Genomic DNA, 121,896 nt, shown 5'->3' on the forward strand with positions numbered 1-121,896 from the left:
CTTGTTATTCTCATTAGGAATCTATTCTAATGAAATGCTCACTATGTTCATGCTATTTTCCGCTACACACAAGTTACTAGGCCATTAAATGTTACATTGGTATTAGAGCACAAGGTTTCTCTTTTCTTGCTCAAGAAGGGAGGTCCTCAAGCTAGCTATAAATGGTTGGTATTATTAATTGCATTTGAGTAAGTAGAATAGGGATTTTTCAGCCTTGCAATGCGCCTACCTTCGTGCACATAACGGGGCATCACTGTGGAGAGCTATGGTCTTAATAGTGGATTCCTACGGGGCACTATTGAGCTATTAGAAGCTTGACAGGAGCCGGTGTTGTTTTGGTGTTGAACGACCCTCTCGTCTATTCCTTGCAATTAATGGTATTCGAGCCACGGGTACAGTAGCTTGAGTGATTTTTCTAAAGGGGTAAAGAGGAGTAGCAACTAGGGCTTGAAGTGCCAAAGTACACCTAAAAGTTGTTAGAATGGATGACAATAGTAAAGAGAGTGAATTTAGTGTTGATAACTTTGATTTTGCTAATGAGCAGGCTACTAATGATGCCCCTATGCTTGTTAACTACCTTGTTTCTAGGCTTCAACAAGCCATGGGCAATCCATCCCTCCAAAGTGAAGTGCAACGGAAGCTTCGTGCTCATGGGATTCTCCAAACTCTCCACCATGACGAGAGAGTACCTAGGAAGCCTCCTTGTGAGACTTCCAAAAGAGGCCTCTCTCCGATCCGGGAAGAAGAAGAGAATCCATATGAAGGGATCATAAATTTGCTTCTCGGTAACACATTTCCTTCTCAAAGGAGAACTCAAGAGTCCCCCACCGAAGGAACGAGAAAGAAGCTAGTCTCCTACCACATCCGTGGAGATGGCTCCACGAAGACGGTGGGCTAAATGCTCTCCATCACCTCCAAAACAGAGAAGACCATCGCACACTTCTCCACACCATACTTCAAAGAGGGATGACAAAAAGCAAGAGTAGAAAACGGCGAGAAAGAGCACACCCTCTTCTCCATCTTCTTCATCCTCTTTCTCTTATGAAAGTGATGGTGCAGACAAAGAAGATCAAGGTAAGAAAAAGGCGAGAAAGAGGTCACCCTCTTCTCCATCTTCCTCAAATTCTTCATCTTCTGAAGAAAGCGATGGTGCAACTTTTGAACCATCAAAAAGAAGAGGCCATAGGAAATCCTATGCCGCGTGGAAGAGGTCATTCAAGCTCAAGAAGGTTAAAGAGGAAGGGAAGAGCATCTCTTTCCTTACCTACGATGGCACCTTTGGTACTACGGACAAAGTCTTGGCCTTTATCCAATGATTCAATGTGGCGTTTGGAGATGAGGGCTTCACGGAGTCCTCTAAGCTACGCCATGTAGCTATGCACTTTCAAAAGTCCGCCAGGCAATGGTGGTCTAGCCTACAGGCCAACGGTGAAGCTCCACAAACATGGAAAGCTTTAAGAGCTTCCATTATGAAGCAGTTTTTGGCCACCGATGCCAAAGACAAAGTACTTGTTACCATATACATGTGGTAGTGAGATGTGTGAACACACTAGGACCTTTGGGGGATTTTTTCCCTCTTTAGGAGTTTTTTTTCCCCGAGCATTGTATATGCGTCCATCACTCTAGGGCTCTCTATCTTTCCATTGCACACTAAGTAACACATTCTCTATTGTGTGCCTTGAGCTTCCTTCGTCTTCTCCAAGCTGTGTGTGTCTCTCTGCAACCCAAATTCCAACAATTGGTATCAGAGCAGGTTGCGTCCTCCCGGGCTTAGTCGCTAGCTGCTCCAGTACACGCCTGCTCACTTTCTTTGATTTCAGTGAGCTTTGGCGAGCATTCGCAGGTCGACAAATACTTCGGGCAAGCTTGTAGAGCTTGGTCTGCTCAGATTTTTTATTTGGGCTCATTTCGGCCTCCATTTCCACTACGGGGAGTGCTGCACAGGCTATTTTGTCATTTTGTGCAGAATTTCTACCAGTGTCGTTTTCTGCATAATAGGTGCCTTATAGTCTTCTACAGTTTGTGCTATATAGCACATGTTGTTCCCGCTCCGTTTCTCCTATTTTCCGACAGTTTTCACATCAGGTGCAACATTTACCATGGCTGATAACAACAACACAAATGTGTTCAAGATATTTGCTGCTGAGGACAGGTTGGATGGGGACAACTACCCTATGTGGGCTTATATGATGCAACATGTTCTTGCGTCAAAGGGCGTCTGGAACATTGTGCATGGCATTGATGTACATCCTGTTTCTGAGGATGTAGGCAATGTTGAGGATGTTGCAGGTCTTGCTGCAAGGATTGCTGCTGTTAGAGTTGTTTTGCCTACGACAGAACAAGCTCATTGGGATGTAAAGGATGCGCAGGCTCATGCATTTATTGCATTGTCTGTGAAGTGCACCATTGTTCCTCACATCCGTTCAGCAGAATCTGCAAAACAAGCTTGGGATATTTTGGATGGTCTTTATGCAAGTCGCAATGAGGCTAAAATTGATTTGTTGCGTAAAGAGCTGGAGTCGAAGATTATGCATGAGGAAGATGATATGGACACTTTCCTTGCTAGTGTCAATGATATCAATAAGCAGCTTATTTCTGCAGGTGAAGTCATTTCAGACAGTTCCCTTGTGCAGACTGTTCTTCATGCCTTACCAGATTCTTACCAGACTTTTTCTAGTACTTGGAGACTTATGACCCAAGGAAATCCAGAAGTTGTCAAGTTTGATGCATTATGCACATTGCTGTTGCAAGAGTCACGTTCCAGAAAAAACAGGACTAGGCAGCGTGCAATTGAAAAGGCTTTTATTGCTTCTCAAAGAAAGGGTGGTAACAGTAATGAAGCCACTTCTTATGGTTCTACTGCGAGTGGCAAAACTTCTGTTCCTAATGCTTCTGCTGGCAGCACTTCGTGTGGCAATTCTGGTGGTAAGGGCAAAAAGAAGATGCGTTACCATTATTGTAAAGCTAATGATCACTTGATCAAGTCGTGTCCTAAGTTGAAGGACAAAGAGGCTAAGAAGAAAGAGGGTGGTTCCACTGCAAATGCTGGTTCCACTACAAATGCAGCCATTGTTGAGTCTTCTATGAAAGGAGACCGTGATGCTGATGTTGCTGTAGAATGGGCTTTTAGCGCAGAGTGCACTTACAATCCTGCTGTCCATGATGCATGCTTGTCATTTGCTGCAGATTCACATGTGTGGTATTTTGACAGTGGTCCTACAAAGCACATTACCTCACATCGTGAATTGTTTACCTCTCTCAAGTCTGTCTCTCATGGGAATTCTGTCACTTGTGCCAACAATGCCTCTTATCCGATTCAGGGAGTTGGAAAGATTGTGCTCACTGCTGCTAATGGCAGTTCATTCACACTTGTTGATGCACTTTATGTACCTGGGATCAAGAAGAATCTCTTATATGTATCCGCACTTGCTAGACTTCGACTTGTAGTCAAATTTGTGGATGACAGATGTACAGTTCATGATCTCAGTTTTGGTGATGAAATTGTTGCATCTGGCCTTTTGTGCCGTGGGCTCTATAAGCTCACTTTGTATGACAAGTGTGGACAAAATTTTGCAAATGTTGTTGCAGATTCAAGGGCTATTTCAGATGCAAAACTTTGGCATGCACGATTCGGTCATCTGAATTTTGCCAGTTTGCTGCGTTTGCAGAAATCTGATATGGTTGCTTTTTTGTCGCCTCTTGAAGCACCTGCCAAACATGTTTGTGAAGGCTGTATTTTGGGTAAGATGCAATGTTCTAAGTTTCCAAGGATGGTTCAGTTCGGGCCACATGCAGGTTGCAGCTTGTGCATAGTGATGTTTGTGGGCCCATGCAAACTCCGTCCTTGGGAAATTACCTTTACTTCGTGACTTTCATTGATGATTACTCGAGGCATGCATGGGTATTTCCACTTAAAGCAAAGTCCGAAGCTTTTACGTGCTTCAAACAATTTCTGGCTATGGCTGAAAATGTCTCGAAATGTACTATGGGCACCCTCTGTTCTGTTCGAGGGGGGGAGTATATGTCTCATGAATTTAATGCATTTCTGGCTAGTTGTGGGATAAAACACCAATGTACAGTGCCTTATACACCTCATCAAAATGGTGTTGCTGAGAGGAAAAACAGGTCACTGACGGAAATGGCACGATGTATGGTCAAAAGTCAAGCTTTGCCGAATTCTTTTTGGCTTGAGGCCATCATGTGTGCCACTTATGTGCTTAACAAGTGTCCTACGAAAGCTTTGCAGTCTATTACTCCATATGAAGCATGGCATGATAGAAAGCCTCCTATTGAGCGCATACGTGTTTTTGGTTGTTTGGCATATGCTTTGGTGCCACAAACACAACGCAGAAAATTGGATGATAAGGCTGTCAAATGTCTTTTTGTTGGTTATAGTGCTGAAAGAAAAGGTTATAGGTTGTATCATCCGCAAACAAAACGTATTTTGGTTTCTTAGGATATAGTGTGTGTGGAAGATTCTGTTCAGCCCTTGCTGTCATGTACTAGAGACAGTAATGTAAGCTCACATGACATTTATGAAACCTTGTTGCCTCTTTTCAGTGGTGGAAATACGAATGTAAGTTCCAATGAGGCAAATGTACAGCCTATGGGGGTTTCTAAAATGTTTTAGATCAGCCTATTACTGATGCAGATATACATGATGTACTTGATGAGGAAAGGGCTGAAAATGAGCAGGCTAGAGGTATGCCAAAATGACTAGTGCACACTTTGCGTGAGAGTAAATTGGATGCACCTTTGTCTAGTCATACTCGTTCAGGCTCTCGCCATGCATCTTATGCATCAGATTGTTATGCTTTGGCTGTGTCTAGCTTACATGATGTTGAGGAGCCTCTGTCTTTTGATGAAGCATAGAACTCAAAAAATTGGATGGCTGCCATGCAATCAGAGTATGATGCACTTATAGAAAATGATGGATGCCATGCAATCAGAGTATCATGCACTTATAGAAAATAACACATGGACTTTATTTGATTTGCCTCCTGGCAAAAAGGCCATTGGTACGAAGTGGGTTTACAAGTTAAAACACAAGCCGGATGGTGAGATCGATCGCCATAAGGCTCGACTTGTTGCAAAGGGTTATGCACAGCAAAAAGGCATTGATTATGAAGAGACTTTTTCTCCCACTTGTTGTATGACTACTGTGTGTTTTCTATGTGCATTGGCAGCTCATTTTGGTTGGGATGTACATCAATCAGACATTGTTACTGCTTTCTTGAATGGTGACATATTTGAGGAAGTTTATGTAACGCAGCCTCATGGTTTTGTCATAAAAGGACAAGAGGACAAAGTGTGCAGATGTAAGAAGGCTTTGTATGGGTTGAAGCAATCTCCTCGTGCTTGGTATGAGAAAGCTGACACTCATTTGGTTAAATGAGGCTTTCGTAACAGTCCAACAGAAAGCACATTGTATGTAAAGCGTGAGGATGATGTGCTTCTCATTGTGATTCTTTATGTCGATGATTTGCTGATCACTGGACCAAATGAGAGACATATTGCTGAATTTAAGGCTGATTTGAGGGCTACTTACAAGATGAAAGATTTGGGGTTGTTACATCATTACTTGGGTATACAGTTTAAGCAGTGTGATGGTGGTATTCCCTTGTGTTAGAAAAGTTACATAGAGACATTGGTATGTAAATTTGGACTTGAGGATTGCAAACCTATTGCCACTCCCATGGAAACAAGTTTGAAGTTGAGTCTACATGATGCTGGAAATCCTGCTGATGTTACTCTTTATCAAACTGCTATTGGCTGCCTCATTTATGTATGCAACACGAGGCCGGATATTCAGTTTGCAGTCTCACAGGTTAGCAGATTTATGCATAGCACAGGGTCTAAGCATTGGCAGGCTGTCAAGAGTATTTTTCGCTACCTTAGTGGCACTTTACATCTTGGCTTGTTTTATCCCAAGGGGGGATGATTGCCACTAGATTTACATGCTTTTTCGACTCAGATTGGACTGGTTGTTTTGACACGCGAGTCTCCACAAGTGGTTTTTGTTTCATGCTTGGTAGTTCATGTATATCATGGTTGAGCAAGAAGCAACCTACTATGGCCACTTCGAGTTGTGAGGCTGAGTATAGGGCAGTCTTCACAGCTACGGTTAAGTGTGTATGGCTCAGACGCCTTATGGCTGATTTGGGTGTTGGACAGGAAATTGCCAACACTATCTACACTGACAGTCAGAGTGCATTGGCAATTGCGAGGAACCCAATTTTTCATGCTCGCACAAAGCACATTGAGGTGCATGACCACTATGTCAGGGAGAGTCTCTCAGTAGGAGAGATCAGCTTGGCTTATGTGCCAACACAGGACAACCTTGCAGATCTTTTCACAAAGGCATTGTCTCGTGAGAAGCTTGAAGCTTTCTGCAAAGCTTTGGTCTTACTCCCCTTTGTGGACTGATCATGTCCTCAAGGCATGGCACTTCCCTTTACTCATGTGCCAGCTCTCGTTTACCGCATCACTCCAGGGGGGATTTGTTACCATATACATGTGGTAGTGACGTGTGTGAACACACTAGGACCGCTGGGGCATTTTTTCCCTCTTTAGGAGGTTTTTTCCCCCGAGCATTGTATATATGTCCATCACTCTAGGGCTATCTATCTTTCCATTGCACACTAAGTAAAACACTCTCTATTGTGTGCCTTGAGCTTCCTTCATCTTCTCCAAGATGTGTGTGTCTCTCTGCAACCCTAATTCCAACAGTACTCACCCAATGGCGAAGCTTGAAGCTCTCTCCCTACGAATCCATTCACAAATATGTAGACAAGTTTTGGGACCTACATCTCAAAGCCACTATCTTCAATAGGATGGATTTTGGAGAGCAAAAGCAGCAATTTTGTGCAGGCTTAACTAAAGAAATGGTGGAGTATCTCAACTCCCAAAGGCCATGCACCATATTTGTGGTTATACACCATACTATGGTGGCTTCTCGAATCAATTTCCAAAGAGGGGCTAAGACAAATTCTAAGCCCACAGAAAACAAGCTTCCAATAAGCCTAAGGGGAAGGACAATGTCCAGAAGTTTCATAAGAGCAATTCCAACAAAGCGAAGGAGAAGGGAGTTTACAAAGGCAAAAACAAACTCTCTCCTGAAGAGCTTGAGCATTATTTCTAGGATAACCATTGTTTCAAGTGCGGCAAGCAAAGGCATGTGTACCACGCTTGTCCCCAAAAGAACACCCGCAATGAATCTCCTAGAGCTACCTTGGTCAAAATCCAAGAGGAGGAAACTCACCACAAAGGATCTCCTCTATGCCATGCTTGGGGAAAGGTAAGAGAACATGATGCTTTTATTCTCTTTGACCCTGGTTCTACTCACAATTTCATATCTACAGAGTTGGCCACCAAGCTAGGCATACAGGCTTACGAGATGGGAGATGTCCTACCCGCAGACGGTGCTTTCAAGGGGCAAGAAGCTTCAGACACCCCCTTAATCGGGAAATTGAGGCTCCATGTCCAAAGCTACGTGGACAAAGAGGACTTCTTTATCTCTCCTCTCAAGCATGAGGATGTAATCCTAGGGGCACCATGGTTTGATTGCATGGCTGCCAATGTTAAATTCCCTAAAAGGAAAATCTACTTTAGGTTCAGGGAAAAAGATATGTACATAGATGCTAAAGAAATGGGTAACACCATACCCATTGTACATACGCAAGCTTTCAATAAGTCAATAAATAGCTCTATTTCTGTGTACATGATTTTTGTTAAAGATTCTCAAAATGAACCTAATGTTTTAGCAAAAGAAAATATACACACTCACAAGGAATTAGAGTTACCCATTTTTCTCAAGGGGTTTCAAGATGTCTTTATTGACAACATCCCTTGTGAACTACCTCCTAAACAAGGCAATTATGACCATGCAATTGAACTTCTTCCAGGAAGTTCACCGCCTAATAAACTCCTTATGGAGTTTCTCAAGCTCAACAAGAGGAGATTATGCGGCAAGTGCATGAGTTAGTTGAGAAGGGCATGGTTAGGCCTAGCTCATCTCCATACCTGTGCTATTAGTGCAAAAGAAAAACGGCACATATTGTATGTGTGCCGACTATAGAGCACTAAATAGGATCAGTAGCAAGAATAGGTTTCCCGTTCCACAGGTAGAAGACCTATTTGATACGCTATAAGGATCCACCTACTTCAAAAGGATTGACCTAAAAAGTGGCTATCATCAAATAAGGATAGTTGATCAAGACATTGTAAAGATCGCATTTTGCACTATGTTTAGTCTTTACGAATATATTGTCATGCCTTTTGGTTTGACCAATGCACCAGCCACATTCAACCGCTTGAATGGAGAAGCTATTCGGGCCTCACCGAACCTTTACTGGAGTTTTCTTTGATGATATTATCATCTACTCTAATTCACTAGATGATATTATCATCTACTCTAATTCACTAGATGAACACAAGCAACACCTCCGGGTAATATTTCAAGTTCTAAGAGAGAATAAGCTTTATGTTAATTGAAAGAAAAGTGAATTTTTCTTGCAAGAGATTCGCAATTTCATTTTCATATTGCTCACATTGCTGGCAAGCATAATCAGGTAGCCGATGGACTCTCAAGACGCTCGAGGGTGAATGCGGTTTCCATAGCAACTCACAATGATCATCTTCTATGATAGATGAGTATGCTATTGATCCCGATTTTAGAGATGTGATTTCAGCCCTTGCACTAGGGATAAAATAGGAACCATTTAATTTACAAGATGGTTATCTTCTCTATGGAAATCGACTATGCATTACTAACTCAATCCGTGAGAAAGTAATGTATAAATTGCATGCTCCTCCTTATGAAGGGCATAGAGGGATTCAGTCTACCCTAAAAGGGATTGAAACATATTTCTATTGGCCTACATGAAAGCAAACATACAAGAATATGTTTCTGAATGTGTGGTATGCCAAAAGACGAAGTTTGATAGAGGGAAGCAATCAGGATCGCTTCAACCTTTTCCAATCCCTAATTCACCATGGGAGAGAATATCCATGGATTTCATCTTTTCATTGCCTAAGTCTATCCATGGGAATACAGGAATATGGACGATAGTAGACATGTTCAGTAAACAAGCTCATTTTATACCTGTCAAAAAGATTATCAAAGCCCATCAAATGGCAACCCTCTTCATTTTACAAATCTTCAAGTACCATGGCTTGCCAATGTCCATAATGTCGGATAGAGATCCTAGAATGACTAGTAATTTTTGGAAGGGTCTCTTTGAGAATTTAGGAACAAGGCTACATTTCTCTTTGGCCTATCACCCGCAAACAGATAGACAAAGTGAAATAGCTAACCTAACAATTCTCGATCTACTAAAAGCCTATTTAATGGAAGTAGATCAAAGATCCTAATGGGAGAAGTACTTACCCTTAGTGGAGTATGCCTACAATAACATTGTACATACTTCCACGAGAAAAGCACCTTTTGAGGTAATTTAGGGAAGATAAAAAAGTCCCCTGATACTTAAGGTACACATGAAGATCTTCGCTGCAGATGAGTATAGCCGAGACCTACAAGAATCTTTCCAAAAGATTAAGGATGCTATCTCTATCTCACAGCAAAGGCAAAAGGCTGCTGCTGCTAACAAGCACAAAAGAGCCCAAGCCTTTGAAGAAAATGATTGGGTCTTACTCAAATTTCCCAAGGTTTGATTAAGGCACACGACGGGCAAGAATCCTACGGGAAATCAAAAGTACTATGCCAAAAGGTATTAAGAGGCAGTAAGACTATCCGAAGATATCTTATTAAGTTTAAGAATTATCCTTCTGAAGATGCTAGATGGATGCAAGGCATACAATTAAAGGATAACCTAAACCTTGTCAATGCTTACAATGCTTCCCTAGAGTAAGCAAATGTATGAATGTTTAAAATGAACAAAGTTTTTGTCTTATAAGACTCTCTTTTTCTTTATTATGCACAAGAATGAAGTAGTATGCATATGCTTAGATCAGTTTGCGGAGACGACGTCTCCCAAACACCAATTAGAGCTAGTCACTCTACTATGGAAGATTGATAGGACTAATATGCAGACATGCTTGCGGTAGCTTAGGCTCTCAAGTGCCAAATGGACTAGTCATCCATTGTAGAACGATGTCGTAGGGTAACATAGGGATCCTCTACCCGCTAGGAAAAGGACTAATGAATATGCTTTATATTCTCTACCCCATAGTCAAGGAAGACTATGATTTCAAGAGAGAGGTAATGTCATTATAACTAATATCTAATTGTCTAAAATGATTTTATCATGTTAAACTGATCATATTAATATGGGGATGTGCCAGGGGAGAAAAAGCTAGAATATTGGTTAAGCTGGCAGACCGGCCACAGTAGGGATCCAAAGGGGGGGCCATCTACCAAAGAGCAATGTGCAACAATGGGCTTAAAATACACTAAGGTTCAACCCATTAAGACTTCCAAAATGCTAAGGTTCCAAAATTCAAAGGTTGTGTCCAAAGGTCAAACACTAGGAAAATTGGATGCTTAGTGTGTGTTAAAAAAAGTCTTCATAATCCCTACATAGGAGGGGGCGAGCCTTGCAAGTAGGGGATGAGAGAAACACACACACACACAAGCTCCCTTTACACAAAGGGAATGAGGATCACATGTCAGCTCCCTAGCCCAGATGCCCACAAGGTGTACTCAAATCCTATTGGATGGCCATGGACGTGGACCAATGAGAATTAGACCAGAGTAAATCTAGTTTAATTAATTTAAAAACACTTAAATAAAAGAACCAAAAAGAATTAAGCTCTCTAGAAGACTATTGGACAGTCTCCCAAGGGGTCCAATGAGCATTCAGCAGCCCAACGGCTTGCCTGATTCCTATTGGCCAGGAGACAAAGGGGTCCAATGAGAGTTTAGTTGCATTAATTAATTACCTAAAGCTCTCATAAAAGGGGAAAGGGGGACACATGTTAGAAGGCTATCACTTATGCTCTTGAAATTCCATTGGCTAAGCCTGGAGAGGTCCAATAGGGTGTGAGCATGAGCAAATAGCAAGAGGGATCAACCAAGAGAGAGGGGGGGACTGATTTTCTCAAGGCATTATTGCACACACACCACACTAACCATGTGTGAAGCAAGAAGACTCTCTCTCTCCTTCTCAAGCTTTAATGGAAAGCTTATCACTTACTCCAAGCTTGTGAGCAGAGAAGCCTAGACCAACAACTCTTGGCTTTGTGATGCAAATCCAACCAAGAGCCAAGCTTCAATGCATGCTCATCTCCTCTACCATGCTAATTACTAAGCTAAGCTATACTAATATGAGTGATTATGTGAGGAGATGTACATCTTTCTCGTAAGACTACTCCTTCTTCCTCTCAATCTACTCTCATACCCCGCTAGCTCTCACCATCTTCGAAGGTGTGTGAGGTCTTGGGTCTCATACCGTGAGGGAATTGATGTTGTGTTTTGCCTAGTGCTTGAAGCTTCCATCTTCATTCCACTAGCTAGTATTGAAGGAACACAAAGAATTGTATTGTAAAATGTCTCTCTTGATGGGAGAAACCATAATACAAAGCCTTTTGGAGGGGGGACCGGCTCCATGTAAATCTGGTCCTCAACTGTTGTCAATAGCTTGATTTTCTCTCTTTTGAAGTATTTTTCATGCTATCTAACTAGGTGTTATACTTTTTGTTGCTCTCTCCACCCAAGCACTCTTGTTATTCTCATTAGGAATCTATTCTAATGAAATGCTCACTATGTTCATGCTATTTTCCGCTACACACAAGTTACCAGGCCATTAAATGTTACATTGGCATTGCCCAAAAAATAAAAAACTTGGCTTCTTCTTGCTTGTGCACTCCTTTTTAGTCCCTTTTTAGCATTTTCTATGCATTGCTAGCACTTGACATACTTTTCTTTTGGAAACAATTGCATGGTGCACACATCGCCATGTCCTTTGTCCGCCAAGCTCAGCCTGTCATTGTCCGGCCTCTTTCTCTCTTTCACTACCTCTTTCCAATGTGGGATTGCTCCTTAGGCTTTGTTCGGCCCGGCTCGACTCTCCTCTGTCCGACCACTATCTCTACCTCCTTTGCATGTGACGCACCCCCTACCCCTAGCACTAGCGACCACGCTAGTTGGGGCGAGGTGGGGGGGGGGGGGGGGGGGGGGGGGGCGCTCTTTGACCTTGTATTCAAAAGGCGCCCGACACGGGTGCGGGATAGAGCCCTATGAACTGCCACATCATTTGTCAACTTGAGCCACCAAGTCCGCCCACTGGTGCGCAACAACGCCCTCAACAAGTGGTGCCACTCAACTCATGCCAATAGTGGCACCGGTTTTGGTTTTATCTCCTACGATGCTTGTCCCATGCTCCCTATGTGGGATATTTTGAAGCCACGTGGCAGTGCTCTATAGTTTGCCCTCAAAACCCCCATCAATTCCATCCAAGTCACCCTTAAGGCATTGAAAAAATCATCACTCCTTCACAGTCCTGCAACTTCTTGCCTACGAGTCCGATGGCCAAGCTGTCAAGCCCGGCAAAAATACCTTTATTCAATCTCCTATTCTTCAAAGCCTAGCTGCATTTCAACTCCATCGTGCTCGCTAATCGTGGCCGCCAAAATACAAGAAAACCATCTACAATCATCCCTTGAACAACTGTAGCAAACTTTGACTGTCCATATCTTGCTCACCAGAGATCCGATGACTTAGCCGTCTGTTTGTGATGACTCCTTACATCTCTTTCTACCTTCTTGACTCGGGCAAGACAAAAAAAAAAACACCAAATGACACAATTTCCAAAGTGGTCAAATCGGCTCAAAACCAGCCCATGTCAAAACGTCTTTCTACCTTCTTGACTCGGGCAAGACAAAAAAAAAACACCAAATGACACAATTTCCAAAGTGGTCAAATCGGCTCAAAACCAGCCCATGTCAAAACGTCATCCTGCTATATCATGGCAATCATAAGTCCGATGGACGAGCCATCAGTTCTTGATGACTTCACATGGTTTTCTCTATCTGCTTGAACCCTATTGAGGTCCAGAAGATGCAAAATGGAACGTCCTCCAATGCAATCAGGTGGGCACAAACCCGACCCTCGGCAAAACTTTAACTGCTAATAACTTGATATCTGGGACTCAGATTGCAGATCTGAAAAGACCAACAGGCTCCACAAATCAAGCACTATGCATCTATCACTTCAAATTGGCTTTGACCATATGTCCCTATTCACCCTATCCGTCTCAGATCTGCAACCACTTCCAGCTTTAAACTGCAATAACTTTCTCACTAGGGCTCCGTTTGCTGCGCCATCTGGACCAGTTTACTCAGCACTTCAAGCTCTACCTTTTTAAGCAGAATATCAGTCTTCCATATAATCTTCACTTGATATCACAATTGGTTTAGTTTAGTCTACAAAAAACTACATAATGCATACATTCCTATCAACTCCTGATATCATGGCATAATCTGACCCAAATCACCAGTCTGGCAAAACCTTGAAAATGCAGGTAGATCCTCATCTTTCACCCCATGCCCGCAAAGTGGCATGACATCCACCCCCTCTAAACCTGCACATCCTCCAGTATGTGCCAATTTTTATTTAACTTGGAAGCAGAAACCTGTAAACACATAACTATTACCCCATTGCGTGCATGCTTTGAAAACAAATTCAACATGTGGCTTCATTAGGATATGCCCACCTCCAGGATCATAGGGAAAACATAAGAATATCCCAATAGTAGAACATAAGTATAAATTGGCCCATAAACCATAATGAACACCACCTCGGTCATATGGCATAAGTCAACCGCTCCAGGTCACGAACATCTCCAGCTCCACCCTGATCAAATGGCATATCCATGAATTGGCTTGGACCATATATATAAACCTCTCCGCCTAGATCAAAATCTAGCTGAAATTCCCATGTATCATAGGGTACCACCAAATCCCATAAATCATTAGGCATCATTAGATACTACCATATCCCTTGTGCAACCTGCTCTGCCAATTGTTGATCATCAATCACAGGTAGGAGCATTGGTAATGAAGCTTCATCCCCTTGAGAAGTAAAATTTTGGTCCTGATCATCCGAGTCCGTGAGTGCCCTGGAAAAACTCTCTTCATGTGGTTCTCGAGAATCATCACAAAAAGATTCCCTTTTTGGTACATACCCAAAATCTAGTAGAACCTCATCCAGCAATTGCATAAGGTCCTCATCAGCTACATCTGGATAGACTTGATTATGCACAAAATTAGGTTGCTTAGTACCCTTAGCATCCATAATGAGAATCCTTCCAAAGATTCATTCAATAAACACATAAGTTCTGGGTCCACCGCTTCAGAAGAATTCTCTACCTTGCACATCTCACGTAGCAAACTAGGCTTTTCACATATGGCATGCACAACACTAGCCATACCTGCTATAGAATGATCTTGAATCCTCTCTTCCTCATCGAAATATGTTTGAACTTCTGTAGCACAAATCTCAGCATGCTCATGGAAAATAGCATCCACCACCCGATCCATATGATCAGCACAATGATCCCAATCATAGGCAACACCAAGAGATTGCACTTGATCATGCACCCCCTCTGAATAAGCACCATCAAATTGGGGATCAATTTGCCACATCGTGTTTCGTGCAAGGTGTATGCACCCCCTCTAAGTCATCACCTTGTGGAGCTTCAAACACATTTTCTTGAACATTCAGGCCCTCGAAATCTAGTGTATCCAAACCCTGTAGATGCTCATGCACAACTACACCATGTGATTCCTACTGTGTAGACAAACCCTGTGATTTATCATGCCTTTTTCGACCCTGTGCGTCTTCAACTTCAACTTTCATCATGAAATCTGCAATCCCTAGCTTTGCATAGACTGCCCGAACAACTTCTTCATCATCTTTAACTTGTAATAATCTTCCATCCTCAAGCAAACACTCATCAATAGCAGTGTCAAGCTTAGCCTAAATCTGATTGCAAACCTCCGCATAAATAGGCACATTAACACAATTCTCATCATCTTCATACATGCTTGGATCCCATCGTTCACGGATAATAGCAACTTTAAACTTGCTCCAACTATGCAGATGTTCTTGTTGAAGCTCTTGGACGTGCTCAATAAATTTGGAATCACAAACCTGTCAAATTTTAGAATCCGATTCTCTTTTGGCACCCCATGCAGCTCTAGTTCCTCTTCATAGCACTGCAAATAACCAGCAGGATCATAGCCATCAAAAATCCCTTACTGATAAAAAACCGAGCATTTGGCATTTTCAAGTGCCAATTGCTCCACCATCTCCCGCTTCCATATTTTTGCCTCTTTAAATTCCCTTTTTGCTATTACCGACTTTGATACTTGATTTTTTTTGGGTTGCTCTGCTCTTGAAATCCACCTAGTTCACCTTATGCAGACTGCTGCAATTCCCAGTTCTCAACTTTCAAACCGGTACCAAAATTTTGGTGCATAAACTGCACTTGATTTGTATATTGTTGTTGCAAAAGAGCCCTATAATTTGCTGCATCTCTTTCACTTAGCTTGTCACCATGTTTGGCTCCGTCTACCCCGGTCAATTTTGCATCAGGTTCACCAAATTGTCGGAGTGCGCAGTTCTCCAAGGTCGACCAGGAAAGCACCGGGCCTCTAGTTGTAGACAGGAGCTTAGCAAACGCTCAAGCTAGGATCACAGAGTGCATAGAGACTTAGTTAATAGTTCAATACACGTAATATTGATGATTCAAGAGAGTTTGAGAGAGAAGATAGCAAATAAGAAAAATATTGATTGATACGAGAAGAAAAAGAGCTTCAAGACTCAAGAGATGCTGACAACTGATAGCATATACATCGTAAGATTTTTGAATGCTCTTCTACAATCCTGTTGCATACGCCCGCTTTGGTATGCCTTTTGAATTGCAACCCTCGCCTCATAATTCTTCCCCAAGTTGTCCCACCATCCAGTTTCCTTATGCTCTGGACGCTCCTCCCACCTTTCCCTTCTCTTCTCCAATTGCTCTCCAGCAGAAGAACTCCCCACCACTCCAGTTGGTTCCCCAAAAAGTCCCCATGAGAATTGACCCTCCCGAAAAGAAAGGAAACCAAAAAGAACCAACCCCTTCAATTTCATAAAGAACTCCTCTTATAGGAGGTGAGCATTGCCCAAAAAATAAAAAAACTTGGCTTGTTCTTGCTTGTGCATCTCCTTTTTAGTCCCTTTTTAGCATTTTCTATGCATTGCTAGCACTTGACATACTTTGCTTTTGGAAACAATTGCATGGTGCACACATCGCCATGTCCTTTGTCCGCCTGGCTCTCTCTCTCTCTCTCTCTCTCTCTCTCTCTCTCTCTCTCTCTCTCTCTCTCTCTCTCTCTCTCTCTCTCTCTCTCTCTCTCTCTCTCTCTCTCTCTCTCTCTCTCTCTCTCTCTCTCTCTCTCTCTCTCTCTCTCTCTCTCTCTGCTCTCTGCCTCTTTCAACTGTGTGACTGCCCCTTAGGCTTTGTCCAGTCCGGCCACTGTCTCTACCTCCTCTGCATGTGACTCACCCCCTACCCCTAGCACTAGCGACCTCTCTAGTGGTGGTGGTAGTTTGGGGGGGGGGGGGGGGGGGGGGGGGGGGGGGGCTCTTTGTCCTTGTATTCAAAAGGGGCCCGACACGGGTGCGAGATAGAGCCCTACAGACTGTCACATCATCTATCAATCTGAGCCACCAAGTTCGGCCACGGGTGTGCAACAACGCCCTCAACAAGTGGAGCCACCACCTGAGAGGCCAAAAGCACCCAGGTCGCACCCGACAGGCCATAACCTCCGCCTGTGCAGCATCAACTGGCTCACACCATGGATGGGAGCTCCAAGCTCTCACTCCCACTCACCTCATGCCAATAGTGGTGCCGATTTTGGCTTCATCTCCTATGATGCCTGTTCCATGCTCCCTATGAGAGATATTTTGAAGCCACATGGCACTAACCTATAGTTTGCCCTCAAAACCCCCATCAATTCCATACAACTCACCCTTAAGGCATTAAAAAAATCATCACAGTCCTGCAACTTCTTTCCTACGAGTCCGATGGCCAAGCCGTCAAGCCTAGCTAAAATACCTTTATTCAATCTCCTATCCTTCAAAGCCTAGCCGCATTTTGACTCCATCGTGCTCGCTAATTGTGGCCGCCAAAATACGAGAAAACCATTTGCAATCATCCCTTGAACAACTGTACCAAACTTTAACCGTCCATATCTTGCTCACCAAAGATCCAATGACTAAGCCATCTATTTGTGACGACTCCATACATCACTTTCTACCTTCTTGAGCTCAGGCAAGCCAAAAAAACACAAGATGACACAATTTCCATAGTGGTCAAATCAGCTCAAAACCAGCCCATGTCAAAACTTCATCCTGCTATATCGTGGAAATCATAAGTCCGATGGATGAGCCGTCAGTTCTTGATGGCTTAACATGGTTTTCTCTATGTGCTTGAACCGTGTTGAGGTCTAGAAGATGCCAAATGGAACGTCCTCCAATGTAGTCATGTGGGCACAAACACGACCCCGACAAAACTTTAACTGCTAATAACTTGACATACGGGACCTAGATTACCAATCTGAAAAAGCAGGCTCCACAAATCAAGCACTATGCATCTATCACTTCAAATTACCTTTGACCATCTGTCCCTATTTGCCCTATCCGTCTCAAATCTGCAACCACTTACAGCTTTAAATTGCAATAACTTTCTCACTAGGGCTCTGTTTGCTGAGCCATCTGGACCAGTTTACTCAGGACTTCAACCTCTACCATTTTAAGTAGAATATCAATCTTCAATAGAATCTTCACTTGCTAGCCCAATTGGTTCAGTTTGGTCTACAAAAAACCATATAATGCATACATTCCTATCAACTCCTGATATCATGGCAGAATCTGGCCCAAATCTCCAGTTTGGGAAAACCTTGAAAATGCAGGCAGACCCTTGTCTTTCACTCCGTGCCTGCAAAGCGGCACAACAATGCGAGTGTCCACAAGTGGTTTTTGTTTCATGCTTGGCAATTCATGTATATCATGGTTGAGCAAGAAACAATCTACTCTGGCCACTTCTAGGACACTCCCAACACTATCTACATTGACAACCAGAGTGCATTGGCAATTGCGAGGAACCCAGTTTTTCATGCTCGCAAAAAGCACATTGAGGTGCATTACCACTATGTTAGGGAGAGTCTCTCAGTAAGAGAGATCACCTTGGCTTATGTGCTAACAGAGGACAACCTTGCAGATCTTTTCACAAAGGCATTGTCTCGTGAGAAGTTCGAAGCTTTTTGCAAAGGTTTGGGCTTACTCCCCTTTGTGGATTGATCATGTCCTCAAGGCATGGCACTTCTCTTTACTCATGTGCCAGCTCTTGTTCACCGCATCACTCCAAGGGGGATTTGTTACCATATACATGTGGTAGTGATGTGTGTGAACACACTAGGACCGCCGTGGCATTTTTTCCCTCTTTAGGAGGTTTTTCCCCCCGAGCATTGTATATACGCCCATCACTCTAGGGCTATATATCTTTCCATTGCACACTAAGTAAAACACTCTCTGTTGTGTGCTTGCTTTGTCTTTCCCTTGCTTTGTCTCTCCCTCCTAATCTCTTCACCCCTCCTCTCTCTCTCTCTCTCTCTCTCTCTCTCTCTCTCTCTCTCTCTCTCACACACACACACACACACACACACACACACACACACTTTCTCTCTTTTTTATACACTCTCTCTACTACTCATCATGCTCTATCTCATACACTCTCTCTACCACTCATCGTGCCCACTCATGTGGTGCTATGAATGGTAGAGAGAGGCCTGAGAGAGAAAAATGTGTGTGTGTGTGTGTGTGTGTGTGAGAGAGAGAGAGAGAGAGAGGTGGATACAAAGAGAGAAATAAGAGAGAAGAGAAAAACATAGCTTAACAAATTCTCCTCTTGCCTATCTCCCTCTCTCTTGTTACCATATACATCTGGTGGTGATGTGTGTGAACACACTAGGACTGCCACGGCATTTCTTCCCTCTTTCGGAGGTTTTTCCCCCGAGCATTGTATATACACCCATCACTCTAGGGCTGTCTATCTTTCCATTGCACACTAAGTAACACACTCTCTATTGTGTGCCTTGAGCTTCCTTCATCTTCTCCAAGCTGTGTGTGTTTCTCTGCAACCCTAATTCCAACAATTGGTATTAGAGCAGGTTACGTCCTCCCAGGCTTAGTCGCCAGCTGCTCCAGCACATGCCTGCTCACTTTCTCCGATTATAGTGAGGTTTGGCGAGCGTTCGCAGGTCAAAAAATATTTTGGGAAAGCTCATAGAGCTTAGTCTGCTCAAATTTTTGATTCAGGCTCATTTCGGCCTCCGTTTCCACTACAGGCAGTATTGCACAGGCTCTTTTGTTATTTTGTGCAAAATTTCTATCACTGTCATTCTCCGCATAACAGGTGCCTTACAGTCTTCTACAATTTGTGCTATATAGCACGTGTTGTTCCTGCTCCGTTTCTTCTATTTTCGGGTAGTTTTCACATCAGGTGCAGCATTTACCATGGCTGACAACAACACAGATGTGTTCAAGATGTTTGCTACTGAGGACAAGTTGGATGGGGACAATTATCCTATGTGGGCTTACATGATGCAACATGTTGTTGTGTCAAAGGGCGTTTAGAATATTGTGCAGGGCATTCATGTACGTCCTGGTCCTGAGGATGCAGGCGATGTTGAGGATGTTGCAGGTGTTGTTGCAAGGATTGCTGCTATTAGAGTTGTTTTGCCTACGACAGAACAAGATCGTTGGGATGTAAGGGATGAGCAGGCTCATGCATTGATTGCGTTGTCTATGAAGCGCACTATTGTTCCTCACATCCGTTCAACAAAATCTGCTAAATAGGCTTAAGATATTTTGGCTAGTCTTTATGCAAGTCGCAATGAGGCTAAAATTGCTTTGCTGCGTAAAGAGCTGGAGTCAAAGATTATGCATGAGGAAGATGATATGGACACTTTCCTTGCTAGTGTCAAGGATATCAATAAGCAAATTATTTCTACAGGTGAAGTCATTTCAGACAGTTCCCTTGTGCAGACTGTTCTTGATGCCTTACCGCATGCTTACGAGACTTTTGCTAGTACTTGGAGACTATGACCCAAGGAAATCCAGAAGTAGTCAAGTTTGATGCATTATGCACATTGCTGTTGCAAGAGTCACTTTCCAAAAAAAAAAAGGACTAGACAGCGAGCAGTTGAACAGGCTTTTATTGCTTCTCAAAGAAGCATTGCTTCCCAATGCTTCTGCTGGCAGCACTTTGTCTAGAAATTTTGGTGATAAGGGCAAAAAGAAGATGCGTTGCCATTATTGTAAAGCTAATGATCACTTGATCAAGCAACGTCCTAAGTTGAAGGCAAAAGAGGCTAAGAAGAAAGAGGGTGGTTCCACTACAAATGTAGCCATTGTTGAGTCTTCTGTAAAAGGAGACTGTAATGCTGATGTTGATGCAGAATGGGCTTTTAGTGCAGAATGCACTTACAATCCTGCTGTCCATGATGCATGCTTGTCAGTTGCTGCAGATTCACATGTGTGGTATTTCGACAGTGGTGCTACAAATCACATTACCTCACATCGTGAATTGTTCACCTCTCTTGAGTCTGTCCCTCATGGAAATTTAGTCACTTGTGCCAACAATGCCTATTATCCGGTTCAGGGAGTTGGAAAGATTGTGCTTACTGTTGCAAATGGCAGTTCCTTCACACTTTTTGATGCACTTTATGTACCTGGATCAAGAAGAATCTCTTATTTGTATCCGCACTTGCTAGACTTGGACTTGTAGTCAAATTTGTGGATGACAGATGTACAGTTCATGATTGATTTTGGTGATGAAATTGTTGCATCTGGTCTTTTGTGTCGTGGGTTGTATAAGGTCACTTTATATGACAAGTGTGGACAAAAAATTTCAAATGTAGTTGCGGATTCAAGGGCTATTTCAGATGCAAAACTTTGGAATGCACGTTTTGGTCATCTTAACTTTGCCAATTTGCTGCGTTTGTAGAAATCTGATATGGTTGCTTCTTTGCCACCTCTTGAAGCATCCGTCAAACATGTTTATGAAGTCTGTATTTTGGGTAAGATGCAGGGTTCGAAGTTTCCAAAGGATGGTTCAATTAGGGCCACATGCAGGTTGCAACTTGTGCATAGTGATGTTTGTGGGCCCATGCAAACTCCGTTCTTGGGCATTACCTGTACTTTGTGACTTTCATTGATGATTACTCCAGGCATGCATGGGTATTTCCGCTTAAAGCAAAGTCCAAAGTTTTTATGTGCTTCAAACAATTTCTGGCTATGGTGGCTGAAAATGTATCAAAATGTACTATGGGCACCCTCAGTTCTGTTCAAGGGGGGGAGTATATGTCTCATGAATTTAATGCATTTCTGGCTAGTCGTGGGATAAAACACCAATGTACAGTGCCTTATACACCTCAGCAAAATGGTGTTGCTGAGAGGAAAAACAGGTAACTGACGAAAATGGCACGATGTATGGTCAAAAGTCAAGCTTTGCCGCATTCTTTTTGGCTTGAGGCCATCATGTGTGCCACTTATGTACTTAACAGGTGTCCTACGAAAGCTTTGCAGTCTATTACTCCATATGAAGCATGGCATGATAGAAAGCCTTCTATTGAGCACATGCATGTTTTTGGTTGTTTGGCATATGCTTTAGTGCCACAAACACAGTGCAAAAAAATGGATGATAAGGCTGTCAAATGTATTTTTGTTGGTTATAGTGTTGAAAGCAAAGGTTACAGGTTGTATCATCTGTAAACAAAGCATATTTTGGTTTCATGGGATGTAGTGTTTGTGGAAGATTCTGTTCAGCCCTTGCTATCATGGACTAGAGACACTAATGTAAGCTCACAAGACATTTATGACACTTTGTTGCCTCTTTTCAGTGGTGGAAATACGAATGTAAGTTCCAATGAGGCAAATGTACAGCCTATGGGGGTTTCTGAAAATGTTACAGATGAGCCTATTACTGATGCAGATGTACATGATGTACTTGATGAGGAAAGGGCTGAAAATGAGCAGGCTAGAGGTATGCCAAAATGGCTGGTGCACACTTTGCGTGATAGTAAATTGGATGCACCTTTGTCTAGTCGTACTCGTTCAGGCTCTCGCCATGCACCTTTCTCTAGTCGTACTCGTTCAGACTTTTGCTCCCACTTGTCGTATGACTACTGTGCGTTTTCTATCTGCATTGGCAGCTCATTTTGGTTAGGATGTACATCAATCAGACATTGTTACTGCTTTCTTGAATGGTGACATATTTGAGGAAGTTTATGTAACGCAGCCTCTCGGTTTTGTCAAGAAAGGACAAGAGGACAAAGTGTGCAAATGTAACAAGGCTTTGTATGGGTTGAAGCAATCTTCTCGTGCTTGTTATGAGAAAGTGGACACTCATTTGGTCAAGCAAGGCTTTTGTAACAGTCCAATAGAAAGCACATTGTATGTAAGCGTGAGGGTGATGTACTTCTCATTGTGGTTCTTTATGTAGATGATTTTCTTATCACTGGACCAAATGAGAGACATATTGCTGAATTTAAGGCTGATTTGAATGCTACTTTCAAGATGAAAGATTTGGGGCTGTTGCATCATTACTTGGGTATACACTTTAATCAGTGTGATGGTGGTATTGCCTTGTGTGAGAAAAGTTACATAGAGACATTGCAGCTCTTGCTTCTTTATCTTGAGTTGGGCAGGGGTTAGAGCCTCGCTAATCCATATGGTTGTGCCCTTGAGAAGATGTGTTTGCTTCAAGAGTTCCATGCGGTCCTCTTTGGTCTTGAAAACAAGGCTCCCTTGGTTGGTGTGGGGATCCCGATCGATGAAATCGATGGTGGGAAGGTCAAACTTGACTGGTTGGATAGCATTGTTGAGCTTGGTTAAGGTAGTAGGAAAATCGTCAGTCTCCTCCCACCAAGAGGAGGGTAAGCCACCGATGCGTAGAGTCAAAGCAAGGCCTTCCCTACGACGACGTTCTTGTAGGCACTCCTCCACTTTGAAGGGGATGGTAGCAGCATTTGCTTGAATTTGGGTGGCTAATGAAGCCACATTCTGAGTGAATGTGTGCTCTGCTTCTTTGGCCTTTGCTAGGATGAGATCAGTGTCCGCTACTTTCTGAGAATTGAGCAATTGGAGGTGCACTTCGAGGGCAGCCAGACGTGTTTTGAGTTCATCATTCTCGTTCTTCAGCTCCTTGACTTGGGCTTGTTGGAGGCGGTCGAGCGGGTCTATCTTGGGGGTTGCCACGAACAACCTAGTCTTGCTTGGTGTTGAGGGTGCACCACCAATGTTCTTGACATTGTTGGTTTTGGCCATCGTTCGGGCTCGGGAGTCGATTGGCTTGTTGCTGTCGAGTAAGACTTGCAGGTGGTTAAGTCGATAGAGATGGGCTCAGGAGTGGGAATTGCTGTCAAGCAATGCACTGTCCGAAGCCTAAGAGCTAGGTAGTGAAGATTTGCAGCCAGGGATAGAGATGGGATCAAGAGTGAGTGGGAACTGCTGTCAAGCAGGGCACTGCCCGAGGCCTAAAACTTGCTACAAACCACAGAGACGGGCTCAAGATTTGCATCCGACAAAGACGGGCTTGGGCTTGGGTATGAGCTGCTTGGTCGTGAGCAGGTCAACAAGGTGCGCGAGAGAGACGGGCATGCCTGTGTCATGCATTTGCTACAGACGGGGGGGGTTTCCTCAGAGGGGAGGGCAGGGCTTGTGAGGCAGCCATGAAGGGCTAGGTGCCGCCCTCGCACCCAGTGGCTGCAGGTCTGTTTAAGATTCGCCGAGCATAAAGTTACCACTACCGAGCAGAGAGAGATTTAGAGAGAGAGAGAGGGCTGAGAGAGAGAGAGAGAGAGAGAGTATATTTTTTTATACTCTCTCTCTCTCTCTCAGCCCTCTCTCTCTCTAGCTTCTCTGTGGCTGAGAAGCCGAAGAGAGAGAGAGAGAGAGAGAGAAATAAAAAATGTTTTTCTAATTGCCTTTCACTTTCTTGCCTCTCTTTCCATTTTGCTCCTCTCTATCACCTTACATCTTTCCCTATCAATATCCCTACGTTCTCTTTCTCGCTCTCATCCTCCTTTCTTTGCTTTTCCACATTTCTCTCACCTAATTCTGCAAATCCCCTTTCTCTTATCTTCTCTCTCACCCCACTTGAGTAGATTAAGGTGACAAAAAGGGAGGGTTGAGAGATAGAGAGCAACTGAACAATACTACCAACTTGTCATTTGCAGGGACGAAGGTACTTATAGGGGGTGTTAAGGAGAGAAGCATGCAAACAATTTGCCTTTTTAATTGATAACAAAAAATGACCTCCCTTTCTATGGGATCTATCACTTTCCCTCCCTAATCCTCCCTCTCTTTCTGTTCCTAACTCTATTAATCTTTTAATTTAGCTAGCTTTCACTCACTTTGTTTCTTTTTATGACTCCCTATATTTCCCTCCCATAAGGTCAAGGGATGGAGAAAGAGAGAATGAGGTGGAAGGTTAGAGAGAGAGAGAGTTAGAAAGGTAGAGAGAGCAATGGTGTTAGGAAAGATAAGGAAAGGGAGATTGTGTTACAGAAATATAGAGAGGGATAGAATGAAGGAGAGAGGATTGGTAGGGACAGACAGAAAGATGGGGAGAGATTTTAATGTAGGAATGTGGGAGGGGTAGAAGATAGTGGTTTTATTACTCAGAGGAATTCCGCTTAAAAAAATATATGGGAAGGCTATAGAGATATATAATAGAGGGAGAGGGACACGAATATAAAGAGATAATATGATGAAATAGAGGGAGGATGGGAGTAGGTTTGAAGAGAGAGATGGGGAGAATTGTGCAAATATTTGTGACTATAGATTGTCTATAAATACACCTTTAGACTTAACAATTTTCAATTGACCAACATATCTCAAGCCATGGCTTCTTCATCATCTTGCAAGGTTAGTTTTTGTGTGGATAGTCTTTGTAATGAGCCAATACTCCTGCACTATTTGGCACAATATGCAATGGTTAACCCTACAATTTTTGGAGGAAGTAGTAATAGTGAAATGTTTAATATCTTGTCTATGCCGGATGGAGACATACATACACATCTGAAAGATGGTGTTTCTCTTGGGAATCATATGTAGTTCATATTGGACTTGACCCTATCAACTAGATTCCTCATGGTCTTGGACAAGAGCTCAACCTATAGTATAGGAAATTCAGTTTCCACCCCCCAAATATCGATTTGGTCGAGCTATCTCACAATATGTCTGATGGCAAACCTCCATCTGATAGCGAGCCTTCTGTAGAAGAGCTGGTTGAAACAGACCCTATCAACTAGATTCCTCATGGTCTTGGACAAGAGCTCAACCTATAGTATAGGAAATTCAGTTTCCACCCCCCAAATATCGATTTGGTCGAGCTATCTCACAATATGTCTGATGGCAAACCTCCATCTGATAGCGAGCCTTCTGTAGAAGAGCCGGTTGACACAGAGCACACCTGATCACATAGTGCTCAATGGCCACCAATACCCCAAGTTGAACAAAATGTTTTTAAGGTGCTCCATTAGGAAAAGGGTGGATGAAGTAACACAAGAATACAACGGAAATTGTGTATATGAGCTAGAGCTTGTTCCAAATGGTGTCTCCAAAATGGTTGGGATGGAGCAAAGAATGATGGTCATTGATGGGTGAAACTAGTGCATACAAGAATAAAGTATCCAACTATCATCAGGTGTAGTAAACGCATTGGACACTTCATCTTCTCTAATGCTACATGTCCAATTAGAGCAATAAACGAAAGTCCAAACGAAACTTCTTGGAGATTAAAAAATGATGACATCAATTGCTACAATGGGTATGTTGAGATCGATAAATAGAACCTTGAAGTGCTTCCATTGTAAAACAAGTCCAGTTCTAGTCTAGGAATGTCCTTGCATTGTTTATTATTTGCTCACGGTTAGACACATTTGTTCATCCACATGGAAACTCACAGCCACGTGGTAGCTAGGGGTGTATTAAGATCTTTGATCCAGTGTACAAGAGAGCTTGTTTCCTATGTGGTCATTGAAGTTTCTACTAGTGGTGTGAGACATTTGCAGTTGAATATTGCTAACAAATGGTTATGGGAGCAGTTGTTCGTGAAAATGGGGAACAACTAAACAACAAAACTTATTTCTATCTTGAAGGAGGTGAGACCATTGGTCCATACGCAAAGGTAACTTTAAGTTCAATGTGCATAAAGTATTGTGTTGAGATCATAACTACTCGATTCAGATTTAAGCACATGACGTAAGTAGCCAATGCTGTGAAAATAGCAGTGGGGACAAAGTCCCAACTTCTTAGCTAGAGAACACATGCGGGTATAGGTATTTCCATGACATGTTGTTTCCTGGGCAGTGCAACAATCCAAACAAAAGATGCCATATGTTCAGGATGTCTACCACAGGTAGGTGTCGAGCTTGTTAATAGAATGTGACAAGATGGGAGTGGAGGCTTGTGATGAAGCTGGGGTTTCTTTTACCATGTTTGCAGGGTTGTGGAGTGCGCAACAATGGTTGTACATGTACACGATCCTGTGTAAGTAGTCAGTATGCAAGTTCCACTTTTTTACACTTCTATAACGTTTATGGAATGTACAACTCAATTATCCATGATTTAAGAACAAGGATAGAAAAACATAGGTGTATGTGTAATGGAATTGGCCTATTAACTTGAGAGTAGTAGAAAGTAGAGAGAGTACTTTTGTGAAATTACTTTGTGAGCATAGCGGGTGAACATAATTGATGGTAGCAACATAAACATAGCATTTAGTTAACTTGGCATGAACAATACTTTTGCAAGAGAGAGAATTTAAAGAACATGACAACAGTTGAGGACCGGATTTATGTGGGGCTGGTCCCCCCTCCAATAGGCATTTGTATTATGATTTCTCCGATCAAGAGAGACTTGTTACGATACAATCTTTGTTTTCCTTGTGACGTAGGTGATGCAATGAAAATGGAAAGCTACATGCATCACGAGCATTGAAGTGAGCAAGCGAGAGCGTGTGTGCAACGATGGAGAAGAGAGGGGAAGAGGAGACCCTGTGTTTTTAGGGGCTAAAACTCACTCACTACATGTGAGCCCCCTTATTCTATTATGTGTATAATGAATAAGTATAGTGGGCGGGCACCTAGCCTAACCGGCCACATGGGGCTTTACCCCAACAACCTCCCACGTAAAGGCCAATGTGGTCGTAAGAGAGAAAAGAAAACCGTACAAAACCTGTACAAGCCCATCACAAGTATGCCCTCAGCCAACACCCACTAGCTCACTAAATTTGTGTGCATCTAGCTCTAATTGTAGAAAAATTATAGAGGGATCGACCACATACTCCTCACCAAAGCCGCACACATCTTGCAGGTATCTCACCATACACTGCAAAGTGCCCCTATGCTCAAGGCCAACATCAATCACTACACGACTAACTGCTCCCACTGCAAATGCACCTACCGCAAATGCAATCTCAGGTCTCGAGATGAGTATCTTGTACATGAGACTCCCGAATGCTGATGCAATCCTAGCACTATTTGCCAATCTGACCATCTCAGTCAAATCTGGCTCAGAATTCCACTCATGGAAATCACCCTGACACCCGAACTTCGATCCCGAGAATCCATCCTCGTGTCCATCGTATGTCACATGTGCACCAAGAGCATCTGTCTGTCCTGGACCCTGTGTGGTAAGAGCAATGCCTAGCTCTAACTCACACACATCAGCCTCTGGCCTAAGCATATCCATGAATGACTGAATCACGACTGAATCCTCAGCACTCAAGCCATCCATATACGTCATCATATTCATGAATGACATGCCCTGCTACACAGCTATCTGCACAACTGGCTCAACATGCTCACAAACTGGAGCATCATGCAACCTATTCTCCGCAAAGGAGACATGCCTCATCTCTCTGCATGGCTGCGTACTCACGAAGACCGTGCCAACTCGTACGTGATATACTCGCATCACATGAATCATGCCAACACTAGCACCTCTCACTATGACAAGCTGTCCACGATGCAAACTAAAATTGTGCTCATCTAGCACAACATGGCACCCACTGTCTCTCAACTGACTCAAGGAGACCAAACTCCAAGTCAAACTTGGCACATGGCGAACATGCCTAAGCACTAGCATTGCTCCACTGGGCAATGACATCTGAACATCTTTGGCACCAACAATGTCATGGACTAAACCATCAGTCAAGCGCACATGTCCAAGCAAACCGCTAGCATACGAGCAGAAGTACTCGCGTCTCGGTGAGACGTGAATTGAAGCATCAATATCTAGCATCACTACAAAGGTAATGTGCCATCACATGACATGAAAACCTCAGGAGTAAACATGGAAGCAAGAACGACCTCATCGTCGTGTGTAGCCACATACGCTACATCTACTCCCACATCATCCAAAGTGATAGCATCCCTCTTGTGTTGTCTCCTGTGATGTCTCATCTGCCGAAAACAACACCTACGTACATGCCCTGTATGACCACAATGCCAACACACAACATCTCTATGTCTGCGAGATCGTCCTTTGACTGTAGGCATCTCTCTAGACTCATTTGTGCCAAAAGCATTGCACAATCTTTGCCATAACTCTCTAGATGTACATGCATCTAAACCAATGCGATAGACAGACTCACCAAGGTGTAACATGATCATCGAAAGTGCAAGCTCATCAAGTCCTCCCACTCATCGTCAGTCATAAACTCTAGCCTAGCATCCATGCCCTGTAGTGGCAACACTTGGCCCAACTGAGTCAATGCCTCATGCATACCTGCTTTCCAATGCTCAAAATTTGAACCATCAAACTTTGTATGAAAAAGCACAAACCCTGACAATGACGTACATGCCAAATCCATGGCGATAACCTGTGACAAGACCGAGCACAAATCGATCAACTAACAATAGCCAAACCCTGGATAACTCATACACCAAATACTATCAAAACACAACATAAGCTGGCATAAGTTGTCTAAGAGAAGTATCAACACTATGACGATCAATGTAACAAAACAAAATGAGCAAAACCTCTCAAATGATGCCAAAAACCCCGCTCTAATCCAAGAGCACTATGTGGTGATCGATGAAACTATCATCAACAATCTCCCTCTTGAAGAGATTACCACATGTATGTCAAATGACATAATCCGGTGAGCAAACACTCTTACAATGCAATGCCAAAACACTATGGCAAAGCAACCACTGAGTGCCAAATGCAATCAAAACACAATTGCAAACCAAGCACATAAACAAATAAACTCGCAAGAAAAATCCGGCAGAGTTTCGACAGTATTTGGCTATCTAACCATAATAACCATACATGCCATAAACATGCTCAAAAACATGAGCAAATCATGCTTAAAATCTGCACTTAAGCATACATGAGCTACCCCAAAGTCTCAACTCCTTAAACTTGGAAAACAATCCTGTAATCCAAAACACAAAGTGCATCAACCGCACTCTACAAGCAAGGCATATACTAGCATAAACTTGGAAACAAACCAACCAAAATGTGGCATAAATTGATGCTCAAATAACTAAAAATCAGCCCACAGATGCCATTGCAAGGTGAAGAATATCATCTACCAAAAAGCGCACATCATGTGCATCCACATGGCAATGTAAACGAGCATCAAGCATGTACCAAATGTGTAGCAAATGAGAATCCAAATCAGCTGAAAATTCAGCTCACAATTATGCCAGAAATGCTTGCAAAACTCTCTGCAAATCTATGAACCATTTCAAAATCTGCTCAATTGCAAAAGTCAATGCACATAACCTGTGATGAATCCACTCTCTAACCTGAGAGTCCACAAGAATGCATACATCCACAAAAGTGTTCTCAACGTATGCGTATAAATTTGTTGAAAATCTTAACCCAGACTCTCTTCATTGAGAGCAAAACATCAATGCGCAAAACAAGAGAATGACAAAGCTCAATCCGAGCTCTCCGAATGTAGCAAATCATCACAATAGGCATACATCATCTTCAACTTTTCGAATACCTTGCAGCCGGTCAACCCATATCTCCCAAACCGTTCAGAATTTGCAGAAACTTCCTTCTGCAAAGTTGTAGACCATGTGACAACGGTTGAGATTCAACGAGACTAGACCTGAAATGTGTTGCTTTTACAAGTCAAAACAGATCTGTAAAAGTCTGCAGCTGTGTACCCTAGACGTGCAGGCAGTTTGAGTGATTTATCTCAAAATTGGTAAATATTTTGAGAAAACTTTCTACTGCAAAATTGAAGAGGAAAAAAAACCGGTCAGGAGTCACGAGAATAGACTTGAATGAAGACGTTTTGATAGGCCAAAACAGATCTGCAAAAACATGGTGCAGTTTTTGCTACTTCTCTGCCTGCTTCCCCGCTAGCTTTAATGGTGCTCCCAATCCCTGAGCTCCGATACCAGTTGAAGTGCACAAGCGAGAGAGAGTGTGAGTGTGTGCAACAATGAAGAAGAGAGGAGAAGAGGAGACCTTGTGTTTGTAGGGGCTAAACCTCACTCACTACATGGGAGCCCCCTTATTCTATTATGTACATAATGAATAAGTATAGTGGGCAGGCACTTGGCCTAACCGGCCACATGGGCTTTACCCCAACAAGCATAACATAAACTTTGAAGAAAGCATTAACTATCCCAAGCCTAAGTCTCAAGACCTCAAACACCTTCGAAGGTGGAGAGAGCTAGCAAGGAATGAGGGTAGGGAAGAGGAAAACTAGTTCCTCACTTAAAAACACTCTTCTTGCTAGCATATTAATGAAGATGGAGAAAATGGCAAGCTTAAGAATTCAAGCATGGCTTTTGTTTGGATTTGCATTCTATAGCCAACCTCTCTAGTTACTTGGAGAAGGAGAGGGAGCTCTTGCACTTTGCACTTCACACAATGAGAGTGTGTGTGGGTGTGTGTGGGAGAGTATACCCCCTAAGGAAGCCCCTAGCTTCCTTGGTCGACCCCCCCTTGTAGCTCATGCTTTAAGCTCATTGGACCCCTCCAGGCCTAGCCAATCACAAGCAGGAGGTAAATCAAGTAACAAAGGTAGCCTTGGGACAAGTGTCCCCCTTTCCCCTTTGAAAGACAGGACTTGATAAATGCTAAAATAATTAATTAAATCTTCTAAATTACTATTGGACCCCTTGGGTGGCCAACCAATAGGCTTCAATCACACCATGAGGGCAACATAGGAGGAACTTGACAAGTGTCCCTTTTTCTTTCTTTGTACCAAGCTTGCCTTGAGTGAGTGTGTGGGTGTTCTCTCTCTTCCCCCCTCTTATAGGGCTAGCCCCCTCCTTGTAGGGAATCGTGTTGACTTTTGTACACCTCAAGCCACTCAACCTTGGGTCTTGTTCCCACCACAGGCCCTTAAGCCCCTCAAGCTTGGGTCGGGTTCCCTCCTCAAGTACAACCCTAGCATCTCAAGCATGACAAGCACCTCAAGCATCCCAGTCATCAAGCATCTCAATCATCAAGCACCTCAAGCACCTTAGTCATCAAGCACGACAAGCACCTCAAGCACCTTAAGCTTGGGCCAGGTTCCCATTTCAAGCTCAAGCCTAGCTTACCTAAGGTCAAAGGACTTTCACACTAACTATTGGAGGTCTTCAATGAAGCTAACCCTAAGGTCTTATGCTCCATTGGTTAGCTTTGATCTTTGATAGACCATCTCTCATTTGGGCCCCTTTACCATTGGCCCCGTGTTGAGATAGATAGATCTATAAGCACATGTCTATATCTTAACCCTTGTTCCCGTTTATTCTCCCACATTAAATGATCAGTTTAATATGAGAAAATCATTTGTGTTGGTTCGAAATTAGATTTTATGACATCACACCTCTCTTGGAATCATAGTCGTCCTCGACTATGAGGTAGAAGGGATAAAACCATAGTCATTAGTCAATCTTACTTAGTGGGTAGAGGATCCCTTTTTACCCTATGACATCTATCTAAGATGAATGACCAATCCATTTGGTGCTTCGGAGACATAGCTGCTGCAAGCATGTCTGCTCTTTAGTTCATTTCATTCTCCCAAAGTAGAGTGACAAATTCTATTTGGTGTTCAAGAGACATCGTCATCACAAACATGATTCTAAGCATGCATACTGTTTAAATTTGTGCACAATTAAAAAGAGAACTAGTCTTATGAGACAAAAACATGGGTCATTTAAAAGAAATTTGTGCATTTGCTTACTCTGATGTAGCATTGACAAGGTTCATACTATTCTTAAGCTGTATTCCTTGCATCCATCTAGCATCTTCAAAAGGATAATTTTTGAACTTAATAAGATACCGTCGGATAATCTTACCATGTCGTAGTACCTTGTCTTCACATGAGGATAGCTTCGGGTTGTAGCACCTCTTCTTGGTCTTCAACTTTGGGAGGGTCTTCAATAATTGGTTCACTTGGTGATTCTCCTTTGTAGGGCTTGAGTAGGATCACATGCAAAGCATTATGTATGAGCCAATGGTTGGGCAGCTTGAGTCGGTAAGCCGTCTCATTGATAGGCTTCAATATCTAGAAAGGACATGGTATCTTTTTGCTAGCTTAGCATAATACTTTTGATGGCCCGTAGGATTTTTACCCGTCGGTTGCCTTAATCGAGCCTTAGGCAACTTAAGTAAGACCCAATCATTTTCTTTGAACGTTAAGGCCCTTCTGTGCTTGTCATCAGCAACAACTTTTTGCCTTTGTTGAGAGATGGATATAGCCTCCTTAATCTTTTGAAACGATTCTTGTAGGTCACAGCTATACTGATCGGCACAACAAAGATCTTCCCATGTACTTTAAGTAGAAAGGGACTTTTAGGTCTTTCCTCAATGATCTCAAAAGGTGCTTTTTCCATAGAAGTATGTACAATATTATTGTAGGCATACTCTACAAGAGGTAAGTACTTTTCCCATTGTGAGCATTGATCTACTTTGGTAACATAAGTCTTGAGTAGATTAAGTATCATAAGATTGGCTATCTCACTTTGGGCATCCGTTTGTGGGTGAAAGATTGGCTATCTCACTTTGGGCATCTGTTTGTGGGTGAAAGGCCGAAGAGAAATTCAATCTTGTCCTAGATTTTCAAAGAGACCTTTCCAAAATTACTGGTCATTCTAGGATCTCTATCTTACACGATGGATGTTGGTAATCCATGGTTTTTGAAAATCTGAGATATGAAGAGATTTGCCATTTGGTGTGCCTTAATAATCTTTTTGACAGGAATAAAGTGTGCTTGCTTGCTAAACTTGTCGACTATTGTCCATATTCCTGTATTCCCATCGATAGACTTGGGTAATCCAAAGATGAAATCCGTGGATATACTCTCCCATGGTGAATTTGGGATAGGCAATGGTTGGAGTAATCCAAGTTTGCTTCCCTCTATCATACTTGGTGTTTTGGCATACTACACATTTTGAAATATACTCTTCTATGTCCAATTTCATGGTAGGCCAATAGCAATACTTCTCTACTCCTCAAAGAGTAGGTTGAATACCTCTATGCCCCGCATAGGGAGGAGCATGGGATTCATACATAACTTTCTCCACGAAGGGAATGTATAACACATAGCTTATTGCCATGGAGAAGATAACCATCCTGCAAGGTGAATGGTTCCTCTTTCTTCCCCAAAGTAAGGGCTGACATTATGTCTCTAAAGTCAGGGTCAGTAGCATACTCATCTATCATAGAGGATAGATCATTGTAGTAGTTATAGACACCGCATTAACTTTTGGTCGTCGTGAAAGTGCATTAGCCACTTGATTGTACTTACCAGCAATGTGAGCAATATGGAAATTAAATTGCAAAAGAAAATTTGCCCACCTCATTTGTTTGTCAGAAAGCTTGGTTTGCGTAATGAAATACTTGAGACTTTGGTGGTTGGTTCGTAGAATAAATGGAGTCCCCAATAAATAGTGCTTCCATGTGTCTAGGGCATGTAGAACAACTAAAAGCTCTTTCTCATAAATGCCCAAGACTCATTCATCGATATTGAGCCTTCGCCTCTCATACGATATGGCATGCCCTTCTTGAAGCAAAACTGCTCCAAGGAAATCACCACAAGCATCACATTGGACCTCAAATGGCTTTGAGAGATCCAAAAGCATGAGTATTGGTTGGGAGGTAAGCTTCTCCTTGAGCTTGTCAAAAGCATTTTTCTCCTTAGCAGTCCATACATACTTAACGTTCTTCTTAGTTAAGTCATGTAGTGGTCTTGCTATTTGAGAGAATTTTGTTATGAAGTGTCTATAGTATGCGCACATACCAATAAAGCTTCTTAGCTCATGTAGATTCCTTGGATTAGGCCATGCTTTTGTTATCTAATACTTCAATGGATCCATACAGATACCATCTTGAGAGATAATATGACCTAGGTATTGAATCTCTTGGAGGAAAATTTCCCTTTCCTTTGGTCGAGAAAAAACTTTTTCTCCCTCAATGCTTGAAAAAACACTTGGAGATGTTGCTTATGTTCCTCCAAAGACTTGGAGTAGATGATGATATCATCAAAGAACACTCCAGTGAATTTGCGGTAAGGTCTAAAATTTTTCTCCATTAGATGATTGAACGTAGCTGGTGCATTAGTCAAGCCAAAAGGCATGGCTAGATATTCATAAAGACCAAACGTTGTGTGAAACTCGGTCTTTAGGATATCTACATCCACTATCCTTATTTGATGATAGCCACTTTTAAGGTCAATCCTACTGAAGTAGGTAAAGCCTTGTAGCTTATCAAACAGACCTTCTACCCAAGCCACAGAAAATCTGTTTTTGATAGTGATATGGTTTAGTGCTCGATAGTGATATGGTTTAGTGCTCAATAAGGAGGCTTGTTAGGCGGTGAGCTTTTTGGAAGGAGCTCAATGCGATGGTCATCATCCCCTCGTATTGGACGTAGGGATATCATCGATGAACACATCTTGGAATCCTTTTAGAAAATTAGACAAGTTTAACTCTTCTTGATTCCTACCATTTACATTGGATGAAACATTAGGATCTTTCGAAGACTCTTTGACAAAAATCATATACGCAGAAACTGAGCTCTTCATTGATTTATCAAGATCAGGAGAATTTACAAGTGGAATAGTGCGACCACGCTCACTAGCATCTATACATGTTCTTTCCCTTGCAGGTGAAGTAGATTCTCCTTTCAAGGAACTTCATATTGGCAACCATGCGATCAAACCATGGCGCCCCTAGGATAGCATCCTCATGTTGGAGAGGAAAGATGAAAAGGTCTTCTTTGTCGACATAGCTTTAAACAGAAGCCTCAACATCCCAATCAAGGGAGTAATGGAGGCTTGCTGTCCTTGAAAGTTGTGTCATACATTACAATATTTCCCATCTCAAAATCTTGAATGCCCAGCTTGGTGGCCAACTTCATGATATGAAGTCGTGAGTAGAGCCAAGGTCAAACAAGATGAAGGCATCATGCTCTCTTACCTTTCCCCAAGCATAGGAAAGTGATGATCCTTTGCAATGAACATCCTCTTTTGGAGATTCGATGGTGGAAGACCTAGGATTCTCATTGCATTCTTCTTGGGACAAGAACAAAAGCCATGTCCTTGCTCCCCACACTTGAAACACTTATGGTCCTTGCAAAAAACTTCAAGCTCTTCAGAAGAGAGTTTGTTTTTGCCTTTGTAAACTCCCTTCTCCTTGGACCAATTGTTGTTGTTGTTGTTGGAAGTGCCTTGGGAAGAATTTTGAGCATTAGTTTTCCCCTTTGCATCACTTTTGTCTTTGTTTTCCATGGTCTTGACATTCCGTCTAGCCCCTTGATGGAAATTGATGCATGAAGCAACCATGGTGCGATGGATTACTTCGGTGATAGAACCAGGCCGTTGAGAGTTGATGTATTCAGCCATCTCTTCGGGTAATCCGGCACATAATTGTTGCTTTTGCTCGGCAAAGTCTATATTTTGAAAGACAATAGCCTTGAGATATAAATCCCAAAATTTTTCTACATACTTGTGGATAGACTCATGAGAGAGAAGCTTCAAGCTACGCCATTCGATAAGCACTTTGTCCTTTGCATCGCTTGCAAGGAATTGCTTCATGATGGAAGCTCGTAGAGTTTTCCATGTCTTTGGGGCTTTGTTGTTGCCATGAAGGCTAGACCACCATTGACGAGCTGATTTTTGGAAGTGCATAGTTACATGGTGTAGCTTGGAGGACTCTATGAAGCCCTCGTCTCCAAAGGCTGCATCAAATTGCTAGATGAAGGACAACACTTTGTTGGTAGCACCAAAGGTGACATCATAGGTGAGAAAAGAGATACTTTTTGTTCCCTCCTTAAACTTCTTTAGCTTTTGTGACCTTCCCCATGCAGGGTATGATTTGTGATGTCCTCCCCCCTCCTGTATTCTCTAGGAGAATAGCCATAGCTTTCATCGGAAGAGGAGAAAGGTGAAGAAGAAGGAGAAGAGGGTGACCTCTTTCTAGCCCTTTTCTTCCTTTGTTTCCTCTCTTCCCTTTTGGAATGACGAGGAGAAGGACTTTGTATTGAACTTTTCCTCTTGAAAGGAGTGGGCGATCGTCTAGACCGCCGTCTCCATGTTGCCACATCTTCAGAGGAACTTATAGCTTCATTGCTTTCTTGCTCTTTGGATTCCTCCTCTTGTATGGGAGAGAGTCTTCTTTTGGGGGTCTCTTCAAGAGGCCTCCTAAGCTCTCTCTCCTCTTGGAGAGGAAGGGAGATCCATAAGCGCGAAGTTGTTGAGTAACTTCAGCTTGCAAAGCAGGTTTGCCCATAGCTTGCTGCAACCTAGTTACGAGATAATTCACAAACATGGGGGCATCATCATTAGCACCTTCATGTGCAAAATCAAGGCTATCAATGTTAATTCTACTCTCTTGTTTATTGTCAGCCATATTAACAAAAGTTGTGTACGTACTTAGTGTATGCTTTGGAAATTCAAAACCTTAGTTGCCACTCCTCTTAGCCTTTGAAAATTGGCTCTTATGTATCTACACCCACGTCTCGAAGTGGTTAATTATAGACAGTACTGGAGTAGGTCTAACATAGCAGAGTTGCCAAGGGCTAGCTTCTTCTGGACTTCTTATGGCTCAATAATGGTAAAGCCGTACACAAGTCTAAAAAGACTCCATTATTAAGTCCAAAGCTCCCGAGGTGTGCACCATATCCCACATATAGTGGGCTCAACAAAACCAATAATAGATCCTAGTTTCACTTACCTTAATATAATTAACAAAATCAACCATTTATAGGCTACTTGGGACCTCTCTTCTTAAGCAAGAAAAAAGAAACCAAATGGTCTGATACCAATGTAATGGAATTGGCCTATTGACTTGAGAGTAGCGAAAATTAGAGAGAGTACTTTTGTGAAATTACTTTGTGAGCATAGCAGGTGAACATAATTGATAGTAGCAAAATAAACATAGCATTTAGTTAACTTGGCATGAACAATACTTTTGCAAGAGAGAGAATTTAAAGAACATGACAACGGTTGAGGACCGGATTTATGTTGGAGCCGGTCCCCCCTCCAATAGCTTTCTTTGTACCAAGCTTTCCTTGAGTGAGTGTGTGGGTGTTCTCTCTCATCCCCCTCTTGTAGGGCTCGCCCCTTCCTTGTAGGGAATAGTGTTGACTTTTGTACACCTTAAACCACTCAACCTTGGACCCGGTTCCCACCACAAGCTTGGCCCTTAAGCCCCTCAAGCTTGGGCCGGTTCCTCCTCAAGTACAACCCTAGCATCTCAAGCATGAAAAGCACCTCAAGCATCCCAATCATCAAGCACCTCAATCATCTCAATCATCAAGCACCTCAATCATCCCAATCATCAAGCACCTTAGTCATCAAGCACGACAAGCACCTCAAGCACCTTAAGCTTGGACCGGGTTCCCACCTCAAGCTCAACCCTAGCTTACCTAAGGTCAAAGGACTTTTACACTAACTATTGGAGGTCTTCAATGAAGCTAACCTAAGGTCTTATGCTCCATTGATTAGCCTTGCTCTTTGATAGACCATCTCTCATTTGGGCCCCTTTACCATTGGCCCCCTGTTGAGATAGACCTATAAGCACATGTCTATATCTTAACCCTTGTTCCCATTTATTCTCCCACATTAAATGATCAGTTTAATATGAGAAAATCATTTGTGTTGGTTAGATATTAAATTTTATGACAGTATGTACAAGAGATCCCTCCTTTTTGGGGATTAGAACTTGGGATAACAGAGCAGATAGTGTCTATGGAAGAGGCTCAAAGGCTCAATTTATGTGGTTTTGTAATGATAGTGTGGATCACACTTGGAGTATTTGCAACACAATCACACAATGTCCTACTAGAGTGCCTACCATATGGCTTATTGAGAAAAGAAAGAAATTGACCACTAGTGAATTGATGAATTTGGAGGTTGTAGGATACACAACCAAGAGGTGTGCAAATACAGATTCAATATAGGTGCATTATTGACCAAGAGTGTCAGCATCGAAGCAAATCGATTTGATAGTTGCAATGGAGGCTTAACATGTCACACTATTGTAAAGTTGAACTTGCATGAAAAAATTATGGTGGAAACATCTACCTCGCAGGTAGGAGGCGAGTCTTATGAAGTTCACATCACAAATAGTCCAATTTGTACATGTGGAGACTGTACAAATTGCATAGCATAGAGCAAAACATACATGGCTTGCAAGCACATTTATTTTATTTTCCTATGCTGCTTTGGATTGGATGTGAATCATAACATTCTTTGCATCCTAGATCTCATCATCATCCACGACATGTGTTGTGAATGTACCTTGTAATGCTGCATCGATACTTAAAACATTTTTCTTTGGTTCATTGTTTTGATGTGTCAATGTTCAATTGATGCTTGCATTCATGTAAAGTCATTGGTGGCGTCTTCCTTAGACAATGTGACTTTCAGTAAAATTGTGAAGAGTGAATTAGATTGAGAGAAAGGTTGAAACGGCAAGAAAGATAGAGAGATAAGGGTTTGCATAGACATAGAGAGAAATAGTGATAGCCGTGTGAGCTATAGAGATGGAGATAGATAGAAAGAGAGATTTCAAGGGAGAGGAAGAAAAAAAGAGAGGGAGGAAGACATGAGGGAGGGGGATGGAGAGCCAATCTTAAGTGACAGAGGTTGAGATGGAGAGATAGTGCGGTTGAGAGATAAATGTATGGCGTCTTCCATAGTAAATGTAATTTCTATTCAAAGAGAGGGTTGAGAGACACAAAACAAGAGAGAACAAAGATAGAGGAAGAGAGGGAGGTAGGCGTGAGTTAAGAGAGATGGAGAGCTAAACTTGAGAGAAATGGATAACAAAGCTCTCTTTTGAAAGCTCGCTCCAATTGCCGCTTGAGCGAGTATTTTTAGAAAATTTTAGCGTGCAAGCAAAAAGGATAGAAAAGCTTGCTTAGTGACTCACTCTAAAAGCTTGGTTGATATCAATCCTTGGTTCTAATGTCATCCCAAGTGCTATGGTTGACATAAAATCTTTCAAATTTGAATTGGTAGCATAATTATCTATCATAGATGTGAGATCATCGTGATAAGCTAAGCACATGATCTTTGTGATAGTGCATCGGCTCACCTAATTGTGCTTGCCTAGTATGTGAGCTACATGAAAATTACAATGCAAAAAACAAAATTTCCAATCTCATTTGTTCTCCATTAGGCTTGGTTTGCATCATAAAATACTTGAGATTGAGGACATTCATGTGATGAAGGGCATCCCAAGAAGATAGTATCCATTGTATGTAAGATATCTAAAGGTATAGTATACCAATACAAGCTGATGTCCCTTACCTTGCTAGCTCACTAGCGTTTTTGACCATTTCTGTAGTTATCTAATTATATTGTATTTCCCTTCTTATGTTTTGTAGGCCATCTTATCATTGTGTATAGTGAAGAAGAAGAAGCATATTTCTATTGGTCTTGGGAGTCCAACATGTGAATTTGTGCAATGCCGAACTACTGTGTGTAAGTGATCTATGGTGGATCTCTCTCAATTGAATGGAAAGACACTCTACAAGATGCAGAGGACATTGTTATGTATTTGCAAGCAAATCATACATCTAATTCACGGTGTATCTATCACAATGTCTGTCTGGTGGCTTGCCTTTGTAACTGCCAAAGGCATTTGACAAGCTCGGTTGATCCAAACTGACACAACACCTGGTGACCTCCTTTTGCTAGTTAAAGGGTTTACCTAGTAACACTTGGCACACCCAATGGATTCAAAAGGTGTTTTGAAGATTGGAACCACAAATCATTTAATAAACGGGCACAAAAATTTAGCACGATAGTTAAAACTTTAAATATGCTACTCTTGACAATTAGAGGAATAATTGAATTATGCAACAACTTTTGTTTTTGTTAAAATCTTTTTTGGTACAGTGGGTTTGCACCATACCTTTTACAAATCTTCATTGAGATCGTCTTTCATTTTATTTTTGGGAAAATAAAATGTCCTACAACATTATTTAAACAAATGTGGAGATTGATTTTGCTGCTACACATGTTACATGAATCATTCTAGTGGGTCATCAACCTCTTCTCCTAGGTTGGAACTTGGTGTTGCTGGTGATAATGGAGAAGGTGGAGGTGGTTGTACTGGTGTTGTTGGTGGTTGAACTGGTGTTGTTGGTGGTTGTACTGGTGTTCTTGGTGGTTGTACTGGTGTTGTTGGTGGTTGAAAAATTACTTGGGTTGGTCGAGGTTCAGGTTGTTAGAACTGGAGATGCAATGAACTCATATTGTTCTCCAAGAACAATTGAATCCGATACTAGTGTCTTGACTCCAACATCGATACATTATAGACAAGGATGTCTTGGCAAATCTCTTTGAGGTATTGAACTCCTGATGTAAAAGCCTGCCAATACCACTGCACATCCAAACTCAGTGAATTGTTATCAATCGTGTAAGCTTCGATGGTAGTAAGCATACGAGCTTTAATTTCTTCTTTTGCTTTCTTTGCAATTCATAGTGACGTTTCAAGAGCTTGGGCTCTTGCTCGGTTAGCGTCCTTCATCCCCATCTTCATCTTATGGTCTGTTTTGTTGCATGCTTATGTAGTTTTGTAGCATTCTATCTATCTCTCCAATTCTACTCGTTGATGCCAAAAACTTCATAGTTCTTGTCTCTTTTTCTCCCTCTGTTCATTTTGTTTGATTATCATTTTTGCCTATTCACTAGCTTCCATTATTTCTCTGCATAAGAACTGTTTGTATTGCTACTTTATTGTTGAATGCACCTCAATTGTGTTCTCTACTAGTGCCAACATTTTTTACATTTGATCAAGTAGCTCTTGAAGCAACCTGCAAGGCACGCACTTAGTGTTGTGACAATAGATTGACATTAGGCCTCAGGGTCATTGTCTGCATAATTTATCGTACGCCGTCTACTATCTCATCAATCGTCCTTGTTTTTCAACCTTGCATTTTTGAGTCGTTCTTTTGCAGCTTCAATGTCTCCAGGTCTTCTCTCTAGTTGCCTTATACGCAGTGCAAGGAGATCTTCCCTACTAAGCCCCTCTTGCCAAGGTAGTACATTCCATGTGGGAATTGTATCCTCAATCGGCATCACTGGCTTTTGACCATGCATTAGCTCCGCAGGCATGTAGCCAGTTACTGAGCTATGTGTTGTACGATCAGCCCATAAAGCATATGGTAACAATTTTGGCCACTCACCAACTCTTCCTTCGCAAGCCTTGGCCAAAGCTTTGATGATAGGAGGATGCCCTCTTTCACTCTTTCCATTGCCTTCAGGGTTGTAAGCTGTAGTAAGAGAAAGCTTGATCCCTAATCTAGAAAAGAACTCCCTTGCTTCTTCGGCATCCAGTTCACCTCGATCTGCAGTGATTTTTCCCACACAACCATAACGGCAAATCACCTCATCAAGAAGGAATTTGCACACAACTTCTGTGGTCTTAGCTCTTAATGCTCTTCCTTCAACCTGGTTAGTTAGGTCCTCTCGTGCAAGAACCAAGTATCTCATCTGCCAGAGTCCTAAAGGCATCGTGACTAGATCCACAACCCATTTATAGTGCATGGCTAGTGGATATGTAGGGTGCAATCCATCACGATGTCGAACATTTGAATACATTTGACAAGTTACACATGACTCTACAAACTGAGATACATCTTTATACATACCCTTCCACCAGTATTTTTCTTTCAACTTGGAGAAGGTTGCCCACACACCCCTGTGTCCAGCCCATAGACTCTCATGAAACTCTTGCATGAGCTTTACTTGAGTCTCTTTTTTACATATAACCCGTTGTGGTGTAGCACCCTTTTGTTTAGGATGCTTCCACAAGTAACCATCCCTTAAAAAGTACCCATATGCTTTCCTACGTATCCTCTTGAATTCTTGTTCAGACCAATCATCCTGTTTTGTTAGAGTACTCAAGTACCTTCCAATAGAAATCCAATCACCTTCATAAAGATCTTTCAAGAACAATTCAAGTGAATTAGTCATGCAGACATTGTTACCTTTGACATGAGAGATAGAATAGAATTTTGTGCCTACATCATCTCCCTCATCAATCATTTGTGACTCATCTTCATACCTTGCCCTTGATAGCATATCTGCCACTGTATTGTCTTTACCTGCAATGTGCTTAAACTCGGGATTTAAGGACTTAATGTAGGCAATCCACCGCAACATAGCAATGTCTGGTGTTGAACAGCTTGTAATCATCCCAAGAAGTGGTAGACAATCTATTTCTACAACCACACATGCACCAATTAGGTACTCTTTCCCACTTTTCAAGGTTGTAACCATACCCCATAACTCTCTCTTTATCTGTGGGTAGTTTCTTGGCGAGCACTTAGTACCTTTGCTCCAAATCTTACCACATACCTGTGTCCTTCTTTGTCATCTTGCCCTATTGCCCATCCAATCCCTGTAGGACTGGTATCTACTGTCACAATCACTGGCCTTTGACACTCATAGCCTACCTTTCTCAAAGTTGTTGCTGACTGGAGTAACTCCTTTAGCTTTTTCATGGATTTTACATGTGCTTCTGTCCATTTAAACTTTTGATTCTTTCTAAGCAGCTGATAAAGAGGATCAACTACATGTGCATAATGTGGAATCCAAATAACATAGAAGACACATGCTCCCAGAAACCTTTTAATCTCAGTGATGCTAGTGCATGTTTCTTTCATTCTTTGGATGGCATCTACCTTTGATGGACAAGGTTTCCTACCATATGGCCCGCACATGTGCCCCACAATGAGCACTTCTTTGACACCAAACATAGACTTTTTCCCTGACAATGTAAGATTCACTTCTTCCAACCTAGACAAAATTTTATCACAATCATTTATGTGATTTACCACAAACCTACGACATCCCTTGAGATCCAAAGCTTCATCTTTGTCACTTTCTTCACATCCTTTGATAGGCAAATCATCAATGAAAGGCATTGTGATTTGAGGAATAAAGTCACGTAAGACCTTATTCATCCCATTCATCATATGTGCAACCGAGTTGGTTGCTCCCTGTGGCAAGGTACACATCCTTACCAAACCCAAAGGTGTTCTCATGGTTTTCAAGTCTCTGCTTTCGATTGCAAGCTGAAATTGATCATACCCTGAGTAGAGATCCCCCATTGAGTAGATTGCCCTCCCTGCAAACGCCTCTGCAAATTCATCCACAATTGGACCTGTTCCTACATTTCTAATTGTCACCTTGTTCACTGGTTGCATATCTTGGATGAAGCGTAGAGAACCATTCTTCTTTGGAACTGTGAACCACCTGTTTGAGTATGGAGCACAAGAAGGCTCCAAGATTCCCATTTTGATTTTCTCATTCAGTAGCTCTACTAACTTTGGCAAATGAGCCTTTGGAACCGGAATAGGCCGCAGATTCCAAGGCACATGAGGTATTGTGAAAATCACCATAGGAGCTACAATATAAGGATCAACACATCCTATCTCATGTGGCTCAAATGCAAAAGCCTTACCATGCTTTGAAAGCATTTCTTTGAAGCACTTTGTCTCCTCCTGTGTTAGAAACTCCTCGCAACCAATCTGCAACTCTTGAAAAGACTCCTTTGTGAAGGTATGCCCGATCTTTTTAGGATTCCGCAAACTTGGTTGTAAAGAAGCCTGTTCAATCTTTTCCCTGTTGTTGGGTGGTAAGGGTGAAGCTACTGGTTTCACCTTCTTTGCTACACTCTTGTATTTAGTTTCAACATGGACTCTTGGGCCAACTGTTTGGCTTTCTTTAAAGGCTTCTATTACTTGATACATTTCCATAGAGCAAACTTACACAACTTCATTTTCAAGATGCAAACTAGACCTCATTATAGCATCAAGCTCACCCATAGTATCTACAAAAGAAACTTGTTCACACAAACCCAAAACATTTTCAGTAGGCTTTAGCAACCCACTCTTTTTCATGCCTATTTGTACATTATGCACATATTGCCTCTCATATCTCTTCAAATCTTCAAGTTTTGTAAAACATACTGATCCATTCCTTGTTACCAAGGAGCTCATCGAGAAAGTTTCACCTATTTTTGGATTAGGCGAGACCCTTTTTCTTTCTGTACCACTGCAATCCCGCTTTACAATGGTACTTGGCCAAAACCCATCATTTCTCTATGATCATGAAACTCTTTGTTTACCTTTGGTAGAGGATGTTCTCTGAGGTTGTCACGATTTCTTTCATGGTTTACACAGACTGTAAGAAATTGGACAGCTCGTTTACCATCTTTGCTACATATTCTAGCATATACTGAACCATCGTCCATTACCTTTGTTTCCATTCGAACTCCCACAATGCAGGGTTGTCCAAGGATGAGATGATATGAAGATGTATCCTGTACAAAGAAGTTTTGGTCAATCTTTACATCACCTATTGTTACCTTCACACCTGGACATGCTGCATACAATTCACCAGATGAATTGTTTGCCACTTTTACCATCCAGCCATGATCTGTGTCCATCGGCCATTTGCACTTGTTGTAGAGACTCTTTGACATTATGTTTATTTCTGAACCATGGTCAATTAAGGCAACAAATGGCTCTTCAAGATCACCTACCTTGACCAAAGTTTCTGTAGTAGCCCTTGCCCAATGACTTCGTGAATAGTAACTCCTAGGAATATCTTCAACTTCTTCATCATCATTTGAGAAATACACTTGCTTCACTCTCCCACTAGATTGGTAGCATCCTACCACAGCTCCATCATTCTCCTTATTTTGCAGTTGCATCCCTTGTGTCTTTGAGGTTTCCCCTTCAACCTGTGGACGAGAAACTTCAGCAAGGGTTTGCCTCTTTCTCTTGATGATTTCAATGATCTCCTCATGGAATTCACGCTTTGCAATGCCAAGAACTTCTCCCAGAGTAAACTCAATCTTGCTATTCAAGATCCTTTCCTCCAAGACTTTCTTTAAATCTGTAGCAACCTCAATATCAGATTGTAGTTTATAAGTTGGGCCTTTTTTCTTACCTTTCGTTGGCTCTTTCTTCTTTCCTGTTGTAGACTCCTCCATGAGTACTTCAGGTGGAGATGCTCCTTGTGTTGAGGGTGTTTGAGAAGGCATTGAGTCGCTTCTTCCCCCACTTCTAGAAGCTCTTTTTGATGGTCCTTCATCAGCATTCTTATGTCTGCGCTTCTCTTCTACAATTGCCTCATTTTGTTGGCATTTTGTAATGTAGGCAAGCACTGACAATGAGTCCACTGGATCATTCCATCCTGTTTCTAGACGTATGCAATCACCTGCTTCATGTAGAATCTCTTTTGTAAGCTTTTCCTTTTTAGCTAATTGCATGACATTTGGCCAAATTTGACCATGATGGTCACTCACCTCTTCATCACAAAAATGTTCAATTTTTACTCCATAAGTAGTTGCCTCAACTAAAGAGGTGGCATGCTTGGTTGCCATATCTTCAACTAAGGTTTGCATTCCCCCCTTCCCAAAGTTAGTTCTCAAGGGTAGACCTGTCTCTCTTAAGTGGATTTTACCATCCTTAAAAAAGACAACATCTTTTGACAAAGCATCACTAAAATCATCACAATCCCTTCTTACATGGTCTGTACTATCACACCAAATACATCTATTAACAAACCCTTCTTTGGGCTGTTGTCTTTGCCTAGGAAGTGGCCCTGATGGTTGGCCTTTTCTTCAAGCTTTGCAAACTTCACCTTCAAGTCACGCATTCCCTTCACAAGCTCATCTAGCATGGACTCATCAAACTTAGGAGCGATAAAAGTAGGCTTTACCATTTTGTCAGAAGTTGAGGTGGAAGGACTTGTAGTGTTTACTACCATCTTGTCCCTTCTTCTTTGTGGTTTGGCAAGCAGTGAGACAGCACCTTCAACCTCATTCCAGTCGGTCTTTAGTCCTTGCTCAGCATCTTTATCTTCAAGAAGAAGCTCCAAATTTTCTTGAAACTCTTTACCTGCAGCTTGTAAGAAAAGATCTGTCTTCTCTGCATCTAGTGTGGCCCTTTCTGTCCTAGTGAGTTGTGCATAGCGCCGCTCAAATTCCCTAAGTAGCTCTGTTATTGATAGTCCTTGCTTTGGCTTGACTACCCATTCTAAGAATGTCCTTTTGGTCACTCTCTCCGAGTCCTCCATGAAATATTCCTCCTTTAAAGCTACTTTGAGTTCTTCCCAATTTCTCCCATGCCCATCTTTAATTGCCCTAACATGCTCCCTAATTTCTGGAGCAACAACTAGCTCAAAGCTTTGAATCATCTCACCTTCTGACACGCGATGCAACTCCATCTCCTTCACATACTCGCGTAAGTACTTGGTTACATCTTTGCCATTGAACTGATCCATTCTGTTGAAGACCGCTTGTATGGCCTTCGTTGTTGAAATCTCCCTTCTTTCAGTAGCATGTTGTTGTTGCATGAACATTGCAAATGCTTGAAACATTTGCATTGTTGCTGGGTCAAAATGCATACCCTGTTTCTCAACATGATCACCCATGGTTACCCACAAACTCTCACCCTAGCAGATTCGCGTCGGGTTCACCAAAAATATGTCGAGAAATTTGCGGTCTTGCCAGGAAAGCACCGGGCTTATGGCTGTGAGAGTTTGTGAGAGAACTCAACAAAAACTATATGAAGGAGTTAAACCATAGATGCCATGAAGAATAGGGTTTGGAAAGAAGTGCAATCAAAGAAGACTCACTCTTTCTCTCTTGCACTCACACACACAAAGAAAGAATGCAAAAGAGAATGTCAAAACAATACGAAGATGAAAACATCATGGCTATGTTCATATCGTATCATGGGTAATATGAAAGGGTTAATGGATAAGTTAATGGCATTCAATCTTGGCTGACCAAATAGGCTACGAATTGTTCTTTGGAATTGTAGTTTTGTGCTTACCATAATATATATATTTTGTCTAGTGATTGGGATTAATTGTGTGTACAAATCCTCTTGGTTCATAGCAAGATAACTACGCTTACATCAAAAGAAAAATTATAGTCTATGAGAGGTAGTATGATGGGATCCGGTGATAGAAGTATTTCATTAAGCCTTTCTGGGCCAAAGAGAAACACTATACGTTGTTGGAAGTGTATTTTACGGCTAATCCATACGTTAATTCTAATAGATCGTACAGAGTGAAAGCGATATAAATGATCATCATGTGGGTTATTCATCTAGGATAGTATGTGAGAAATGTAGATATGAGAGAAGAGAAGGGAAGAGAAGAGAAGAGAGTTTCCCTCCCAAGCCCTATTCTTGCCCGTAGGCAATAAGGATACTGCGGGGAGAGATGTACCTGTAGCAAGGAGAACCTAAAATTTGTAGAGAGGATGAATTACTAAGAGTGAGAGATAGATTTGGTTAAGGAGATGATATTAGATATATATATATATATATATATATATATATGTTGGATTAGAGATAAAAATGAAAACAACAAGAAATCAAGAAAACATCAATGTAGAACACATCTTACTTGAAACCCTTCGGCACCATTATTGATGGGAGAGAGAAGAAGAGTGGATAATTCCACTTTGATTGATACACCAAGTGCAAGACCTTCTTTGATTAAAGTTGATCTTTCAAGGTTAGCTTGTTGCAAGAATGGCTAGTCTCCCTCTAGGAGAAAGTGTAGGCTTGGGCTTATGTTAATGGCTAAGTACAATTAGGCATTACTACTCACTCCCTCAAGAATTCCTCTCATCAATGGCTTGAATGCTTGAGTTCTTTCCAAGGAAGAAGAGGTCCCCTTTTATAGGTGAAGGGAACCCACAAGGGTTTACACAAGAAGAGAGGAGCCAGTGTGAACAGGAATTGAAAAAGTTGGAAATGAGTTGTCCCTGCATGATGTGGGCAGACTGGGGTCCAGTATTTTGATCATATCTCCTCAACCGTGGCTCCAAATAAAAAATAAAAAATATGGGCAAAAACTTCAGCTCATTAGCTACGATTTTCATTTTAAATCGTTTTCCAATTCAGATTGGAACCTTGTGTAAAAAATTCATCAAAATAGGGTCCATTTATGGCAGCAAAAGTCTTCATGTGGTCTCCTTAGCTTAAACTTTCATTTAATTCCAAAGGACACCTCATGCCATATGAAAGCATGACATTGCTCCTTGACAAAGTTTTGTAATCATGCTTGCAATAATGCATTAAAATAAGTGTATCTTTGAAATCATGCCACATAGTGTCCCACTAGGATTTGATTCTCTCCTAGTAGCTATTTAAAAAGAAATATAAGAAAAGTATAAAAAATACATAGAATATATATATATATTGGATTTTACCCTAGATATAGGATCTAGCTAGGGTGTGAGATGATAATGAAATAGTAGAAATAAAGAATCAATGCTTTTTGCCCCAAGTTAAAGAGACGGAGCTATTGATGCTTTTTCCATAGTATTTTCTGATGGTAAAGTAAGGATATGTTACCCTTGAGAAAAACAATAGGATGAGATAGAAGGCTTATTATTATACTTAAATATGTATATGTACACTATAGGAAATATAATTATGTATCTAAAAAAATACAAGATAGATCTTGTAGCATGCGTTCCCACTATGTACGTGTCACAGCACGACACCGTAGCTCCAAAACAAATTAACGATCGTGGAAAGAAAAACATAACAGAACGTTACACACCCACTCCAGAGCTAGTTTGGGTACAGAAGAAGAACGATTTGTTCCACCTAGCTCAGGAAGGGGAGAGTCCCATGAAGCTTCTAGCTCCTCATATAATGCATCCATAGAGGTAAAAGCTTCTCCACAGCCTCCACCTACAATAGTGGACCTCCATGAAGCTACAAAGGAATCCACACCTCGCAGTGTTCAAGAATCACGTGATGAACCACTTCAAGTTCGATCCTGGGAGAGTACCTTACCACCCTTGCAACTTGATGAGGCACCTAAGGTAATAGAAAACTACTGGCAAAAATCCCCACCTATTACCAACTGGAACAATTGGTTTCAAAGGGTGACAAGCACATTTCAAACGGTATGATCTACCCAAGGAAGGGGGGAGTGTTTGCTGACAGTCATCATTCACTTGCTTCCCTCTCAACCTTCCTCCCTGACCTCTTAATCTCCAATCTTAGGGAATGTATATATAAAGCCTTATACTCACAAAAAACCGAAAAAAAGTAAAGAGCAAGAGCAATTAGCAAATGAGTATGCACAATAAAAGTCAAAACATTGACTCAGACCTACACATTCGCATTTGGTACACTGAAACAGAAACCTATGCCATAAAACACCTTTGATCCTCATCACTCGAATGATGGAGGGTACGTAGGATTGGTACGATAGGAGTGTTTTTGTTTTAGAGTTGAGTGATTAGCAAAGTTCTTTTTCCCACTGATGTGCCTCCTAGAGGTATTCTTTGTGTTTCCTCGTGTGTACAGGAACGTGTTGCTGTGATTTGGATTTGGACCTTCATAGAATCTTTCTCTCGTTCACACTTCAAATCAAGTGCAATTATCAACGCAAACAGGTGTTTCTTGTCCATTACCATTGCCCCTTATCTTTTTGCATCCATGTTTGTCTGCTTTAATTTTGATTGGTAGCATAATTTCAATCCATTTGCTTAGTATCAAACATTAAATTCAATGTAATTTTTTGTCATAATCACTTGTCTAGATTTAAACATCAAGCAAGTCCGACTAAGCTAGTTTGACCAAGTTAGGTGTTAGGGATCTTCTCTTAATACCATGGGGAATGCCTTCCTAATAATTAATGGTTACTTAGGTTCTTAATCCGATTTAGGCTTGTGTGAAATGTACTAGGGGTTTCTAGTGGGCTTGACCCTATTGACCTTTAGCTTAAGTATTATAAAGGGAGTTTACTTGTGTGATGAGCCTGGGGAGGTGTATCAATGTTATATGACCCCCCAAAGTTACAAAATTAAAATGTTGAAAACGAACAAACAAAAAATCAAAGTGCCACAATGTAAAATCTTAAGCTGAAAGAGAAACCTCAACTTGATTTGGTACTCCACTCACATGTATCACCTATGGTACTAGAGCCCTAGAGGTTCCCAGTGTGGGCGCCTTTCCTTGAAAAGCAAAAAACCCAAGGCATACAAAATAAGTACACACATTAAAATTGAATCACTGTGAAAAGACTTTGGGGGGTCAAAAAAAAGAAAATAAATCAGGCGATGATTTCATGAGCAATTCCTTTTATCGTAGCTTAACTACAAGGTCTTCTAGGTATAGCCTCTAGTCAGCCCTCGAACATGAAATACTTGGCTCTCGCGATTAAACAACTTATTTGACCAGAGAAAATTCAGAAGCTTACCCATGGAATTAATAGTCGATCTTTAGTACCTTTCGACCGTTAAATAAGCGACCCCATACTTGTTTAATTTTTTACCTTTACAATTGTTTATGTGTTTGATTATATTGCAACTTAATGTTTATGGCTAACAAATGGTTTAAAATTTTTGTTACCAATCAAATTGTCTGTCTAAAACTGCATATGCTTTTTAATCGCTTATGAGAATGCAATTACTGTGCCAATGTTGTTTGATTTTGCAGTGAACTGAAGAAGGCTAAGGACATGCATCTCAAATGCTCTTCCACCTTGACGAACGAGCTTCAACTCAATAGCTTCCGAGGACGGAATCTACATCAGGAAGGGGGGCATGTTAACCCTCACGACTCACGGACACCCTATCACCTACGACGGACGTTGTATTATTTACTTGGTAGAGTCAGGTACCGGGCTTGTCGGTCCAATAGAAAAAGGGTAAGAGTGATCGCCCGATGAGAGGCGCACTCTAACTGGAACATTCAAGGGATTAGTTGGCTAAGCATGGGCGCCCAAGTGTGAATGGGGTGAGCTCATATAAAAGTCAACTAAACCTAAAATTCACTCATTCTCTCATTTGTGCAATTGAAGAGTGCTCTTGCTCCATCTCCATCTTCTTCTTCTTCATCTCCTTGTGTGTGTGTGTGTATACGTGAGAGAGAGAGAGAGAGAGAGAGAGAGAGTGTTTGCGATCGAGCATTGCGACGACGGCACGGCGGCGGCGAAGCGGTTGAGCGCGGCGAAGCAGCGGCTCCTTCTTCTTCGCGGTGAGGAATCCTCCATGAAGCAAGCGTAGAGCGGTGAGTGACACACCATAGCCTTCTTTGAGCTTACTAGTTTAGGCTTGTTGTGTGCTTGGAGCCATTTGTGGCTCGCACATGGTGTATCGGCAAGTTCCTTGCATTGACACGTGCGACATACGCGCACATTTTTGGCGCCGTTGCCGGGGAGGGCTTGATTTACCTTATTCCCAAGGAGGGTGGCTCCTTGGATGAGATTTGGCAATGGTGACCCATCACCATCCTTAACTCAGCCTACAAAATTCTAGCAAAGGCTCCGAGTTTGAGGATTCATTCACTACTAGAGAGCATTATCCATGGGACCCATACAGGTTTTGTCTTGTCAAGGAGCGTAGCATCCTTGACAACATCTTCACTTTTTGGGAGGTGTCTGTTGTCACGCATCTAGTGATTCTCCTTCTTGATGAAGGCTTACAACAGAGTTGACTGGGACTTCTTGGAGGGCACCTTATGCATGATGGGTTTCTCAGATGTTTGGATCAGAGGTAAGTCAGCTCTCAATAGGCGTGCACACAGTCAAGTGATTTTGGTAGGAGAACGAGGGGAGTGCTTGATGCTCGCATGTTTGGTTAGACAGGGTTGCCCTCTAGTCCCCCTTCCTCTTTCTGTTCTATGCTCAAGCGATGAGAAGATTTTTGGCTTCACAATAGGTTGGCTTGTGAGGTTTAGAGCTCCCGATTAGGGGAGACAAGATTTTGGACGCTGAGTTTGCCAACAACTCAGCCTTGTACGTGGAGGGCCAGGAGCTCAATTTACATAGGTATGAGAAGTCTTTAGAGGTGTTTTGTTCTGCATCGGGTGCACTAGTCAACTGGAGGAAGACAGAGGCTATCTCGGTTGGTAGTGCTCCTACGCTTGATTGGTCGCCAGGTGAGGACTTTGGGTGGATCCCCCCACAAACTCCACTATGATAATTGGGTTGTTAGGTTGGATAAGACTTGTCCCTTGAGTAGTAGACTTCTCCCCTCCTCCTATTCGTTAGGAGGAGGAGGGCTTTGGGTGGATCCCCCCACAAATTCCACTATGATAATTGGGTTGTTAGGTTGGATAAGACTTGTCCCTTGAGTAGTAGACTTCTCCCCTCCTCCTATCCGTTAGGAGGAAGTTGTTGCATCGGAGTTCAACACGGATCTCTTTGGCAGGCAGAGTTGTAGTGGCCAACTAGATGTTGTTGGCTACTATGTGGTACATCACGTCATGCTGGATCTTCTCAATCTCCTGTATCATCCAGTTAGAGAGTTTGATTAGGAACTTTCTTTGGTCAAGGTGCGATACCCAGCTCGCCTAGGCCAAGGTAGCCTAGCAGGTCATCACCTTACAATGTTCTCAGGGGGGCTAGGAATCATCAACCCAACACAACATAGTAGAGCCCTTCTTCGGAAGTTTGTGGTTAGAGGAGTGCTTCAAGGTGAGGATCCCTTGAAGGAGTTGTTTCCTCACCAACTTTGAGCTTGAGTGCTATGCAAGATTCCCTTAGAGCCCTTCCATCAAGTGGATTTTTATAAAGATGCATAGATTTGGTTTGAGCAGAAGGATGGAGGATAGTTTTGCTGCAAGCTTGCTTAGATCCTAGGAGCTATTGAGGAGTGTCCTAGATTAGTATCAACCCACCTGCATAGAGAGGCCACCTCGTTGGTAGTAGGCCTCATGTTTCTTGGGGTCCCACGGTAGAGGTTCGAGCCCGCACTGTTAGTGATTGGCTTCAGTTTTCAGGTTTTTCCGAGGAGGCTCAAAGCATCTGGCTACGAGGCATGAGAGGTGTGTAGAGCATGTGCCAGGACATTACAGAGGATTAACCAGCTGAGTGGTCATCCCTCTAGAGACAATAGCTCCCAGATGGATGGGGGCCTTCATGCGACTTGAGGTCCTCATCACAGTTTTGGGCTTGCTCCGAGTTTGTACCCTAGGAGAGGGTTGCCTTTACAAAGTCTTAGTAGAAGATCCAAAGGCTGCCGATTTTCTTTCAAAGGATAGGAGTCTTCGGCATGAGTGGGAGGACTTGTGTCATAGATTGAGACCCTGTAGATCTTGAGACACGCCACTAGAAACTTTGGGCTTGGGAGAGTTGCCCTATCGCTCAAGTGCAGTGGGACCCTAGAGAGTGGTTCTAGAGAGACCCATTCTCTGCGGATGATCACCCTGGGATCCCATTCTTTCAATACACAATGCGACTAGGGTGCCACAGATTCATAAGCTCTATCCTTGTATCAATATCTCTCTAGTCATGTCAAGATACAATGATATTACCTTCCGGTGAAATTTTCTTAGCCTCCTGTGATAATCCAACCCCCCAAAGATTTTGATACTCCAATGAGAGTCATAAATGAGCAAGTTTGGTAGCTTTTTCCTCCACAAACACATACACAGTTAATGATGGCCGAAGTGTAAATCTATCTTGGAGAAATAATGAGGTCTCTTTATCTTATTGCAAACTCGTTCACACTTGGGGTAGGTTACTTGTCCTTAACAACAAACACTTCATTGAAAGCACGATAATCTACACACATGCATATAGATCCGTAATTTTTCTAGAGCAATAAAATTGGTGCCTCAAAAACTTGATTGTTGCAATAAAATTGATTGTCGCAATGCAAGTCTCAAAATTATGACAACACTTTGTATGAGGGAGAAACAAGCATCAAAAGCAAGAGGATTGACAATGTACTTGAAATAATAGAGCGTTTTCTTTCATTTTCCAAAAACTTGACAATAACATACAAAATTTGGCTTTTATGCCTTAGCCAAAGGTCAAAAATGAGTTTTAAGTCAAAATGGCTATTTTATCTAGTAATCAATGTACCTTGAGTGAATCACTTATAAGCTAAAAGCCTATGGCCCCCATTCTACTCACTGAATTCCTACATACATCTACAAAATCAACAAATTACATAAGTTGTCACATCAAAATTGTGGTATATGCTATTACATGTAAAATGAAAACATATCTCTAGCTACTATGGATTTAAATTTTAGTGGCTCCCGTTAAGTCCAATTACAAAGATTTCAACCTCTTCTTGAATTCTATATCTAATTTAGTACATATATTACCAAGAAACATTAGTATCCAAATTTAATTGTTCTTACTCATCTTCCTTGATTGTGGCACCTTTTTCCACATATTCCTCAAAATCTTTCTCTGCTTTGATAGTTGCTTCGTCTGCTAGCGTCAATTCATGTCTTGATGTCATTATTTTTTCTTTGTGCTTAATTTTTGTATGTCTATAGGTTTTAGGTCTTCAATACCTATTTTTTTCTATTTTTTGCTCCTAAAGTTCTGCATGTCTACAGTTCTTTGAACATAGGCACCACTTTGCTGTTTTGCTTCAAAACTTGTGCTCTTTTTCTTTTAATTTAGCTAAATATCAATTCCCTCATCCAGTATTGTATCACAATATGGAAGTGGAAATGGATCCGTCACTATTGCAACATTCATTTTTTTTTGTAAAGAACACATACATCAATTTTACCATTCTTCTTGGGTATCACCACAATAGGTGATAACCATGTGAATTTATCCATAGGGTAAATGCAACCTACTACTAGTAACTTCTTCAATTTGTCCTTTACTCGCTTTGCTAATTTGGGTTCATCTTCCAGCTCTATTGACCACTATTATTGCATCCTTCGTTAACTTTATTTTGTGATGGAAAAATGTCTTTGAATTCTAGTAAGAGAGCTTTCAACTCCTTGAATTCTACCTCCAATTTAGTAGATATTTTCTTTTTTTCATGGTTGCCATCAGTCCTCAAATTCAATTGTTCTAACCATTTATGCTGACTTTAGAATCTTTTCCCATATATTCCTCAAAAAATTTCTCTGACTTGTTATTGCTTCCTTAGGTAGATTTAATTCATCTCTTGATATCATTGGTGTTTCCTTGTGCTTAATTGTTGAAAATCTATAGTTTCCTTTTTTTTTGTGGTTTTTTGTTCCTATGTCTTACATAATTGTCAGCAATTCTTTCACATCAATTTCAAAAATAGGCATCACATTGCTATTTGGCTTCATGAATTGTTCTTCTTCATCTTATTTTAGTTCAAATACTATATCAATTCCTTCTGTATGTAAAGCTCTATAGCCTCAATATATTGTCTTCCTATGAATCATTTCTATCCTTAGCTTCTTCTTACTTTGGTTTACCACAATGATATCGATTCTCTACAATTGCTTTCGTTGCTCTAAGCCATGGCCTTCTGTGAAAACCTTCTGGTATGGCTTATGGGTCACCACACGTCTTATCTTTTTTTAGCCTTGCTTGTCGATATGCCATGCGGGTCTACTCTCCCCTTGGAGAAGAGTTTCATGTTCAAAAACAAAAAGTGGAAAAAAGTTTCTTAATCATACTAATGTTCTCCAAATTGAATCACTCCTTACATTTGCCTTTCCACTTGACCAAATCTTGATGGTGTTCATGATGCCTTGTACATAATACATGATGTCTTGTACATAATACATGCGAATTGAAAATATGTTTTGATTCACAAGGTAAACTTGATGTCTCTGTAAAATCAATCAAATAGCTAGGTCCACAACATTATCATTAATGCGTAGCTATTTCTTAAAACGACTAACATGAAACACTTAATCCACAGTTGAAGAGGATGTTAGGAAATATGACGTAGCTAAGTAGATAATTGAGTAGATTACTTAATGGAGAGAGATAATTTTACACACAAGAGACTAGAGAGAGAGAGAGAGAGAGAGAGAGAGAGAGAGAGAGAGAGCACGATATACGTGGTTCACCCAATGTGGGCTACATCCACGGGAAAGCAACCACTCAGTGGCTTTAGTACTTCAAACAAGAAGTAAGTTACAAAGGGATTATACCCTTTTGGAGCTCCCGCCTTGCATCAGTCTCACCACCTCACATCAACTTCACAATGCACCACACTACTTCACACTCTGTTTTTGTGTGTAGAAGAGGCCTCCTTTTATAGGCCAAAAGGGCTGCCCTCTCTTATGAGAGACAGTCGTGTGTAGCCGCCCTTGTGTTGACAAGTCCAAATTGGACCCTCAATCCGCCCATGTGTGGTCGCCCTTGAAAAGACAAGTTCGCTTTTGAAATCGGCCACTGGCCATTGAATTCAACCGTCGGCCACCGGCCATTGACTTTCAACCACCAGCCATTGACTATCGGCCAACCGGCCAAGACTGACTGTTTTTCGACCACTTTTCGACCGCCGTCCGGCCATAATATCCCGGCAAAGCCAGTCTCAAGCTTTGCTCGAAACTAGCTGTGAAAATTTTGGTTTCCGGCGAGTGATTTTTCCTCACGCACGATGACTTCTCCTCATAATGGGGGACTTACAAATGTGCGTTTTTAATACAAAAAATTACAAGGGGTAAATCTGGCTCCATACTTAACAGAGGATGGCGATTTCAACTTATAGACAACACCACCAAAGCACTTTACATACTTGAACGAAGCACAATAATGAGGAGACAACTTCAAAATTGGACTAGCCTTAAGAGTTTTGGAATGTTTTGGTGCGTGTAGCAAAACTTGGTCACCTACTTCAAAAGTAAACAATCGTTGTTTTTCATTACCGTATTCTTGATATCTATTTTGTGCTTGTTTAACATTTGAATGAGTAGCATGTAACATGCAATTATGCATTTTATGATCTTGAATGAACCACAATAATGAGGAGAGACCTTTAAAACTAGACTAGTTTTGACAATTTTGGTATGGTCTAGTACACCTAGAAGAACTCGATCACCTTCTTCAAAAGTAAGCATGCGTACTTTTGATAGATATCTTGCATTTGTTTAACATTAAAACGAGCAACATGTAACATGGATATGTGTTCTTGTAAAAAGTCCCTATCTAGTTGGATCTTATCATTGGCTAAGCCCATTGAAATTGGTGAATGGGGTTGAAAACCATATATTAACATAGAGGGAATGAACCTTGTAGACACAAGCTGGGCACTATTGTAAGAAAACTCTAAGATTGGTAGATAATCTTTCCAATATAAATATTGGGATGTGGCCCTTGTTGCACCTTATATCTATGTGAAACCCCCTCTACATGTGCCTATGTGCAAACCCATGTGATTGTGATGTGGAATCTTAATCAACCATCCTATGTGGAAAGTGAATGATGCATAAGGGCTTATATTATGCCACCTATTGTGTTTGTGCATGTGTGCCACCTTTTGTGCTTTCTTTTAGCTCTACAAAAGAGCACCCAATGTACAAATAATGTAGCACATTAACTTAAGTCTTATTTCTGCATTGACACTCTCTCTTTCTTAATTAAGCTCTATAATCACATTTATAATCTCTATCAATTAGAGCACCCAATGTACAAACAATATACTATATGAAATTTAAGTTTAATTTGTGCATCAACCCTCTCTCTTTCTTGATTAAGCTTCTTTCTACTTTTAATCACAATGTATTAAGCCAAGAAGGCTTCATTGGCATATTCAACTTAATCTTTTTCAAGTTTAAGTTTGTGAATGGCTCTTCATTTAAGGACTCAAGTAACCTCCTTCCATTTTCTTTGTTTTAGAATGCCAACTTTTTTGTATGCCTTTTTTGAAGTTTGTAAATGGTTTCTTTCTTTGTTTTAGAATGCCAACTTTTTTGTATGCCTTTTCTGAAGTTTGTAACGTGCCCCTTTATTCAAGGCCTCAGGTTCCTTCCTTTTCTCTGGGCTTTCTTTGTTTTAGAATGCCATGTGAGCCTTCACCTTGTTTTGTCTTAATTGTTATAGTTTCTTTTCTGTGCCGAATATAGTCATTTACCATATGATCAACTTTATTAATTTTTTTGAAATAAATATAAGAAAGCCAAGAAATGGCTCGATGATATTCTTTCAATTGGGTTAGTGTTTGATCGAACATTACGCTTCATAACTTTCATGTAACTTTAATATATTGTATGGAATTACTTTCAAGACAACTCAAAGCGAAGCAACCATACTAGTTTGCAGAGAAACACAAGCGCCTTGAGAAGTATGAGAAAAAAACAATCAATGACTTGGCAATCAACTACTTTACTTTTGGAGCCCTTTAAATCCTTGCCTCCAAATGTGGAAGCCCGAACCCGACATCTAACACCCTCTACTTTAAGCGAAAGGAGGTAACATCTTTGCCTCACTATGTCAAAGAGGAGCGAATAACACAATCTCCCCACACATACAATCTTGTATGGATCATATGTGTGATATGGCTACTGACTTGTAGTGTTAAGCATGCAAAAATGTGACTGGTATTCAATGCATGCAAACAAACGGGTATTAAAAATTAATCGTTAAATTGTCGTTTTTTTCGAGAGGAGAGTAAATTTGTAGAGAAGGAACAACTTTTGGTGGGCGACAATTTTTTGTGAGTTCCTCACACACTCGCTTTAGTCAAAAGCTAATTTTTGAAGGCTTCGACGCCCTTTGGAGGCACTAGGGTAAAACTATTGAAAAATCTTTAAGTAATCCTTTTAATTTTTACCTAAATATAGCTTAATAAAGGACAAGTAAAAATTTACCCTTCAAATGGATGACAAGAGTCACCCTTAAAAAAAAAAAGGTGAAGAATCACGGTCGCTTGCTAAGGAAATGTAATGCACAAAAGTAGATGAGAGTTGTATTTGTAGGATTTATTTTTTCATAAACAAATATTTTTAAAGGTTGTAGAGAGAGTATATTACGAAGGGAGTAATAGATATATGGCAAAAGGTGACTAGTAGGTGTAGGTCAAGTTGTTTCAGTGGTAAACATGAGAAGTTACTTGTTGACCAAATTTGATCGAACTTAGAAGTTTAGTTTGTTGTTTTTTGAGAGAAACGTTTCAGTTAACTACGTAAAAAAACCAATGTGATTATTTCAATATAGATGGGGATTTTAGGCTTAATATTGACATTCAGATGACATCAAACAAATGACATTGATCATTACATTATAGAAACATTTCCAAAGGAATGACGGACCTAAGTAATTTTGCGTGAAAATCTAAGTTAACAGTAATAAATTTTCATGAAGATGGCATTAATTAATGACATTTTTTTTCTTGCAAAATTCTCTTAATCAAGTGTTACATGTGACATGTATATCTGAGTTTCTCATTTGAAATTTATTTTATCAACATTGAAAATGTTTAAATGATACATATTACATTAAAGTAACAAAGTGACATTTGCCTATTTTTTAAAAAAATCTCAATCGTAAAGAAATTCCTTCATTTAAGGACAATTTATAATTTTTTTATAGTTTACAATTGTTTCACTCTTAGTTGTGAATAATTTTTTTCATTTAAAGACAATTTATAAATTTTTAGTTGTAAATTGTCTTCAAACGAAGTGTTTTTTATAAAAAAGTTGCAAAGAAAGTCATTTTTAGGTTCTTAAATGAAGGGATCCAATGAAACTAACAAGGCGAAGGGTCACATTGGTATACTAAAACAATTTAATGAAATGGACACTTGTGAGGCTCTTAAATTACAGGGTTTTTATCAAATAAAAATGTAAAAAATAATTCAATAGATTGGCATATTAATTTTTTTAAAAATAGTTCAATAGATTGACATAGTAATTTTTTTTTTGAAATGGAGGCCATACTCTTAAATGAAAGGATTTTTTTACAAACTAAAATAACAACAAGTGAAAGGATCACGACGTCTTTCAAAAACAATAAGAAAGTGATAAAATTGTTTAAACTGGCATTAGTGTTTGGGAAACGATTGCATCAGCTTAGTCTTGAGCCGATTGAAAATCGAGACTCGCTAGCTGCAAACCATGGTAAATGAAAGAAAAACGGATGAAATATGTGAGAAAGTCGTCCAAACATTTTGCAAATCTCAAAATTTTTGCTAGTATCTTCGGTTTTTTTCTTTGTAAGGAGAAAACTTGACCAACAACCGCTTAATAAAGGAGACTTTTTTGAATGTTAACACTAATTGGAATCAAGCTATAAAACGCAAGAAATGTAAAGCCATGTGAAGTTGTGAAATGAAAGGTGAAATAAAAAGAACTAATTAATATATGTGTGTGTGTAGAATTTATTAGAATTATACAAGTGAAGCTTCACTTTAGCATTCTAAAACAATAGAATGAAAAAAAAACATGTGTGTGTGTAAAATTTACTAAAATCATGTAAGGTGAAACTTCACTTTAGCATTCTAAAACAATAGAATGCAAGAAAAGTAAAGACTGGATGTGAAATGAAAGGTAAGTCTCCATCATGCACTGAAAACTATGAAAGTCCCCCTAACCCAACCCAACACTAAGGGTTTCTTTTAGAAAGCCAAAAAAGAGGTGGAAGAAGTCGAAAAAGATTGTGTGTGACCCAATTCTCAATGGTACTCTTTAAAAAAAAAGTTACACAAATGTCGACACCTTTTACAAAAACCTAAAAAAATATTAAAAAACAAACAAATTGTACAAGTGTTGTCCATCAGATCGACTTGCATTGATGATCCACAATTTGCACCAAAAATCCACCTTCCCCACTATGACCTTTTGCAGACCAAAAAATGAAAACAGCTTTGGAAAATAGCATTTGAAAAAAAATGCTTTCTTTCTCTTTAATTCTTAACGGAACACATGTCAAACAAACAAATTTGAACGACCTTCACCCATATGGATACTAAAGCCTTTAGTAGGCCAAAAGACGATCCATAACTCCAATAGGTTCCTCCTAACTTCATAAGGAAGACCGTTCTCACAGAATCACTCACCCACTTACTTTTTTACCTATTGGGCTTTTCTATATCCAGTTATTGGTGCACCACCTCACAAGAAGGACGTATTAAATGTGACGTGAAACTTCTGAGCATCACGGCTTGTAAAGACAGCTTTATTATTACGAGCGAGACCAGCTCTGCCGTCTGCCAGTGAGAGAGAGACAGAGAGAAACACCATCCCTCTGCATGCTTGAGAGAGGATGAAGAGGAGAGAATTTTAACGTCGTTGTAACGATTCCACAACAGACTTCAAGGATCTATTGAGAGAGAGAGAGAGAGAGAGAGAGAATGTGGACCTTGAAGATAGCAGATGGTGACTCGGGATCAACATGGCTGCATACTCTGAATGAACATACGGGACGACAGACGTGGCATTTCGACCCTGACGCTGGCTCCCCGTCTGACCTTCTTGCAGTCGAGAATGCACGCAGAGAATTCTTTGAAAACCGCTTCACTAAGAAACACAGTGCAGATTTGCTCATGCGCATGCAGGTAAAATTCTATTGCCTCTTACTCTGTCGTGTCTGTGTGCGTGCACTTCTATGTGTAGCTCATATCCATGGTTGTATTGCGTGCATGCATACTCCCATCTAAAACGAAGTCAGCTGCTTCGTGAAGCATAAAATTAGAGTCTGTTTTGAATTTTTGATTTAGAGCGTATATTGCACAACTGTGGAAATTTGCAATGTATGGAATTGAGAATTTTTTTGGTACTTTAATTTTAGAACCTTATGCAAACCGTGGAGCAACATAGTGTCTTTTTTCTTTTCCCCGACACACCAGAGAGCCCACAGGGGGAGGTGCTTATCCCTTCCACATATTAGCCATGTTACATGGTCGGGCAAGGGCCGCGTACCATCGGGCAAGAGCCATGCGCAAACATCACCATGGCCACCTAATTGATGCACCACGTGCTGGGAACGACGGAGAGAACTTGTAGCAACCAACTAGGAACCTCCTCCTCCGGTGACCCACCCCAGGAGGAGGATGCACTCGAGTGTCTAAGGGCAAGAGCCCTAGCAACGTGAACACCAAGTGAGCACAAGGTGTCCCTCTAGAGTGTGACCCAATGGGGATTTGAACCCACAACCCATAGGTTGAGAGGCCAAAGCCTTACTGTAAGACCAACACTTTGGGGACAACATAGTGTCTTTTTTGTGTATGCAACAACGAGGAGAAGGATTAACAGTTTGCATAATGCAACAAGCATTAAGTATAAAAGAGCATGCTTTTTCTAGGCTTGTGAAATGCATGTTGGAGCTCATTGAGTTAATGTTTGACGTTCTCTACTTGCATCCGTTCTTAGATGATTTAACTAGTGAGGCTTGTGCAAGCGTTGATCAACTAGCTTCATGTGAGCCTCATGTATTGAATTGATTTATAAATTTGAGATATAGTGCCATCTATGTATTTTGGAATTTGAACAATGTTATGGAGGGGGGGGGGGGCGGGGGGGCGGGGGAGAAAGCGAGAAGAGGAAAAACGCTAGAGAGAGAAGATGGAGAGAGAGAGATAGTGGACAAGACTTGTGGGGCAATCTTTGCACAACAAGAGAGATAATGCTCTAAACAATTTGACTTACAAGGGGGCGCCCCCTTCCCTCATCTAGAGATGCAAACAAACTCCCCCAAAAATACCCAACAACCCATAATCGTGGGTATTATGAGGAGTTACTTGTAGAAGATAGGGGCACCCACTGAAAAGGCCGATGGCCGGCACGTCAGACAAAAATTGGTAAATCCCTCATGGTGCGTAGACTCTAGAAAACTCTCTCAAGGCCGAGCATAGCCACAAAGAAGCCCTCACTCACTAGATCTAGAAGGAAAACCTAGGAGACCACCTCCAAAAATCTAACACCCTCTCTTAGATCATATGTACACAAAAGAATAGGGATTTGGGGGTCTCCAAGAGTGAAGAAGGAACCTGACAAGTCTAGACGACCATTGCATCAATCACACCAACTCTCTATTGAATCTCTGAGGGCACCAGGTTAGACAATCGTGTTACACTAATGGAAAATAAGCGGGGCCCTCAATCGCCTCCAGTGTCCGTGTCACAAACGGGAGCGCATAACAATATATACTCGCATAAATAGAATTTATCACTTAATGCTGAAGCCAATTGATATAGAGAGAGAAACGGAGAGAGAGAGTGAGAAGATCGACACAGTACTGGGACCAAAAGATGGGTTGGTCCCCGTAAGAGTATCTTTATTATTGGGGAGAAGGCTATACAAGCACTTGAACCAAAGGTGTTATCACGTTCGTTCTAGAAGTAGACTCGATGGTACTTGGAAGCCTCGACTTCCTATTCTCAAGGCAAAAGAACTATTCCAAGGAACTTGCGTTCCTTATTTTGAATCCTCAAGAACCAAGGTTCTCGCCTCAGGATCTCACCTTCCAGACTAAGGGCATGGCATCCCTGCAACTCTTTTTTGACTCTGTTCCCAGAATCCTCTTCCGTAGAATTCCTATTAGCAACTCTGCTTTCTTGGACGCGAAGTCCTTCCTTGAGAATCTCAAGTTCCTGATCCCGACTCCCAACTTGAGAGTCTACCACTCTCAGATCCGTGGATCTACTCCCAAACTCAAGGTATAAAACCCTTGGGCTGATCTGGCTCTAGTTCCTCAAAGCGCTTTTCTCCTGGAGAGGCTCATGCCTTCCTCTGCTCCTACTCCCTCGTGACGAGGAAGTGCACTTGCAAACAAACACTCAGAGACCAAAACATGAAAACGTTACTTGTGAAGTCTTGACTCAGAACACAACTCGGTTCTTGAAAAAGCACCTTCGCGGAAGAGATCGCTTCACAGAGAACCTTCTCCGCTAATCCTACACAAAGAAGAGGTGTGTTCTCAGGTTCCTTCTCATAAATCAGCCCTGACTACGATGTCTTTGGGCTGAAAACAGAGAAAAACAGCAACTTGTCACGATGGAAATGTTCTTTGTAGGCACTTCTTTGTGATGGAACTTGCCTACTTGATCCTGACAACATCTTGTGCACTTGGGGCAGCCATAGGGGTCACCGGCGGCGTCATCTTGGTGGCTGAAATCTGCAGCAGCAGGGGCTGAACCTCAGCGCTGGCTTTTTCCTATACCTGAGAATGAGAGTTTGCTTTTATAGCTCTCGGCAGCCGGCAGGAATAGGAATGGTCCTCCCAGCAAGAATAGGGCAGTGTGGGGGCGCCTAGGGCTAGAGAGAGAGAGAGAGATCGTCTTGTCTTCCGAGCGCCCTGGTTTTTTGCTGCTTTTTTAAATCAGATAAGTGGGTGGCTAACCACGTTTAAAAATGATTTGAACCTGCTAAAAACTCAATAAAACCTTACAAGTCGAAAAAATTGCTTATACGATCACAACCTAGGTGTCCTTGGATGCAGTCTCATGCACAAATGGAATGCTGACATAGACCTCTTTACGAAAAAGTGTGCTTTCTTGAAAAGCAGCCCGCTTTCTAAGAAAGCATTTGTTTTTCCTCAAAGTTTTCTTTGAAGCATGCAATAACCGCCCATCCTTCCTATATATAACCCCTAGCTCATAGCTATATATAGACCCTTGTACTACATGCATTACCGGCACTTTGCCAGGGCCGTGCGCTCCTAGTCCTACCCTTGGCCTGGCATTACTCCCCCCATGGAGAAGTGTTTTTTTCCTCAAAAACAAAAGTGGCAAATTTCTCCTTAACAACACTAATGTTTTCGCAGTTGATTTATACCATGATAGTCAAGAATATAAGGAGTGGGAGGTTCAATGAAATCAACAAGAACATCTTGATTGACAACATTGTTGTCCCTTACTTTGTAGCGTATACATAAACAGTGTACATAACAACTGGATGAATATGATATTGTATAGACCAGATCTCCAACTCACTTGAGTATTTTGAATGGGTCCCAACACCTAAGAGGTAACGAAATGGATGACCAATTTTCAGATTTTCTGAAGGTTTTGGAACATGTACAAATACCTGTTCAGGACTTTCTGTGAAAGTAACTTGCCGATGTTTCTCAGTAACATACTTCTGTCACAATAACGTGGCATGCCCAACTGGAAGAGTGGACAAGAGAAACTGAAGAACTGAACCTAGAAGAACTTTTGAGCACCGGCGAGGGTGTTAAGAGTTCATTTTCCCGTCCGGTGGTAGGTCCGATATCTCCCCGGAGCAGATTAGGGAGTGAGGGCTGTTTTGTGGTGGTGCCCAGCGAGTGTGAGGTAGGTTTCTCATATTGGGTCGTGTCTAGCCATGTTTAGCCTTGGGTTTTGGCTCAATTCCATGGCCATCAGGCTCCTACAGGTTGGGGATATTTTTCCCAACCTTGCTGGTATTTTTCCCTACAACCCACAGGGCCTCTGGTGTCATTTTCCTATTTTCTCCCATTTCCGAGGTCGTGGGGGTTGGTGGACAGCTGGCCGGCCTGGTCTCTTGGAGGGATATAGGTGAGGGCAGGGCTTTATGGGAGTACACTTGTGTACAGACACTGGGAGCACAGGGCGCCCCTATGGGGCAGCCCTAGGTGATGCAGAGGGCAGGTGGGGTAGTTCATCCCTAGTGTTTTCCGCATCAGCCTAGCGTTTTTCCTCATAAGGAGCAGGAGGGATATAGGTGAGGGCAGGGCTTTATGGGAGTACACTTGTGTACAGACACTGAGAGCACAGGGCGCCCTATGGGGCAGCCCTAGGTGATGTAGAGGGCAGGTGGGGCAGTTCATCCCTAGTGTTTTCCGCATCAACCTAGTGTTTTTCCTCATAAGGAGCAGGGGATCAGGCTAGCATTTTCCACAGCATGCCTAGCGTTTTTCCTTTCGAGTGCAGATGCATGGAGTCGCTAGGCAGATGCAGAGCACCTCCATCATGGTGCATGCATACGAGAGGAGCAGATCCATGTTTGTCATGGGGCAGCCACACCATAGGGCAGCCCCTATCCGGTTCCTTCTCCCTTCAGATTAGCCTTCCTGCCAGGGGGAGATTCCGCCAGAGCCTCGGTTCCACAGTAGGCTAGGGCAACCCATGATGAGACCGTGTGAGTGGTCTTGTGTGCAGGAGCAGTTGGCAGTGTCAGTAGCAGTTGCAGTTGTGTGTCCTTGGCATAGTTACCTGGAACGCGGAACGGGAACGGCGACGGGCCTCCCTACAGAATGGGGGAACGGGAACGGCGCGGAACGGGAGGCTTAAATTTTTTTTAGCGTTATGTGTTTGAACTTTGAATACAAGTAGTACTAGAGTCCTTTGACTCTAATACCCACAAAAAACACGGTTCGAAGATCATTCAACCTTATTATGATTTGATTGGGATGTGCGGTGCCGCGGCCATGGATGATGGTACATACACAACATTGAACAAACACAATGCCCATACACAATAACACATGTAATTACAGATTAGAGCTCTCAAATAATTGCAAGAGTAGAAGTCAGAGATAACAATTTTTGCTTAATTCTGGCTAACAATCCCCACCAAGGCGCTACAAAAAAACCAAAGGTGACATATACCATAATGAGACTACAAGGGGGCCAAACCAGTGATCACACTACCAAAAGACTAAAGGTGACAAATACCATAAAGATGCTAGTAGCTACAAATGTCAAAGAGGGCAAGGCTCAAACAGCCATACAAAAAGGTAAGGATAATGGAAGTCCTAAAGTCGCAACTCTCGAGCCTCAAGACTCAAGAGCCACTAGCCTGAGAAGCTTCCCAATTCGTAGAAGCCGGCTGGACATCATGCACATCCTCCCATTCCTCATCATCGAGCTGTAGGCCCGGCTCGACCTCAACCATGGATGAAGTATCTGGTGTCGGTGGCTCTGCATCTCCATCTGCCTGAGGAGCCTCTTGCTCCATCTCCCACTGTGTAAAAGGATCTGTCTTTCTACTTGCACTCTTGCAAAGCATTTTCAAATTTGCGCTGACAAAGACAAGATCATTTGCCTTCTCCACTCCAAGCCGATTCCTCTTCTTGGAAGCAATGTGGCTAAAGGTACTCCACAGTTGCTCCAAGCATGAGGTACTAACTGACTGGCTGAGAATACGGATCGCCAATACTTGAAGCTCAGGGCCATCATAGCCATAGTCCTCCCATTATAGCACTGAAGCTATCTACCTGCGATCAATCCGAGCATTTGGACTACCAAATGACCCCCGCATCTCTCTGTACTGTCTCAACTGATCCCTGACAATGCGTCGCCCATCTCTCTCTAGAACCATCTTGTTTAAGATCTTTGTAAATTGGTTCATGACTTCTCTATCTGTCTCTTGCCCTGCACCTTGGAACTGTGGATCCACCATGTACGTTGCCCCGTGTAAAGGAGTGGCATATGAATTCCACCTCGAGTTGCAAAGCGCATGGATCTCCTCATATCCCTCTGCGTTTGCCTTAAGCTGTGCAAGCTGCTCAATCATGCAGGCCATTGCCTCATAAACCTTGCCAATGCAATGGTCCATGCCATCCAAACTTGAAGCAAATGAACCACCGGTTTTACCTGTGCATGTAGACTCTTGAGCTGCTTCTAGAACTCAAGGTCCTCTGCCTTATCCTTGCACAAAATCCCTACAACTGTCTTTGCATGGGGGGAGGTGGTGAACACATCACTGATGAAGACCTGTCGGACCGCATTTTGACATTCAGACAGCTTGCGCACAAGAAGAAAGTTGAATGCGAAGCGGGTGTCTGAATACTTTAGAAGCACTTTGCCGCCCGAGCTCTTGAGGTACTCACTCCGAACCAAGTTGTGATTGCTGATGAAAGTAACAATCTTCACTGCATCAGCAATGACTGGAGCAATCGAGTCTAGCTTGCCGATGTCTTTTAGAAGGTTGTTCAAAATGTGCCATGCAATAGCACACACTCACATGCGGATAGTGACCCTCTACAATAGCTGCTGCTGCCCTGTTTGATGCCTCCCTATCTGTGACAAAGGCCACCACGTGATGCTCACCAATCGTTTCTATGGCCGCTGTCCACTCTGTAGAGAGGACATGGGCGGACGTGCCACTCTCGGTGGCAACGTGAGAGTGCACAAAGTACATCTCTCCACTCGAGTATGCGACGAGGCCATGGATAGATCTCTTACTTGTATCGCTCCACTCGTCGGCAATGAGGGAAACACCATGTTTTGCCCAAAGCCGTTGAATATTGAGTGTTGCTTGCTCCACGGTCACCTTCTCTTGTCACGTGACACATCCAACCCTATGTGTCTGTGGACAAGCTACAGCATGACAAGGGTTCAGTCAGTCCAGTCAAGTCTAGATTAGCAGTGATCTGGCACTTTTGTGAGTCTATTCGTAGACCGTGCATGCCCAGTCACTTAGTGTAGATGCATATCCTCTGGTTGCACACAGCATGATCATCAGTATTCCCTTCAGAATCCATTAGATTCAGTCAGGGGAATTTTCTAGTGCATTTAGCCTATTTTCCCTATTTTTGGTATATTTCACTTATTATTTTTAAGTGACTTTCCAACAAAAGTAGGTAGGGCAATTTTGCTAAGTTAATATATAAGCAAACCCAAGTTAGCACTTTCTGGCAGAAGAGGCAGCAGGAGCTTCCCGCTCAACAGGCACCTTCTCAGCAAGGACCCATCAACCCTATCGTTGTTGGTCTCAATCCTCGCCACAAATATCCAAGCGTTTTTGGATTTCCTCAGCACCTCCCCAATACCTAGCGTTTGCAGATTTGCTTGATCGCCATCAGCACTTAGCCCTAGCTTTCCAGATCATCGCCAGCAGTACTAGAATTTCAGCGTTTTCACTAACGCCAGCAGGCAGCCCCAGCGTTTTTGGTTTTCAGCCTCAATCGCATCAGATGCAGCAGCGTTTTCAGCTTTGAAGACGGTAGCAGATTCAGCCCTAGTTGGTTGCAGAGGATTCCTAAATTCAGCCCTCGAAAATGCAGTCAAAAGTCATTTTCAGCCACCGAAACAGCCCCGAAATTCAGCAGTTAGAAGACCACAGATTTCAGCCCTAAAGTCGTCGTCGTCATCACCGTCGTCGTCATCGGCATAGTCCCAAGTTGCATCAGTCCATTGCATCCGCATCGTACCACTTGTGCAATCAAAAGTAGACCACTCTCGATGACGAGAGTGGGGCCTTCGGAGGAGGGTTTTACAACGTCTCTGGTGTCGTATCTCTCTTCTCTCTCTATCTCTCAGTCTCATACACTTGCACGCACAGTGTCCATTCACTTTGTTGTGATCATAGACTTTCCATTAAGAACGGAAGGCTCTCCCTTCCATAAGAACTAAAAGGAACCTTGAGCACAGTTCGGAGCACTCATCTTGAGCAAAGCGCAAACAATCATTCCGCAGCACCTAACATTGGTATCAGAGCTTTGGTAGTGTTCTGTATCACTCAAGGAAAGAACCACAAGAATTTTTTTTGCTTGTTGAGGTCGCACGGACCCAAGTTCGCTTGGGCGTGTCGATTCCTAATCGTGTTTTGTTGAAGAGTGACAGGAATCCCAAGAAAGAAGGGCTTGTCCAGCCTCCCCTTGTGTCTCTTTTCACTCATTGAGAGCGGACCGTGCACTTAGCGGCCGGCCAATCGACGTGAGGTGGAAAAAAGCAACCTTGGTGTGAGCGCAAGGCCGCCAAGGGGTGCGCCCGCGGGAAAGAGTAGAACTAGGGTGAAGAGAAGATCCTTCTCCAATGCGATTTGCGAGCGAAAGAAAACCTCAAGAACCTCAAGAACCCAAGACCCGCAAGAACCCAAGTTCCTCGTGAACTTAAGAACCCAAGATCACCAGAACCCACGACTTCAGAATGGTCATCACTCGAAGCGGAATGGATACTTCGCTTGGAGGTGATGAGCATGAGAGAGGCGAAGAAGAATTTTCCCCACCAGGAGGTTTTTTTGACCCTTCCCCATCTACGACACCGATTGCCCTAACTCCACTGGAGGAGTTGGAGTTTTTGTTTATGGAACAGAATTTACAACGCGAAGCAAGAAATGCCGCAAGAATAGCAGCCATAGTGCGCACATACCAAGAAAGAATGGCAGCCATAGCGCGTGAGAGCGAGCAAGCACGCTTGGAAGCCAAAGAACGACAAGCCAAATTTGGTCGTGAATGCAAAGAAAGAAAAGCAGAAATGGAACGCAGACACGCAGAAGACGAAGCAGAAAGACAAGCAGAGAACAAAGCAAGACAAGCAAAATTTGATCGCGAGATCAAAGCAAGAAGGGAAGAGTTCTTGCGACTCTTTTCTCAAGCTCAGGCACAGATGCAAGAGATTCGGGAAAAGGAGACTCTCTCAATCTCTTCTTCTCCAAAGCTTGATACACAGGATTTGCATGATTGTGTGAAGCATGATGATTTGATTGACAATGATTTGCATGATGAATTGATTGACAATGATCAGCATAATGATTTGGGTGCTAATGACAAGCATGATGTTATGCATGATCAAGATGTGATTTCTCACAAGCATGATGATTTGCATGAAGATGATGTGATTATTCACAAGGAAGATGCTTTTTCTAGCGAAGCTAACCTCGTTGTAGATGCTTTATGTGTTAGTTGATGCTTTTTCTAGCGAAGCTAACCTCGTTGTAGATTCGATCAACCACGAAGAACCTATCTTGGCTTTCGAGTCGAGGTCCAAAGAACATAGTCACAAGGGACGCATTCCGGGACGGGGGAATGGGGGACGGGGGACGGGGCTGAAATGGATTTTTAGTGTAAAAAAGAGAGCGGGACGGCAAGTGGGGACGGAAAAGTGGGGACGGGAAGCCCGAAAAAGGGCGTCCCCTGTTACTATGCCAAAGAACCCCCACAAGACGATTCGATTATTCAAGAAGAACCGATCTTGGCTCTCGAGCCTAGGTCCAAAGAACCCTCACAGGAAGTATTATGTGTTCGCATGATTGATACGCACGTATTGTTCGAATGTTTCATTTGTGACCGTTTCCTGTATTTTAGTGAGCATCATTATGTGATCCCTTTTCCTAGGCATGACATATTGTATGTTGAGCACGTTTCTCTCATGGATGAGCACGAATGTATGCGGATTTTTCATGAAAAGCTGAAATATGCATGTAAGGAAGTCACAATTTATGTCTCTTCCTTGGCATGACACAGTTGCCAAACGAGCACATAACAGTATGAGCACCAAGCACGGGCATTTCCGTTGTGAATTGCCACAGTTGATTGCTCTAGATCATAAAAGAAAGCTTCGATCTCATTGTTTGCGTGTGTTTGATGAACGGGTTGTCTCTCCGTCTCTATGTTCATCTACATTGCATACATAGACTATAGCGAAGACAAGATTTTTTCCACTCACTTTACATGGAATGGGTATGTTCATGTTTTTGTGTTGGAAATGGTTTCAGGAATTTTCAGCCATGGAGATTCTTGAAGAAGAAAGAAGCATGACTCTCAACGAAGTTGAAGCATCGAAGGAGCCACAGAAGACTTTGTGTCGCTTTCGGCGTGGCCCAAAGAAGCAAGCGTTGCAGACCTTTATGAAGTTCAAGTACCGCTCGACCCACACATCAGAGTGGGCCGGCGAAGAGTCCCTTCCAGGATTCCGGATGCTATTGGCGATCTCCCTCGACGCCATACAGTTCGGTACCAGTACCTCACTTTGAAAAGGAGGGGATGTCACGTGACACATCCAACCCTATGTGTCCGTGGACAAGCTACAACATGACAAGGGTTCAGTCAGTCTAGTCAAGTCTAGATTAGCAGTGATATGGCACTTTTGTGAGTCTATTCGTAGACCGTGCATGCCCAGTCACTTAGTGAAGATGCATATCCTCTGGTTGCACGGTTGCACACAGCATGATCATCAGTATTCCCTTCAGAATCCATCAGATTCAGTTAGGGGAATTTTCTAGTCCATTTAGCCTATTTTTCTTATTTTTGGTATTTTTCACTTATTATTTTTAAGTGACTTTCCAACAAAAGTAGGTAGGGCAATTTTGCTAAGTTAATATATAAGCAAACCCAAGTTAGCACTTTCTGGCAGAAGAGGCAGCAGGAGCTCCCCGTTCAACAAACACCTTCTCAGCAAGAACCCATCAACCCTAGCGTTTTTGGTCTCAATCCTCGCCACAGATACCCCAGCGTTTTTGGATTTCCTCAGCACCTCCCCAATACCTAGCGTTTGCAGATTTGCTTGATCGCCATCAACACTTAGTCCTAGCGTTTTCCAGATCATCGCCAGCAGTACCAGAATTTCAGCGTTTTCACTAAGGCCAGCAGGCAGCCCCAGCGTTTTTGGTTTTCAGCCTCAATCTCATCAGATGCAGCAGCGTTTTCAGCTTTGAAGATGGTAGCAGATTCAACCCTAGTTGGTTGCAGAGGATCCCTAAATTCAGCCCTCGAAAACGCAGTCAAAACAGTCATTTTCAGCCACCGAAATAGCTTTGAAATTTAGCAGTTAGAAGACCACAGATTTCAGCCCTAAAGTCGTCTTCGTCATCACCGTCGTCGTCATCGGCATTGTCCCAAGTTGCATCAGTCCATTGCATCCGCATTGTACCACTTGTGCAATCAAAAGTAGACCACTCTCGCCGACGAGAGTGGGGCCTTCGGAGGAGGGTTTTACAACGTCTCTGGTGTCGTATCTCTCTTCTCTCTCTATCTCTCAGTCTCATACACTTGCACGCACAGTGTCCATTCACTTTGTTGTGATCATAGCACTTTCCATTAAGAACGGAAGGCTCTCCCTTCCATAAGAACTAAAAGGAACCTTGAGCATAGTTCAGAGCACTCATCTTGAGCAAAGCACAAACAATCATTCCGCTGCACCTAACATCTCTCGATTGAGTAAAGTGGTTTGGAGAGCCTCTAAAGATGGCGGCACATAGCTGGTGCCGTACTCCCCTATCTGTTGCACCATAACTTTCCGATACTCCGACCTATTTCGATCACACATAGAAGAGGTTAGTATAATAAATCATAATTGATTATTCATAGTTTAAACTTTAGAGATCATAGTGGCGGAGATGACGATAATGGAAGAAATGAGAGAGAAGATCGATAAAGCATACCTCGCCGCGGCAAATGGGATATGGTCGTATAGAAGAATCGGGCCACGGCGGCATCCACCTGTTCCTTCTTCTTTGGGTCCCAAGAGCTGGCAAGGGTCCTTTGGCGACGAATCGGACCCGATGAAGATCCATCGGCACCGGGCACCGGGTAGAGAAGAAGGGAAAATGAGGGTCTTTGGGTCGATACCTTTGCGTGTGGGCTTGGCTTTATGGTTGATTTGCCGATCCTTTTCCTCAAGCTCCTTCCTCTTCTCGATGGTTACGTTGGTGCAAAATCTCACCTCATGTCCTAACACTCGAAGAAAGTGTGCCCTCAATTTGCCATGCCTCCCTTTCCGCGTGTAAGAGCATAGCTTGCATGCCCATGCACGAGAACCTCCCGCTGCCGACAAGGTGCCTCCCGAGGTCACTGCATCCCACCACGACCATTCCTTCGCCTGTTGAGTGTTGCCCGCATGAACGGAGGGGGTTGTACGACAAGAAGGAGCCATGGATTATTCGTGAAAGAGAGAGAGCTTGATCCTTGAGGGTTTGAGAGAGAGAGTTTGAGAGAGAGAGGCTTGAGATAGAGAGCTTGAGAGAGAGGCTTCACCTCTTGAAAGTTGAGACTGAGGGGGAGAGAGCTTGAGCCTTGAGGGCAAGCCCAAGAGAGAGAGGTTGAGAGCTTGAGGCCCGAGTGGCGAGACCATGGCTTGAGAGCAAGGGAGAGAGAGAGCCTTGAGGCTTGATGCATTTGTGAAGGAATGGGGGGAAGAGGAGGTAAATTATAACTATGCTGCTGGCTGTTTATGCCCGTTTATGATCGTTGGCTGCTCAGATGACCGTTTTTTTTCTTGCCTGTTTATGGCCGTCGCTGCCTGTTCCGGTCGTTCTGGCCCGTTCCAGACCGGCCGTTCTAGTAATGTCTGGCTTGTCAGAACGCCCGTCCGTTCCGGGACGTTCCGGGCAAGTTCAACCGGCTGGAACACCGTTCCGGCGTTCCAAGTCCTCCTAGATCCGTTCCTTGGTAACTATGGTCCTCGGGTCTATCCATTGGGCATGTCAGTTCTATGCCGGACCACCCTTGGTCACTTGTATGAGCAGTTATCAGCATGGAGAGCCTTTCCCAGATCTCTCTCTCTCTCATTCTCAGATGTCGTGTCTCTCTCTACCTCAGTGATCTCTCTTCTCCACAAGCATGCCTTGTTCATGTGTTTGGCATTGCAAGTGTTCTAGATCGGAGTCGAGGTACCCACCGGATCACGAGCCGGTTCTTGTCTTCGTTGCATCTTCTGCTGCCACTTTGACATGGTATCAAGGCCCTGTGGTGACACGATCACCTGTTTGCTTGGATGTGGTTGATTCGGTGTGGTTTTGGACACGATTGAGAGAGAAGAAGCTTGCTGTTTTTTTTTCTGGTTTTCTCCAAGTTTGGGGCAGCTTTGGGTATGTGGAGGCCTTGGATCCTTGTCTACGACTTCCCCCTCTTTACGCTCGATTACCCCGACCTTTCTTCACTGAGGGGAACCCGTTGGAGACTTCAAGATGTGTAGCAGTGCTGGATTGCTTTGGTTTTCCTAGATTGAGTCATGTTACCGTGCCTTCTCGTAAGGGGAGCAAGCATGCGGTAGTTGGATCGAGGGGGATCTATTCATTTCTAGCTTCTTCTTCAGAGAGAAGTGTTTGGACAGCAGGAGGGGATCTTCTTCATCACTTTTGCAGGAGGTTTCTATGTCTGTGCTGCTTTGCCTGTTGCAAATGTGCGTCTTTCTTGGAATTGTCGACGGAGCTACCCATCCGATGGGTAGCATGTTGATGATTCAATTGCACTCTTGTACCAGATTGTGGATTATGGATGACAGAGGGGGCTCTCTTTCCGTCTTAAAGCAGAGGATGTTCTTTGATTTTTCATTTTCCATCTAAGGATGGAAGTTCCAGTTCCGGCTTCAGTTGACTCTTGTTCTTTCGGTATGCAGCAGTTAAGGGGCATGTATTGGAGTTGGCTTCGACAGGCAGAAGGGGATACTTTTATCTCCATAACCACTTCTTGTTTGATCATACGACTTCCCTGGATGAGGTTTAGAGGTGGAGCATGTGGTGCCAGACCCTTGGCCAACAATGACAACAGTTCGAGGAGACTTAGTTGGAGTGTGGACTTCTCCTTTCTCCATGTTCTCTCCTTTACCCGGTGGTAGTGTGGCCCTATAGATTTGGTCTCTTCTTTGCCCGTTTGTGAGCTTGTTAGTACCAGTTGTGGGACAATTTACGACTTCTTGTGAGCTTGTCAACACCAATTTCGGGACAAGTTTGCAACCTTCTATGGGCAGTTTTTCTTGATGATCGACAACAGATTTGTTGAGATCCTTTGGATGACAGGTTTGCATGTAGTGTCGACAGTTGGTGGGGACATTTTGTTCCTACTCCTCAGTCAGCAACATTCGGATGCTTCTTCCATAGATCCCTTTGGAGAGCTCCAACCTTGGGGGCAGCCCTTCTTCAGGTGTACAGATTTGGCCACGGCTGGCTAGTATAGCAGTTTCTTCCCTTGCAGTTACAAATCAGCCCCAATGTCCTTCACGGGCTTGTTCCCCAAGCGGGTTCCTTTACTCTCCGTTTGAGTATTGGAGTTATGTTGTGTATTGGATATTGATTGCACAGTTCAGTGGTGCGTATGTTCTCTTCAGCACAAGTACCAAGGACAATTTTTGATGAAGATTTTAAGGAAGCAAGTTACAACAATAGGAGTATATGTGCTCTTCTGAGTCTATATGCAGTTTTATAGAATAGACTCGGATAAATAGAATTTATCACTTAATACTGAAGCCAAAGTATATAGAGAGAAATAGATAAAGGGAGAGAGAGAGAGAGTGAGAAGATCAACACAGTACTGGGGACCAGAAGATGGGTTGGTCCCCCCTCGTAATAGTATCTTTATCACTGAGGAGAAGTTTATACAAACACTTGAAACGAACGTATTACCACGTTCATTCTAGAATAAGACTTGATGGTTCCTGGAAGCCTCGGCTTCCTATTCCTAGGGCAAAACCCTATTCCAAGAAACTTCCGTTCCTTATTCCAAATCCTCAAGAATCAAGGTTCTCGCCTCTAGATATCACCTTCCAGACTCATCCCTGCAACTCTTTTCCGACTCTGTTTCCCGAGTCCTCTTCCTGCAGAATAACTCCGCTTTCCTGGACACGAAGTCCTTCCCAACTTCTGGATCACATCTCGAGAGTCTACCTCCCTTCGATCCGTGGATCTGCTTCCCAAACTTGGGTACAAAACCCTTGGGCTGATTTGGCTCTAGTTCCTTAGAGCGCTTTCTCTTGCAGAGGCTCATACCTTCCTCTGTTCCTACTCCCTCGCTAAGAGGAAGTACACCTGCAAACAAATACTTAGAGATCATAACATGAAAATCGTTACCTTCAAAGTCTCGACACTCGAAAGGCAACTTGGTTCTCGAAAAGCAATTCCCTGGAAGAGATCTTTACATGGAAAATCCTCTCTTCCAATCCTACACACAAAAGAGGTGTGTTCTCGGGTTCCTTCTTGTAAATCAGCCCCGTCTACGATGTCTATGGGCTGAAAACAGAGAAAAACAGCAACTTGTCGCGATGGAAACACGCTCCGTAGGCACTTCTTCGCGAGGGAACTGGTGCATTGGGTCTTGGCGACATCTGGTACACTTGGGGCAGCCATGGGCATCACTGGCAACGTCTTCTTTGCGGATGAAATTTGCAGCAACATCTTCTTCTTGCAAGAGTTGACCTTCTTCTCTGAGTGAGGGCATGTGATGCTTTTATAGCTCCTGGCCACGTGCACAAATAGCTGAACGCAGGCTGCTCACGTAGAGGTTGCGGCCGTTTTTTTTTTTTCTTTTGCGCTGTTCTGCCAGAAAAAGAGAGAGAGAGAAAACGTTGGTTGATTTGTTGCCTTATTTATCAGATGGCTGTCCATTTATTAAGTGGACGGCCGGTCACCTTTTAAAAATGGTATGAATCTGTCGAAAAACTCAATAAAACCTTATAAGTTAAAAACAATGCTTTCACAGAACTTTCCAGGCGTCCCTGGATGCAATCACATGCACAGTTGCAATGCAGACATAGACTTCCTCGCGGGAAAGCATCTCCTTTTCCGAAAAGCAACCCACTTTCTCAAAAAGCATCCGTTTTTCCTCAAAGTTTCCTCTGAATCCATCTTCATTCATGTGCTTGCTTCTCCTTGTGCACAATTCTAACACAGTTCGGAATTTTCTCTCGACTATGGATATCCCCTTTCCAATGCACCCGTCACCCACATTGTGACGCATCAGGAATACCCATCACCTAGTCCTTTCCTAACGATGTTGTTGCTTGTTCTTCTTAGGGTTTAGGCCCCTCGGCCGTGATCTGAAGATTGACTCTTCTCTTCACTGACTTGACACGTCAGTAGTTTGTGACACAGACCATAGTTACCCTAAACGCGGAACGGGAACGGCGACGGGCCTCCCTGCGGAACAGGGGAACGGGAAGGGGTCCTCCCCTTGAACGGCGCGGAATGGGAGGCTTAAAAAACACTTAAATAATGCTATTTTTAGCGTTATGTGTTTGAATACAAGTAGTACTAGAGTCCTTTGACTCTAATACCCACAAAAAACACGATTCGAAGACCATTGAACCTTATTATGACTTGATTGGGATGTGCGGTGCCGCGGCCATGGATGATGGTACATACACAACATTGAACAAATACAATGCCCATACACAATAACACATATAATTACAGATTAGAGCTCTCAAATAATTGCAAGAGTAGAAGTCAGAGATAACACTTTTCGCTTAATTTTGGCTAACAAGGCCCGCCGAAGGGCTACAAAAAAACCAAAGGTGACATATTCCATAACGAGACTACAAGGGGGGCCAAACCAGTGACCACAATACCAAAAGACTAAAGGTGACAAATACCATAAAGATGCTTGAGAAGGATAGGTACAAGGCATTGCTAGTAGAAAAGTCAGCCTTGAACTTTGACTTCTTATGGCTGAAAAGTAAGAATGTAGATGTAGACAAAGGAAGAAAGAGATTCATCAGGATTGTAGATGACATTGACATCATATCTTGGTTATATTTTCTTTTGGACAATTTATATATAACCATCGACGACTCTCTTTTCAAGCAAACAATTGGTATTCCTATGGGCACCAATCGTGTTGTTTTTCTTGCTAATTTCTATCTTTTTACTTATGAGTTTGATTTTATGGAGCGTCTTGTCCTTGCTAACACTTGCCCAATAGTTTTGCACAAGTTATGCAATGTAAGACGCTTTGTAGATGATCTTTTTGTTCCCGATGTTCCTTCTTTTCAAGATTATATGTACTTGAATTCGAGTTCTGTAGACGAAGGAATTTATCCTAAGGAGTTTTGTGAACTTAACTGTACCACAAATAGTGATTGTTGTGCCTTTTTAGACCTTATTTTAAGATTCCCTTGGGGTTAGAAGTAGATATCTATGATAATCGCCTTGAACCAAAATATGCCAATCTAAATATCATCCGTATGCCTCACATTTCTTCGAACATTTCTCTTTTAGCTAAGTACGGTGTCATTTGTTCTCAACTATTTAGATTTTCTCGTCTTTGTTCTAGTAAATTTGCTTTTGTTGTTCAATCTTGCCACCATATGTCTTTGCTGGTTAAAAAAGGATACTCATTCAAAAGAATTATGAAAAACGTTCGTTCATTTTTGCATCGTAGTAAGTTTATTTTTAATGTTTCTTCCTTTGAAATGTTCAAGATAATCAGTAGTAAATTCAATAGAAGTGGGGAGCTAAAAAGCCCACTTATTGTTTAACTTAATAACACCATATGTTGTTGTTTTGATCTTTAGCGCTTCTAGTATTTTTACTATAGCTTGACAAATGCTAGCCTTTATCATGGTTGAGTATGCCCATCACCTCCGGAGGGTGATAGAAACTCAGTTCGTTGGTTTTGTAGAGTACGTTCAAAGCATGAATGACCTCTATACAAACGTGCACCTACTCTTGGGCACTGACGACGTGAGTAGGGATGTCATAGCTATTGTTCAAGCTATGCATGATAAAGGTGATAATCTTTTTCTTCCTGTTTGGACAAGCAGCGAAGTTGAGGTCACATATTGTCAAGTTTGGATCTTTGCTCTTCGTAGGTTTGTAGTAGTATTCATTTTTCGATTTCGTATTTAGCTTACCTAAGGACTTAAGAATGTGTATCTTTAGAAGTTGTTTGATTTCTAGGATTAAGTTTTTAAGATGTCTTATCCTTTTTTGCTTAAAGTTGAGTACTTGTTTTAATTCAATTAAGTTGAGTCAACTTATTTTACGTATGCCTTTTCTAAAAACATTTTTAAGTTAATAATGTTTTGTTTTATCTAGTTTTGTTTCGTAGCAAACAAAGTGATTTAGTTACTTTGTTTGTTTGTTTTTGTTTTTTCTTTTCTTTTTTTGTGTCCCTTGGTTTTATAGTTTTATGAGTGCTTTGTTCCGTCTTATAATTCGTGAGTTCAAACTATTCTGAACTTATGAATGCTTTATGAGTTCTTTGTTCTGTCTTATAATTCGTGAGTTCAAACTATTCTGAACTTATGAAGGTATATATATATATATGCTAGTAGCTACAAATGTCAAAGAGGGCAAGGCTCAAGCAGCCATACAAAAAGGTAAGGATAATGGAAGTCCTAAAGTCACAACTCTCGAGCCTCAAGACTCAAGAGCCACTAGCTTGAGAAGCTTCTCAATTTGTAGTAGCCGGTTGTACATCATGCACATCCTCCCATTCCTCATCATCGAGCTCTAGGCCCGGCTCGACCACAGCCATGGATGAAGTACCTGGTGTCGGTGGCTCTGCATCTCCACCTGCTTGAGGAGCCTCTTGCTCCATCTCCCACTATGTAAAAGGATCTGTCTTTTTACTTGCACTCTTGCAAAGCATTTTCAAATTTGTGATGACAAAGACAAGATCATTTGCCTTCTCCACTCCAAGCCGATTCCTCTTCTTGGAAGCAATGTGGCTAAATGTACTCCACAATTGCTCCAAGCATGAGGTATTAACTGATTGGCTGAGAATACGGATCACCAATGCCTGAAGCTCAGGGCCATCATAGCCATAGTCCTCCCACCATAGCACTGAAGCTATCTTCCTGCGATCAATCTAAGCATCTAGATTGCCAAATGACCCCCGCATCTCTCTGTACTGTCTCAACTGATCTCTGACAATGCGTCGCCCATCTCTTTCTAGAACCATCTTGTTTAAGATCTCTGTAAATTGGTTCATGACTTCTCTATCTGTCTCTTGCCCTGTACCTTGGAACTCTGGATCCACCATGTACGCTACCCCGTGTAGAGGAGAGGCATATGAATTTCACCTCGAGTTGCAAAGCGCATGGATCTCCTCATATCGCTCTGCGTTCGCCTCAAGCTGTGCAAGCTGCTCGATCATGCGGTTCATTGCCTCATAAACCTTGCCAATGCAAGGGTCCATGCCATCCAAAACTTGAAGCAAATGAACCATCGGTTTTACCTGTGCATCTAGACTCTTGAGCTCCTTCTAGAACTCAAGATCCTCTGGCTTATCCTTGCACAAAATTCCTGCGAGTGGCTTTGCATGGGGGGAGGTGGTGAACTCATCACTGATGAAGACCTGTCGGACCGCATTTTGACATTCAGACAGCCTACGCACAAGAAGAAAGTTGAATGCGAAGCGGGTGTCTGAATACTTTAGAAGCACTTTGCCGCTCGACCTCTTAAGGTACTCACTCCGAACCAAGTTGTGATTGTTGATTAAAGTAACAATCTTCACTGCATCAGCAATGAGTGGAGCAATCCAGTCTAGCTTGCCGATGTCTCTTAGAAAGTTGTTCAAGCAGTGTGCCATGCAAAAGCACACACACACACACGCGGATAGTGACCCTCTACAATAGCTGCTGCTGCCGTGTTTGATGCCTTCCCATCTGTGACAAAGGCCACCACGTGCTGCTCACCGATCGTTTCTATGGCTGCTGTCCACTCTGCAGAGAGGACATCGGCGGACTTGCCACTCTCGGTGGCATCATGAGAGTGCACAAAGTACATCTCTTCACTCGAGTATGCGACGAGGCCATGGATAGAGCTATTCCTTGTATCGCTCCACCCGTCGGCAATGAGGGAAATGCCATGTTTTGCCCAAAGCCGTTGAATATTGAGTGTTGCTTGCTCTACGATCGCCTTCTCTCGATCGAGCAAAGTGGTTCGGAGAGCAGTTGTTATTGAAGTGCTAAAAGTCTGTTCAGTCTATTCTTTTCTATTGGCAGGTGATGCCCGTCTTGTGACAATCTTGTACAGGTGGATAGTAGTCCTTTCGGACTAGGAACCATTTACACTTAGCTGGCATTCTTCAAAGAGGGGAGACAGTTTCCTTGGTTCTAGATTTCGTTCCAGGTTCCACAGGCATATTATTTTCCTTTTGGATTCACCTATCTTTGCGGATCCAGTTACACAGGCAGAGACTGTTGGAGAACTATGAGAATTATCTTCGGGTGTTCTCCCTTTAGAGGGGGATACGGATCCAGCTTGGGAGTCAGTTTCTGGGACTACTTTCATACCGTTCTTGTGGTTCCATGTTCAGCGAACAGGATTGACAATCTATTTGGTGGCTTTCGATAGTACCTTGTTTTTCTCTTGTTTAGCTTGGGAGCAGGATCTTATCTTGATCTTGCCGTGTTAGCTGCAGTCTTAGTATTGATGTGTGTTTTTCTTTCTGCTGGATGTTTGTTCCTGATTCACTTTTAGAGGGGTGATATTCTCTCGGGTGGTGTTCCAGACAGATCAGCTACGGTTTCACTCTCAGTTCCGATGAAGTTACCTCAGATACAATACGCAGTTCATCATTGTATACGATGCGATTCTCCTCTCTGATGGGGAAGAAAGCTGAAAGGACAAACGAGTGCAGGAAAGCGGAAACTGTACTCGCAACTGGACAGAGCTTGACAAGAAGATGAACCAGATAATGAAAGGCTTGAATCACTCTTGGAAGAAGAGGACATCAACGGATTTCCCGGGTTATTTGGGTCGGAAGTCGACTTTTGAGGTGGCAGGCAGATCCAAGAAGCGTCCTCGTTTCAAGGATGACTCAGATTTTTCTTCGTCTTCAGAGAATTGCGATAGTTCGCCGTCCTCTAGTTCTAGTGAGGAAGAGAAAATGCGGAAGTAGCAGAGAAAAAGCAAGATTGGGATCCCCGGAAATGTTGCTTACAACACTTTGTTGCTTCACAAGTCTAGGGCATACATGTACGGCTAGTGTGCCTCCGGGCTGGCCACCCTTTGCATATGCATTTAGGCTGCATCATTCTCTGGTCGCCCACTTCTTGGCCGGCCGCCCACTTTGTCCGGGCGCCCTCATATATTTCATTTTTCTGTTGGGTCGTGGTGATTTTTATCAGGCCTTGCCCTACCTCCCCTGGGCACCTATAAGGGTACCCACTTCCACATCTCATCACACAGAGATCATCTGATCATTGTGTATTGGGTCTTCTGCTCATGGTAGTCATGGGGGGGGGACTGACCCCTCACCATCTCTGGCGTTTGTGTTCTCTCTCTCTCTCTCTCTCTCTCTCTCTCTCTCTCTCTCTCTCTCTTCTCCACACGCGCACTCTCACATGGTATCAACAGCTTCAGACTCTTCATGGTCAGGGGCGCTTCCACTACCGGCAACGGGTTCTCCTCCCAAGAAGAAAAATCAGCCAGCCTTTTTTGAAAGCATCAATGTTTTTCCCAGATCAGGCCAGCGTTTTTGCTTCTGGCTGCCAACGCTCCACTTTCTGGGCAATTTCGTCGTCGGAAAACCCCTCCAATCCATCAGCGTTTTTTGCTGACTCTTGCGTTTTTGGGGAGCACCTGCATTTTTGGTGGAAAACCTTGCGTTTTCAGCAGAGGGGAGCAGTGCCAGCATCAGCCCACTCAGATATTTGCCCCACCGGCTCGGCATCCGGTGCCTTGCAGACAAGAATCCTCTTCAGATCTACAGATTCAGCCATACACCTGCTGTTTTTTCTGTCTTCAGCCCTCTCGGGGTTGACATTGATTCCTTGCCCTCCCTACACCCTCTGCACTGCTCCAGACCTTGTCAGGAGCGTACGTACGAGCACGCTGAAATTCGCTGGACAACAGCGTTTTCATCACCTCGCAGTTGCGTTTTTGGGTGGACAACAACCACATGGTTTGTGTTTTTCACAGAGGATGAAGTTACCTCCTGCTAGGACTCCATCCAATGGTGGTCCATGCGGTCTTTTAGTGATTGCTGCAGTACACGGTATCTTCGACATCGGCTTGATCATCTACGGGCGTTGATCCTTGGGAGATCCATTCATTCCAGCCATCATTCGGTGGTTGCGCACTCCAGAGGGGTGGTGACTTGTTGTTTGTTATGGACACACACCTATGCACTCATCAGAGAAGCTTACACGAGATATGGCCATGCTCATGGCATATGGGATTCCGACATTCCCAGAGACGACACCACCATTTTGGGTGGACAGACACTTACCACTTGACCTCAACACGTCAGATCACTTGCTTACACAGGAGCATCTACATGGACTTCGGGATAGGATCTCAGATCTCTTCTTGGACAGGTTCATTGCTTGGATCTACAGACTGGAGTGGGACTTCAGTGCTTTGGACTCTCTTGGAGAGTTTGCCCACGAGATGCGAGAGATCAAGCATCCTGCAACTACATTCAGAGTCACTCGGAGTTTGGCTTGGATGGTGTGCAGTTGCTCTTCTACACTCCTGATTATTTGGATTGCTACCTTCAGAGTTGCTTACACTCACCCTCCGTAACCTTACAACAGACTTATCCCCTGACCTGAGCAATAGGCCACTCCCAGCTCATTCACATTGAGAGCCACACCGAGATGCGGTTTGGTGGTGGTGTTGGCGCGGATTCTGTTTTGGTTGACACCGGAGAATCGGAGGCAGGAGATACAGGCAAGACGACGCCGACAGATTGGTCTAGCCTTTCCTCTTCTTAGAGGATCTTCACAGCGCAGATTGCTTAGTTTGGCTTCCCTTCTTCATACAGGATGATTACGGTGCAGACAACTTGGTCTGACCACACCTTCTTAGAGACCCTTCACAACGCAGACTGTTGAGTCTAGTTTTCCCCTCATCTTGGATTACCCTACCTACTGACAAGACACGATCCGGTGGTGGTCCGTGCGGTCTCTCAGTTACTAGTGCAGCTTACGCTAGCTTCTACAGTGTAGACTGTTTAGTCTGGCTTTCCTTGTTTCGGAGGACGATTACAGTGCAGATTGCTACATCTGGCCTTCCTGGAGTTTTACACAGCTTAGCCACCTGGCCACACTTGGTTGCAGGTTCATGCATTGACAAGCTTCCGGTCATTCTCATGACGGTTGTTGGGCTTCCTCGTTTTCTCGAGACAGTTTGACTACAGACACCACATATTCTATTGGGCAGGACACTTGTAGGTCTATTGGCACTTTTTTTACGACAAGGAGTTGTTTTCACACTCAGTTTGGGGCCTTCACGTAGTATCTTCACCGTGTATCGACGAAGTACAACAGTTTGCTACACTGCTCGTGACGACACTTTACCATGGAGATCTTGGTGTCAGGACACCCCAGACTGCTGCTACACTCGCGGAGTTTGCTGGAGTATTGTCCTTCAGTGGACATCGCAGCAGACATCTTCATCATTTGCCTCACATCTTCGGCTTCATGCGGTTTGTTCAGCATCCGATGCTGAGAGGGGGTGTTAGACTTACACCACTCTGCTGCTTCATAGATCTAGGGCATACATGTACGGCTAGTGTGCCTCCGGGCTGGCCACCCTTTGCATATGCATTTAGGTTGCATCATTGTCCAGACGCCCTCATATATTTCATTTTTCTGTTGGGTCGTGGGGATTTTTATCAGGCCTTGCCCTACCTCCCCTTGGGCACCTATATATGGGCCCAAGGGGGTACCCACTCCCACATCTCATCACACAGAGATCATCTGGTCATTGTTATTGGGTCTTCTGCTCATGGTAGTCATGGGGGGATTGATCGCCCCCTCCACCATCTCTCTCTCTCTCTCTCTCTCTCTCTCTCTCTCTCTCTCTCTCCCCACAGTGATATGGAATGGCCAGCCTTACTATTCTATCACCTTGTCTCTTCTGAGTTCTGTGTCTGTTCTCTCTCTCTCTCTCTCTCTCTCTCTCTCTCTCTCTCTCTCTCTCTCTCTCTCTCTCTCTCTCTCTCTGTGCAGCCCCCGTGCCTGCTCGCTGCCCTGCACCCCCGTGCCTGCTCGCGCTCCTCCCGCAGCCCCTGCGCCTGCTCGTTGCCCCGCACCCCCGTGCCTGCTCGCGCGCCCTGCCCTGCTCTGCTCCCGCAACCTTGCGCCCTGCCGTGCTCCCGCTCTCTCTCCCCCCCTGCACTGCCCCGCCCCCCCTCGCACTGCCTCTGCAACCCCGCCCCCCCCCTCACACGCTCCGCCTGCAGCCCCGCCCCTGCTCACGCGCCTCTCCCCGCTTCACGCCTCTCGAAGTGCTGCCCTCTTCTCTTCTACGCGTAGGATGTCCCCCCCCTTTCTTCTACATGTAAGATGTCCCCCCCCCCCCCTTCTTCTACGCTTAAGATGTCCCCCCCCTTCTCCTACGCGTAGGAAGTCCTTAAAAAAAAATAAAAAAAATCCCCCCCCCCCCCCCCCCCCCCCCCCCCCCCTCTCTCTCTCTCTCTCTCTCTCTCATCTGTAATCTATCATTGCCCCTCCCTTGCCACACCGCCTCACGCTCCCCCACTCGCCCAGCTGCCACGCCTGCTGCTAGTGTGGGTACACACGTATGTTTAGTGACTCCTTTGCGGACGGCGATCAAGCATGAGGAAGCTGAACGATAAAGCCGACCCCCTAGAGGATGCCATTCAAAAGTGCAAAGAGGAAATGACGGAGATCATTACCAAGATGAACCGCAATCTCTTGGGCACAATAAACATGCTCGAAGGACGCATGTTGATCCAAGAGAGCAAGATAAGTACGCTGGAAGACCGAGTCACGACTCAAGAGGAAGAGATTGTGTCACTTAAGAAAGGTCTCGCCGAAGCACGATCAAGAAACACACTGGAAGAGGGCGAACTGCAACCCTCAGTAATTGAAGAAATCAACACGATCAAGGAGCAAGTACGGGCCATCAAAGAGGGAGAAGAGCAACACAAAGAAATGACGACTTCTTGGGTGGATGTTCTTACCAAAACTCAACAGAAGGCGGATGAAGCCGAGAAATGGATCAAGGTGGCCAAGAAAGGAAAAGGAAAGGAGATAACGCCCACATCCACACCCACTATCATCAATCAAACACTAGAGGAGGAGCAAAGAAGACGGGTGTGCGCTTTACATGTGAGAATTTGCGGTCTTAAAGACAAAGGCAATGTGGATGAAGAAGTAAAAGAACTCACAGCCTTGATGGGGGTTCATGAGCCGACGCACACAAGGGCATGGAGAGTGGGCAAAACAAAGAAAAATGGAAGCAGTCGAGAAACCTCAAAAGAAAGAGCACTCATCCTCCGTTTTCCCTCCATGGAAGCGAAGAAGTCCTTCTTGAAGAAAAGACCAACTCTTAAAGAGACTGGCATCTTTCTCGGGGATGATCTCACCCTCTCGCAGATCGCTCATATGCAGGAAGTAATGCCGGAGATTAGAGTGGCAAGGGGAAAAGGCAAGATTGTCTTTTACCGAGATGGAAAAGTGGTAATACTAGAGCGACGCTCCACATGACGGTGCGAGACTTATGGGACCACACTCAAAGTGGTTGCCTGGAACTGTAATGGATCTATGCGTCTTGATGTGGATGCTTTTGAGGATAGCTTTACTGGAAGAGACATCATCTTTTACTCTGAGACACACCAGGCCCCTAGGCAATCCATGCCTTACATCAGTGGATACAAGTGGGAGACGGCTCACATACAAGAGACACGCTCAGAGCACAGAGAGCGGGGCTCGGGGGGAGTGGCAGTGTTATTTAGAGAGGATCTGCAGCCACTGATACATATAGCCCGCAGGGATGAGCAGGCTAGATACATGTGGGTGAGATTGAAAGCAGAGATAGGCAGATATCTCTACCTAGCTATTTGCTACTTTCCCCCGAGTACATCAGTCTATGCATCACCCAGAGGACAGTCCCCTTTCTCTATTTTGGATGATGACTTATGGGAGTTCTCTAGGGATGGTGACATTATCATCCTAGGGGACTTCAATGCTAGGACTGCCCATCACCAGGCAATGTTTTATGATACTTCAGAGGAGATGCTAAGAGAGCTAGATGTTGTAGAAACGGGCCTGTTCAGACTATCACACGATGTGGAATATACTGAGTATGGGCCACACTTGATAGACATGGGCACCGCACATGGATTGGCCATCTTGAACGGCCTACAGAGATTTCCTGCTGCGGGAGGTTTTACATGCTTCCCACACAGACATGGAGCCAGCACAGTGGACTATGTCATGGCACAGCCGAATCTCATCTCTAGTATCCAGGATCTCACAGTTGGGCCCAGACCGGTCGGGGTGGCAGTGGATCATGCTCTGGTGTCGATGACCATCTCCTTCCAGTTCAGTGTAGCACACAGGCCACGGGTAGCAACCCCCACTCGCTACACATTCACATGGGAGACGGATTCTGTATATATGGACGGGATCTACAAACGCCTATGCACTGAGGACCCGGGGCGACCTCTGGAGGAGCTAACTACTATACTGACACAGACATTACATGATGCTGCAGTAGAAGCATACCCACACACCCAGCCTCAGGAGAGCCGCCGATCAGGGAGCATGCCTCAGAACAGCTGGTACAATGAGGAGTGCCGCCAGACTAGAGCTAGACTTCAGAGGGAGGTGCTTTTGGGGGACGTCACTCACAGACAGTCACAGATTGACTTCCGACACCTGGTGCAGCGGAAGAAGAGGGCTTTTTTGGCTCGACTCGAGCAGGATCTTTATCAGCTATTCTTGAGTCAGGACTCGCGTGAGGCGTGGGGGCTCTTTCATAAGTAGTCCCCCCCCCCCCCCCCCCCCCCCCCCCCCCCCCCGCGATTTCCTCCACAGAGACCTGGGGTCAATACGCATCATCTTTGTACACAGTACCTGGACAGCCGCCCCTCCCCAACCCCCCCGATCCATGCCCACACACACGTGTTTTTTTCACCGGCTGAGATGGTGAAGAAAGCTATTGACAGGATGAGGACTCGGAGAGCATATGACCATGAAGGCTTAGTCGCTGAGCATTTCATGCATGCCAAAGACCTACTAGCAGAGCTTCTAGCAGTTATGTTTAACCGTGCCATGGGTGAGGGCCTGCCGGACACTTGGAGCCTATCCACGATCGTACCTATCTTCAAGTCAGGAGACCCCATGGAGCCTGGGAATTATCGCACTATTATGATTGGGCACACACTGGCACGCTTGTATGCATCCATTCTTGAGCAACAACTAAGTAGATGGGTAGAGAGGGAAGGAATGCGTGCAACTGGGCAGGCAGGGTTTAGGAGAGGCTTCTCTACTCTTGACCATATCTTGACACTCAGGGCCATCATCGAGGAAGGCAGATCTCATGGGAGACGGATCTATTGTAGCTTTGTGGACTTCCGCAAAGCTTTTGACACAGTACCCAGAGTTAGATTGATGCGCAGACTACAGGAAATGGGAGTACCCACAGAGCTCATTTGGGGGATCATGGCATTATACAGATCAGTAGTAGGGCATGTACGCACCCCGGAGGGACTTTCTACACCGGTCCACTCCACTATTGGGGTGAAGCAGGGCTGCCCGCTCTCTCCTACTCTTTTCGGTATGTGTGTGGATGAGGTTTCCGACTACATTGAGAGCGATGGGGATAGAGGTGCACAGTTGGCAGGGACATGGATTCCACTTTTGTTATATGCTGATGATATAGTGTTGATCTTCGAATCCCCAGAGGGAATGCAACGTCAATTGGATGCTTTGCATACGTTTGCCCACGAAAGTGGTTTGTCTGTCAACCTTGGTAAAACCAAGGTTATGGTGTTTAATACCACCCCACAGTGGATCAGGAGGTCAGCACCTACATTCACATACGGCTAGGAGACTGTGGAGTACACAGACGCTTACACTTACCTTGGAGTGGTTTTTAGCGGACCTGCATTCTCACTCAGACCACGCAGCAGAGACCAGACTGACTAGAGCCCACGCAGCATTGGGTAGATTGGAGAAGATGTGTTCGCAGGTTCAGTTTCAAGAGCCCCGGATGAAGCTCTGGCTCTTTGACACTTTGGTGGCTTCAGCATTGCTCTATGGAGCTGAGATATGGGGACCTTCATTGGATCACCGCGGGAGGCCGGGTCGCACAGACGGATGGGGGAACATGGAAAAACCTCTCGTCTCTATGATCTCGCGGCTCATTAGAGCCAAGGCATCAGTACCATGGGCCATTATCCGAGCAGAGCTAGCGCCCCCCCCACTAGTGGTGGAGGCGCTCACCAGATCGATCTCCTTCATAAACCGCACATGGGAACTTCCTAGGGACAGATATGCTCGCATAGCACTTGAGTCCTCTCGACAGTTAGCCATACAAGGAGCTACAACGTGCTGGTATGGGGAGATGACATCATGATTTCAGACGCATGGGTCCAGCATAGACAGACTGCCACCATTCCAGTACTCATTGGATGCACCATCTCTCACTCACACAGTCAGAGATCACAAAGCTCATCCGCCAAGACCTGACCCAGCTAGACACCAGGAGGACATGGATACAACCAGCACAGGAATTGGGCACGAAGATGGCTTTCTACAGAGACCACCTTCTCTAGCTTACGGAAGATGGTTTTGTGACGAGACCCAAATACATGGATACCCACTTGTCTCATGGGATACGATGCGCTATTGGCCAGTTACGCACATCTTCTCACCGGCTGCGGATTGAGACTGGGAGATACAACGGAGTACCAGCAGAGGCCAGGACATGCCCCTTGTGTGACATGGAACCTGAGACAGAGCTGCATTATACATGCCGCTGCCCCGTCTACTACGAGATACGAGGCCGCTTCCATTGCTTGTTCAGAGAGGGTTTTGGACCACTCTCAAGAGTCATGGGATACGAAGATTAGAGATGCCTGGGTTTGTTCTTGCTCGAGCTGTGCAGACATAGAGATAGCCTGGTGAATGGCGAGGCTAGCCAGTCTCAAAGACAGATCACAGACTTCTTCAGAGCAGACATGGGACAGCCGCAAGAACCACTCCCACAGCGGAGCTCCCCCTCGTCCCACACCAGAGGCACACTGATCGACCGAGCGATTGAACTGGGGAAATCCAGGCGCCCACGACTGCGGAGGACTACACAGCATCGACGGAGGCTACATCATAAGATTCGGAGCACGCTAGCCAGACATGCACGACGCCCGGTTAGACTACTAACCATGGAGGAAATTGATGAGATTCGCCAACGACCGATGCTAGATCTCTTGTGATTCAGCTATCCCAACAAGCCGCCCATTTCTTGCTTAGTTTTAGCTTAGTTTTTTTTTTGCTTAGTTTACATCGACCAATCTAGGATCCCATAGTATATATCTTTGTTTTGTACTGTGGCTTTGTTATTCTGTTACTCTGACGTTGTATCAGATCCACCACCTTGTAACTTTCTGGTCTCATAGGTCACTATGGCCTTTTGAAGACGTTAATATAACATTTCATTTCATTTCATCTCTCTCTCTCTCTCTCTCTCTCTCTCTCTCTCTCTCTCTGTGTGACCATGGAGGAGATTGATGAGATCCGCCAGCGATCGATGCTGGATCTCTTATGATCTAGATATCCTAGCTAGCTGCTGTTCACACCTAGTAGTTTAGGATTCCATAGTATTTTATTGTGGCATTTGTCATTTCATTTTTGTCTTTGTTGTCATCTTGTTACTTTGACTCTGACTTTGTATCAGATCCACCACATTGTAACTTTCTGGTCTCATAGGTCACTTTGGCCTTTTGAAGACGTTAATATAACATTTCATTTCATTTCTCTCTCTCGTGCACGCTCTTCCGCAGATGTGCACTCTCACAAGAAATGATTACTTGCACACGACGGTGCTTGAGGCGAATGATTACTCGCACACGACAGTGCTTCGAATGATTACTCGCACACGACAGTGCTTGAGTCGAAAATCTCTATAGATACGATCGCAATAAGGATTAGTTAATTCGACATTAGTGAGGTCCGGGATAAATCTAGATGTGATTACGAAATATGTTGTTGGCAGTCATGGTCTGAGATTTGGAACCGTGATTTTAAAGTTTTGAAGTATTTTAAATGATTCTCTCATATGTCGTGTCGGATTCTCGTCTTGGGGGTGACCAAGATTGTGACAACAACACTCGGGGCTCTACTCTGCATCTCCCGCGGGTAGAATTCTAGAGAGAGAGCGCTCTTAGTACATATTTAAAGGCCCTTGTCCAAAATCAAAAGCATCTTACTTGAAAAGCACTAAAGTTAAAAAGATTTTGGCCCAAAAGCTAGCATCCAGGTGGGCTGTCCGTACACAATGCCACATCACCAACACGTTCCCAATTCGCGGGCCAGCTGTACAACATGCCACGTCATCATGTCTTCACACAATATGAGTGTGTGTAGTGTCCTGTTTTACTCAGGTTTTAGGCCCCTCGGCCAATGTTCTGCAAGTTGGTAGGTTAGGATTTTAAAGTATTAACCCCTTTTGTCCTTAAGCCACTCCGCAAGAACCCTCTGGTTTTTCAGTGGCTTGACACGTAAGCAGTTTGTGACATAGAGCCTTTCTTAGCTCTCTCTCTCTCTCTCTCTCTCTCTCACTTTGTAACTTTCGGGTCTCATAGGTCATTATGGCCTTTTGAAGATGTTAATATAACATTTCATTTCATTTCATTTCTCTCTCTCTCTCTCTCTCTCTCTCTCTCTCTCTCTCTCTCTCTCTCTCTCTCATTCTCATTCTCAGATGTCCTGTCTCTATCTACCTTAGTAGGTGCCTTGCTCATGTATGTGGCATTGCAGGGGTTCTAGATTAGAGTTGAGGTGTCCACCGGGTTACGAGCCAGTTCTTTTCTTCATTGCATCTTGTGTTGCCACCTTCAACATGCCACGTCATCATGTCTTCACACAATATGAGTGTGTGTAGTGTCCTGTTTTACTGAGGGTTTAGGCCCCTCGGCCAATGTTCTGCAAGTTGGTAGGTTAGGATTTTAAAGTATTAACCCCTTTTGTCCTTGAGCCACTCCGCAAGAACCCTCTGGTTTTTCAGTGGCTTGACATGTAAGCAGTTTGTGACATAGAGCCTCTCTCTCTCTCTCTCTCTCTCTCTCTCTCTCTCTCAGCTCTCTCTCAATGATGTGACATTGGGCACGAAGATGGCTTTCTACAAAGAGCACCTTCTCCAACTTTCAGGGGATGGGTTTGTGACTCGTCCGAACTACATGGACACTCATTTATCTCATGGTCTGCGATGTGCTATTGGTCAGATTCGCACATCCTCACACCAGCTGGAGATTGAGACGGGTAGATTCAGAGGGATACCACCAGAGTCTAGGATATGTCAACTATGCGGTAGAGAGCTAGAGACAGAGCTACACTACATATGCCACTGCACTGTGTATTATGAGATACGAGGGCGCTTCCATTGCTTATTTAGGGAGGGTTTTGGACCCCTAGATAGAGTCATGAGGTATCAGGACCAGAGATGCCTTGGCTTATATCTACTTGAGCTACACCGACATAGAGACAGTCTGTTGGGGAGACATGGAGTACGACAGTCGCAAAGACAGATCACAGACTTCTTTGGATCGAGGGAGCCAAGAGACCAACCACCAGCATAGGGTTGTACCCGCATTCATACCAGAGGCACCCTCATTGACAGGGCGATTGAGCTCGGGAGATCGAGACGACCACGACCGAGACACAGGAGCACACTACATCGACGGAGACTCCAGCAGAGGATCAGAGGCATTCTAGCACGACACCCAGATTGTCATTGAGGGCCTATTCTACATTTTCACATTTCACATTTCACACTTCATTTCAGTTTTCATTTTTACTTTCAGTACTTTTTGTACTTGTACTTCAGACATTGTATTAGATTCACCACTTTGTATCTGATGGTCTCATAGGTCATTTTGGCCTTTTGAAGACGTTAATATATCATTTCATTTTCATTTTCATTTCTCTCTCATTCTCAGATGTCCTGTCTCTATCTACCTTAGTAGGTGCCTTGCTCATGTATGTGGCATTGCAGGCGTTCTAGATTAGAGTTGAGGTGTCCACCGGGTTACGAGCCAGTTCTTTTCTTCATTGCATCTTGTGTTGCCACCTTCGACATGGTATCAGAACTCTAGGTGTGACGACCAGCTTGGATGCTCGTATTTGGTTGATCCGGTGCCGTTTTGGACTTGATTAAAGAGAAGAACCTTGCTGTTTTTTTCCCAGTTTGGGGCTGATTTGGGTATGTGGAGGCAATGGACGCTCGTCTTCGACTTCCCCGTCTTTACCCTTGTTTACCCTGACCTCTCTTTAGTGAGGGGAACCCGATGGAGGTTTCAGGATGTGTAGCAGTGCTGGATTGCTTTTGGTTTTCCCAGATGGAGTCATCCGTGCCTTCCACAAGGGGAGCAAGCATGTAGTTGTTGGAAGCAAAGGGGGAGCTATTGATTTCCAGCTTCTTCTTCAGAGAGAAGTGTTTGGACAACAATAGGATCTTCTTCAATACTTATCGAGTAGGTTTCTATGGCTGTGTTTTCTTTGAGGAGATTGATTGGCAGATTTGCCTTGTCTTTTGCAAATGCACGTCTTTCTTGGAATTATCAACAGAGCTTCCTATACGATGGGTAGCAGGTTGATGATTCAGTTTCACTATTGTATCAGATTGTGGATATTAGATGACAGAGGAGGATGTTTGTTCATTGTTGTGGCCAAGGAATTAGCCGTAGTCGCTGTTGGGCACTATTGTGTTATAGTTGATACAGTGCAGAATGAAACTGAAAATAATGTAGGCTCATGGTTGACTACCGTCACATCTTACCGATCCTTCTTCAGATGCAGTAGGGCATGTTCTTGAATTCACTTTATTAGGCAAGTGTCTTGAATGTTTCTATGTGTTTTAAATCAGCTAAACTTGCTACACAAAATCAAATTTATCCTTAATGATGTTTTTACTGATATGCTGATGTGTAAGCATTACTGAGTATTTAATTTGGCTTGTTGCAGTATGCAAAAAGAAATCCATTGCCACCTCTTCCTAATCCAGTAAAAGTGAATGATCAAAGCAAACTACCGGAGCAAAATGTCGTAGACACGCTGAAACGTGCTGTTTTGTTTTATTCAACTATTCAAGCTGAAGATGGTCATTGGGCTGGTGATTATGGTGGCCCCATGTTTCTGATGCCTGGTTTGGTAAAGTGTGATTTCTTTAAACTCCGCATGGAGGTGTAATTGCCGGTTTGTCTTGACTCTTGACTTTTTTACATTTCATTTCCTGCAGGTTATTGCACTATATGTAACTGGTTCTTTGAATGTTGTTCTATCAGAGGCTCATAAAAAGGAAATGGTTCGGTACCTTTATAATCATCAGGTGAGTTATAGTTAAATAGTACTTGTTGTTACTTGTGATGTGAGCTTAGCTGTGTCAGGAAATTAATTCAGAATAAGGATGGTGGTTGGGGTCTACACATAGAAGGACACAGTACTATGTTTGGATCAGTTCTAAGTTATGTCACTCTAAGACTATTGGGGCAAGAACTTAGCGATGGTGAGGATCAAGCCATGGAGAGAGGGAGAGCATGGATCTTGCAGCATGGAGGGGCAACGACCATCCCTTCATGGGGAAAGTTTTGGCTATCTGTAAGTATCAATACAATGCTGGGTTTTTATTTTGTGTTCTGCATACTTCATTATGAAAACCCATTATGTTTCTGAGGTTGACTTTTTGGAAGCTGGAATGTAGGTGCTTGGTACATTTGAATGGGCAGGGAATAACCCTTTGCCACCAGAAATATGGCTGCTTCCTTACTTTCTGCCAATACATCCAGGTATTATACACAACCAAGTTTTTCGCATCTTAAAATTCTAATGAAATATGTAAATCAATCCTTACATTTTCTTTTTGGTCTATGTTTTACTTTGCAGGGCGAATGTGGTGTCATTGTAGAATGGTATATCTGCCAATGTGCTATATTTATGGTAATAGATTCACGGGGAAAATTACAGAAACTGTTCTCGCTTTGAGAAAAGAACTTTTCAAAGTCCCCTATGAAGACATTGATTGGAACAAGGCAAGAAATGAATGTGCTAAGGTACAGCTTCAATCTTTCTTAGGTTTTGCATGTGTCAAATATCTGTCTTCTAGGTTTCTAATAAGTTACTAAATTACAGGAAGATTTGTATTACCCTCACCCCATGATACAAGATGTTCTTTGGGCAACACTCCACAAACTAGTGGAGCCAGCACTCATGAACTGGCCATGTTCCTCCCTAAGGAAAAAAGCTCTCGACACTGTAATAAAGCACGTGCATTATGAGGACGAAAACACAAGATATATCTGCATTGGACCTGTCAACAAGGTACGCATCTATGCCTCACTCAATGTAAATAAGAGGAGTCCCAAAAATCGTCATTCCGTCTGACTATGGTTTGTGTGTCTCATTATACTTTCATTTGTAGTGTAGGCTTATTTGGGAAGCATCTCTATTCACTTATAACAGAGCTTTGCTTGTTGCATGAAGGTCTTAAACATGCTTTGCTGCTGGATAGAGGATCCAAATTCAGAGGCCTTCAAGTGCCATTTACCTCGAATACCTGATTACCTATGGGTTGCAGAAGATGGCATGAAGATGCAGGTGCAGAATAGATATGCCAACTTTTTAAGCTCATTTTTTAGCAAGGAAGTTTTATAATATCCGTGGTAAATGATCGTTTTGTTATGTAGGGCTACAATGGTAGTCAGTTGTGGGACACTTCCTTTGCTGTTCAGGCTCTCATCTCTACTGGACTCCTAGAAACGTGTGGACCTATGCTCAAAAAGGCACATCATTTTATTGATCGAAGTCAGGTAGTGTTTAAGCTGCTTTGTCTCAGGATATAGATTTCCTGTTGTCATGTTTGCTGAGCGACCAGTGAACTTTTGAAGGTTCGAAATGACTGCCCAGGAGACCTTCAGTTCTGGTATAGGCATATCTCAAAGGGTGCTTGGCCTTTTTCTACAAGAGACCATGGTTGGCCTATTTCTGATTGCACCGCAGAAGGCTTTAAGGTGACCATCCGTAGTTTTGTTGTAGCTTGGCTTTCTTGGGATTTCAGGTAATCATTTTTTTGGCTTCTGAAAACTGCAGGCTGCACTAGCATTGAGCCAACTGCCTTCTGACATTGTTGGTGAATCGCTACAAGCTGAACGTTTCTACGATGCTGTGAATACAATGCTGTCATATCAGGTTGGTAGGTTTTGTTTTTTGAAAAGCAGTTGGGATCTTATGCAAAGTGAGTGTTGAAGAGATTAAGCATGAGCACTTTACAAAAAAGAAAGTGTGTATCGGTGCATAAATATATATGGGTGTGTGTGCGTGTGTACATTTATGTAGCTCATAGCTTTTATGTGCAATCTTGTGCAGAATGGCAATGGTGGGGTTGCCACGTATGAGTTAACGAGATCTTATCCTTGGTTGGAGGTTGCTATTTTACTAGTCTTCTAATGTTTTTGAGTCAAGCAAGTTGCAGTATATTCTAACTTGATCAATTTTTATAGTTAATCAACCCAGCCGAGACCTTTGGAGATATTGTGATTGACTACCAGTAAGTCTGGCTGATCGGTTATATGTATCTCATTTGAAACCATTCAAGTGACGATCGAGACTCCTGTTCGCAGGTATGTGGAATGTACCTCTGCAGTCATTCAAGCTTTGGCAGCTTTCAAAAAGTTGTACCCTAAACATCGGACAGAGGAAGTCAATGCTTGCATTCAGCATGCTGCTAAATACATCGAAAGCATTCAGAGAGAAGATGGTTCTTGGTCAGCATTTACTTTCCTTTACACATGCTAAAGAGCTGGGAGAATGTAGTGACTGAATCTGCAAGCTGTTGTGTGTTTATTGATTCTTTATAGGTATGGGAGTTGGGGAGTATGCTTCACTTATGCTGGGTGGTTTGGGGTGATTGGACTACTCTCAGCTGGCAGAACGTACGAATCTGAAACGCTTAAAAAAGCATGCAATTTTCTGCTCTCCAAGAAGCTTTCATCAGGCGGTTGGGGTGAAAGCTACCTTTCTTGCCAGGATAAGGTTCCATCGTAGTCTTTATGCTTCAATTCTCACCCCGCGATTGATTGTCTTAAGTTCGGGTTTTCCTTTTTTCACAGGTGTATACAAACCTTCCAAATGATCGTCCTCATGTTGTCCACACTTCATGGGCAATGCTTGCTCTTCTTTATGCAGGACAAGTAAGCTAGTATTCATGTGCAAGATTTACTGGGCTTCAATTCTGTGTGTATGTTGGAATGTACTGTGTTGTGCTCCTGTCAGCGAATTTCTATTACCGCACAAAGTAAGCTAGTATCCATTTGCATGATATACTGTGTTTCAGTTCTATGTGTATGTTGGCACACACCGTTCTGTATTAGAAGAGGACTTTCTTTGCTAATGGCTTCATTATGCAGGCTGAAAGGGATCCAAGGCCTCTGCATGAAGCTGCTACTGTATTAATTAATTCTCAGCTTGAGAACGGGGACTATCCACAGCAGGTATGGTGTAGGGGCCTTATGAATACTTCGCTAGATTTTTGAAGTGTTCATATGCTAATGAAGACACGTGAAATTGTTGGCAGGAAATCACTGGTGTGTTCAATCGTAATTGTATGATATCCTATTCAGCTTATCGCAATATATTTCCTATCTGGGCTCTTGGTGAATACAGGCGGCGGGTCTTGAGCCATTGAAGTCATATTTAGTGGCAAAAATGACATGCATGCACCTCTTGAGAGAGCTTTCCTTAACCAATTTCCCCTGAAGGGTTGATGGGCTTTCACACTGAGATATGCGACTGTTTTTGTGGCTACGCATCTTTTACATTTTTATTCTTGTAAGACTTCCATGTGCATCCTTCTCTCACGTCGAACTTTGGAAGAAAGGTTGCCAAATTGGGTTTTTAATGTTGTTTTTTAACGAGGTAGTTCCCATGCGGTGGTTGGGCTGTCAATGGTAATAACATGCACCAATGATTTTGAGTTACAATGCATGCACAAGTGGTTTTATGTCAAAGCCATTTAAGTGTAGTGGTTGACATACTCGATCTTGCTTGCGGCTCGAAAATCACTTTGTTTGCAATCTGTGTGCAAACATGCTTTAAACATCCAATCTTGGCATGACAGTTCGGATATTGATTCATTTTGTTAATAACTGACCTTGCCTGGCGAAAATCCTTGCAAACACATCCTTTCCCTTAAATTGAAGCCAATGTCAAACTCTATTCCCATGTAGGATGCATTTGAATTAAATTTGGAAGCTTGGCATGAAACTCCCATGTGGACATAAGCCATTGATGCTTTGACAAACAAAAATGAGAGTTTCAGAATGATGTAAGCAAAAAAAAAGCATGCACTATGGAGGAGCTGTATTTTAAATTAATATTTTAAGAGCAGCATGATCCAAATGTTTGAAGATAATAACATAGTGTAGAAGGTGCCATAAGCTAAAACAAAAAAATCGTTTCATGAGCTTTCTTGAAGCAGCAAAACTTCACATGTCATGTAGTGTGTATGGTTTATGCGGTTTTTCGAACAAGCAAAACAGTATTGTGAGCCTATTATTTATGAGACTCAAAGCCAATGTTGGCTTTGTCTTTGAAAGCTATTTGAAAAGGAACTCCTAATGAGAAACATGCCATTACAGTGGAGTTCAATGCTACAAACAAAACAAACACCATCATTCCACATGGAGAAACATAAGCTTGGCTTGACTTAGTTGCCAACAAGATCATGATTACTACCAAGTAGATAATGATCTCGTGGACCTTAGTTTGAATTCCACTAGAGCTTGTGATTGTCTTAGTTTCCAAATAAATTATTATCACTTCTAATATGCCCCACTTTGTGGATTCTTTCAAGTAGGATCATGCCTTGTGAAAAGGTTAATGTTCTTGGATCTTCATGACAAAACTCGATCAATTGTGAGGTGTCCCCTTGCCATAACATGCTCCATGCATTGAAAATCCCTTAGAGTATGAGATGTCTCCATGTTCCTTTATCACCCATTGGTTGACATTCTATTTGGTAGCGTTATTTGAAGGTTTGGCTTTGCGAGTGTTGGCTCAATAGATATTCTCATACTCTGATAAAGGCACAAGGTGGCCACCGACTAAAGTACTTGAAAGTAGATCAAATTCATGTTTGGCAAGTTACAAATATTTGTTATGAATGAGAGAGTCTAAAAACTGTGGACAAAGGAAGGGAAAATAAAAGAGAAGAGAAGAGAAAATCCCTTGAGTATGAGATGTCTCATAAAACTGTGTGCACATTGATATATTTGTGTTTCTCTTCTCGTTTATTTTCCCTTCAACGCTTTCTTCTCTTTAGCCTCTTTAGAGTGCATTTGCACTATATAGGTAATGAATATATATATTTTGAAGTTAATTAATATTAACCTCTTTCTTTTTTGGAAAAACTAAAATGGAGAGCAACATAGTGTTAGAAAGTAGAAAAGATGGTTACATGGTAACCATGGCAGGTTTTTACTTTGTGAGGGTGAGGTCTCGACGAAGTAGTGAAATCTCCTTTCTCATATAAGCCTCTTGTGAAAAAGCACATAAAAAAAGCCTCAATACCTTGGGTAATAAATGGGTGGTAGCTTGTTTCACCACTAAAAGCCAGCCCGTGTAACAAAAATGGACTTATTGATGGCTAAAAAAATATTCTAGGGCTTCAAGCTATGATCTCGGTATAACATAAAAGTATCGATGAGGTTAGAATAAAGGAGTGAAGTAAGAAATACGATTTTCTTGTGTAGGCTAATGGGAGAAATTGCTTAGAAAGGCCCCTATAATCGATCAATTCTTAATGGAAATAGAAAAAGCCAAATTCCAAAAAGACTAAGAGGTTCTATACATTGACAAGCCACTAGATGCATCTCTAAGTTTTTTGAAACGGTTTACTAGGACTAGAATGCCCCACAACTGACCTAAAACGTGTGATTTCCATCTTGAATTGACCTTGTCTCAATGAAAATGGCAAGACTAGACAATTGCAATGCTAAAAGGGTCTGATGACACAATTTCCTAAGGGTTGACTAGTTCTTTTGAGATGATAATGACTTGATCATAAATGAGATTCTATGAGATAAGCTTTAGTGATTGAAGAATACTTATCAAGAAATAAAGTTCATTTCTCATGAGTCCCACCATGCTTTTTTGAGAACAAAAAGCATGAAAAATGATCTTAGAATCGACCAAAGTATAAATATAGTTGGAAATCATTGTAGCAAAGGCCTTTCACATGGTAATGAAAAGTGTGTTGGTGAGTATGCATATTTGTGGGGCAAGCAAGACATTGTGTTTGATAGCACATGTAAAAGAGTCATGGTTGTGAACTTTCAATATGAAGAAGATCATGTGGTTAAACCTATGGTGGACCAAGAAGTAAAGTGTGAGATCGAAGTTAGTGTGATGGTAAGGAAGATGATGCATGGATGTCGCTATTCACATTCAAATGTGGTGAATGATTTTGAGGATTCTCCTCTTGATGGTGAGATTTCTAATTAGGATGCTTCTAAGGATGATTTTGAACGAATTCGTATGCATAATGTTGATATGGAGGAGGACTATGTGTCTACATGAATATTATTCCTTAGCCCTTACAAGACTAAATCAATGGAGAAAAAAACCACGTAACGATGCCTCAATACTGGCAAAAAGCAACAGAAGCTCAATTTAGTAGCCTAAAAATAGCTATTCGATGCTTTTATCACACACTCTCCATGCATGCGAGTGTGGAGATGATGGAAGGAGTTGTAGGGTAGCCCTTTTGGTGATCAAGGACTCATCGAAGAGCTCATAGACTCTTTTGTCACTCTATGTTGCTGTCTTCTACTATATCTATGCTGAACCCCTTTTACGAAGAGATCTCGTAAAGAAGTTTTATGTTCTCCATACCAACTCTTTAGATATTTGGGCCATTATATATAGAAGTTCTCTATAAGGTAGATTCTCCTCTTTGAAGCTTCTTTTGTCTCTTTGTCCACACTTATAGCTCGAGTAGTCAACAAGCCATGAGACTGAGAGTTCTTGTATTTAATGTTCTCAATGATTATAGAAAATTGATACTTGATGTTGGGAAGAATGAAAATTTTCAAGATGTAGTAATTAGGAAAAGGTATGAATGAGATGTACCACAATTTTTGCTATTTCTAATGTGAAATTCTTTCTTAGAAGAGGCTTTCTTAACAATTTTAGACTTCAATATGTGTATTTTGCATCATTCTAACATCTTAATATTTCACATTTACGGCATGGTGTGTGAATCATCATTATTATCATAACACTTCTATTAGAGACTAGGACTTGTTGTTTCTTCTTGGACATTACCTAATCTCATAACCCCCATGGTGATAGGTGCATTGTGCACATCATGTCAAGTGAAAAAAAGATTTGATTTGATTTGTATGAAATTAACATGATGCATAATAATGCCCCTTTCGTTGGCATGAGCACGAGGTTCTCTTTCTAATAAAAAAACAAAACATTTTAAGGTAGTTCATGGATGGTTTTGCTTATTGGTTAACCAAATTATGGGATGAGGAATCTATTCTCCCTTCAAATAACAACAAGCTTAACATTTTGGGAACGATGCATAATAATGCCCCTTCCATTGGCATGAGCACGAGGTTCTCTTTCTAATAAAAGACAAAACATTTCAAGATAGTTCATGGATGGCAAACTATGGGATGAGGACTCTATTCTCCCTTCAAATGACAACAAGCTTAACATTTTGGGAGTGACAACATTAATAATGAATTCTCCTCTAGGGAGATACTCCACTTTTCCCTTATTGAGATATAGAAGCTTGAAATGATTGGATGTGCCAAGTTGGATATTCTTTTGACCTTCTTCCCTAGTCTCATTAATTAACAATCAAAGGCACAAGTGTGGGTAATGTACAAAAGTTTCTAGATTTTTGGAGAAGATAGTGTCTCTTCATTTGACACAAGATTATGAGTCCCTAACAAATTTCTCTCTATAAAACTCATGAACAAGAAAAAGCCTTAGATAGCTCCATTAGTTAATGTCATCAATGTAATGTAAAAACTTGGATAAAGGGACATCTATAAGAAGAATGCCATGTATTTCCTCTTGAATTTATAAAACCCAAGAAGAGGAAGGGAAGCCTTTCTCCTTTGACAAAGCTAAAGATAATTAACTTGTAGCGTGGTATGAATTTGAGCTGACATTGATGACTAACTTTTTCGTCATGCCAATAGGAGAAAAGTATTTGGGATTCCTAGATAATTAATGTAAAGATGCTCCTTTTGATCATGTACGGTGTGCATAGCCTTTACCCAGCCTTGACAGGGAAGGATGAAGAAGATGGAATTGAAGTGCAAGGCACAAGTAGCAAAGGACAAAGAGGAAGCTACAAATAAGGGAAAAGACACAAAATTCATTGTATTCAACCAAAGGTTACAATTCAAAGAATTAAAGAGTCCAACCACTTTAATTGCATGTATTCCTAGCCATTAACTCTGATGCATGATTTAAGGGCTAAATTCCATAGTGATGTATGCTTGATTATCCAATAATCCCCCTTATCAAGTGTCCTCCGCTTTGGCTTTAGTGGCTTCTTATCTAGTTTAGCTGCTTACACAACTTGTTAAAAAGTTGTAGATTATTCAAGTTGTGGAAACTAAGAATTGTCTATATTAAACTGATGTCTCTACATTTCTTGAATTATCCTTGATTCTGTTGTGCAATGAAGGGGGTCTTGACTATGCATAGAGTCAATATCAAACCCTTCTAGAAGTAAACTATTGTGAAAAAATAGAAAGGAAGTTAGTTTAGAATCCACTCTTCATCATATAGAAGATTTGTTGCAACACCAAGTGGTGGAACATTTGGTTCATCATTTTGTTTATCTCTGACCCAATCGCCTTTTTGTATGTTCTTGTAAAAACAACCTCTTTCAACATGGTTAGGTCTTCCACATCTTGAACAATTAATTTGATTTTTACAATGACTATAGGGAGAAGTATTAGTAGAAACAACACGTTGTATTCGATGATGCACTGTGAGAGCAGGATTGGTGTACACTTCCGCAAAAGATGGATGTTTGTTGTTAGAATTGACACATTCCTATCTCTAAAGTGAAGCAACTACACTTAAAAATATGAGATCAGTAAGGTTCTGCAATGTAGTGAAAATAGTCCTATAATCTGGCAAATCATGTGCACTCTAAGTAGGACAATAATAGATTCACCTTCTTTAACGTTGGCATTAATTCTAGAAAGTTATAACATAAGACTTTGCATACTATTGATGTGAGTTATACGCATAGTACCTTTCTTCAAGATGAGGGAAAATAACTCAATCTTGAGAACAACCTTCACATTCTTCATCTGAGTACCAAATAACTACTCAAGTTCTTGCCATAATTGCCAATGTAGTCATCCCACAATATGATGGATGAAATCATCGTTAAGTGTGAAGTGTGCATGCGAGAGCATGTGTGTGTGTGTGTGCAGCAATGGAGAAGAGAGGAGACACAGGTTTGGGTGCACTCTAAACACAATAGTGTTAGGGTTATGAGTCCTTATTCTTTTATGTAGAATGAATGGTCAGTGTTAGTTCCCGGTTAGTCTCCGACTGCCCAACACTCAAGCGTGGCACATTGGGATTTACCACCCCAACAACCTCCCACTTAAAGGACAATGTGCCTTTAAGCTAGGGTGACAATGTATATATACATACAATACAGGTAGACAATGACCAGAATCATCTACCCAATGCCCATGAGTGCCCGAAAATGTGCAAACCGTTTTGAAGGTAAGCCCTTTGTTAGAAGATCAGCAGGATTCTCAGTGGTGTGTATCTTGGAAAGCTGCAATTGCTTGTCCTCAAGCACCTCACGAATGAAGTGATACTTCACATCCACATGCTTTGTCTTTGCATGAAACACTCGATTCTTTGCCAATTGTATAGCACTTTGGCTATCACAATGTAGCACATGCATCTCAACATTGATTCCCAAGTCTCCCACCAGTTGGCCAAGCCATATAGCTTCCTTGAAAGCTTCTGAAGCTGTAACATATTTAGCCTTTGTAGTAGACAGGGTAACCCAATCTTGCAAACGAGATCGCCATGAAACTGCACCTCCACTGAATTCAAAAACATAGCCTGAAGTGGACCTTCTCTTGCCCAAGTCTCCTGCACAATCTGCCTCGTGTAACCCATTACACATGCTTCCTTTCTTCCAAAGAAAATGCACATGTATTTTGTACCATTCAAATATTGCATAACCCCTTTCACCGCCTCCCAATGTTTCTTGCCTGGATTTGACATATATCTGCTAACAACTCCCATTGCAAAAGAAATATCAGGACGTGTAGCAATCATAACATACATCAAACTCCCAACTGCAGATGAATAAGGCACTTGTGCCATTTCAACCTTCTTCTCTTCAAACTTAGGGCAATCATTTTTAGAAAGTTTCACATATGGAGGCAATGGAGTACTCAATGCCTTCCCCTTCTCCATATTGAAACGCTTGAGCACTTTAGCAATGTACTCAGATTGAGATAAATAGACCAATTTCTTGCATCTGTCTCGCTTAATGCACATGCCAAGGATATGGCTTGCTTCACCCATGTCTTTCATTTCAAAGTTTGCATGTAACTGACTTCAAGACTGAAATCTCATCCCTGCATTTTCCAGTAATTAACATATCATCCACACAAAGGACCAAAATCAGCAAACTACCATCTTTAGCTTGCTTATTGTAGAGCCAATGGTCCATATCGTTACATTTGTAGCCTTGAGAGAGCATGAACGAGTAGAATTTACGATACCACTCCCTTGATGATTGTTTTAGACCATAAAGAGTCTTTTCTAATTGACACACCAAGTCTTCATTGCCCTTCTCAACAAAACCTTTTGGCTGATGCATATAAACTTCTTCTTGAAGATCACCATGCAAGAACGCCGTCTTGATATCCATTTGGTCAAGTTCCATGTCTTCTATAGCAACCAGCACAAGTACGCACCGCAGAGTAGTCATCTTGACAACCGGAGAAAAGATATCATCAAAGTCAATACCCTGCTGTTGCTTAAATCCTTTAGCAACAAGTTGTGCCTTGTACTTGGGTTTATTATCATGAGGTGTATTTTTTTGCTTATACACCCATTTGCATGGTAATGCCTTTTTACCTTTAGGAAACCGAACCAACTTCCAAGTTTGATTCTTATGTAATGAGTCCATTTCTGATTGCATAGCTTTCTCCCACTTTGCCTTGTCATCCATTGACATGGCTTCTTTATAGCAGGAAGGCTCTTCGCAATCTGTCAACATAATGTAGTCCAATGAGGGAGTAAATCTATCAGGAGGCCTTAAAACTCTTGTAGAACTTCTAATAACTGCTTGAGCTGGTTGTCCCTCAACAACATCTTGTACTACAGGAGGATTCTGTACTTGTTGTCTGACATTAGGCACTTCAGCTATATTGTGCATAATTCCATCCTCTTGGAAGATAACTCTCTTGACGTCCACTGTATGCATAAGCTTCTTATGCATCTTTTCTTCATTGAAGTATACATCATTGCTGCGAACTATCTTTTTAGCTTCAGGATCCCATAACCGAAATCCCATCTCGCCAGGATTGCCATAGCCAAGAAATATGTATTTCTTTGACTTGGGAGCCAACTTGCTTCAAAACTCTGGAACATGGGAATATGCTTCACACCCAAAGACTCTAAGATGCTTGTAACAAGGTGGCTTTCCAGACCAAAGCTCTTCAGGTACCTTCTCATCTAAAGCCTTGTTAGTAGATCTATTAATAAGATGGAAAACAGTTGCTAATGCTTCCGCCCAAAATCTATTAGGCAATTCTGCATTAGACAACATGCTACGTAGCTTCTCTTGTATGGTACGGTTCATCCTCTCAGCAACACCATTTTGTGGAGGGTTATATGGAGTAGTCAAGTCTCTTTTGATGCCTTTGGAATCACAAATTTTTTGAAAGGCTTTAGTGACATACTTACCACCATTATCTGACCTTAAGCACTTGAATTTCTTGCCAGACTAATTCTCCACTAATGCCACAAAATTCTAAAATTTTGAAAGAACTTCATCCTTCTTCCTGAGACGATATACCCACACTTTCCTTGAGAAGTCATCAATGCATGTAAAAAAGTACAATGAACCTCCCATGGATACATTAGGCATAGGTCACACATCACTATGCACTAACTCTAATGGCTCACTTTTCCGAGTGCTTCTTTATGCTGTGTTCTTCCTGCTTCTTGTCTTTACCTTTCTCTTATTTCGAATTTCGACAGTCTATCTTCATATGACCCTTTTTGTGACAATGATAGCACTCAATGTATTTTTGAACACGTGATTTTCTAGGAGATTTTCCTATCTGATTCTACTTGCCCTTTTCTTGCGATCGACCACGAACAACGAGAGCATTGCTAGTACCACAAAAAGTATCAAGATTCTTCCTGCTAACCTCTTCAATAAGAAAATTTCCCTCAACATCAGCACATGTTAAACCATCAAGAGATGCTGAGTTACTTATGGCTGTGCAAAAAGTATCCCAACTTTCTCGCAACGTAACTAGCAAGACTATTGCTTTGACCGAATTGTCGAAATTGACTCCCTGCGCAGAAAGCTGATTGAAAATTGTGTTGAACTCATTGCGATGGTTGCACATGGGTGTGCCCTCATCCATCTTCAAATCAACTAACTTTTTCAGCCAATAAACCTGTGATGCTACTCTTTGCTTCTCATACAAGTCACATAACTTCTTCCATAGCCCATAGCTAGTCTTTTCCATGTTCACATTGAAGTACACATTCTTTGACAAAGTCAGCATGATGGTGGACCTGGCAAGCTCCTCCAACTCCTCCCAATCATACTCCTCCATATCCTTAGGCTTTATCCCCTTCATCTTTATCGGTCGGATCTGCTTCTTCTGTTCTAAGACATTGTAAATTTGTTTCTTTCAAAATGGGAAGTTAGTGCCATCTAACTTCTTAATGTTGAACAAAGAGTTCTTCGATGATGAAGCTATCATCGACAAGGAACAAAAAGTGATAGATCCTGCACTAAAAAGATAATAGAAAACCTGAAAACTTTTGGCAAAGTCTCCCCTGCAAAACTTACTTTTGAACCCAAAACAAATGTGTACAACGCGACTGAAACACTGATCAAAGTGGCTAAACCGGCAAGATAGAATCTCAAAGAATTGTCATTGTTAGTGTCTCCGACTCTAGAAGAGTGTCTCTGACCAACTGAATACTGTCAAACATATACACAAAAAGATGACAGCAATGCCAACAATGGCGGGTTAGCAGATGCACACCAATACTGCACTAACCGCATAAACATACATCCTATGTCGATGCGAAAACTATGGGGATGTCGGGGGCTCGCTCCAAAACCTCTATCACCAAAAGGATCTCCACATTTGACAATCCCCCAGCTCAATAAAACCTTACCACCACGACCCTCAACAATAGGCTTTGCATATTTCCATCACAATACATAAACCAGATAAGATCTTACATCAACCACAGAAACTCTTTTCTGTAACCACTGTGGTGGTTTGTCTGATTTAACAGACTCTCAAGATCTTACATCAAATATGCATGTGACAAAGATCGAAGAACGAGTCTACAACAAAAACCTGTACGCCGAAAAATCGATGAAGGTAGACCACCCTGCTGTCTGAACTGAATCTCTCTCAAACCGTGCAAAACTTGCAGAAACTTCCTTCTGCAAAGTTGTAGACCACGCAAAAACGGATAGTTAATGCGGGAATGGACATGAAATAAGCTGTTTTTACAGGTCAAAACAGATCTGTAAAAATTTGCAGCTTGTACTTCACGACCTATAGGCAGTCTGGACTCTGAGTGACGTATCTCAAAATTGGTGAAGATTTTGAGAAAACTTTCTTTTCCAAAGTTGAAGAGGACAAAAAACCGGTTAGGAAGATGAGGAATCGGCTTGAATGAAGATGTTTTGGTAGGCCAAACAGATCTGCAAAACGTGCTGCAGTGTTTGCTGCTTCTCTGCCTGCCTCCCCGCTGAGCTCCAATGGTGCTCCCAATCCCTGAGCTCCAATCCCAGTTGAAGTGCGCATGCGAGAGCATGTGTGTGTGTGTGTGCAGCAATGGAGAAGAGAGGAGAAGAGATGAGACACAGGTTTGGGTGGACTCCAAACCCAATAGTGTTAGGGTTATGAGTTCTTATTCTTTTATGTAGAATGAATGGTCAGTGTTAGTTCCCGGTTAGTCTGCGGCCGCCCAACACTCAGGTGCGGCACATTGGGCTTTACCACCCCAACAAAGTGCGAGTGCAATACCTTCTCAAAGGTTACATGTATAGATAATTCAAGAGTTCAAACAATCTAATTTCATGTATTTATAGCCACAAATTCTACCGCATGATTTAATGGAGCTTATGGTATATATACTTGGTTATCCAATAGATTAATATTAATCAACCATAAAGTTTTGGTTTCAAAGTCAAGTTCAATCTTCTCCTTTGATTTTTAAAGATGTAAAATTGGGGAGCTGGATTTAAATGTGACCAAAGTGTCCTAATTTTGTTTTACAAATAGAATACATAATTCCCTCATGTTTTTCTACTAACTCTTTAATATACATAAACACCCCCAAGCAAATTGTATGTTGCTTTTGGAAGGCTATCTACATTTATTGACTCCTATGAAGAGAAAATTACCTCTGCTAAAATATTTTTGGAAATAATTGATGAGAAACCTTTCAATCTCTCTCTCTCTCTCTCTCTCTCTCTCTCTCTCTCTCTCTCTCACACATATGGGAGTTTGAGGATCCGATTGAGTGCAACACCACAAACTGGGTATTCTATAACCTTCTGTTTAGGAATCATATATGAAGATTATAATAAAAGTAAACCTCAATCATGAACTAGCATATAAGATATCTCTTTGATATACTAACAAAAACCTTGACTAGAGTATGACCCAACATGATAGTTATCACAGAGAGCACCTTCATCACATGGTACCAGTGAGGCCAAAATGATCCCTAAAAATTTTCTCGGTCTCAAGGAGTACTATGGAGAAGAAGAATCAAATTGACAAACCATTTCCACATTTTACACGTAGGGAACTGCAAGCCAATGAGAGCCCTCAAATCATATCAAGAAAAATTCAATACCTACTTACTCAAATTCACACATAAGATTCTATATTAGCATATTGCAATGAAATTTTGGGTACATGACATAGAAAAGTTATCCTAAAATATGATCTCATGTCAATTTATAGACCAATATTCTTGAGAGGATGGAATCAATATGAGATCCAGTTAAATTAATTTTATTGAGCCACAAGTGAGATATCATCTTTATCTCTTCTCACCTTAAAATAAAACTTCAAAAGGCTCAAAGGAATACCACGATGACTTACTGGCCTATAAGGTATCTCTGATTGATAAGAAGTATGATGTAAAGTGTGTGCATGCTAAGATTTCAAAATTAACACCAATGCAACTATGAATTCCATGATCATTGCAACAAAAGGATAAGGATATGTAGCCATTATATGGGAGAAGTAGAAATATAAGTTTTCTAGAAAAGCATCAATACCGACGACTCAAATTCTGACTTTGGAGCAAAAGAATGTAGTCATTGGGTGACCCAAGGTACATACATAAGTCTCCATCAATAATTATTTTTCCTAAGGAAAATTCTCTTTCTGAAGGAACGTCTCTATTTGTATTTGGTTCTTCCACAAACCATAAAAAAATACAAAATCCTCCCTTCACACAAAAACTGAGGCAAAATGAAACTTTGTTGAGGATTTCATGCTTGAATTTGTATTGAAGGAAATAATTCATAGGGATTCACAAGGGCTTGAGCCAATGCAAGGAAAAGAATCTAATAGCTGGGCAAGTCTTGGAGATGGTTAATTCTAGGCTCATAAGGGGATAGGATGAAAAGGGCTTGTAAGCTCCGAAACTCCTTTGAATTTACATGGACACGATGGAATCACTATGAAGGAAACAAGGTTGAATTAAGAAAATTATAGAGTCATCGTTCAATGAAAAAGGTGATTTACCTACAATTTGTTTTGCATAGATTATTTTGATCTTATATTAAAATTGTCTCCAAGGATAAAAGTATCCACATAGTTGTGCATGGCTCTCTATAAGCCATAAATAAACACACTCTCTATCTATATTAACACAACCAATGACATGCATACCACAAAAAACTTTCATACACTTGAGTCGTATCCCTGTTTTAAGGCCACAATATTTCTCCATGCTTAATCTCCATTACTCGACTATGAAAATTTGACCAAAAGTGACAAAGGTGCAAACTTTTTATTTCTACCACATGAATTGACGGGATTAAATCCAAGAGGTTTCTTAAATAGGAAAATATATGTTTTATTCCAAATTTCTAAGTTTTCATGAGAACTCACATGGCAGCCAAGTAACTTGCAATCAAAATGCTTTCACAACTTAGGGCCAAAGGTACCATGTATATCTTTAGGATTATATTATACTTACCCTTATGCATAGTAAAGGATAAATGCTAGCATTATATTGTACTTACCCTAATGAATAATAAAGTACTTACCAGAAAGTTCAAGAGGGATTTTTATTCCAACCAAGTCAACTTGCCCAAACTTAGCGTTTGAGGTAGACCAAATTACATGTTGATTTTTTATCTGCTTCCATGGAGGAATACACTATGATTTCATAAACGGAGAATAGCAAAAAGTATTTGCTTGACCTACTCTATCTATGGCTATTTAAATTAAAGAGATAAATACTTCTTTCAATAATTAATTTCAATAACATTTCTATTAATGTAGAAACTGTCTCAAACAAATTACCTAATGGTATTTCAAGAACACATCATATATGCATAATTCTTATCATTTTGCAATAGTGTTGTAAGATATTGTTGCTCATGTTTATGGATATAATCTTCCAAATGTTCGATGTGGAAAAGAGAAGATGCTTTTCATATACTGTAGCATCTTGGAAAAGTTTCATGCTTTAGTCAACATAATCCATGTGAAGAAATTTTTGGGAACCCAAGTCTCTCATCCCATGCAAAACACTATTTTTGTATTAATAGTCAAGCACTTTTCCTATGATTGAGGATGTGCTATAATGGCTAATTATCCCTAAAGGTAACAATTTCTTTACTTTATTTTCATACTTGAAAACCAATGTTGAATAATATTGTAGCATAAAGGGATCCCAACACATAATAATTTCAAGGAAAAGACAAATAAGGCATAAATGTAATACTTACATAACAAGGACATAACTCTCGTTCAATGTTTTGCATTTTAGGTCTTGTTAAATATCTCAAGCAACCCAAGACTTGCAATGTATGGCGGGATGATGTAAGCGCTATATGTATTGACATGCCTACTATTGCACATTGATGCTCTAGCCAACACCATGGAAAGGCAACATATTAACGCCTACAGGACGCTCTTAAGCATAGTCAAGGAAGAATATGATTTAAGAGCGATATGTTTTTAAAAGGGATTTAGCAATGACTAAAAAATGATAAGGACTAGAACGACTTTAAGAATATATCTCTAAAAATGATAAAAAGGGCTCATATATGAAGTTCTCCAATATAGATGATCTTGAATGGATGAAGAACATTTATCACTGAGCAAGAATTTTTCATGAGTTCCACCATGCTTTTTTGAGAACAAAAGTATGAAAAACTACCTTTGAACTAATATTTTCTCAAACCATGTCTGAACTAAGACTTTCTCTCTCTAATTGTACCCAAAAGCATGAGAACATGGCCAGAGTAAAAATAAGGTTATGCATCAGTATATACTGATTTTCTAAGATATTTTTCAATCAAGTCACAAGGCTAGGTCAATAAAGGAGAAGATAAGCTTGCAAAAGGCCTAGAAATAGGCAAAAAGCAGTGGAAGCTCAATTTAATAGCCTAAAAATAGTTATATGATGATTTTGTCACACCTTTGAGTGCATGAGAGTGTAAGGGTCATGGGAAGAGTTGAAAGATATCCCTTTGCGTGACCAAGGACTCATGTGATAGGTCTCAAAATCCTTTATCTCTCTATGCTGCTCTCATCTACAATATATATGTTGGGTGCTCTACAAAGAGATATTGTTGATCTTAACGCACTCAGAGTACACATGTGGAGGAAAATAATGCATCAACTCCCTTAGGAGAAGTCATTACCAAAGGCCTACAACTAGCGTTATGGAAAAATCAACTTTAGGACAAGTTGTGACTGGCCTCAAATAATAGTTGCCAAGCTTAGTGGCTTGTTGGAAACACACCCATGACCCTGTTTAAGTAATGTAAAGGATTTGAACTTGAAGGTAGAGAACCCATCAAGATTCTTGCCTGGATTAACATCCCAAATTTCCCCTTATGATTGGTTGAATCAGTTGGTTGTCAGTTGGTGAAGGCTTTAGGTCAAAAACCTAGTTACCCTCTCTAAAGGACTCACATGGAAACTTGCTACCATTAATACTTAGCCTAGAAGAACTCCTACCAAAAAACAACGTGGGAATAGAAAGCAAGGCATTGATAAGAAACTCTCTGCCCCTACATGGATAAAACATCCATGATGCGTGCAATTCCTCAAGTACATATCAAGTAGGTAGGACATAAAATTGATTCAAGTTCACATACATGCTATGTGGTTCTCTCTTTGAAGTGGATTCTCCTCTCCAAAGCTTCTTGCTTCCCTCCACATGTCCTTAATTGGTAAGCCTAGAGTGGGTTTGTGAAGGTTAGTGTCTTCAATGACTGGAGCAAACAACATCATCGGCTCATAGGAACAAAGAGTCCCCATCCTAATTTGATTAGAAAGAGCTCTACACAAGTTGTACCACAAATTTGGCCGAGCAATTTGCTCAAGAAATTTCACCCCCAATATGCATCTTTTTATTGTTTAGCACATTTACACTTAGTTATTTTTCTTGTGGTGGATAGCTTTTCCTAAAATTAGGTAGACTCAAATTTTTATCTCTAGTGAAACTTCATACATTAGTTATGTCCTTACTTTTCACATTTTCTTCTTTAGTGCATCGTTTTGGTGAGTCAAAATTTCATGTGAAAATCCCCTCTAAAAGTAGGTGGACCATATTCTTAGAGCGCATTGGCACGTCGAGCTGGAGGGGGTAAATCGTGCGTCATCTAATTTGTAAGCTTTCGCCTACAAAAGATCTTCTGCAGTTTGCCGTGGTGTTGGGTAGCTCCCCAAACAAAGAATGGTTGGGTAACTCTGCCAAAAATGGTAGGGTTGGACTTGCAAAAGCTTCGTTGAGCAAATGCTTACAAAATAGTTAAGGAAAAAATTAACCCCGCACTCCCCTCCGTGCAAAACTCTTCTTAAAATAATTCCAAACAAAAAAGGACTTAGACGCTTTTTACTGTGTTTTATGCTTTCAAGCCAAGTGTGCAAGCATGTAGATTACGAATAGAACCTCACCATGAGCTAGGCAAACTCAATTTCTCCTTCTTTATGAACTAGAAAAATCCTTTCCTTGCGCGCTTAGTGTGTGATCTTATAGATTAAGAATATAATCTAGGACTTTCCTTTTTTTTTGCCTTGGAAACCACGTGGGCTAGAACCAAGACATCAATTAGCCTCTAAGCAAATCACTTTCTCCCTATTTATCCTTATTTATGCACCTTGACCTGGCTCAAGATTAGCGATAGATCTTCTAGCTTATTCTCATTAGGTGCTTTTAAATCAAGGGCGACTTGGACAATAATTGACCACATATTGGAAGTTCTCCATCTGAATCACATGAAAATAAAGCATTGAACATTGAGCTTCTGCTAGGCAATGCATCTAAAGAGGTCTAAGGAGAAGGTCCATTTTCTTTGGGTAGCTTGAAGTTCTTTAAAGCAAGTGCAAGTTTCTTCATCAAAGCTTGAGCATGGTCATGCATTGCTTTGTTGATAGTTGCTCAATTTTTGCTATGATCATTCAAGGTCAAGCTTCATCTTTCAAGATTCTTCATCCAAGAGTATGATGTTACCATATGTGGAGTGATGTGTGTGAACACACTAGGACCGCCGGAGCATTTTTTCCCTCTTTAGGAGGGTTTCCCCCGGAGCATTGTATATACGCCCATCACTCTAGGGCTATCTATCTTTCCATTGCACACTAAGTAACACACTCTCTATTGTGTGCCTTGAGCTTCCTTCGTCTTCTCCAAGCTGTGTGCATTTCTCTACAACCCTAATTCCAACAATTGGTATCACAACAGGTTGCGTCCTCCCGGGCTCAATCGCCAGCAGCTCCAACACACGCCTGCTCACTTTCTCCGATTTTTGATTCGGGCTCATTTCGGCCTCCGTTTCCACTACAGTCAGTATTGCACAGGCTATTTCATCATTTTGTGCAAAATTTCTGTCAGTGCCGTTTTTTGCATAACATGTGCCTTACAGTCTACTACCGCTTGTGCTATATAGCACGTGTTGTTTGGGGACAATACCCTATGTGGGCTTACATGATGCAACATGTTCTTGTGTCAAAGGGCGTCTGGAATATTGTGCAAGGCATTGATGTACGTCCCGGTTCTGAGGATACAGGCGATGTTGAGGATGTTGCAGGTCTTGCTGCAAGAATTGCTGCTATTAGAGTTGTTTTGCCTACGGTAGAACAATCTCGTTGGGATGTAAAGGATGCGCAGGCTCATGCATTGATTGCTTTGTCTGTGAAGCGCACCATTGTTCTCACATTCGTTTAGCAAAATATGCAGAACAGGCTTGGGATATTTTGGCTGGTCTTTATGCAAGTCGCAATGAGGCTAAAATTGCTTTGCTACGTAAAGAGCGGGAGTCGAAGATTATGCATGAGGAAGATGATATGGACACTTTCCTTGCTGGTGTCAAGGATATCAATGAGCAACTTATTTTTGCAGGTGAAGTCATTTCAGAGAGTTCCCTTGTGCAGACTGTTCTTGATGCCTTACCAGATTCTTACCAGACTTTTGCTAGTACTTGGAGACTTATGACCCAAGGAAATCCTGAAGTTGTCAAATTTGATGCATTATGCACATTGTTGTTGCAAGAGTCACTTTCCAGAAAAAACAGGACTAGGCAGCGTGCAGTTGAACAGGCTTTTATTGCTTCTCAAAGAAAGGGTGGTAATAGTAATGCAACCACTTCTTATGGTTTTGCTGCAAGTGGCAAAACTTCTATTCCCAGTGCTTCTTCTGACAGCACTTCGTCTGACAATTCTGGTGATAAGGGAAAAAAGAATATGTGTTGCCATCATTGTAAATCTATTGATCACTTGATCAAGCAATGTCCTAAGTTGAAGGCCAAAGAGGCTAAGAAAAAAGAGGGTGGTTCCCTGCAAATGCTGGTTCCACTACAAATGCAGCCATTGTTGAGTCTTCTATAAAAGGAGACTGTGATGTTGATGTTGATGCAGAATGGGCTTTTAGTGCAGAGTGCACTTATAATCTTGTTGTCCATGATGCATGCTTGTCAGTTGCTGTAGATTTACATGTGTGGTATTTCGACAGCGGTGCTACAAAGCACATTACCTCACATCGTGAATTGTTCACCTCTCTTGAGTCTGACCCTCATGGGAATTCAGTCACTTGTGCCAACAATGCCTCTTATCCGGTTCAGGGGGTTGGAAAGATTGTGCTTAATGCTACAAATGGCAGTTCTTTCACACTTGTTGATGCACTTTATGTTCCTGGGATCAAGAAGAATCTTTTGTTTGTATCCGCACTTGCTAGACTTGGACTTGTAGTCAAATTTGTGGATGAAGATGTACAGTTCATGATCTCAGTTTTGGTGATGAAATTGTTGCATCTGGCCTTTTGTGCTGTGGGCTGTATAAGCTCACTTTGTATGACAAATGAGGACAAAATTTTGCAAATGCAGTTGCAGATTCAAGGGCTATTTCAGATGCAAAACTTTGGCATGCACATTTTGGGCATCTGAATTTTGCCAGTTGGCTACGTTTGCAGAAATTTGTTATGGCTGCTTCTTTGCTGCCTCTTGAAGCACCTATCAAACATGTTTATGAAGGCTGTATTTTGGGTAAAATGCAGCGTTCTAAGTTTTCCAAAGGATGGTTCAGTTAGGGCCACATGTAGGTTGCAGCTTGTGCATAGTGATGTTTGTGGGCCCATGCAAACTCCGTCCTCGGGCAATTACCTGTACTTTGTGACTTTCATTGATGATTACTCCAAGCATGCATGGGAATTTCCGCTTAAAGTGAAGTCCGAAGTTTTTGTGTGCTTCAAACGATTTCTGGCCATGGTTGAAAATGTATCGAAATGTACTATGGGCACCCTCCGTTCTGATCGAGGGGGGGAGTATATGTCTCATGAATTTATTGCATTTCTGGCTAGTCGTGGGATAAAACACCAATGTACAGTGCCGTATACGCCTCAACAAAATGGTGTTGCTAAGAGGAAAAACAGGTCTCTTACGGAAATGGCAAGATGTATGGTCAAGAGTCAAGCTTTACCACATTCGTTTTGGCTCGAGGCTGTCATGTGTGCCACTTGTGTACTCAACAGGTGTTCTACAAAAGGGTTGCAGTCTATGACTCCATATGAAGCATGGCATGATAGAAAGCCATCTATTGAGCACATGCGTGTTTTTGGCTGTTTGGCTTATGGTTTAGTGCCACAAGTGTAGCGCAGAAAATTGGATGATAAGGCTGTCAAATGTATTTTTGTTGGTTGTAGTACTGAAAGCAAAGGTTACATGTTGTATCATCCACAAACAAAGCGTATTTCAGTTTCACAAGATGTAGTGTTTGTGGAAGATCCTGTTTAGCCCTTGTTGTCATGTAATAGAGACAATAATGTAAGCTCACAGGACATTTATGACACTTTGTTGCCTCTTTTTAGTGGTGGAAGTTCGAATGTAAATTCTAATGAGGCAAATGTACAGCCTATGGGGGTTTTCAAAAATGTTATAGATAAGCCTATTACTGATGTAGATGTACATGATGTACTTGATGAGGAAAGGGCTGAAAATGAGCAGGCTAGAGGTATGCCAAAATGGCTGGTGTACACTTTGCGTGACAGTAATTGGATGCACCTTTGTCTAGTCGTACTCGTTCAGGCTCTCGCCATGTATCTTATGCATTAGATTGTTATGCTTTGGCTGTGTCTAGCTTACATGATGTTGAGGAACCTCTGTCTTTTGATGAAGCACAAATTCAGAAAATTGGATGGCTGCCACATGCAATCAGAATATGATGCACTTATAAAAAATGACACATGGACTTTATGTGATTTGACTCCTGGCAAAAAGGCCATTGGTATGAAGTGGGTTTACAAGTTGAAACGCAAGCCGGATGGTGAGATCGATCTCCATAAGGCTCGACTTGTTGCAAAGGGTTATGCACAACAAAAAGGCATAGATTATGAAGAGAATTTTGCTCCGACTTGTCATATGATTACTGTGCCGTTTTCTATGTGCATTGGCAGCTCATTTTGGTTGGGATGTACATCAATCAGACATTGTTAGTGCTTTCCCTAATGGTGACATATTTGAGGAAGTTTATGTAACGCAGCCTCCCGGTTTTGTCAAAAAAGGACAAAGTGTGCAAATGTAACAAGGCTTTGTATAGGTTGAAGCAATCTCCTCGTGCTTGGTATGAGAAAGCTGACACTCATTTGGTCAAACAAGGCTTTCATAACAGTCCAACAGAAAGCACACTGTATGTAAAGCGTGAGGGTGATGTACTTCTCATGGTGGTTCTTTATGTAGATGAGTTACCGATCACTGGACCAAATGAGAGACATATTGCTGAATTTAAGGTTGATTTGAATGCCACTTTCAAGATGAAAGATTTGAGGTTGTTGCATCATTACTTGGGTATACAGTTTAAGAAGTGTGATGGTGGTATTGCCTTGTGTCAGAAAAGTTACATAGAGACATTGCTATGTAAGTTTGGACTTGGAAAGGGGTTTGAAATTGAGTCTACATGATGCTTGTGATCCTGCAGATGTCACTCTTTACCAAACTGCTGTTGGATGTCTCATTTATGTATGCAACACAAGGCCAGATATTCAGTTTGCAGTCTCACAAGTCAGCAAATTTATGCATAGCCCAGGGTCTAAGCATTGGCAAGCTGTCAAGAGGATTTTTGGCTACCTTAGTGGCACTTTACATCTTGGCTTGTTTTATCCCAAGGGGGGATCATTGCCACCAGACTTACATGCTTTTTTCGGACTCAAATTGGACCGGTTGTTTTGATACGTGAGTGTCCACAAGTGGTTTTTGTTTCATGCTTGGCAGTTCATGTATCTCATGGTTGAGCAAGAAGCAACCTACTGTGGCCACTTCGAGTTGTGAGGCTGAGTACAGGGCAGTCTTCACGACTACGGTTGAGTGTGTATGGTTGAGATGCCTTATGGCTGATTGGGTGCTGAACATGACACTGCCAACACTATCTACACTGACAGTCAGAGCTCATTGGCACTTGTGAGGAATCTAGTTTTTCATGCTTGCACAAAGCACATTGAGGTGCATTATCACTATGTCAAGGAGAGGCTCTCAGCAGGAGAGATCATCTTGGCTTATGTGCCAACACAGGACAACCTTGCAGATCTTTTCACAGAGGCATTGTCTCATGAGAAGCTTGAAGCTTTCCGCTAAGCTTTGGGCTTCCTCCCCTTTGTGGACTGATCATGTCCTCAGGGCATGGAACTTCCCTTTACTCATGTGCCAGCTCTCGTTCACCGCATCACTCTAGGGGGGATTTGTTACCATATACATGTGGTAGTGATGTGTGTGAACACACTAGGACCGCCGGGGCATTTTTCCCCTCTTTAGGAGGTTTTTCCCCCCGAGCATAGTATATACGCCCATCACTCTAGGGCTATCTATCTTTCCATTGCACACTAAGTAACACACTCTCTATTGTGTGCCTTGAGCTTCCTTCGTCTTCTCCAAGCTGTGTGCATTTCTCTGCAACCCTAATTCCAACATATGATTCAAGGTTGATTCAAGCTAGTTTCAAGCTCTATCAAGGGGAGGCATATAATCTCAAAAAAGATTCTATACAAAGGCGCATCCAAGGTTCTACCTTGACAAGTTTAAGTGCTAAACTTGTCCAACTTCAAGAGCAACATTTTGGGCTTCCACTTGGTAACAGACCCCTTTTAAAATTTCCATCATTTTCTTTCACTTTTCAAGATAATCTTTCTTAAGTTACCTTCCCAAAATAGAGAGAAATGTTGCTCATTTATACATTTTATCTCACTTTTCTTCGCCCTGTTGCAGTATGTACATTCTATCAATCATATGCTTTGTTACTCATATATGGAGATGACTTCCGAGCGGACTTCTTCCTCCTTTAGGAGGGTATTTTCTTTTAACCTCATTTTGTTTGAGCTATGCTTAAGGGAGGACTTGATGAGTAAGCATAGCTTATTCTTGATTTGCACCTTTCCATTTAGGTATTTTTAACAATAAGCCTTTGTCTAAGGATAATCAACTTAGAACATTCTATATCATGATCCAAACCCTTCGACTAGAGCCTTTAAAGGCAGATTTTTATGAAGTCCCTTTCTAAGTAGACAAATATTATAAAAAATTACAAGGTATTTGTTTGATCGATTTTTATAATATTACAACCCAATTTCATAGCAACCTTCCATGCATCTTGGCATGCAAGAAGCAAGATAGAAGAAGGTCATTTGTGTGTGTGTGTGTGTGTGAGAGAGAGAGAGAGAGAGAAGAAGAAGAAGAAGAAGAAGGAGAAGAGAAGAGAGATTTTAACATTGTAGGAACAATCCCAAGAGACCTCAAAGATCTATCCGACGAGTCTTAAACTCAAGACGTTATGCTCCATAGGGAATCGGGATGTGTGTGTAGTTTTAGGCATACAACATGCTTGCATATCATAAAAAACACACACATGCCAATGCTAGTCTAGATGATGAATGTCCAAGGCAGATAACCAAAATCCGTGACAAAAAATGGTGAAGAGGATGCTAGCCTTAAACCACGCAAGCATGGTTCCACCTTGTAGAAGGACAAGAAGCACTTTTTGCATCGTTGATGTTTAAGAACTCCTACAGTGTAGCCATACGGCGCTTGTAGCTCAGTGGATGGAGCGTCTGCTTCCGAAGCAGAAAGTCGTAGGTTCGACCCCTACCAGGCGCGAAAACGTGATCTGTGTGTCTGTTGAAGCGAGCGCTCTGTAATGTCTTCCCTTGCAAGATCTGGGATCGATATTTCTCTTTTATTTCGACTAGCACAAAAAAAAGAAAACAACAAATTATAAACACCAAATTACTCTGCAAACTTACTGCGTCCGTGTTCATGTATAGTTGGAAAAAAAGATACCTGCATGTAATGAAGTTAGGCTATGGTCACACGAGGTTTAGTTTTTCGTAAGAACAATCAACCAGCCCTGACACTAGACAACTTTCCACAGCTTTCCACCGGCTTCCTAGTGTAACTATGCCTAAAAAGGTATCATTACAAAAAGGCATAGTTACAAAACTGTGCCTTCCCCCTGCCGGTCAGCTCAAGCTTTCTCTCTCCTATCTGTGCCTTGGTCTTCCTCCCTCTACCTGTTGTAGTCGGTGATGATCTCTGCACATGTCAGAAATTGTCGAGGCTTGGTTGGTGCTAACAGGGCTTTTGCACGGTGAGTTTGTTAACTCACCAAAAAAATTGAATTGCACTTTCTCACGTAGCCTATAAGTAGGTAGGGATAGTTAAGTTTCTAATTTAAACTCTAGAAATGTGCACACATACAGAGGTAGGAGGGGAGATTGTGGTATGCTTATCTAGCATGTGACCATAAAGACCTGGAGGTTTCTCAAGCTAAAGACAGGACAATGCAAAATATCAAAAGCATCATCTATGAACCTTCCATGACACAAAGATATAAAAGGGAAAATATCTCTTGTAGATGGTAATGGCAACGATAAGCATAGACTCTTGGAAAGTTAGACCCTATGATGGTGTCTCTTACTTGGTGCCAACACCTATTACCAAAAGAGATGTGATGATTGTTAAGGATAAGGGGAACTAGGGAGAGAATGAGACTAATGGAGTGTTTCAAGGCACGAAAACCTTCGGAGAAAGGGATGCTAGGGTAGAGAATAAACATACAAGTGCGTGACCCGTCCCTCGGCAGACAGTGAGCTCCCAACCAAAAAATGGCGGTTCACTGTGGTTTAGTTTATAGATAGAAATGGAGAAAAAGAGGATATTTGGAAATGAGGAAAGAGGGAAGAGATAATCTTAATTGGTAGAATCTTTGCCGTTGGAATTTAGAAAGAGAAATTGTGTAAAATTGAATGTGAAGCCACATGTAGCTTTTATGAGCAAATAGTGTGGTCTTGGCTTGACATTGCTGACGTAAGAGAGGATTTTTTAAATCCCAAAGAGAAGTAAACAGAATTTGGAGAAGTTAGTAGAGATGACACATTACACAAAAGGAAGTGGTGTTAAGGGGTAAGGAATGGTCC

At 42.3% G+C, this 121,896-nt stretch overlaps 1 protein-coding gene and 1 non-coding gene across 2 annotated transcripts; both read left to right on the forward strand.

Annotated features, from left to right (window-relative positions):
* The first annotated feature begins 61,288 nt into the window (after positions 1–61,288).
* LOC147442128 (cycloartenol synthase 2-like) lies at positions 61,289–98,400 on the forward strand. Its single transcript, XM_086528418.1, has 18 exons — positions 61,289–61,722; positions 94,426–94,611; positions 94,700–94,789; positions 94,861–95,058; positions 95,162–95,246; positions 95,344–95,510; positions 95,590–95,778; positions 95,941–96,054; positions 96,144–96,266; positions 96,345–96,467; positions 96,547–96,645; positions 96,823–96,879; positions 96,957–97,003; positions 97,077–97,220; positions 97,314–97,488; positions 97,566–97,646; positions 97,863–97,946; positions 98,030–98,400. The coding sequence occupies exons 1-18, from the start codon at positions 61,519–61,521 to the stop codon at positions 98,138–98,140; spliced, it is 2,277 nt and encodes a 758-aa protein (XP_086384544.1). The 5' UTR covers positions 61,289–61,518; the 3' UTR covers positions 98,141–98,400.
* Positions 98,401–120,504: 22,104 nt separating this feature from the next.
* Positions 120,505–120,577, forward strand: TRNAR-CCG (transfer RNA arginine (anticodon CCG)). The gene has a single exon. It is a non-coding gene; the product is annotated as a tRNA-Arg (tRNA).
* The last annotated feature ends 1,319 nt before the right edge of the window (positions 120,578–121,896 follow it).

The sequence above is a fragment of the Adiantum capillus-veneris genome, chromosome 14 (assembly GCF_014529385.1).
Source record: "Adiantum capillus-veneris isolate H3 chromosome 14, ASM1452938v2, whole genome shotgun sequence".
Lineage (NCBI taxonomy): Eukaryota > Viridiplantae > Streptophyta > Polypodiopsida > Polypodiales > Pteridaceae > Adiantum > Adiantum capillus-veneris.

Excerpts from the sequence above, each read along its gene's own strand:
- LOC147442128 (XM_086528418.1), top strand. The coding sequence starts at position 61,519 with ATGTGGACCTTGAAGATAGCAGATGGTGACTCGGGATCAACATGGCTG. Across the intron at positions 61,723-94,425 it reads ATTTGCTCATGCGCATGCAG|TATGCAAAAAGAAATCCATT; the intron begins GTAAAATTCTAT and ends GGCTTGTTGCAG. Across the intron at positions 95,779-95,940 it reads GCATTGGACCTGTCAACAAG|GTCTTAAACATGCTTTGCTG; the intron begins GTACGCATCTAT and ends TGTTGCATGAAG.